We start from the raw sequence: 144,179 nt of genomic DNA, 5'->3' as shown, positions 1-144,179 counted from the left end.
GTTGCAGTGGTCTCTGCTGTGACCGGGCCTGGCTGGTGAGGGCCGGGGCCCGCCGCCCGCCGACGCCAGCAAAATCTTCAGCTGGATCTGCATCCTTGGACGCACATCCTGCTGAAATGTTTTGCAGCTTGAGGGTCCACGCACCACAATACACACTCCCGGACAATCAGAGGCCAGCAGCTGACGTCAGCATGGTAGTGATGTCACATGCTCCCGTCGCACGCCGGAGTCAGATGCTGGCTTCACAAGAGGACGCACTCGTTGCGGGAGCGAAGGAACGGTGAGTATTTAATTTTTTTTAAATCATTGGCCATTCTACTATGGTTGACTATGGGGGTGCATTATACTACTATAGATGTCAATGTGGTACATTATACTTCTATGGATGACTGGGTGCTTTATACTACTATATATGACAATGGGGGTGCATTATACTACTATGGATGTCTATGGTGGTGCATTATACTACTATGGATGACTGGAGTGCTTTATACTACGTACGGCGGATTCCACCTCTCCCATACCCCCCGCCCCACCGGCAAGCACGGTGGAGGAATAGGTTTCCTCCTCTCAGAAAACTGCTCCTTCACCTATATCCCACTGCCGCCTTCAATTACTCTCCTCTCTTTTGAAGTGCACTGTGTGCGCATCTACTCTCCCTCCAACCTCCAACTGGCTGTCATCTACCGCCCCCCAGGATCAACCACCACTTTCTTTGACCACTTCACTTCCTCTCCGTTGACATCCCCACTATCCTCATGGGCGACTTCAACATCCCCATTGACACTTCCCTCTCAGCTGCCTCTAAGCTTCTATCCCTCACTTCCTCCTTTGGTCTTACCCAGTGGTCTTCCACACCCACCCACAAAGACGGCCACACGCTGGACCTCATCTTCACCCGCCTCTGTTCCCTATCTAACCTCTCTAACTCACCTCTCCCTCTCTCTGACCACAGCCTACTTACATTCTCTTCTCTCTCCTCCCCGGGGCAACAATCCCCACTCCACAAACTTGCATACCCTCGCAGAAATCTCAAACACCTTGACCTACACTCACTCTCTGAATCCCTTCTCCCTCTTACAGACATTAGTTCCTTACATGATGCAGATGTTGCTGCCACAACAGCACAGCTCTCGATTCGGTCGCCCCCCTGACACATACCAAAGCTCGCACAATCAACAGACAACCCTGGCACACCAGGCTAACTAAAGAACTGCGACGGGCCTCCAGGGTTGCTGAGAGTAGATGGAAAAGGTCCCACTCCAATGAGCACTTCATCGCATTCAAAAAGACCCTCACTACCTTCAAGTCCACACTCACTGCAGCAAAACAAACATACTTCTCATCTCTCATTTCCTCCCTGTCTGACAACCCCAAACAACTATTCAACACCTTCAATTCTCTCCTCCATCCCCCAGTGCCTCCTTCCTCTCCTCTTATTTCAGCCGAAGACTTTGCCTCATTCTTCAAACAGAAGATTTACTCCATCAGACAAAGCTTTTGCCTAAAGTCCCCACAGCCCCTCCTTGCACCTACTCAACCCTCTTCCTCCAAAACCACCTTCTCCACCATTTCTGAAGATCAACTTTCCTCTTTACTCTCCAAATCACACCTCACCACCTGCAAACTTGACCCAATCCCGTTCCACCTCATCCCAAACCTTACCACTATCTTCATCCCAGCCCTAGCCCACCTCTTCAACCTGTCACTAACAACTGGTGTCTTCCCCTCATGCTTCAAACATGCCTCAATCACACCCATCCTCAAAAAGCCCTCCCTTGACCCATCCTCTCTGACTAGCTATCGCCCCATATCACTTCTCCCCTATGCCTCCAAACTACTGGAACAACATGTCCATTCTGAGCTGTCCTCCCACCTCTCCTCCTGCTCCCTCTTCGACCGCCTACAATCTGGTTTCTGACCGCACCATTCTACTGAAACTGCACTGACCAAAGTTACCAACGACCTACTAACCGCCAAATCTAAGCGACACTATTCTGTCCTCCTCCTCCTCCTAGACCTGTCATCTGCCTTCGACACAGTGGACCATTCCCTCTTACTACAGACTCTCTCATCTCTCGGCATCACAGACTTGGCCCTATCCTGGATCTCCTTATATCTAACAGACAGGACATTGTGTCTCTCACTCACACACCACCTCCTCATCTCACCCCCTATCTGTCGGTGTCCCCCAAGGTTCAGTTCTAGGACCCCTGCTCTTCTCCATCTACACCTTAGGCCTGGGACAGCTCATAGAGTCCCATGGCTTTCATTATCACCTCTATGCTGACGAAACACAAATCTACCTCTCTGGACCCGATATCACCTCCTTACTAACCAAAATCCCACAATGTCTGTCTGCTATTTCATCCTTCTTCTCTGCTAGATTTCTAAAGCTTAACATGGACAAAACAGAATTCATCATCTTTCCGCCGTCTCATTCAACCCCCCCAACTGACCTATCCATCACAGTCAATGGCTGCCCACTCTCCCCAGTCCATCAAGCTCGCTGCCTTGGGGTAACCCTGGACTCTGAACTCTCCTTCAAACCACACATCCAAGCCCTTTCCACTTCCTGCCGACTCCAACTCAAAAATATCTCCCGGATCGGCACATTCCTCAACCATGAATCTGCAAAAACACTAGTGCACGCCCTCATCATCTCCCGCCTTGACTACTGCAACCTCCTGCTCTGTGACCTCCCTTCCAACACTCTTGCACCCCTCCAATACATCCTAAACTCTGCTGCCCGACTAATCCACCTGTCCCCCCGCTATTCCCCGGCCTCTCCTCTCTGTCAATCTCTTCACTGGCTCCCCATTGCCCAGAGACTCCAGTTCAAAACCCTAACCATGGCAAACAAAGCCATCCACAACCTGTCTCCTCCATATATCTCTGACCTAGTCTCCCGCTACATACCCGCATGCAACCTCCGATCCTCACAAGATCTCCTTCTCTACTCCCCTCTAATCTCCTCCTCCCACAATCGCATACAAGATTTCTCCCGTGCTTACCCTCTTCTCTGGAACTCTCTACCCCAACACATCAGACTCTCGTCGACCGTGGAAACCTTCAAAAAGAGCCTGAAGACCCACCTCTTCCGACAAGCCTACAACCTGCAGTAACCACTGCTGCACGACCAGCTCTACCCTCACCTACTGTATCCTCACCCATCCCTTGTAGATTGTGAGCCCTTGCGGGCAGGGTCCTCGCTCCTCCTGTACCAGTCACTGTCACATTGTGTTCAAGAGTATTGTAATTGTTCTTGTATGTATACCCCTTTTTCACATGTAAAGTGCCATGGAATAAATGGCGCTATAATAATAAAATAATAATAATACTATATATGACTATGGGGGTGCATTATATTACTATGGATGCTTATGGTGTGCATTATACTACTATGGATGACTGGAGTGCTTTATACTACTATATATGACTATGGGGGTGCATTATACTACTATAGATATCTATGGGGTGCATTATACTACTGTGGATGTTTATGGGGGTGCATTATATTACTATGGATATTTATGGTGTGCATTATACTACTATGGATGACTCGAGTGCTTTATACTACTATATATGACTATGGGGATACATTATACTACTATAGATATCTATGGGGTGCATTATGCTACTGTGGATGTTTATGGGGGTGCATTATATTACTATGGATATTTATGGCGTGCATTATACTACTATAGATGACTATGGGAGTGCATTATACTACTATGAATGTCTATATGGTGCATTATACTACTATGGATGTCTACGGGGGTGGATTATACTACTATGGATAACTGGGGTGCATTATACTACTATGAATATCTATGGGGTGCATTATACTACTATGGGTGACTGTGGTGCATTATACTACTATGGATGTCTATAGGGTGCATTATACTACTATGGATGACTGGGATGCTTTATACTACTATATGTGAGTATAGGGTGCATTATACTACTATGGATGATTATAGGGTGCATTATACTACTATGGATGTGTATGGGGGTGCATTATACTACTATTGTTGACTATGGAGGTGCATTATACTTTATAGGATGACTATGGGGGTGCATTATACTTTATAGGATGACTATAGGGGTGTATTATATTTTATGGATGACTATGGAGTGCCTTATACTTGATAGGATGACTTTGGGAGTGCATCGTAGAAAAATGGTTGCAGTTCCTAAACATTTCACGGGATATTTTTGTTCAACTCTTTTAATTAAACCGAAAAATCTACACTTCAATTGTAACTTGATAGTTTCATTTTAAATGAAAAATAGTGGCATGTAAAGCCCAAATCAGGGACATTTGGTCACTGTCCAAATATTTTTGGACCTAACTGTAGCTAGTTCCAGTAAATGGTAAAACGTTTAAATTAACTTAACAGTTCAATCCTGCTGCTTCTAAACAAGAAAACAGTCTTTCACCGTTTCCTTTCTTGATCTTTAGTTATTGCCATTTCTCCCTGGCAGGCAGCTTGGATAGTTGATGTGGCTCAGTCTGTCCAGTGATGATACTATGAGTAGCTCCCAAGTATTTATCAGATCTCCAAGAAAACTAGGAGGTGCGGTCTTCCAACTACAGGTGACAGGTTGTGGAAAGTGAAATTTCTCTACATAAATGCCTGATTGTTGCCATTGCCTGTTTGGTCTCTATTCATCATGGTCTTGGAATTATTTTTACTCCTGAAAAAAATGCAAATAGCTCATGTAGATGAGCCTATAAATTGGACGTGTGCTATCCAATCTTTGATCAGATCGGATATGGAAAGCACACTGACCTATGTTATTCAGTAGGGCTGTTTAGGTGAATGATTGTTCACTGACTGAGAAACAAAATTGCAGAATGCACTACTTTCTAGTGTATATTAGATGAGACTCATCCATTCAAGTCTTTGGGTGCATTAAAAAAAATTGGATCGCACACATCATTCGTGTAGCATACGATTTTTACGGATACATTTAAATTATCTACCTAATAAACTGTATTTGATCACGTACATTTTTTTTAATGTAGTTGTATGCAAAAGGATTGTACACGGATATCACACATACCTAAAAAACAGACACACGGGTGCCACACAGATGAAAATCGGATGATTTTTCTGGCTGAAGCCGACCAAAGTGACTTTTTTTTATTTGTGCTTAATTCCTTATCTAATTTGTGCCTTTTTTTTTTAAGATAAAACCAAGTGAAGTTGTCAGGTTTTTTTTGTTCGGGATTATCGTGGTTTTGGTTATCCAGGGTTTTAGCTGTACGAAATGTCACAAAAGGTTTGCACAATTGTTCTCCCGAACCCTTTTGAAGTAAAAAATCTGTCTAATTTTATTTTTTTGTGCAGTTAAAGGCTATGTACCCACGTAGCAGATTTGATGCAGAGCGTTTTTGCCTCTCTCTGGCAGAAAAACACGTATATTACTTACCGGTAATGTGTTTTTTCGGAACCCATGACGGCACAACGAGAGAGGGGGTCCGCCCTTCAAGGACAGGAAACCTTCAAGATAAAAAGGGCGGTGCCTCTCCCCGCTTCAGTGGATTGCAGAGCATGAGAGGACTCTCCGGTTAGAGCACATAATTTTAATAACTATAACGAATTTCACTCATGTGAACACTCAACACCACCCACCGGAAGGTGTACACCACAGTGACAGGGAGGGAATATAAAGGTGCCGTAATGGGTTCCGAAAAAACACATTACCGGTAAGTAATATACGTGTTTTTCTGTCACCCATGACGGCACAACGAGAGAATTACAGAGAACTAAGTATGTGAGGGAGGGACCACAGCCTGCAGAACCCTTCTCCCAAACGTGAGATCAGAGGAGGCAGAAAGGTCAAGTCTATAGTGGTTATAGAAAGTGGACGGAGATGACCATGTGGCCGCCTTACATATTTGCTCAATGGGCACGTCCGTCCTTTCTGCCCAGGAAGCAGCCATGCCCTGAGTAGAGTGGGCATTCAAATATTCAGGGGGATCTCTGCCTGACCCCGTGTAGGCCTTCGCAATGGCTTCCCGGATCCACCTTGACAGAGTGCCTTTTGAGACCCTCAATCCCTTTCGGGAGCCCTGGAAGGAGATAAAGAGAGACCTATCCTTCCTCCATGAGCTTGTGGATGCTAAATAATGCATAAGGCATCTCCTGACATCCAAGGTATGAAACCTTTCCTCCTTGCTATTTTTGGGTTCAGGACAGAAGGATGGTAGGGCTATCTCCTGAGACATATGAAACCTAGAAACCACTTTAGGTAGGAAAGCAGGGTCTGGTCTCAAAACTACCCTATCGTCTAGCACTAGGGTAAAAGGTAGATCTGCTGACAAAGCCTGTAACTCACTAACCCTCCATGCTGATGTTAAGGCCACCAGAAGTACTGTTTTTAGGGTGAGCAGTTTTATGGACCCTGAGCTAAGGGGCTCAAAGAGAGAACCTGTTAATGCGTTTAGCACCAAGTTTAAATCCCAAGAAGGGACCCTTACTGTAGGGGGACTGGATTGGCTCTACTGCATGCCCTCACGAACCTGGAAATCCACTTGTTACCGGCCAGATTATAACTGTATAAGGCTCCCATGGCAGAGATTTGGACCTTTAAGGTGCTCACTGCTAGACCCTTTTCTAGCCCCTTTTGGAGAAATTCTAAAATGGCTGTAATGGGAACCCCCCCCCAGGGAAACTCCCTGAGATGACGACAAAAACTTCTTCCAGACTCTACTGTAAATCTTGGTAGTGATTGGCTTCCTACTCTTTAGAAGAGTAGTGACTACATTTGATGAGAATCCCCGACCTTCTAGTAACGACCTCTCAAGTTCCAGGCCGCTAAGTGCAATCCTTTCACCTGAGGATGGAATATAGGCCCTTGAACAAGAAGGTCGGGAATCTCTGGAAGAATCCAGGGGTTCGTCATGGACATGTTTCTTAGCCAGAAAAACCACGGCCTCTTGGGCCAGAAGGGGGCTATGAGGACCACTCGAGCCTGATCCTCCCGAATTTTCCTCAACACCGCTGGAATTAGGCACGTTGGGGGAAAGGCATAGGCCAGACTGAAATCCCACCTGCACTGGAAGGCGTCTACTACTAGCGGGTTCTCTAAGGGATTCAGTGAGCAGAACTTCTTTGCCTTGCTGTTCTGACGGGTTGCAAACAGGTCGACCTCTGGAGACCCCCACATGGCTACTAGCTGGCGGAAGATCGAGAGATTTAAAGCCCATTCTCCCTGTAATAATGGCCTGCGACTTAGAAAGTCTGCCTTCATGTTGTCCTCTCCTCTGATATGAAGGGCCCTTAACGAGAGAACTTTTCTCTCTATCAGCGAAAATATTCTCCCCACAACCTGCATTAGTGACCTTGAACGGGTTCCCCCCTGATGGTTCACATAAGCCACCGCAACCTGGTTGTTGGACAGAATCTTCACGTGATGACCTCCTAGTAGGGGCAAGAAGCTGATCAGTGCTTCCTCTACCGCCCGTAACTCCCACAAATTGGAGGACTCCAAGACTCTCCTCCTGTGACCAAATTCCCTGTATCGGGCGGTTGTCCAAGTGCGCCCCCCACCCCCTGGGGCTGGCGTCTGTAGTAATCACCCTGGTGAATTGGGGAACCCAAGAAATGCCTGTCTGGAACGTGCTTGTCTCCAACCACCAATACAGAGACTGAATCACATTTTGGGGGAGAATTAGCCTGCTTTCTAGATGTCCCCTCAGGATCACTTCGTTTCTTAGTACGTCCCATTGGAACTCTCTTGAATGATATTGGGCCCAGGGTACCGCGGGGATGCAGGAGGTGAGGGATCCCAACAGAGACATTGCCCCCCTGAGAGTCATGACTGGGTCCGCTATTGCTGCCGAAACTAGATTCTTTATTTTTTCCCTCTTTTGGTCGGGGAGGCGGCATTCTTGCCGAATCGAATCCAGCGTAAGGCACAAAAAGATCTGAGTAGTGAGAGGGATCAATTTGGATTTTTCTAGGTTTAAACACCATCCCAAGTCTTTTAAGATGGTGCATACCTGATCGACCTGGCCCAGACAGTGATCGTATGTTTTGCCCACTATCAGGAAGTCGTCCAGATACGGAATGACCAGTCTGTCTTCCTCCCCGAGATGGGCTGTAACCTCCGCTATCAGTTTTGTGAATATGCGGGGCGCCACTGCCAGTCCAAAGGGAAGCGCTCTGTATTGGAAGTGCTTGATAATTCCCTGCATATTTACGGCTACCCTGAGGTATTTCTGAAAATTGCGATGGATCGGCACATGATATTATGCGTCCTTTAAGTCCAATATTGCCATATAGCAGCCGGGAAATAGAAGGGTTATAGCTGATTTTATTGTCTCCATCTTGAATGACGGAATGTTCAGGAACGCATTTAGCCTTCTCAGATTGAGGATGACTCTGTATGACTTGTCCGGCTTTTTTCTAAGGAATAAGGGGGAATAAAAAACCCCTCTTTCTTCTTGTGGAGACACCTCTAGCAGGACATTCTTTTGTAGGAGAACTGATATTTCTTCCTCTAGTGCCCGTTGTTCTGGTAGAGAGGATCTTAGGGCAGTCAGAATAAACTTGTCTGGTGGATTCCTCCAAAACTCTAGCTTTAGCCCTGATTTCACTGAATTGAGGATCCACCTGCTGGAAGAGATCTTTTCCCAGGCTGGAAGGAAGAGAGAGAGCCCCCCCCCCCCCCCACCTGGGATAGAGTGTCACCTCGGCGGCTTGCTACTATCCTGGGAGGGCCCGCCGAACAAAAATACTTTCCCTTTCCTGGAACGATCCTCCCATCTAGATTGTTCCCCGGACGCCCTCCTGCGGCCAAATTTCTTCCTCCGAAAGGACTGCTTGAAGATGGGATGGAAGGCTTAGGGAACCCTTTCTTACTGTCCCCCGCTTTCTCTAGGATTGAGTCCAGAAAGGTACCAAACAGAAAATCCCCCTCACATGGAAGAGAGCATAGTCTTCCTTTTGCCTGTATGTCCAATGGGCAACACTTCAGCCAGACCGCTCTACGGCCGGCGTTAGACAGGGCCGCAGATCTTGCCGCTAGTCTGGCGGAATCTGTCGAGGCGTCTGATAAGAAGGCCGCCGCTCCCTTCAATACCGGCAGAGAGGCCAGAATGGAGTCCTGTGACTCATTGCTTTTAATCTGGTCCTCCAACCTGTCCAACCATACCACAAGGGACCTCGCTGTACAAGTTGCCGCTATGGCTGGCTTCAATGCCCCCGCCGCCGGCTCCCAAGTACCCTTAAGGAAGGTATCTACCTTCCGGTCCAGCGAGTCTCTCAGCATCCCAGAGTCCTCAAAAGGGAGAGAAGATCTCCTAGAAGCTTTGGATACTGCCACATCCAGCTTCGGGGCCTTACTCCAGGAAGCGGTATCCTCCTCACTAAACGGATATTTCCTTTTGAAGGAGGATGGAAGGGGGCCCTTTTTATCCGGCCTATCCCACTCTTTCCTGATAAGACCGTGCACCTTATCATTAACAGGAAAAACTCGTTGTCTCTTGCGATCCAAGGTGCCAAACATAATATCCTGCACTGACTTCTTTGTTTTCTGGTCAACCAACCCCATTGTGGACCTGACAGCTTTTACTAAGCCATCCACACTTTCCAGGGGAAAACAATGACCTGGCCCTGCTCCGCTATCCGAGGAGGAAGAGTCAGTGGAGTCATCCAACATTCCCTCGTCGGACTCAGAGCCTGAAAGTGGGGGTGGAGTTTTTGCTCTATGGGCCTGGGATGGTTGGGAAAGGGATTTTAACGATCTCTCTACCTCAGACCTAACCAGAGTCCTTAAATTTGAAGAAAAAGTTGGGGCTTCCTCCGCAATTGTCTCTTCAATACAGGACTGGCATAACCTTTTGGGCCAATCACTCATTAGGCCCCGTTCACACAGGGCACATACTCTATGTTTGGACTTCTCTTTACACTTCTTAGGGACATCCTGTCCATTACCGGAGGAAGGAGAGGGAGAGAGAGAGAGAGACAAAACAGAAAAAGTCTACATTAATACGTCGACTTTCACGTAGCTCACTCACCACCCAGTAGATAAAGACAAGGTATCGGAACAGGAGGCAGGACGGTATCCGATACTTCTCCTCTGGAGACCGCAGAATCATCAACCCTGCTGGAGCTATGCCGGCTGGATCTGGAATCCTTGGCGCTGCGTGTCCCAGAACGTCCACTGCTCCTACTCTGCGCTGGACGCTGCTCCTGGGTACGCCTCTGGCGCCGAGGATGCTGTGGCTGCTCCGTCTCCTCGTGCTGCTGCAGCTGCAGCATGGACTGCTGCTGATGCGGTGGGGAGGGCTGCTGTGAGGCCATTACGCTGCACTGCGCCGCTGCCTGGCCGGTGATCTACCCTTAAGTACCTCCATTGTGCCAGGGAGATCACCGCCGGTGTCCCCGCAGCTTCCGGTAACGCCCCCACACGAGGGTCAGGAGGTCCCGGCGCGCGTCATCGGGGCGCGACTTCCGGTTTCGTCATCTCCCGTCACGCCCCGTGACGTCACATCCGGGACGCGGGGTTGCCGGCCACCATGCTGTGCAGGTGCCGCAAAACCACTGCCCGCACGCGGGGAGACCACATGTTGGCGCCCCCCGCGGCGCTTCCAGGATTCACGGGACCAGCCGCGGCAGAGACTGTGCCCTGCCAAACCCGACCGGCCCCGGCCCAGGTAAGACGATCCTGATTCTGTCATCCTTGCGTCCGACGAGAAGGAAGGTCCCCCATCAAGGACAGGAAACCACTGAAGCGGGGAGAGGCGCCGCCCTTTTTATCTTGAAGGTTTCCTGTCCTTGAAGGGCGGATCCCCTCTCTCGGTGTGCCGTCATGGGTGACAGAAAAAAACGCATGCAGATTTACATGCATTTTTTCTGCCAGAGAGAAGCATTTTTTCAGCGTTTTTCGCATACGTTTTTTCAAGCAGTTTTCCAAGCGATTTTGAGCATCACTTGGAAAAGGGCTTGACAAGTTGGTCACACAATATAAATCCATGCAACTGGCATGGATTTATAATGTGTGAACAACTGATGCTTTAAATGCAGCATCTATAGTAAAAAAAAAAAGAGAATTAAAACGTTAAAAAAAAAACTGTATACTCACCTCTCCGGTCTCCTCCAGTCGGCTCCCGGCCACGTTCTCTCTCCTCGGCATCCCGCAGTGTACAGTCAGGACCTGCGGTGACGTCATTTAGTCAGCTGATGGTCACGCGACCATCACCTGACCGCTGACGTCGGCGGTCGCGTGACCATCAGGTGACTAAATGACGTCACTGCAGGTCCTGACAGTACACTGCGGGAAACCGAGGAGAGAGAACGTGGCCAGGAGCAGACCGGGGGCCGCCGGAGAGGTGAATATACAGGTTTTGTTTATTTTTAAACTTTTTTATTTCTTTTTTTCACCGCGTGGTAGCCGGGATGAGAGGAGTTGTAGTCTCCTCTTCATCTCGGGTACCACACGAACCGCGATTACGCTGCAAATTCGCGGCCATTGAATTTAATTGAAACGCAGCAAATCCACATATACCTGCGGGTTTGCTGCGCTTCAATGTTCCTCAATGGCCGCGAATTTGCAGCGTAATCGCGGTAGAAATGGTCATGCTGCGTTTTGCAACGCAATGCGAATTTGGCGCGCTAATTAGCGCATCATGTGCACAGCACATCCAAATTCATATTGCTTTGCATGGCAGACTGTTTTACAAGCGTTTTCGCAGCCGCAAAAACGCTACGTGGGCACATGGCCAAAGACTGACATTTTAAAGGATCTGTGCTGTGACCTCCTTGTCTTGAAATTAACTCAGGTAAACGGAGACTATTTGCCTATGTTGGTATCTTATCTGCATGGCACAGATTGCCATTTGCTCTGAATGCTCATGTAACAAGGACTGATGTTTATCTACATGTTTAAATGGGTCACTTTGCTATCGCCACCCACTGACCAAGTTCTAGATAGCAGCATCCACCTTCTTTTTATCTATTTCCTTTAGGCTATGTGCCCACGAAGCAGAAATGCTCATGATTTTTTCCTGAGCGTTTCTGTATCTCCCTGGCAGAAAAAAACGCATGCGGATTTTACATGCGTTTTCCTGCCAGGGACATGCGGATGTGAAGCGTTCTTCACTTGCATTTCCACATGCGGGTTGACAAGCGCTTTTAGCAAGTCTTGACAACTTGGTCACACTATATAAATCCATGCAAACAGCATGGATTTATATAGTGCGACCCGAGAGAATGGTAAAAAATAAAAAAATAAATATATACTTACCTTCCGATGGCCCGCGCTGTCTTGCTTCGCTCGGTCCCGGCTGCCGGCAGCGGTGCACTGAAGGATCTGCCGACGTCAGCGTCGCGTGACCAGTCACATGACTCTGACGTCATCGCAGGTCTTTCATTCCATCGCGAAGTGCCGGGAAGCAAGGAGGAGCGCAGCGCGGGCCGCCAGAAGGTAAGTATATATTTATTTTTTATTTTATTCTTTTTTTAAAGCTTTTTTAATGGTACCTGGGTGTGGATGAGACTCTCCTCTCCTCTCCACCCGGGTACCATCCACACATTAGAACGCGCCAATAACGCAAGTACAGATGCAGTCTTGCGGAATTGGCGCGTTCTAATGCAAGTCAATGGCGGCGAAAACGCAAAATAATTGGTAGTGCTGCGTTTTTTTCCACAATGATAATCCGCAGCGGAAATTTCCGCAGCATGATGCGGATTTTCATTGGGGAACATGGCAGGCCTTCTACCATGCGTTTTTTAAGCGTTTCTACAGCGTTTTTGCCGCTGCAGAAACGCTTAAAAAAACGCATCGTGGGCACACAGCCTAAGGCAAGTTAGGAGGAGTTCAATAACAATCTAGGTGGGAATGTTGCATATGACTGTTTCAGCTCCAGACATTTTTTAAAGGCAGAGGACTCGGCCTAGTTGAGGCTGGCAGCAAGAAGTAGTCTACTAGGTCTTGTTGCCCGTCTCCAATAGGTGTATATGGACAAAAACTATGCATGTCAGCACAGTGACTTCATCTGCATCATTATAGTCAATGGCTCAGTTGGCGCATTAGGCAAAATCCCATTTTGCAGGGGTTCGGACGTAAGCCCCAACGGTGCCACTGAACATAAGGTCAAATGTTTTGTGAACGTAGCCTAGAAAGTGGCAGCTCTTCCTACCTTGGATCATCCGTGCATTACATGATTGGCAATTTTTCATAATAGCTCTCATGAGGTCGGACACGTCATCAACTAATCTCCAAAGCAGCTGCCATATTTAAAGGTCTGTGTATTAGACTGTGTCAATACTCTAATCAAACACAAGACAGCTTTAAAATGCACCAGTTTTATTATAATAGGTCATACTAACCCCTTCCCAACTTCAGATTTTTCCGCGCCTTCTTCCAAGAGCCATAACTTTTTTCTGTCCACATTGACATATGAGGGCTTGTGTTCTGCAGGACAAGTTTGTTGATTGACACCATACATTTTACCCCATAGTGTGCTGAAAAATGGGAAACAAAAATCCAAGGGCAGTGAAGTTGCAAAAAAAAAACCCCACAATTCTGACATTGTTCTTTAGGAATTGATTTTACAGTGTAAATTGTGCAGTAAAAATTGACCTGGAAATATAATTCTCCTCCCCAGCCCAATTGTAGCGATACCAAACTTGTCCAGTTTTTTATTATTTTAATGGTGAAAAAAAGAATAAAAAAATTGAAGAAAAAAAAATTTGGGGGGGATTTTGTCACCATTTTCCGAGACCTGTAACGTTTTCATTTTTTGGTTGCTAGAACTTAATGAGGGCGTATTTTTTTGCGGGGTGATACGCAGTTTCTATTAATACCATTTTGGGATAGATATGACATTTTGATTGCTTCTTACAGCAATTTTTGCAGTATTGCACTGACAAAAAAAACCTCACAATTCTGGCATTTTGATTTTTTTTCTGTTTTATAGTTTACTAATTGGGTTACGGTAATTATTTTTGTATTTTGATAGATTGGACATTTCTGGATGCAGCAATACCACAGATGTGAACTTTTGTTTATTTTTTTCATTGTTTAAAAAACTTTTTTTTTTAAACTGTATTATTAGTCCCCATAAGGGACTTGAATGTGCGATCGTCTGATGGCTTCTACTATACACTGCATATAGTAAAAATCACAGTCCTCTCTGAAGCCTAGTCACAGGTTGGGCTTCAAGAGAGCTCTATGATGACAGCTTTGGAGGTCTTCAACAGACCCTGGCTGTCACAACAACCTATCAGCCCCCCACGATCATGTCATGGGAGCGCCGATGGGCGCATAGAATGATGCACACCCGTGCCGGTGTGCTGTTAATGCTTCTGTCAGAGTTTAAAGTATAATGTATTAAAATATAAAATTAATTAACTTGAATGGTAAACGCTGTAACTAGAAAGAAAATGAAAAACGCAAGAACTTCATTTTTTTAGTCACCATTCATCCTTAAAAAAAATGCAATAAAAACTGATCAAAATATTTTATTTACCCCAAATGGGAATCAATGAGACTGTCAGATCCTCTTGCAAAAAACAAGCCCTAAGACAGCTGAATTGTCGGAAAAATAAAAATGTTACAAGTCTCGGAAAATGGCAACACAAACCAAAAATGTTATTTTTTTTTTTTCTCTCTACTTAAATGGAAAAAATTCTATATACAGTTGGTACTGTAGTAAATCATACTGACCTGGAAAATTGTGATTGAATATCTTTACTATAGATTGTACGCCATAGGAAAATAAAAGAAAAAAACATGGCATAATTGCATTGTATTCACAATTTCACAACACTTGGCTTTTTTTAAATAAATTTTTCAGTACATTGCTTGATAAAATGAATGATGTCATTTAAAACTACAACTCATTGTGCAAAAAGCAAGCCTCAATTGGTTATGTGGACCGAAAGATAAAAAAGTTATGGCTCTTGGAAGAAAAGGAGGGGAAAAAAAGCAAAAATTAAAATTGGCTGCCAAGGCAAGGAGTTAAAGATGTGCCAAATAAAAGTGTGGAAGACCCTTTAGTTTCTTTGCTTGGTAACATACATTTGGACCAAATGTTGGGGGCACAAGGTTGCATATTACACCATGCCCTCTTATGCAAGATGCAGAACTTGCCTAAAAGCACATAAATATGGTACGAATCTTCTACATTTCAGGATTGCTGGAGATTCTTATGATTAGTAGGTTCTGTAACGTCTTGCTTACGTCAATTATTTCATGCATAAGAGCTTGGTCAGACATTCATGAACTACTGATATCACTACTGGACCAGGGTGCCTTGAATTTTTTTTGCTCAACCATTTTTCATACATTTCTTTTCTTTACGAGAAATGTACATAATGATGGACAAATCTTTTTTCTCATCATGACTGCTGCTCATTCCAAAAGGCACAAATCCAGTCTCATCTTGGTTTTGCCTGAACTCTAGAAAGAAGGCGAAGCATAATAAAACACTAAACCTAGAAATGCAGGCTGAGCACCAAGCCCAGTGATTGGCTGCAGCAGTCATATGCCCTATAGTCATAACGCCAACATTGCAGCCTATAAGAAGAAAAAAAAAAACTGAAGGAGTAAAGTTGAAAAGCTGAAACTGGATCAGGGACCACTGAGTAAATTTATTTTTAAATCTTGGAAGCCTATATAAATATATTTTTATAAAAAAAAACTTTGAATAAAAAATCTAGTTGTCTACAGGAATTTTTGCGTGTTCCCGAAATCCAAAAATCCAGCAGAAAACACAAGTTAATCTCCTGACGAAAAGTTCTTTTTTTTATGTTGGTAGCTGGGTGGAGGAAAAGAGCCCCAGGGAAAGGTTTTAGAAATCTTCTCTTACTTCACACAGGGCACCGCTAAGAAGCTTCTGCTGCAGACAGTTATCCTACAGGCACACACAAGACACTGATGAGGAGGAGGAAGGAAGTCATGGCTGAGCTTCTGAGAAGCTGGGAAAGGAGTCAGCCCGGTCTGGAAGGTGCCAGCAAATGTCTGCCACAAAGTTTATTATTTTTGTACAGCAGGACCAGCTGTGCCACTCCATAGCTACAAGAATAACTGGGATCTCTTCTACCTTAATTTTCTTGTGGAACAGGGTAAGGGTGGGGAGAGGTAAGGAAGGACAAAGTGGGACCATGAGATGGTCAGAGGCGATTACAAGAGGATTGCAGACACTGGATACAAATTGGGGAACTCAGTAATTCTGGATACCATGGCCGGGGTGTCCCACAATATACAAATCTAGTGGAAGACATTGGAAAGCTACTTGTGACTGAGGAAGATGGCAACCTATTTGTCTATTTTGACTATGTGAACCACTGAACTCAACAGTGGCCTATCCCACTCTGTTTCCCAACCTAGAGGAGGAAAACGGTTAGGGAAAAAAAAACTGAGGGGAAACCGATCTGAGAATCCCAAACCAGTCTAAACTGGTGTTATCTTGCTGCCACCAGGGGGATTTTTTTAGGGGGGGGGGGGGGGGGGGGGATTCTTTGTATCAGCCTCCTGATGGCACCAGACAACCCCCGTGGTTCCTGAGGGCTGCCTGTATGAAGAGTCTAAAAACAAAAGCTGTGCAAAATATTTAGTGAAACCCAGTGGAAAAAATACTTTAGTCTCTGTAGTTGTATGCTTTGAATGCATTCATGCTTTATTTTTTTTTTTGCTGTCAAATAGTTCTGGTGTCCTGAATAGCAGTGTTAAAATAGTGGGTTTTTTTTATCCATAATTACCGTACTAGTGATGAGTGAGTATACCTCATTAACCCTTTCGGCGAACAGGCTATCTCTGCATGTGTCACAGCTGTCTAACAGCTGTGACACTCGCTGGCGCGGCGACAGTGAATGAAACGCAGAGCATGCCAAAATACTCGGTGAGCACCCGAGTGTGCTCGCCGAAAGGGTTAATGAGGCATACCCGCTCATCACTAATAATTACCGATCCCTATTCCAACTCAATCATGAGGCTGACAAACTAAGCATGCAATGTTGAAGTGGAAATCAGTCTGATGGGCTTACAATGAAAACAGCCCAGTGTTGAAATCATATTTAGACTATGTTCCCAAACAGCATCTACTGCCGACCTCCCACAGTGAAGATGCAGCAGCAATATCTGCAGCACATTTACCATTGTGGATATCATTGCGACAAAGGATCTGGGAAGCTGCACATTTAACCACTTCGCGCCAGAGCCTGTTTTTGCCTTCGTGACCGGGCCAATTTTTTCAATTCTGACCGCTGTCACTTTATGAAGTAATTACTCTGGAACGCTTCAACGGATTCCCCTGATTCTGAGACCTGATTCTGAGATTGTTTTTTCGTGACATATTGTACTTCATTATAGTGGTAAAATTTCTTCAATATCACTTGCGTTTATTTGTGAAAAAATCAGAAATTTGGCGAAAATTTAGCAATTTTCAAACTTTGAATTTTCATGCCCTTAAATCAGAGAGATATGTCACACAAAATAGTTAATAAATAACATTTCCCACATGTCTACTTTACATCAGCACAATTTTGGAACCAAAATTTTTTTTTGTTAGGGAGCTATAAGGGTTAAAAGTTGACCAGCGATTTCTCATTTTTACAACAAAATTTACAAAAACATTTTTTTTTAGGGACCACATCATATTTGAAGTCACTTTGAGGGGTCTTTATGACAGAAAATACCCAAAAGTGACACCATTCTAAAAACTGCACCCCTCAAGGTGCTCAAAACCACATTCAAGAACTTTATTAACCCTTCAGGTGCTTCACAGGAATTTTTGGAATGTGGAAGAAAAAAATGAACATTTAACTTTTTTCACAAAAATGTTACTTTAGACCCAATTTTTTTTATTTTCGCAGGGGTAACAGGAAAAAATGGACCCCAAATTTTTTTGTGCAATTTCTCTTGAGCGCGCGGATACCCCATATGTGAGGGAAGACCACTGTTTGGGCGCACTGCAGGGTTCGGAAGGGAAGGAGCGCCATTAGACTTTTTTAATGTAAAATTTGTTTGAATAATTAGCAGACGCCATGTTGCGTTTGGAGAGCCCCTGATGTGCCTAAACAGTGGAAACCCCCCACACGTGACACCATTTTGGAAACTAGACCCCTTAGGGAACTTATCTAGATGTGTGGTGAGCACATTGGGAGACATAATAAACAAATCAGTAGCAGGTGAAGGATTGGTTTTATTTTTTACACCGTTCATCGTGCGGTATAAGTGATGAGATTAATTTATTCTTCGGGTCGGTGCGATTACAGAGATACCAGATTTATATCGGGTTTTTATGACTGACAGCTGTCACACACTAAAAGACGCTTTTTTTTGCAAAATCTAGTTTTTGCATCGCCATATTTTGAGAGCTATAATTTTTCCATATTTCGGCCGATAGTCATGTGATGGCTTGTTTTTTGCGGGACGAGTTGACATTTTTATTGGTACCATTTTTGGGTACGTGACATTTTTAGATCGCTTTCTATTCCGTTTTTTGGGAGGTAAAATTAACAAAAACCAACAATTCAGGAATTGTTTTGAGGTTTTTTTTTATGCCGTTCTGCGTGTGGTAAAAGTGATAAGGCAGTGTTATTCTTCGGGTCAGTATGTTTACAGCGATACTACACTTACTGTATATTTTTTTTATGTTTTGGCGCTTTTACACAATAAAACAATTTTATAGAAAAAATATTTTTTTTGCATTGCTTTATTTTGAGAGGTATAACTTTTTTATTTTGTTTTTTTGCGGAACAAGATGACGTTTTCAGCGGTAACATTTTTATTTCCATTTTGCTTTTTGATCGCATTTTTTTCCACTTTTTGTTTGGCGATATGAGGAAAAAGCATAGTTTTTTGCTCCGTTTTTTATTTATTTTTATTACGGTGTGCACAGAAGGAGTTAACTAGTGTGACAGTTTTAGAGCTCGGGTTGTTTCGGACACGGCGATACCAAATGTGTGTACTTTTTTTGTTTTTGCATAAATATACGGATTTATCGGTTTAATATTTTATTTATTTATTTTATTTATTTTGTGATTTTTTTTTTTTTTTTTTTTTTAACAGTTTCAAAACATTTTTTTTACATTTTTACTTAGTCCCTGTATGGGACATTAATTTTTATTTTTCTGATCACTGATCTCATGTAATGTAATAGGCATGTATTACATTACATGAGATCTTTGCTGTTTCACAGTCAGTGTGTCCTGCCAGGCTTCAGCTGCAGGCTGACCCTGGCAGGACACCATATATGGCAGATCTGGAGGCAGTCATGTGACCTCCAGCTGCCATAGCAACGTCAGGTCCTGGAAGGTATCAGGGGTCTTCGGAGAGGTAAGTATACCCCCCCCTCTCCTCCTGCTGTCTTCTATATGCCGCGATCACTATAGATCGCGGCATATAGAAGACAGCAAAGGGTTAACATCACTGGGACCTGATCCAATCAGGTCCCAATGATGTTCCCTGTCAGAGCCATCGCTCTGCACCGCACCCGCAGCACTTGCAGGACCCTGGGGGTCCTGAGTGCTGCGGGACCACCCACCGTTTTTAAACGTCCGCGCTGCACAGAGCCCAGGCAGCGCTGACGTTTATCTACAGTGGGCGGTCGGGAAGCGGTTAACACATTTCACCATTTTTGCATTATAAAGTGTGAAATTCACAACTACATCAACAGCATAAATTGCCATGCTGAGGCTCTCAACCCCACAGAGCTTGTCAATTTAGACTGAGGATACAGTTATATGAAAAAGTTTGGGCACCCCTATTAATCTTAAGCTTAATGTTGGACACAGTAATGTTTCTGCCTTGAAATGAGGTTTATTGTACTAACAGAAAATGTGCAATCTGCATTCAAACAAAATTTGACAGGTGCATAAGTATGGGCACCTCACCAGAAAAGTGACATTAATATTTAGTAGATCCTCCTTTTGCAAAAATAACAGCCTCTAGTCGCTTCCTGTAGCTTTTAAGGATTTCCTGGATGAAGGTATTTTTGACCATTCCTCTTTACAAAACAATTCCAGTTCAGTTAAGTTTGATGGTCGCCAAGCATGGACAGCCCTCTTCAAATGATCCCACAGATGTTCAATGATATTCAGGTCTGGGGACTGGGATGGCCATTCCAGAGCATTGTAATTGTTCCTCTGCATGAATGCCTGAGTAGATTTGGAGCGGTGTTTTGGATCATTGTCTTGCTGAAAGATCCATCCCCTGCGTAACTTCAACTTTGTCACTGATTCTTGAACATTATTGTCAAGAATCTGCTGATACTGAGTGGAATCCATGCGTCCCTCTACTTTAACAAGATTCCCGATGCCGGCATTGGCCACACAGCCCCAAAGCATGATGGAACCTCCACCAAATTTTACTGTGGGTAGCAAGTGTTTTTCTTGGAATGCTGTGTTTTTTTTGCCGCCATGCATAACGCCTTTTTGTATGACCAAACAACTCAATCTTGGTTTCATCAGTCCACAGGACCTTCTTCCAAAAAGAAATTGGCTTCTCCAAATGTGCTTTTGCATACCTCAGCCGACTCTGTCTGTGGCGTGCTTGCAGAAACGGCCTCTTTCGCATCACTCTCCCATACAGCTTCTCCTTGTGCAAAGTGTGTTGTATAGTTGACCAATGCACAGTGACACCATCTGCAGCAAGTTGATGCTGCAGCTCTCTGGAGGTGGTCTGAGGATTGTCCTTGACGGATCTCACCATTCTTCTTCTCTGCCTTTCTGATGTTTTTCTTGGCCTGCCACTTCTGGCCTTAACAAGAACTGTCCCTGTGTTCTTCCATTTCCTTACTATGTTCCTCACAGTGGAAACTGACAGGTTAAATCTCTGAGACAGCTTTTTGTATCCTTCCCCTGAACAACTATGTTGAATAATCTTTGTTTTCAGATCATTTGACAGTTGTTTTGAGGAGCCCATGATGCCACTCTTCAGAGGAGATTCAAACAGGAGAACAACTTGCAAGTTGCCACTTTAAGTAGCTTTTCTCATGATTGCATACACCTGGCTATGAAGTTCAAAGCTCAATGAGGTTACAAAACCAAAAAAAGTGCTTTAGTAAGTAAGTAAAAAGTAGGTGGGAGTATTTAAAACAAGAAAATGATAAGCGTGCCCATACTTATGCACCTGTCAAATTTTGTTTGAATGCAGATTGCACATTTTCTGTTAGTACAATAAAACTCATTTCAAGGCAGAAACATTACTGTGTCCAACAGTTATTACATATATCAAACTGAAATAGCTGTTGCAAAAACACCAATTTTTATAAAACATTAAGCTTAAGATTAATAGGGGTGCCCAAACTTTTTCATATAACTGTATATACAGCAGCATGTGAATGACAGTCTCCTTTTCCTATGTAGTGAAAATACACTGTTTTCACACCATGGGAATTTAGGCTTAAAAACACTAATGAAAGTTCACATTATGACAAGCAGGGTGACTAGTACTGCTGTCTTGCAGCACAGAGCTGCTGTAAAAATAGCCCAGTTCACATTATGATCAGCACAAAGTCCCTGGATTCAGTTTGCAACTCCTGCACAGACTTTCCCAGTTCCTCTCCGTTTGTGTGCTTCAATAAGAACTGATGTGAATGCAGACAACCTTTGTACAGTGCTGCAGAATACAATGGCGCTATATAAACCAATAACGCGTGAATCTTCAGGTAAAATATGAGGAAAAGATTTAACTGTACTTTACACTTTTTAGTGGGGTTGTCTGGTGAAAACAAGTTATCAACTACCAGCAGGATAAGTGATAATTTACTGATCGTGGGATTCTGACCGTCGGGACCTGCATAGATTGGTATAACAGAGAAGTTTTATCCATGACAAAACACTTTTACACTCCATTACAAAATGGAGCGGCAGGTCAGATGCACAGCTGCCGCTATGGGGCTGTTGAAAAAAGTCAAGCGCAGAACTTGGCAGCCCCATAAGGAATAAATGGAGCAGCAGTCAAACATCTGCACTGCTCCATTCTTTCGGGGATAAAAGTTCCCTGTTCTGCTGATCAGTGCAGGTACCAGTGGTTAGACCCCCACAATCCGTAAGTTATCATTTATCCTGTAGATAAGTAATAAAGGATGGTCTACTGAAGAGTTATCAGGACTGATTAAATATTTATTTCCCCAATATTCGTGTCATCACATGTATCCATGTACTGTATAAAATCCTTCACTTTGACTTGTAAGGCTATGTGCCCACGATGCAGAAATGCGCAGGATTTTTTCCTGAGCGTTTCTGCATCTCCCTGGCATAAAAAAAACGCATGCGGATTGTACATGCGTTTTTCCTGCCAGGGACAAGCGGATGTGACGCATTCTTCACTTGCATTTCCGCATGCGGGTTGTCAAGCGCTTTCCAAGCGATTTTAGCATCAGTTGGAAAGTGCTTGTCAACTTGGTCACACTATATAAATCCATGCAACCGGCATGGATTTATATAGTGTGACCAGAGAGAATGTCAAAAAATAAACCTATACTTACCTTCTGATGGCCCCTGCAGTCTTGCTGCGCTCCTGTGCTGGCTGCCGACAGATCGCGGTACGCTGTACTGAAGGACCTGCCGTCACATGACTGTGACGTCACTGCAGGTCCTTCAGTCCGGCGCGATCTGCAGGCAAGCACAGGGAAGGAGTCCGGGGGCCGTCGGAAGGTGAATATAATCTTTATTTTTTATTTTATTCTTTTTTTATAGTTTTTAATGGTACCTGGGTCCGGAGGAGAGTCTCCTGTCCTCCACACCCGGGTACCATCCGCACATTAGAACGCGCCAATTACGCAAGTACAGACAGATGCAGTCCTGCGGAATTGGCGCGTTCTAATGCAAGTCAATAGCGGCGAAAACGCAGCGCTTCCGCATCATTAGGGAACATGGCAGGCCTTCTACCAAGCGTTTAAGCGTTTCTGCAGCGTTTTTGCCGCTGAGGAAAAACGCTTAAAAAACGCATCGTGGGCACACAGCCTAAGAGGATCCAGTCCTAGATTTAAATCTTAGAAACCACATTCTTTGTGCAGACATCTCGTCGGGTTTTTATTGCAATGACTGATAATTTATTCATTATATATGAAAAACATAGTAGAGCTGAGAACATTTTGGCTCCGCAAGTAGTAAACCCTTTACTCTTAAGATTCTTTTTGCTACAAATAATGTATGTATAAAAAATGCCAAGATATGCCAGAAAAGTCCAATATGCCATTTATTGATGAACTGGTAGAGGTTTGCAGCATTTCATCTGACGGTCCTATGAAAGGCAAACATCATTTCCTTTGAACGGTGGTGAATGTGGGCATCTGAATTGGCTGCATTGGCTGATGGATGGGCTGGAATAATGGTTTCTTTCGAAGATCCGTCATCATTTTTACAGATGGCAGAAGTTGGTTTCTTTTGATGATCTGCAAAGCCAGCTGGGTATTGCCTAAAAGAGACAGGAGAGGTAAGCATGGTTCTTGTTCCATTCAATGAGAGCAACTCACTATATTCATCTATTCTTCAGTCTACTCCATAGAATAGTGAGTGCGGCACAAAAGCCCCATGCACTCACCTGACAAACTAATTCTACATTTTGACATTTGCTATACAATATAGTTCTGCCCAGCCTTCACCTGTGTATGCCTCAGGACTCTGTACAAATGTACCAGTGATCATTAAAGGGCTTTAGCAAACCATTATCTTAGGAATTACTGGTTGGACTAGATGGAGCCATCAACTTGCTGGGTTTTCCGCACAGTATACAGCTACATTGCTAAAAAGGTTGAAAAAAAAATGACAATTCCACTGTATTACCAATGCAAGGCCGCATAAGCAACACAATCTGTCCATTGACACCAATGGGTTGTGTAATGCATTGAAAAGCCAGGTCCTCCACAGTAACTTGCACTCTTTCTAGCCACTCTACTCTATTATTTCTAACAAATACGTAAGACATCATGCATATCAATAACATTTGGTACGGCTATTCAGCGCAAATATTAGAAATAGGTGAAAAGATTGCCTTTGTTGTTCATAACAACCAATCACAGCGCAGTTTACTAGAGCAGTTTTTTTTTTTTTTTTAAATAATTTTGTCCAACATGGAAAGTTATGAAATTTTGCAAAACACTTTATTATGGAATATGTCCTCATTCCTTTAAAAAAAAAAAAGATTTGCATGGCTTCCAAACCCCTGTTTTCCCCAATCTATTTGCCTTCCTTCAACTGCATTGTTATCAAATCAATCCTCTGGAGTACAGCTGATGGCATTGAAAGGGTTCTGCTTACAGAATTCTCATTAGGTCTACCTACCCTTTCCCAGTGATATGTACAAAGTGCTTACAAATACATATTAAAATCTTCTTCAATTTCAGATTCATACCATCCATGCACATAATAGCCTCTGTCAGGACTGTACACATACTGGCTGGCGATCAGTCCATGTATTATTATTTATCCTATTTAGTATATCAAGGCTGCATTATATAATATATGTACATTCTACCTTTTGTGTCTCCCCCATTTCCTCATAGACTGTAAGCTTGCGAGCAGGGCCCTCACTCCTTTTGATTTGAGAAAAGCTTATTCTGTATTGTTTGTATAAGTCCCCCCTAAAATTGTAAAGTGCTGCGGAATATGTTGGTGCTATAAAAATAAAAATTATTATTATTATTATAACGGAAGAAAGTCTAAAGCTTCCATTACAGTATAAAGGGGGCGGTAAGGGACGGTTCATTGACACACATTACAGATATTGCTTTGATGTTGCACAGTAATATGACCAGAGAGGAGGGAACTCACTAACTATGGGGATAAGCTGCTGCAGGAGCTTGGTCTGATCAGCAAAACACTCAGAGGAGGACACAGGTGGCCCAGTCATTGCTATCATCTGTACTCCAAATGAGTGCATTCTGATATCAATGGAGTTAAAGGCAGGCAAATAACTTAAAGTTGCACTCTGTAATTGGCATTGCTGCCATAGAAAATAAGTTAAAAATGAAGAAACTTCGCGTATAAATTGCCCTGAAGCCAACGACAAGGTGACCTTTTTGGCTAGGAACCTAATTTAATGTGATTCTTCTCTTTGGCTGATCGCCTACAATTATATGGGTAGATAGGATCCTGCTGTGATTAAAATTGCCACAGGTTGATGAGTGGTGTGCTTGATCAGAAGACGAATATTACAAATATAAAAAGACTGAACGTCACTTCCAAACAGAAAGACAAGTGTGAACAAGTGCAAGCCAAGAGAGCCACCTCCATATGTAACTAATAAATTAAAGCTTCACTGTAAAGGAAGGCAAATAGACTAGCAAAATGCTGGGGTTTGGAAGCAACTTGCATGCAATTTTTGTTTCTACAGAAATGAGAACAAATCCCCTAAAAAGTTATTTTCAAAATTCTTCTTGCAGGACAAAATTATTAAAAAAAAGATAAAAATGGAAGTTTAGTTACTCTTTAAAGAAATGAAAGCATAGTAAGACTGGCTCAATAAATGCGTCCTGGAGAGTTTATGCAACTCTTGGAAATTCCATGGTAGTTTAAAGGTAATATTCACCAATAATTTATCTTCTGACCATTTGGGTCAGGGTCTGCTAGCTGGAATTTCAACATAACCTTCAAACAAAGGGACCACCGCACACTATCCAGCACAGAAGCTGTTTTGGAAATTTACAGAGATTTCAGTCACAAGAAATCTATGATTTCGACTAATGGAAAGTCCAAGAGACTCCAAAGATGTTTGGCTACGATACAGAAAACCATGGCCCCTTTGTTTGAGGAGCTGGCAGGGGCTCCACTTCACAGATCCCCACTGACTTTAAATTGTGCTATTTCCATGGCATATATCGAGGGCTGTCAAAACTTTAGGTAGATTTACAGTTTACAAAGTTTGTATACTCAAGGGCTTTGCACTCTCTCTAAGGCAAATACATACAGGCCATGTGTGACCATACAAATAATTACAGTAAGGGCTCATACTCATCTGCGTTTAAAATGAACGAGTGCAATCCGATCAAAATCGGATTGTACTCTGACTGTTAGTTAATGATTCCCTGCTCATCTGCGATTTTTTTCAGCTCAGATCGGACTGAGAAAGAAATCGCAGAATGCTGTGAATGGCTGTGTATATCGGACAAGACTCGCCAATGCAAGTCAATGGGTGTGAGAGGAAAAAAAAAAACGCACGGCACACAGACAATAGTGAAGTATATAGCCTTCACTATGTGAAAGTCATATTTATTTGCTCAACCTGAAATATTTCATTATGTATGAAGGGACATGAAGAGCCAGCAGCACAGACCATGAGCTGCTCTGTATTTAGCACTGCTAGGAAATAATAATAAATAATAATCTTTTTATTTATATAGCGCCAACATATTCCGCATTGCTTTACAACTCAGACAATTTACAGACATTATTGGCACTGTCCCCATTGGAGCTCACAATCTACATTCCCTATCAGTATGTCTTTGGAGTGTGGGAGGAAACCGGAGAACCCAGAGGAAATCCACACAAACACAGGGAGAACATACAAACTCCTTGCAGATGTTGTCCTTGGTGGGATTCAAACCCAGGACCCCAGCGCTGAAAGGCTGCAGTGCTAACCACTGCGCCACCGTGCTGAAATAACATACATTTTCCAAATGTGAAAGTTGTGGGATGTGTTAATAAGAGTCATGTCAGGGATCCTACTCCAAGAGATACAAATCTGAGAATATGGCCATATGCTGCAGGTCAACCTCAATAGAGCAATTGTGAAATTGATTTTGTTAGATGTACATATGGCTGAATGTATGTGAGTGTGGCTCCAGTATTAGCCGCAGCCATACAAACTGTACATGATAGAGGTTCCCAATTATTAAAGTATAAGCACATGTTTAGTATTTGCAGCAAAAAAAATCTGCTGCAAATACTGATGTGTTGGCAGGAAAAAAAAGGGCATTTTTGATGCAATTTTTCCTATTCATTAAAACAGGTGAAAAACACTGCAAAGACGCTGAAGGAAGTGACATGCTGCAGATATGAAACTGCTTCACATCTACAAGGAAAAAAGGAGCAACATATGCATGAAATTTCCAAAATCTCATTCACTTTGCTTGCACTGTGAAATGCTGTGTCTTTCGTGGCAAAAATGCTACATGTGAACACAGCATTATTGCTGCTGGTACCTTTGCGATTGCTTGATTCCACCACAGAACTGCAAATCAGACATTTTCTGGATTAAAGGAATATATTACTACTGCATATAACACACACAAAGGGGGATTGTTACCGTTCTGTAGCTCTAGATAGACGGCCAGAAGTATTGCCTCTGGTGGGATTTCCTTGGGATGGATCATGGATGCAGCCTTGAAAATGGAAAACAAGTAATGGTAAGAACATAAAAGTCAAAGCAATTACCTAATGAATTATTAGAAGGTAAGAGACTAATCTCTGGATACATCCTTCTAAATGTACAGCTGTAAGATGATCCCGGGCCAGGCTCATCTTGAGATTTAATACTACTTCTTTTAGCTCTAATTGCTATGATGACTCCCTGTGGGCTCAACACCATCAGATACTGTCTACATTACCCCTCCGAGCACTTAGCCCTCCCCGGCTGAAATAATCAGCTTCCATTATAACACACACAAGGTAAAAAACAACTGATCCCGCAGAGAAACCAGTGTACAGAGGACAAATAAATCAGGACCTTAATGAAATGCTCTTCTTTAATTTGCATGTATAATTACAAGGCAAGCTAGTGATCACATACACCGGATCCAATGCCCTTAAAAACTGATCTGTTCCTGCCAATCTATAACTCTGCCCAAGTCCAAAAAAATGTGCTACATACAGTAGGTTACCTTAATTACAAGAGCACAGATGAATTTAGAAGGTAAAAGAAAATCGATACTGTAAAGAAGCACTGCAGAACCTAAAGCAATATGTTGGAAGAGGGTGCTGTGCCAAACAGAAAACTCGTGTGTGAAATGGCAGCTTCCCCAACTAGTGTGAACAAAGGACATTATTTGCTGGAGAACTAAGTGGCTCTAAAAACCATTTTTCTTTTTTTTTTTTTTTTATTCGGCAAGGGTAATTTATTGGTAATGTGCATATTATTCCCCAGCCTCTCCCCTCTGTCATTCACTTCACTTGCTCCCCATTTCCCAGAGACTCCAGTTCAAAACTCTAACCATGGCATATAAAGCCATCCACAACCTGTCTCCTCCATACATCTGTGACCTAGTCTCCCGGTACTTACCTACTCGCAACCTCCGATCCTCACAAGATGTCCTTCTCTACTCCCCTCTTATCTCCTCCTCCCACAACCGTATACAAGATTTCTCCCATGCATCCCCCCTACTCTGGAACTCTCTACCCCAACATATCAGACTCTCACCTACCGTGGAAACCTTCAAAAGGAACCTGAAGACCCACCTCTTCCGACAATCCTACAACCTGAAGTAACCCTCGCTCCACCATACCGCTGCATGACCAGCTCTACACCCACCTACTGTATCCTCACACATCCCCTGTAGACTGTGAGCCCTCGCGGGCAGGGTCCTCTCATCTCCTGTACCAGTTGCCATTGCGTTTTTTGTTCAAGACTTTTGTAATTGTTTTTGCTCTGTATACCCCCTTTTTCACATGTAAAAAGCGCCATGGAATAAATGGTGCTATAATAATAAATAATATTAATTTGCGGCTGGCACCTAGGTGAAATCTGACGATTAAGGGAAGCGGTGTCTGTGCGTAAATGGAAAAGAATTCATGACAGATGACAGTTCATGTATAGGTAAGTGCAGCCAACTTCTGAGCTGAACCTGTAGCCTCAGGATAGTCAGTTACTCAGGAGTTATGTGCAGCTAAGAGTATATACACAATACAGAGGTATCTACCAAATGATTGTTTGGGCAGCAGCTCTCTCTCCCGACTGTCCAACGCTCCTGTGATCTCAGAGCCGCTGGCAGACTCCTCTGGTAGCAGCTAATCTCACCGAGAACAAAAGAATTGGCAGTCTGGAATTGTCAACAGCAATCCCCCAATATATCTGCCGGGGTAAGTTCAGGAGGCCCCCATACACACTTGACTGTTATCCGAACCCGTCGATATCAGCAGATTTGGCCGACGTTAGTCTCGTGTGTATGGGGGCCTTTATGGGCCTCCAACTTTCCAAACCCATGAAACACAATTATATGAAAGTTGCCTGGCGTAGAATTTCACACGTGACGTGATACAGAGCGATGAGCATGTACTGTATGAACAGAGACAGATCCTCAGTGGAAGGGAGCTCTAAGAAGGGACCTTGCTCCCTACGACCTCCACATGGTCTAATTGTGCATATGAAGAGAGACAGTCATTCTGAGAAAAACACCATCATATCTATGGGAATACCCATTACCCATATGAACATAACAAGACTATCTCCTGGAGTGATGTAAATGGCATTCACAATCTGTAGTAATCTGCCCACTCAGACATCTGCAAATGTTAGTGTCTATGAAACTAGTATGTATGAAGATCATACATTGTAAAGTCTGCATTTACAGCTGTCTGAGCAGTGAGATAAGCTGTCCGGTAATGTGCTTACCTGGTGAAGACATTTTCTTGCTTTATCATATTCACTACGTAAACAGTATGCACTCCCGAGGTTAAAAAGCATCATGGTCCTGGCTGAGGTGACGGAGCTTGGGTAGCACTGTGGCGTCTGCTTTCCCACTGAAGCAATAAAATACAGTATAGTAATCAGCAAAGAACAAAGGTTAACAACCATTATTGATGGTCAGTAATGTTTAATTATTCCTTACGTGATTGATCAGTAATAAGTGTGGACAGCAACGAGGGTACATACGGGTATAAGCAGATCTTCCAAATTCAGGTTAAGGGCACATTCACACCATTTTTTTTTTTTAACGTGGATTTTTCGGCCTGAAAATCCATGTTAGTAATAATAATAAGAAAAGATTTGTTGGTGTGATTTTTGACACCGTTTCTGTGCATGGGGCTTTTTTTTTTGCTAATTCAGTGTAACTTTGGAGTGTTTTTCCAGGCTAAAGAAAATAAAAACATGCTGGAAAAAAAAACTCCCAAAACAATATGATATGCACGATAAGTGTATTTTCCAACTGAAATCAATATGAAGCTCATTCAAACAGTGTTTCGATTGTTTTATGATGTGGAATTTGGAGCAGAATCTACTCTACAATTTAAGTAAAAAATAAAAAAAAGACCTTTGACAACTTGACTAAATTTTGGTCTTGTGAACATGACTAGTGGTCGATTTAAACAGCACAAATGACTGTTTGACAATCGTAAAGTGTAAACAGGCTGCCCATCATCCGACAAATCCGCAAAATGCTTGTCAGGTGGAACGATCTTTTGGTTTGCATAAACGATAATCACTCTGCCAGTCCATCGTCCGGTGTAAACAGGACCTCCACTGCCAAAATATATGGCCGCCTTAGCACAGTGAACATTCTGTTAAAGATCACTCAATGGGCATCTGGAGCGCGGTAGTTGTGGCTGGTCGGCAGTTCTTTAACGTTGTGAATCAGGTAGGGTAGACACACCTGAAGTATGTTAATTTATTGTAAAAAATGTTTATTTATTCATGCCCCTGCAGGGTGTCAATGCCAGGGAAAAGAGAGAACCCAGTGCTGAATATGGAGGAGTGTAATCAGCCCAGGAAGCGAGTATCTTTCTTTTTTTTGTCCCTGGGCCTGTTAAGATGATATACAGTACTGCTGAAGATCCACAGCTGTCATTGCAACCCATCGGCGACCCGTGATCAAATCACGGGTGCGCTGATGGGCACATTTAATGACGCGCCTTCATACCGGCGTATGTTAAACGTCGCTGTCAGAGTTTGACAGCAGCATTTAACAGGTTAACAATTGTGAGTGGAGCTCTGCTCCACCTGCATTGTTAGAGGCAGGTCCTGGCTGTAATACACAGCCATGACCTGCAGGGTATTTCCATACACTTGCTTCCGACTTGTGCCGTCCATGTACAGCGGATATCATGAAGGGGTTAAACCACGTTTTCTCTGAATAGCACAGCCAGGCTCGGTATCATGCTGCTCGTTATTTGGACCGCACAAGTCAGCGGATAGGTTCCCTGAAAGGGGGAAGCCTAGTTTTGGAATTACAAATATTGCAATGGTTTCCATCGCAGCATTCCAGAAGCGTGTTAGCGGTATAAGAGCTGCTTTTTGCGGTATGAGTTGTAATTGCATAGTCACAATTTTTAGTACTATTGATGACTGGAGATGTTAACGGAAAACAGAAATTCCACCACAGTTTTACATTTTATGATACAAATTTAGCGATCTATGTGAGGGCTTGTCTTTTATAGTCCATTGCATATAATAACTTAATATTGCGTGCAACTCCAACAGACTTTATTGGCTGCTCACAAGCACCATCTTTACACCGCACCACTTGGTTAGAACTAGTTATTTTTTAGGTAAAAGAGGACATGTCACCAGGTCAAGTGCGGACAGTTTTCACTTACGGTATTTTATGCTTGAAGCTCCCTTGAGTATTCTATTTTTTGTTTTCAATAAATCCATCACACGGTTCTAGGAGATATGGATTTTTTTTAATTTTGTGCTAATATACATATTTTTTTTTATCAAGAAGGCATTGTTCACAAGGTAATTATGCACCCCCCTAGAGAATCCTGTGAGCCATGCCCCCTTGGTAAAAATAACAATTAGCACTGAAGAAAAAGGTCCACATCTCTAGAACTGTATGGCTGATTTAAGAGGAAAAACAAAAAAAACAGAATATGCAGGGGAGCAGTGAGAATAAAATAAGGGCTAAAGCTGGCCTCTATTATTCTAGTGACAGGTCCTCTTTGAGAGCTTACATATTTTGCCGCACTATCTTTTCAATTTTGGGTAATTATTACTCCATCCAGTCTCAATTTATTGTATTTGGCCACGTCCATATGGAAGAGCTTGGCCTTTTTAATGGGTCATTCCATTGTAATAATATGTTTAATGCCTTTTTTACTGCTTTCATACTGAACATAATTATTTCCTATGTATTAATACATAAATTCATAATCTTTTGAACACTGTATACTGGAGCCAATCTTTTTTTTTAATTTAGTATGCTTGACCAAAATGGATTACCAGATTCCATAGGTTCATTATCTCCTTTATCAGAGGCTGCAAAAATAAAAACAAAATATGAGGTCAGACAAAATAAAGGCTAGTGACAAAATTGAATTAGAAAACAAGAAGTCATGCGTCATAAACAACCATTAAAATGTTTTTTTCTCCATGATATTGATGACCTGATGGCCTTCCCCGATCAGCTGTTACCCACTCAGCAGTGGCTTGTATGGAGCAGAACAGCACCACTACATCACACAGTTTAGTGGCTACGCTGGGTTCGGCAGTCCAGCTCCTACCCGAATATACAGTAACCAGTAGCGCCCATTGTACAGTGTGACGGAGCGGTGGAGTTCTGCTCTGTAAACAGCTGACCGGTAGTGGGGCTGGGCCATAGCGATGATATCAATCACCTCTCCTAAGGATAGATTATTAACAAGATAGCACTGCACAACCCCTTTAAGCCTTTGAAATGAATTTTTGGACAGAATCCAGGTACTAATAACCAGTTATTCCCTATAACATAAAAATGTTACCCATTACTGATATATATGCAAAAAAGCAGAAAAAAAACTAACTTAAAAATGTGTTTTTTATTCATGCATTACTAAAAGAATTCACACGGATATTCCCATAAACAGAGTAATTCCCCCGAACACCTGGAGGAATTCACACAAGTATTCAGATCAATCTGTATCTAAATCTATAGCACAGTTTCCACCAATATCCAAGAGTGCACAAAGCCCCAAATAACCAGTAGTAGTATGGGAGGAAACAGACAGCTGTTCATGTATATATAATACAGTTGACTGGTGTCAATGCCGCTTCCTGCACCCCTACCGATCAGATACTGATGACCTATCCCAAAGAGAAGTCATCAATATAAAAGTCCCAGACAACCCACTTCAAGCCTGTTCAGGACCTTTTTTTCTTTTTGACAATTACTTGTATGGTTTTGTTACTACTACTACTTATATAGTACTTATATACAACATTTGATGTAGTTGAATGGAGAATTCATCCAGACCAATTGCTGTATATGATGACGCATGCATTCTTTGCAGGATAAATTTCATAGTCAATTAAACCCATTTGTATTTATTAGAGCAGTGCTCCCCAACAGGTCATGTTTTCAGGATTTCCTTAGTATGGCCCAGGCGATGATTACATCACCTGCACAGGCAATAAGTCCACCCCCCTGTGAAATACTAAGGAAATCCTGAAAACATGACCTGTTGGTGGCTCTGGAGGACCGGAGTTGGGGGAACATTGTATTTGAGCATAGAAAAAGATGTAGTACCCAGGAGAAACTCTTGCAAATAAAGTACATAACTCCTGGTTCTATTAAAACTCCAGAGCCGTAAGGTTAAAAGAGACAAATGCCTTTTTTTACCTATTTTCGGAACTCCTATGTTGCTTTATTAGATTACCATTTCATTATTTTTGCTAGTTTTCATCAAAAGAGCAAAAAGCTAAGATGCGGATAGCCATGAATTAGACTAATACGAGTAAAATCTCTCATTGTTGATGTTGAGCAGATTATAACCATATACTAAGTAAGCAACCCCTCCGGTAGCCCACCCTCGGAGTACAGTAGGATACTGTACGATAGGATTTGTGTCGTGCAAAAAAAAGAAAAAAGGGCTAATTAATCTGCAGTCTTCTCCTAGAGGAGCACATAACGAGCAAAAGCATTTGAAAGGTTATGCTGCAAATAAATGAGTCACTGCATTAAGTATTCACGGACTGTCTGAACATACTGTGCAAATAAATTATGAAGCAGTGGGGCTGGAAATGTATGTGTGCGAGCACACGTGTGCATTACTGCTTCCATCACAGCAGCAGATAAACGTAGGATTTTAGTCAAGTGTGGTTTCATTAACCTTGCTCCTGTTCATTCGATGAAACCCCAAGGGACACATCTGTGACGTTTTCTGGGTTCAAATGAGTGATGGCATCCGAGATCCTGTCCAGTGAGATAAGTGCTTCGGCTGCATACAAGTGCCCCAAGAACCTGGCAAGAAATGGGGAAAACAATGACAAGTCAGGGATATGCCCTGAAACTGGTCACAAAACGTTACACTCCTATTGTATGAAAGCCAAATATAGCCAATGTGCTGATTTTAACCCCTTCGGTGTCACAGAAATAACATTATTATTGTACTTTTTTACATTAATGTACTTGTTAGAAACCATCCGTATATGAGGATGGGGACATTTAATAAATTAACTTGTTTATGTTCATTCTAATTTTGATAATAGCTTTAAATTTATTTGTTTTTTTAGAAGGAAGAAAATAAAATTCAAATAAATGCAAAACCAAAGATCTGTTTCCCAACAAACTAGGATTGGAAGGCCTAGGCAGCGGGCCTTGGCTTACTTGGAAGTATTTATGGAATGTCTCATGGGATGGGCTCTTTTCTCCCCCTTTCAGTCATAGCCAAATTGATGGAGCTGCCATTACAGCAGAGAGCACCTCTTGGCTTTTTGACTTTAAGCATTCTCAGTTGGGCTGGGAATGTGTCTCCATGCTCAGAAAGCCATCCATTCAGAAGCGGCTTAGGGTTAGGACATATGAATATCTTTGATGTCACAGCTAAAGACTATACTATTCTCTAATTGCACATTATACTGGGAAGGTTCCTGCTGCCATGTCTTCTCCATAAACACTAGATTACATCATCTTTTGTGATCGACATTTCTAATTTAATCTTTTCAACACAACTCTGTTTAAAATATATCTACATGCTTCTATTTCTACTTTTTAGTTACATGGCCACATATAGCACTGCATTTAAAAGAGACTAACAGACTATTTGTTCCCAATTATTATCCCAGGAAACATGTCTGGCGGTCGGACAACACAATACAGTACTGTGCATAAGTTTTAGGTAGGTGTGGAAAAATTTGGCAAAGTAAGCATACTTTCAAAAATAGAAAAGTGTCAATAGTTTTATCAATTGACACAATGCAAAGTAAATGAACAAGACAGAAATCAAATCAATATTTGACGTGACCTCCCTTTGCTCTAAAAACAGCAGCAATTTTTTAGGTACACTTGCACAAAGTCCAAGATTTCTTAGGATTATAGGCAGGTGTATGAATAACCAAACCAAAGCGGCGATAATTATCATACAGTACAGACCAAAAGTTTGGACACACCTTCTCATTTAAAGATTTTTCTGTATTTTCATGACTATGAAAATTGTTCATTCACACTGAAGGCATCAGAACTATGAATTAACACATGTGGAATTATATACTTAACAAAAAAGTGTGAAACAACTGAAAATATGTCTTATATTCTAGGTTCTTCAAAGTAGCCACCTTTTGCTTTGATGACTGCTTTGCACACTCTTGGCATTCTCTTGATGAGTTTCAAGAGGTAGTCACCGGAAATGGTCTTCCAACAATCTTGAAGGAGTTCCCAGAGATGCTTAGCACTTGTTGGCCCTTTTGCCTTCACTCTGCGGTCCAACTCACCCCAAACCATCTCGATTGGGTTCAGGTCTGGTGACTGTGGAGGCCAGGTCATCTGGCGTAGCACCCCATCACTCTCCTTCTTGGTCAAATAGCCCTTACACAGCCTGGAGGTGTGTTTGGGGTCATTGTCCTGTTGAAAAATAAATGATGGTTCAACTAAACACAAACCGGATGGAATAGCATGCCGCTGCAAGATGCTGTGGTAGCCATGCTGGTTCAGTATGCCTTCAATTTTGAATAAATCCCCAACAGTGTCACCAGCAAAGCACCCCCCACACCATCACACCTCCTCCTCTATGCTTCACGGTGGGAACCAGGCATGTAGAGTCCATCCGTTCACCTTTTCTGCGTTGCACAAAGACACGGTGGTTGGAACCAAAGATCTCAAATTTGGACTCATCAGACCAAAGCAAAGATTTCCACTGGTCTAATGTCCATTCCTTGTGTTCTTTAGCCCAAACAAGTCTTTTCGACTTGTTGCCTGTCCTTAGCAGTGGTTTCCTAGCAGTTATTTTACCATGAAGGCCTGCTGCACAAAGTCTCCTCTTAACAGTTGTTGAAGAGATGTGTCTGCTGCTAGAACTCTGTGTGGCATTGACGTGGTATCTAATCTGAGCTGCTGTTAACCTGCGATTTCTGAGGCTTGTGACTCGGATAAACTTATCCTCAGAAGCAGAGGTGACTCTTGGTCTTCCTTTCCTGGGGCGGTCCTCATGTGAGCCAGTTTCTTTGTAGCGCTTGATGGTTTTTGCAACTGCACTTGAGGAAACATTCAAAGTTTGCCCAATTTTTCAGACTGACTGACCTTCATTTCTTAAAGTAATGATGGCCACTCGTTTTTCTTTATTTAGCTGCTTTTTTCTTGTCATAACACAAATTCTAACAGTCTGTTCATTAGGACTATCAGCTGTGTATCCACCAGAGTTCTGCACAACGCAACTGATGGTCCCAACCCCATTTATAAGGCAAGAAATCCCACTTATTAAACCTGACAGGGAACACCTGTGAAGTGAAAATCATTTCCGGTGACTACCTCTTGAAGCTCATCAAGAGAATGCCAAGAGCGTGCAAAGCAGTCATCAAATCAAAAGGTGGCTACTTTGAAGAACCTAGAATATAAGACAAATTTTCAGTTGTTTCACACTTTTTTGTCAAGTATATAATTCCACATGTGTTAATTCATAGTTTTGATGTCTTCAGTGTGAATGTACAATTTTCACAGTCATGAAAATACAGAAAAATCTTTAAATGAGAAGGTGTGTCCAAACTTTTGGTCTGTACTGTACATTTTCTTATTTACGTTGAAACAGTCATTAACTGAAACAACTGTGTATTAGATTTTAAACTGGGTGAGAAAATCCAAATTCTGCTTAAAAGATGAGGTTCTGGAAGACCATTTCATTTCACAGGTCATACACCATGGCAAAACGAATACAGCGATAAGCCACAAGGCAGTTTTTTAAGCAGACAAATTTCAAGATGTGCCGTTTAAGCTCTTTTTAAGATGCATCAAGAAATGGGCGGCATTGAGGACCATAGACATAGGTCTGCCAAAGAAATTTTGTGCAGCTGATGAGACACATCATGCTTACTTCCCTTCGAAATCAGAAGATGTCCAACAGTGCCATTAGCTCTAAAATGGCAGCAACCAGTGGGACCCAGCTACACCCTTCTACTGATCAGAGAAGACTGGCTAGAAATGGTCTTCATGCAAGAATTGCAGCCAAAAAGCCCTACCTTTGACATGAAAACAAGGCCAAGCAATTCAACTATGGGATAAAAACAAATGTGCAAAAAAATGGCAGCAGGTACTCTAATGTGAAATATGTGGCTGTGACAGAAGGTGGTTTGCTCACCTGAGGGCTGTAGAGTAGTACAGTAATGAGTGTCTGCATGCAACAGTGAAGCTTTCTTGCAACTTTGGAGCTGCATTTCAGCAAATGGAGTTGGGGATTTGGTTAGGATTAATGGGAGTCCTCAGTGCTGAGCAATATAGGCAGATACTTATCCATCATGTAATACCATTAAGGAGACATCTGTTTGGCTCCAAATTTATTCTGCAGAAGCATAACAACCCCAAACATACAACCAATGTCATAAAGAACTATCTTCAGGGTAAAGAACATCAACGAATCCTGGAAGTGATGATATGGCCTCCCCAGGGCCCTGATCTCAATGTCAAATCTGTCTGGGATTACATGAAAAGACAGAAGGATTTGCACAAGCCTACATCCACAGATCTGAGGTTAGTTCTCCAATATGTTTGTAAAAACCTTCCTGGCAAGTTCCTTCAAAACCTGTGTGTGCAAGTGTACCTACAAGTATTGATGATTTTTTATTTTAAAGTAAGGGGTGCTCACACCAAATATTGATTTAGATTTCTCTTTTGTCCATTCACTTTCTATTTTGTCAACTATTACTTCTTTTGTTGAAAGCATTCTAACTTTGCAGCATTTTTTGCACACCTGCCTAAAACTTTAACACAGCACTGTATCTTCTGTTTGTTAATATATGGTGCATTAAAGAGAGCTCATCAAGCGCTGACCTCGAGGCTTATGTGACGTTAACTGTTACCAACCAAACCTGATACATATAGAAATCAATGACTGTAGTTTGTCCAGGTACTTTCTTTAGAGATTTGTGAAGGCCCAATGTGGGACCAGTCCCCAAAATGGGAGCAATAGATTTTTTTCTTCTTGTGAAGTCATTTTCTCGGTGTAAACAGGTTAGAAACTTTCCTGCACAAAATCCAAGGAAGAAAAATGCCAAAATACCACATTAATCCAAAGCAATTTCTCAAAGCCAAGACTAGTGCGGCCATCACCATTCACAGTGGCAATTATTACCAGAACGCACAGATTTCACAACGTCCGTCCTTTAAGCTGAAGCAAAACAATCATTTGCTAACAAAGCTGTCACTGTGGGACAGTCATAAAAACAAGTGAGGAAATTACCAGTTATGGTTCACCACTTCACACTTAAGGGTCACTCTGCCAGCTCTCCACACCCCCACCCCGTTGATTTCTTTAACCCTTTCAGTAACCGGGCTCTCTAGCATGTGCGGCCCTATTAAGAATAACACTTCCACTACTTGAGACTAAATTGACCTGCACAGAAAATAAACAGAGCATAAAGAAAAATGGCAACACAAGATTCGCCTCGCACACAGTTTCCTTTCAAAATAAATGAAAGTGTCTAGAAGAAAATTTTGAGGCAGAACATGATTACATTGGTTTCAGTCAGGGTGTTAAAATCACAGAGGAGGCTGGAAGGGAAAATCAAAGCTGCATAACATGTGCTACTGTTTGTCAGGTAGAGAAAAGCCCTTCTATAATTATGATATATCACAGAATTTTCTCTCGGTTTTAAAATGTGAATATGATATTGTGATTGCAAGACTATGGTCCGACAAAAAAGGTCTTTTTTCCCCCCTCTATACACCCTATGTGCAGGTTAAAGGTATTTTCTTAGTCAATAAACAAGGTAAAAAAATAGACAATCTAGACAAATACAGATCTAGGTCTGTCCCTCCTCCTCATCAACGCTAGCAAACCTCCGATTCACATGTGTGTGAATGGTCATTGTGGGAACCGGTCATCTAACCACCATCCGAAAATAAGGCTTCATATTCATTTAACATGACGCAGGCTGGGGTTAGAGACGGTTCAACAAATAGGCATAACATTTGGAAAAAAGGCTGGAAATCCTTTTTCTTCACAAAGGTTTGCGCTATTTAGTCGGGGAAGATTATGGCCAAAAGCCCAATATTATCTAGCAGAAATGGTAGCCACATGTACAAACACGTGAGAACGTTGGGCTATTAGGAAAGTAAAGTGTGAAACATTCTCTCGGAATCTTAGGAAAATAACTTACTTCAAAGATCCAGACAGTCTGGGCTGCTGGAGGAGTTTTTCTGCATGGTTTAGGGCCATGAGGTTATCACCTAAAGCCAAAGCAACGTAGGCACTACAGGCGAGTACAGAACACCTGTGGAGGGAGAAGGGGACACGTTAAACAAACTACATTAAGAATTAAAACAAAACATTCAGATTCCACTAAAAAGTTGAGAAATGATTGTTCAAGCACGTAAAACATATGATAGAGGGAATCTTTCAGCAGGACTTCACCCCCCAAAACTATCCACATGTAGCTCTTTCAAAGACAAGTCCAGCAATACCTTTACACGGCCAGTCCCTACCTCCATTACTGAGAAATCAAATTGATATGCAAATTAAGGCTGAAGAGCTATGGTAGATCTGAAGCCTCCGTCACTCCAGCTCTATTCCCTGCCTAGCGATGCCTCCTCCTGTTTGATTCGGCTGAGCCTGAAGTCACCCAGCATACACCCAGGCTGTCAGTTAAGCAGTAGCGGGCAGAACAGTGAAGGGACTAGAGCTGGAATGACAAAGGCATCAAATCTACAATAGTTCTTCAGCCTCATTTGCATATCAAAAATCCTACAGGTTAGCTATACAGGTTAACTGGAATCTGCAGCAGTCAGAAAGCCATCTCCTATTTATTCATAATTAGTTGCTTTTACTTTACACTGCGGCATTGCAGTTTCATTCCAGATGTAGTTTTCTGTGTAGAGGCAAAAACTTACCAAAAGTTCAGTAAGTTAATGCATCTAGTGTTTCATTCTATTACCGCAAATATAGAAAAATAATGTTATGCCACGGCCCCACTATCAGTATTCGGTCAGTATTTTTTCTCAGGAGTGGGAACCAAAAGCAGAAACTGGTGATAAATGCAGAATTGGTGACTTGTTTCTATTATACCTTTTCTCTGATTATTCCTCACCTGGCTTTAGCTCCCACTACTGAGAAAAAATACTGATTGTAAGGCCGTGGCCTTACACCAAAAGTAATTAAAACCCACAGTAAAAATGAAAAAAAAAAAGAAGGTGGGTGCTACATATGCATAACTATTTACGATAAAAATATGCTATGGTAAGCTGTATCCAGAGGCTTTACTTTTTAGGCTATGAACTCATTTAGAGCCAAAAAAATTAAATTTTGCAAATAGTCTTCAGTAACAATTTTCTACTGCTTTGTGTCTTCAGCACCAAAGCAGACCTGTGTGTTTCCATGGTAACAGACAACTAAGAAACCCTGGGTAGCCTGACCATGCAGTCACACTCCTATCTACCTGGTCCCCCATTACCTGCTTCTATACCAAATGTATACAAAAAGTTGGGACGATTAAAAGGGAATATGACTGCAGAATCAGGATTCATAATTTGTTTGTTACCTGGGAAAGACATAAATCAGTTTTGGTGCTGTGGACACAAAATAGCAGGAAATCACTAATGAAGACCACTTGCAAAGATACTTTATTTTGTTTCTTGTAGATGCAGAAAAAATTGCTGGCGATAATGAACATGGCCTTTAACTGTATAAAACAAAAGAAAAATTACATTTGAGTTGCATGTTATAGGGAAAAATTAACAAATCTGTGTCAACTTGGCAAACACTGCAAATGATGAAATGCTAATATATTTTAGTAAGATCATTGGTATAATGGTGGTGGTAGTATAGATAGATGCTCAGCTACTCAGCAAACATCTTGGTGCCAAGGAAACGTCTTCTCTACGTTCTCAAGAGTAACTAGATATTTCCTACATTCTTCCCCATATAGGAACCTTTATACATCGCTTGTCTAAATGAATTGCAGAATGTGATGCAATTGACTAAGTAAATGAACAAGAATAGATCAATAGATTTGTGACTGCTAGTTACATGCTTTCATTTCTGCACTAAAGCTGCGAGTTATACAAGGGTTAACATGCTCGGCCAGAAGTAGCTGCTCATTCACATGAGCGGTTTTGATTTACTGAACTTGGAATAAAACAAAGACGAGGTTCAGGTTTTAGTACGACTAACTAGAATCACACCGATGACGTTGTTCAAGTGAGCAAGAGCACATCAAGTTTACCTTTATCTGCCCCAGGAAAGGGTTTTCCCATGAAAAACAAATAGCATCTAGCACCTAACTTCCAGGAGAAATCTGCTCTGCTGAGTATGAGACTTATCGGGGTTTCTTGGGCCATGTTAGAATTAAAATATATAAAGGTTACACTGTGTACAGGGTTGGACTGGCCCACCAGAAAACTGGAGAATCCTCCGGTGGGCCCTGGCTTTTCCTTCATAGTGCAAACCTTAGAGCTGCTCAGCTGCTATGGGGCTCTTGAGTGGGGGAGAAAGGTGGTCCCTCAGAATCAAATCCACTGGTGGGCCCAATGTTCTTCAGTCTGACACTGACTGTGTATGACTTCATAGAGGAAAATGCAAAATTATAAACAATGAGCGGCACTAGCTTTATGCATGTTAAAGGGAGTCTGTCAGCCCCAAAATGCTAAAGCGCTGAACTCAAAGTGGGTCTGCAGTTTGAGCCCAGTCATGCTCACACAGTGTCATGGATGACCCACATCGCTGAGTACCAAATTACAGCCACAAAAAGGAGTAAGCGATGGCCAGATGTGAGCGTGGCTACAGTGTCCGTGCAGAGATGTAGAGCCACTGATAAAGAGAGCACTACCTGAACTGTAAAGCCCCCCCCCCCCGTCACACTAAGCGAGATCACTGCTGAGTCACAAGTTTTGTGACGCAACAGCGACCTAGGTAGCGATCTCGTTACGTTTGACACTTAGCAGCGACCAGGCCCCTGCTGTGAGATCGCTGGTCGTGTCGGAATGGTCTGGACATTTCTTTGATCGTTGAGGTTCCGCTGGGTAGCATGCATCGGTGTGTTTGACACCTTACCAAAGACCTTGTTGACGACTCAGACACAGAAACACATAGGCGTGCATCGTTATACAGGTCTTTACAGGTCGCCGCATCGTTGCTGCGTCGTTGAGAAGATCTGACTGTTTGACATCTCACCAGCGACCACATAGCGACGCAGCAACGATCCCTGACAGGTCATATCGTTGTCGGGATCGCTGTAGCGTCGCTTAGTGTGACGGGGCCTTAACACTATAAGGCTAACAAAATGGTAAGCATGCAAACTGAGGGGGTGTAAAGGTACTCAAGAGTCCTTGGCCATGCCAATAGTGCACTGAAGCCCCTCATTTGGATGCAAAATCATTTTTTTCTAGCAACTAAAATGCTAAAATCTGTATTATAGGTATGATTTTAATAGGGACTCACAGCGCGCCCTGCACTGCAGTCTCCCGCCTTAGGAGCGCGTCTGTACTGTACAGGTAGTGTAATATTTGTGGGTGTTTGTATGAATTTGATGAATTTGTGTGTATATGCTGCCTGCATGTGTGTGTGTGTATATGCCTGTGTGTGTGTATATGCTGCCTGCATGTGTGTGTGTGTATATGCCTGTGTGTGTGTGTATATGCCTGTGTGTGTGTGTATATGCCTGTGTGTGTGTGTATGCTGCCTGCATATGTGTGTGTGTGTGTGTGTGTGTGTGTGTGTGTGTGTGTGTGTGTGTGTGTGTGTGTGTGTGTGTATATATATATGCCTGTGTGCATATATATGCCTGTGTGTGTGTGTATATATATATGCCTGTGTGTGTGTATATATATACCTGCATATGTGTGTGGTGTGTTTATGCCTGCATGCATGCGTGTGTGTGTGTAGTGTGTATATGCCAGCATGTGTTTGTGTGTATGTATTTGAGTGCCTGCATGTCTACGTGTATGTGTCTTCACACGTGTGTGCGTGCTTCCCTGCATGTCTGCATTTTTGTGTGTGATTGTCTGAGTGTGTCTGTGCATTTCTGCGTGTGCTTGCTGTGTGTGTACGTGTCCCCATTTCTGTGAGTATGTGTATCTGCGTGTGTATATTAGGGCTCTTTCACATGTCCTGATATTTACGGGACTGGAGATATCCGTGTCCACCTGTGTGTCATCCATGTGACACGTACCGGCGCTTGGGAATCAGTGTACAGTTAGCGCTGTTCCCAAGCGCCGGGTGCTGAGCACTGCCCTCATCATAGATCCCTGCCGGTGCTGCGATCAGCAGCAGCAGGGTCAATGATGAGAGTAGTAGTCTACTCCCGCTGTGTCCAACTGTAAAAATAGGAATAAAATAAAAAAATCCTTATACTCACCTCTCCTAAGTGTCACCCGCCGTAATCCGTGTAAGTGCTCACGCCGAGGAGAATGACTCCGGCAGCGAGCGGGCCCCAGAGCTGCGCTCAGTGATTTGACAGGGCACCCCTTGTTGAGCGCAGCTCCGGGGTCCATTCGCTGCAGGAGTTATTCTCCTCGGCGTGAGCGCTCGCACGGATTACAGCAGGTGACACTTAGGAGAGGCGAGTATAAGGATTTTTTTATTTTATTCCTATTTTTACAGTTGGACATGGCGGGAGTAGACTACTGCTCTCATCATTGACCCTGCTGCTGCTGATCGCAGCGCCGGCAGGGATCTATGATGAGGGCAGCACCCGGTGCTTGGGAACAGCGCTAACTGTCATCAGTGTGCGGGACGTTTTGCGGGAGGTGCAGCAGGTAAAAAACATGACATGTGCACATTCATTTGAATGGGTCTGCGTGTACCAATGTCTCTGGTACGTGTGGAAACTGTCACCGCACGTACTGACGTGTGAAAGAGCCCTTAGTATGTGTCTGTGTGCGCTTGTTTTCGTGTGTGTAAGCGTGCTTCTGCATGTCTGTGTGCTCTTCTGAAGATTTATTATATTTGGGGAGAGATGGGAGAGAAATTTTAGGAGACATAATGGGGAGATGTGTGAAGAAACAGTATGGTGAACTAGGGGAGGGGTGGGAATGGATGAGGAAACAGTATGGAGACTGGGGGAATAGTGTGAGGAGACAGTATGGAGGGAGAAAAGTGTGAGGTGACACAGCACAGAGACTAGGTAGTGTGGTGGAAGGTATAGAGATGCGGCAGTATGGGGAGAACAGTGTGAGGGCACAGCAAGGAAGGAACAGTATGCTGAGGAGGGGGAGTGTGATGAAGGGGCACAGTATAGAGACTGGGCAGTATAGGGGGGGACACAGTGTGAGAGGACAGTGTGAAGAAGGGGCCCAGTTTGGTAAGGAGAGGACAGTGTGGAGAGCAGGTACCATAAGAGGGGTAGAGTGCATGTCATGTTTTTTTGTGCAGGGAGCATTGTAAGAGTTAGGTTTATTCAGGGGCTCAGTGTAGATATTTGTATTCAGGAGAATTATAATGACACTGTATCTTTAAGGGCATCGTGTCGGGTTGTGCTGCAGAATACCGGAGAAGATGGAAGTCTGCAGAGACGAGCTGTGGATGAGAAAAGTCATCAAGGGGTCTGGACAAGATGGAGACGAAAAGAAAGCGAACGACTCTAATCAGAGAAGACGTCTCAGGTAAGATACCTGGATGTAAATGTTCATTTGTGATCCTGCCTGTGTCTCATCAGTACTGTGGTTCCTGTATGGTCCGCAGTCTGATGATGACTGATAACTCCCAGTATCTCTATTGTTAATTACATACTGGGAGTTGTAGGTTTATGCGATGCAAAGATATATGGGTCTGACCTGACATTACAAATGATGGTGGTTCAGATGATGTATTCATGTACTGATGTGTTTGTGCACGCCTGCGTATCTGGAATAATATGTATTTTTGTAAGATGCGTGTATGTCACTGTGCATTGTGGTCTGTAATAATATTCATATGCTTGAGGCACCTTTACTAAATCTATTAGGTATCTTTCACATGTGTTAGGGAATTCCATTTGTCTTTCCACATTTAGGAACAGACAAGTGAAATTTGCTAACCTTGTCATAACTGTCACCATAGGGATGTGCTTGTATGAAGCGGGTTCAGGAGCTGAGCCTGCTCCATACCGGGCAGATGTCGGCTGTGTTACATAGCCAGTGTCTGCATGTAACAGCAGTGATCAGAGCTCGCCTTGATTGCTGCTGTTTTGAGTATTTAAGTGTCCTTGTCAATCACTGACAGCGGCATTTAGATAGCACGATGGCCGGTGCATGCAGTCACCTGTTCCCTTCAGCCCCCTGTGACGCAGTTGCAGGTTGCTGTTCGGTTGCCAGTAATGCTGAGTGAGCGTGGTCGGATAAGGTGTGATCCCAGCATGCTCAGGTGTTTTCTGAGTATCTTGTAGTGCTCTGCTAATATGCTCGAGTCCCCGGGGTAGCATGTTTTGCGGCGGTAGACAGAAGCATCACATGCAGGGATTACCTAAAAAACAGGCAATTCCTGCATGTGTTGCGTCTGTCTACCGCCGCAAAACATGCTACCCCGGGGACTCGAGCATATTAGCAGAGCATTACAAGATACTCGGATAACACCCGAGCATGCTGGGATCACACCTTATCTGATCACGCTCGCTCAGCACTAGTTGCCAGGTGCTGCTGCCATGTTAGTCATTCAATGAAGCTCAGCCTGAGGTTGGGCTCCATGGAAGTGTCACAATCAAGGTGCCGGACGTTATTGCAGCACGCTCACTTTGTAGTTCGCGGTGACTGTAATGTCTCCCTCCTTGCACCGACCCAATAACAGGAAGCGAGTGGCGGCAGGGAGAATAAAATGTAATTTTCTCCGTGTAGCCAATGCTTTTCCAATAAGCCGTCTAACCAGGCTTTCAACCCTATTTACCTGCAGATTACCCCTATATCTGCAGATAAATAGCGTTTTTCAAGGTGACAAGTTACCATTAAATGGACTCTGGCAGTAAGGAATGACTGTTCGAACAAAGTCCTGCCGCTTGGTGCTCCACAGCGCGGCCTATCATGTAACTGTAGTACATTATAGAAAAGCATAACAAGTAATATAACCGTTTATGGTGGGCTGTAGTGTGGGCCCCTAGAGTCAGTTCCCCTGGTGGGCCCTAGGCACCCCAGTCCGACCCTGGATAGGACATCAATATAAAAGTATTGGACAACCTCTTTCATATACTTGAAGCTAGTGCCGGTGATCATCCAGGACATTACAAAATTGTCCGAAGTAAAAGTCATAAAATCAAACATTACACACAAAGTAACCTAAAGGATTTTGATAATAATTTGAAGGTGAAATTAGAGAGCCTGGGCTTTTCATTCAATGGGATGACAATCAACTGTGAGTGGGTGACCTGTTTTATTTAAACAGGGTTCCATCAAAGTCTGTTCTTCACAACACATTTGTGGATGTATATCATGGCAAGAACAAAGGAGATTTCTCAGGACCACAGAAGGAGATGATGATACTCAGACTGGAAAAGGATACAAAACCATTTTAAAAGAGAGCCAATACATAGTCCGTGAGATTGGAGGAAAGGTCACTCCAAAAGGAAAGAGTATTAGGCTATGTTCACACATTGCGTTTTTTTTTTCTGCAGCAAAACTTGATCTTTTGCCAGGAAGATTTGTTCAGGATTTGGTTTGTTTTTTTGCTGCGTTTTTTTTCAGTGTCCTTTTGTCTCTTTAAGCTTGTACATAAAGTTCAGTAAAAAAAAAAAAAAAATCGTATTCTATTTCATCAGGTTTTGGCCCAAAAACGCTGAAAAAACTGACACCTGCGTTTTTTCACCACCCATTACTTCCAATGGGTGAAAAATGCTGAATAAACGATGAAAGAAGTGACATGCTCTATTCTGCAAAAAAACATGCAAAGCACAAAATATTGATGAAATAAAAACCAAGGTGTGTGCATGAGATTTCTGGAATCTCATAGACTTTGCTGGTACTGTAAAAAGCAGCAGAAAATTTGCATAAAAAAACGCAATGTGTGAACATAGCCTAATAGTCCGAAGGGTAGCAAAGAAAACCAAGGTAACCTCTAAGCAACTAAAGGCTTTTCTTACATCATCTAAATGTTAAATGTTCAGGTGTCAAGCAACAAGGATGTGCATGTCAGTATTGGAAAAAGAAAGCCACTGCTCTCCAAAAAGAACATTGCTGCCCATATGCAGCTCGCTAGAGATCACCAGGACAAGCCAGAATGCTATTGGAACATTGTTTTGTGGACAGATAAGACCAAAATAGAGCATTTTGTTTTAAACTAAAATAGTTATGTTTGAAGAAAGAAACTTGCTGAATTGCAGCATAAAAAAACCTCATACCATCTGTGAAAGAAGGTGGTGATACCAGTGTCATGAGTTGGAACCGTTTTGCTGGATCTAGGCTAGGACGGCTTGCAATCATTGATGGAACAATGAATTCTGAATTATGCCAGAAAATTCTAATGTCAGGACATCTGTCCATGAGCTGAACCTCAAGAAATGTGTGTCATGCAGCAAGATTATCACCCTATGCTACTGCAATTCCCTGTGCATGGGGAAAGAGACATAGGGAATCAGAAGAACTATACTACATTTCTAATTTGAGGTATTTGATAATATTATTATTACACCTACTACATCTTGGGATAGGATCTTAGAGATAAGAATATGCCCTTAGAGTGAATCTGTCACCCCCTGGGACTTATCAGACCTCTAATATAGGCATACAGGTGATAGAAATGTAAATCTATACCTACCTGTATGCCTCATATTAGAGGTCTGGTTGCTTTGAAATGTCTTTTTATTCAGTTTTCTCATTCTTGCGGGACTTTAAAGGTAAAATTTTGGAATGGCCAAGTCAAAGATCTTGCCTTAATCCTATAGAAATGTTGTGGGAGAAAACCCACCAACATAACAGAGTTGAAGCTGTGTTGTACGGAGGAGTGTGCTAATAAACAATTACTGGAAAGGTTTAGATGCAGTTATTGCTGTGTAAGAGCTCACACCAGGCAATGAAAGCAAAGTTTCACATACCATTGACACTCACAGACATGTGAAATTGTATCATTTTCTTAATTTAATAAAAATGGCAGTGTAATATTTTTAACTTATTTGTTAGATTTGGTTCTTTATCTAATTTCAGGACTTTGTGAAAATCTGATATTTTAGATCAAATTTCTGCAGACATAAAAAATAAATAAATAAATAAAATAAAATAAAATTGGAAGGGTTCACAGATTCATCACTAAGCATGATTTACAATAACGTAAAGGGTTTTGTACAGATGATAACACATGGCTCACGTGACATTTCAATGTATGCGAGCGAGAGTGGTACACAGCTCAGGATCAGCGACAGGCAAATACTAATGACAGTCTACCCATCTCTGCGTTTCCTTCAAATATCAGGAGCTAGGGATGTCATAACCCATTTCGAACTCTGTGCATTGTAGTTTATGGGGCTTGAGAAACGCTAAGCTGTTATCACTGGTACAGTTGGTCCTTAGGCTTAGTGCCCACAATGCAGAAATGAAGCAGAAATTTTCCTGAGCATTTCTGCAGCTCCTTGGCAGAAAAATGCATGCGGTTTTTGCATGCGTTTTTGACGCGTATTTGCCATGCGTTTTTCCAATGCATTGTATAGGCAAATACGCATGCAGAAACGCACAAGAATTGGTCATGTCCGTATTTTTTCTGCGAGTAAAATCCACGCAGAAAAATCCTGACCATGTGCACAGAACTTGCAGAATGTCATAGGAAGTCATGGGATAAGGTATGCAATGCGTTTCTGGAGCGTTTACGCGCTGCAAATACGCACCAAAAACGCATCATGGGCACACAGCCTTACACTTAAGAAAGATGCCAGTTCAGCATGGAAAGTTGCTTCTTTATATTATTGAATCAAGAATCTAGGATCTTTATTTCGGTTAGCGCAGCCCAAAACCGTGAATTGTCTTTTCTTTCAAGCGGTTGTCGCAACACCTATGACAATGGGAGAGAAATGTGCTTGAATGTTCTCCTTCCTGGAGTGCTAAATAGGAGAAAAGAGGACCAGTCCAGTCTCGATAGATGAAAGTCCTGCACCTAGCAGACATTTTTGGTATACACTTTGCATATGAGAAGTCTCATATGGTAACACCACTGAATTTAATTATTTGAAATTCATTACTAGAATTGAGCAAAAGATTCATAGAACCTTGGTCCATTTGCCACTTTGGTAATCTGTGACCGCCAGAACAAAGTACAAGAACCTCCTCCTATCAGCAGACATCCTCAGCGCCTCCTTTGGTTTTTAGGCCGGAGACGAAGTCATCATTGCAGCGTGAAGCAGACATGATGTCATGCTGTGCCTACTCATCATAAGTGGTGTTGGGAATGTTCACCGGTAGGAGGATGTTCACGGAGCTCCGGTCTAGCGGCCATTGACAATTGATGTAGATGTTGGACCAGGGTACAGCGAATCCTCAATAAGGTCCTCCCAAAAAAGCTTGCACACCCCTGATGTAATTAATGAGGATGTCATGATCCAGAGAAAAATGATCATCAAATCTCGGGATTCTTCACTTCATTGAATCCCAAGTAGATTTATGGCATCTCACAAACAAACATTTAAGGCAGCAATACAAGAAAAAAAATAATAATCTAGCAACAAATTCACTGATCATTCAGCGACTCCCGACTAATGCAATCTAGTGTCAATCTGTGGTCTGCAGGAAGCCGAGGTGTAACCAAACGGAGCAGCCTCCCTTGCCAAAGTAAACGGAACATTTCAGAGGTCCTCCAGCGAGCTGAGACACTTACACATGTTCTGGAGGATTACTCACCACTAACAACCTATGTACATGATTGCTCTTCCACTAACATATCAAATGTGACTTCTATGTGAAGGATTTTTTGGTCCACACCACACAACTCCACATTGTACATTTATACATCCCGCATGCATGTCCGGTGCTCCCACAATGCTCTGCTGTGGCGTATGTTGGCACCTAATAAATAAATTGTTTTGTGAGCGTGCTGCTGACTTCGGAACATGTGAGAAACAAATGCCTTGTGCAGAGCCCAAGGTGATAAGACCTGAGATTTACCACGTCCTCTTCCTGGATCACACAGAAAACATTCCTGCAAGGAAATCCGAGCCACACATTTACCCCCTTCAAACAATCACACAACAGGATATGAGCATATTAAGTTAAGCCAGTGACTTCTGCACTGGACTCGCCCAACAAGCAGCCCTTCATTTACTGGATTCAGCACTAATTGAAGGACTGTGATTCATTTAAAAGGCTGATTTTGTTTTATGTGAAGCTTACTTATTTTGACAAAAAAATACATAAAAAAATAAATAAGAAACTTCTAAAATCACAAACAAAACGCAGTCTACATGAACGCAAACAGCATAAAACAACAACTAACATGGAACAAATAAAGCTTTTGAAGGTTATGCAGTAGTAGCTTTAGACAGTAACTAAGATAGCAAACGAGACAAAATAATTTCAATGCCACGTCCAGACGTACATGCGTGATCCTTCCAGAATATTCTCAGATATTATTTGTAAGCTAAAAGTGGGAGACTGAAAGCAGCACTAATCTTATAGTGACATAACATGTACTGAATTATTACCTTGTAATTTAGTCTTTGAAAAGAGCAAAAGTGTGTACCCCAGTGTCTCAGAGCCGGACATGTAGCGTTTTACAGCACGCGACTGCCTAAAACTGCATAATTGAATGCTTTGTTAGGGGTTGTCTGGGCGTATAATATTGATGACCTATCTTTTGGACACGTCATCAATCAGATCAGTGGGGGTCCGGCACCCCCACCGATCAGCTGTCACTAGCTATGGCAGTGGCCGGATGTAAACAATGAACGGAGCTGAAGAGTTCAATGTGTTTTGGCCGCTGCCTATTTAAGAGAAGTGCCGCTGAGCTACAGTTTTTGGTTGTGCTGTTCAGCTCCATTCAATATTTACATCCGTCCTTTGTTAATCGGTGGGCCTGGCGGGTGTCAGACCCCCCCAACTGTTCTGATATTGATTACCTGTGCTGTGTATAGGTCATCAGTATAATATCCCCAGATTACCCCTTAAGGGGGACCACACTCAACTCAAATCTTAATAATTCTTTCCAAATATTATCCTGAATTGTTAAAGAGAACTAGTCACCTCCAAAAACGCTATTGAACTACAGTTATAGTGGTAATCTGTAGGTAAAAAGCTTGTACATCATGTCTAGCTGCTTTACTGGTGCAGGGGCTGGAGGAAGAAAATACATTTTCATTCTCGCTTCAGCCGCTCACTTCCAGTCATAAGGGCGGTGCAGGGGGCTGTTACAGTCACTGCTCGATATACAAATTAACACTATATCTGCAGGTAAATACCTTGTTCCCATTAAAAAGTAAAAACCTCTTTGCAATAAACAGATAGGATTTTTTTTTCAATTATGTTAATCTCAATTAAATTAGCACATTTGGCTAAAATGGTCCTAACACCTCAGGTGAAGATGCAAGCTTCCACTTTGCACATTGACGCTTTTATAAAAAGAAGTATAAAAAGACTAGTGATGGGTAGTACAGTCATGGCCAAAAGTTTTGAGAATGACACCAAAATTATATTTTCACATGATCTGCTGGCCTCTGGTTTTTATCTGTGTTTGTCTGATGTTTATATCACATACAGAAATATAATTGCAATCATATTATGAGTACCAATAGGTTATATTGACAGTTAGAATGAGTTAATGCAGCAAGTCAATATTTGCAGTGTTGCCCTTTCTTCTTCAAGACCTCTGTAATTCTCCCTGGCATGCTATCAATCAACTTTTGGACCAAATCCTGACTGATAGCAGTCCATTCTTGCATAATCAATGCTTGCATTTTGCCAGAATTTGTTGGTTTTTGTTTGTCCACCCATCTCTTGATGATTGACCACAAGTTCGCAATGGGATTAAGATCTGGGGAGTTTCCAGGCCATGGACCCAAAATCTCTATGTTTTGTTCCATGAGCCATTTAGTTATCACCTTTGCTTTATGGCAAGGTGCTCCATCATGCTGGAAAAGGCATTGTTGGGCGCCAAACTGCTCTTGGACGGTTGGGAGAAGTTGCTCTTGGAGGACATTCTGGTACCATTCTTTATTCATGGCTGTGTTTTTAGGCAAGACTGTGAGTGAGCCCATTCCCTTGGCTGAGAAGCAACCCCACACATGAATGGTTTCAGGATGCTTTACAGTTGGCATGAGACAAGACTGGTGGTAGCGCTCACCTCTTCTTCTCCGAATAAGCTGTTTTCCAGATGTCCCAAACAATCGAAAAGGGGATTCATCAGAGAAAATGACTTTGCCCCAGTCCTCAGCAGTCCACTCCCTGTACCTTTTGCAGAATATCAGTCGGTCCCTGATGTTTTTTCTGGAGAGAAGTGGCTTCTTTGCTGCCCTCCTTGAAACCAGCCCTTGCTCAAAGAGTCTCCGCCTCACAGTGCGTGCAGAAGCACTCACACCAGCCTGCTGCCATTCCTGAGCAAGCTCGGCACTGCTGGTAGTCCAATCCCGCAGCTGAAACAGTTTAAAGATACGGTCTTGGCGCTTGCTGGTCTTTCTTGGGCGCCCTGGAGCCTTTTTGACAACAATGGAAGCTCTCTCCTTGAAGTTCTTGATGATGCGATAGATTGTTGACTGAGGTGCAATCTTTGTAGCTGCGATACTCTTCCCTGTTAGGCCATTTTTGTGCAGTGCAATGATGGCTGCACGTGTTTCTTTAGAGATAACCATGGTTAACTGAAGAGAAACAATGATACCAAGAACCAGCCTCCTTTTAAAGTGTCCAGTGATGTCATTCTTACTTAATCATGACTGATTGATCGCCAGCCCTGTCCTCATCAACACCCACACCTGTGTTAATGGATCAATCACTAAAACGATGTTAGCTGCTCCTTTTAAGGCAGGACTGCAATGATGTCGAAATGTGTTTTGGGGGTTAAAATTCATTTTCTGGGCAAATATTGAATTTGCAAGTACAGTAATTGCTGTTAAGCTGATCACTCTTTGACATTCAGGAGTATATGCAAATTGCCATTACAAAAAATGAAGCAGTAAACTTTGGAAAAATTACTATTTGTCTCATTCTCAATACTTTTGGCCATGACTGTACAAATACATGGATGCATTTTTTTTTCTTCTTCCTGAGTAGCACGTTCCTTTGAAGGAAAGAAACAAGGCTTTGGATTGAAATATGAGGCTGTGAAGGTGACTTTTAGGAAGCTGAGGGGATCATGTTTTGTAGGCTTCATGTGGAGCTGGCCAGGAGATTCGTGAGAACACTGAACATGACTCTCCTGAAGGTAGGTGGGCTATTACAGCTGCAATCTTCTGGTAACTGTCAAGCCCACTCTTGGTCTAGCAGTAAGTCATATATTTCATGGCAAGGCCTGGGGCGTCTTTATTCCTGTATTCCCAGGAGGCACACACTTTAATTATGCTCCAAAACAGGTCCTGAAGCACATTCGTGCAAATACTGTTGTGTCCCTTCCCAGATGTCACATCCAATCTGAACACACACAAAAGCTTTTCAGTAATGGAGAGTTCATTCCAGTGCAGCCAGGAGCTGTGAAGGAGACGACTGCGGCAACACTACCTGCCCTACATGTGCTATACGTCCTGACCACACTTATTACTGACAGATGCCATTGTGGCTTCTAAGAGGTGGACCTACAGGAACCACCAAACCGGGACATATCTGCTCTACAGCAATTACCAGTACCAGGAGTCTGAAGCAAGTGCCAATGCATCCCATAAAATATAAAGTTTAGTTTTAGTAACTTAAGTTAGCCCACCAGTCCGTTGTTCTAGGACCACACAGATGTACAGAAAACTCTCCACGAGAGAACTGTGCCACGTGTCACAGAGAGATTGCCGTTAATTCTAAGTAACAGCATTTCCAAGATGAAATGTCAGATCAGTTAAGTGTTTGCTTAACAAAGTTAGACAGATTTCTGGAGCAGAAGAAGCCGAAGCACAAGCGACACTGACAAATTGCTTAATCCTAAACCTCGCGCTTCCTCGACTGCCTAGGACTTTTCATGGTCAGTCCTAAAAACAAAGCAACTTGTTCTGTATCAAAAAAGTGTATATGTATCAGTCGGTATAAAATGGACAGACTCCTAAAATATATAAGAAATTGGGTACAGTAGTTCAATGCAGTTTGTGGGGAATATTTTTTCATAAGAATTTGGGGAAAGTTATAAAGTGTCCTATAAATGTCTGTCCTATTCCTGATCTAAGGATCTAGACTTTTAGCTGAGAAAAATGTGTCCTACTATAAATTTAACACTTAAACATGAGCCATGTATGAGGGAGTCGGAGTCGTGGAGTCGGTGTTATGGAAATTGAGGAGTCGGAGGTTTGGCTTACCGACTCCACAGCCCTCAGTATGAGAGTGAAATAATGCCTGTACTCTGTAAATCTACACATGTGTACATAGAGACATGCCCGCAGCAGTGACACCCTTTCTCTGGAATAGGTCAGAGTGCCAGGGGATTTTATTAAATGAAATTCAGCCCTTTTATTAGCTCAGGTTAAGTAGGCTAAATTAAAAAGGAAAAAAATTCTGCCAGTGCCCCTCTTATTAATTAATTATTATTATTTATTAATCTGGTGATGACACTGGAGAGTGACATTCATTTTCCTATATAACTATACACATTTGAGATAAAAAATAAAGGAAAATAGTTAACAACTAAAACAAAACATTGATATACCCCATCAACACCTAAATATCCAGAATTTCAGGTTTTCACTGGGGACAGGCTCGAAGATAAATTTTTCACAAGAGTCACTTTAGATCAGAATAGTAAAATGTGTGTGTGTGAAACCCTCCTGTAACACATCAGGTATTAAAAAAAAAAAAAACAACCATTGGATTTTCACAAGGCATATTTTCTATCTTAGAGGCTACAGGTTGCATGGGTTGAACTAAAAGACACCGGTGCATCAAAAACTATTATTCATTTCTTGAATAATTACAATCTCAACGCCATTTGGTTTTCGATAATGATCTATTCAAGTTTGATATGCTGACATTCTTTGCACCACATCATCTGGTGTGAAAAGGACCCTGTGCTGTCGAGAACAATGGCGGCCTATGTACACCGAGTGATCTATTACTGACTGTCCAGTGCGCCTCTGAAGTGCGGTCTGTCTGTGTAAACAGGCTATTAAGTGACTGCCAAACAGCAAACCAGTAGCTGATCTGCGGTGATTTACTGCCGCCGCCCGGCTAGACGGACCTCGACTGTAAAGAACCTTTTCTTATTGTAATGATCATATGGCCTTTCCTTTACACACAATTAATATTCCTTTGTAAAGTCCTTGGAAAGAATAAATTCTTACTAGTAACCACGCATATAAATGTTTATAAGATATTTACTGCTAATAAAAAAATATATATTTTGTGAAAGGTCACATTTGTGGGGTCTGAAGAGTGAGAATTAAGGTGGTTGTCTGTTGGAACCCTGTTGAGGTTTCTCATACTCCTTTCCAATCGAACTTGACTCAATGTATATGCCTTTTCACCGAAAACAATGCAAATTACTAAAGACGCCCATGTGGTCTTCTACACGTTTCTGCAACTTCTATGTATGGTCATCTGTCACCCTCCATTTCAAAATAGCAACCCCATATATGTAACATAAAAGCGGATTGCATTCATACAAAAAACATACAAAAAAAAACGCTACTACAAGACATCTTTGGGGCCGCTAGTAAAATCGGTCATGTCCTTATCAAGTTTCTATTAAACTGTAAAATTTAGGGGGAAAAAAAAAATTAAATATTTCGGAGTAGAAGTCATTTAAATTTTTTCATTGTAAAGTGGAGATGTAAAATTAACCTATAAAATCATATTATATACTTCAGTTATAATCACTAGATTATATGGAATACTGAAATCTAAGATGAAGACATTTCTTACATCAGACCGGCCTACAATATAAGTAATAAGTGTTATAATATAACTGATCACACGAGTACCGTAGCTTCTATAGTAACACTAATGCCACAAGCACAATCAGTGACACGCACCAGCAGATCAGTCCTAAACAAGTCCCTAAAAACACGGGGCAGGGCGTAAAGCACAAGATTAGCGTCACCATATAAAATCAGAGTCTATTACATGTAATCTGGGCCCCTGAATTAGAGCTATCCATGTGGAAAAAAGTCTTAGCCGGGAAATGTCAGTCACTGAAAATTTATGAGCCAGTAAGGAAAAGAAAAAGCGCACAGCAGAGTCCGGCATGTGTTTGATGATGCAAAGAAGTATTAATTCCATGTTGGAGGGAAAGGGGAGCGTTACGGCTTCCGGAAATCTTTCAGGCAGGAGGGTGGAAGAAAAGTTCACGACTGGATAAAAAATGTATTGTGATCGCTGATTTGAACCTGAATTGAAGGTGATAGTTTATGCACATTTCTACCAATTCACATTTTCTTCTCAATCTAAAAGAGGGCAAGAAGGGTTAATAGAGGAAGGAGAGGATGAAGAAAAGTGGATCAGAAGAGGAAAAAAAATCCACTTGAGGTATCAAAAGGGAAAATACTTTGAATGTTGGTCAGCTTTACCCCTGCTGACATGCCGGAGAGAAGGCAGTGTGTTTTACGCAGTGCTGCTAGGTTACACTAGACTGCGGCCGGCAAACAAAGCAATCGGGCCTGTGATCATACAGCAGCCAGATTACCAAAACAGCTCCTAGATTACAGCAAGGGACACTTCATCAGGAAATTACCAGTGGTTTAAAACAGGCTTTTATGTTAAAGGGCGTTTTATTACATTCATGTGATGTACAGGAAGTAATAACAATTTTAATATTTAATATTGTGTTCTAAAAAACATTAAAATCTTTAATAAATATACATTTAACATAAAAAAAAGCATTTACACAATGGGTAATTTTCTGGTGACATCTATTTTAACAAAGACACAAACATACGTCATTGAGAGGGTGCAAGTGTATGGATAGGGCCTGATTCACCATGGCAAGTGCTGGCTGTACTGTACCGCCAGCACCCGCCTCCAACAGTAGTGATCACTTCTGTTTAAGCACCTATCTATCAGTATTAAAGTGCCCAAATCCCATAGGGGAGACAGCTCAGGCGCCCACAGGGCTTCCCGCGATACGTTCGCAGGCTGCCAATGGGTTATAGCTGCTGCCATCATACCACTCCTTTGAAGCACAGCCACAGGTTGGGTTTCATAGAACATAGTAAAAATAGCTATGTACTGCAATAAAATGTTTTTATTCAGTATATTACAAGTTTTATTACATTAATGTTGTCGTTTAAAAAAAAAAGCAAAAAAAACACTTGTTTCACAGAAAACAAACTCTCTTACAGCTATGTGGACTGAGAAATAAAAAAGGTCATGGCTTTTGGCAGGAGAGGAGGAAAAAAGACTAAAGCGTAAAAACTAAAACTGGATGTTTTGTTAATATGTTTATGTGAATCAGTCATCAGTTTTTTGCCACCTAATCTGAAAGCAGCATGATGCAGAGACAGAGACCCTGATTCCAGCGATGTGTCACTTACTGGGCTCTTTGCTGTAGTTTTCATAAAATCACATTTTAACCATCCAATTCTCAATTTTAATAAACTTGCTGCCATGTAGTCCTCCATATTCATGGGCTCTATATAACCCTGCCATTTACCACTGATTGGCTGCTTTCTGTGTACACGGCATAGGCAGAAAGCTGCCAATCAGTGGTGTGGGTGGGATTATACAGGGCTCAGCATTCAGAGAACTGCTAGATCTGCATTATTGAAAACAGTAATTTTATAAACACTGCAGCAAGCAGCCCAGTAAGTGACATCGCTGGAATCAGGGTTTCTGCCCATACATAATGCTGCTCTCATGAGAGGGGGGTTTGCAAAAACCTGGTGGCGGTTTCCCTTTAAAGATCTGACCAATAAAGCAATGGAGCATGAATGACATCTGGGTACACAAGGGGGCGCTCAGTGCATATTGATTTATACAACTCTTCATGAAGTCAATATAGGCAATAATAAATATTCAACAAGCTCTGCCAGGCAGTGAGCACAGAGTAGTATACACAGGGAGAGGAGTCTGAGCACCCAAGGGCGACATGTTCCTCACCACTGACATAGCGGGTACCTGTGATAGCAGTGTGAACTGGTTCTTCTAGACTGGAGTCTAAAGCAGAGAGCATTGACTGTTCATTACAGGCCAGGAAACTCTAGATCTCCTTTACTTACAATGTGCATAATATATTTATCATTAATAAAATATTTATTATACCTTTACAACAAAGTGAGTTAATGTCATTGTTTAATAAGCATGCGGTTTTTTTTTGTTTGTTTGTTTTAAAAACACATCTGGATATTCAACGGTGTAACAAAACAGATGGCTGATCTTCTCAAAACCATAGAAGAGAACGTCTATCCTTGAAAGAGCAATTTCCCCGACAGGAGCCTGCAGCTTACTGCATAAATCTGCAGTGCACTACGGGCCTCCCAGGCAAGAAAGGGATTACACTGAACTTCCACTTGCAAACAAAATAGACTTGTATTCCCCCCTTCATCGCCCCATGGCTGCCATGATCAGATCACTTGGTCATGACCTATTCAAACAAGACTTGCTTGTTCTCACACTTTAAAACATATGGAATCTCAAAGTGCAGCCAGGTGATGCAAAGACTTATTGAACCATTGCCCAAGAGGAATGGAAGGGCTCTGGCAGCTACTGAGGCGGGGAGCGTCCATGTGGGAATATTTCCTTGCTCCTACACCAGGGCCCCCTCAGCTACTAGCAGCACAGAGCAGACAATGGTAGGAATGATTACCAGACAAACCCACAGGCATCATACTGTAATGTTACATTGATGGAGGTCTGAGGAACACACCAGTAAATCTAAAGCATCCCGGGTCAGGTTCAGTGTGCACATAGTAACCCCTACCGGAACTACAGTGTCCATTTTAGGACATGATCAGATATCAAAATCAAACATCAGAATGATGAGGCTAAATACCCTGTTTGAGAAGTGATTCTGACGAGTGACTTTTACAACTGTAATAATACTACTAATAAAAAAATAAAATAACTGTTCGCTGATGGGACTTGAACCCAAAATTCTGTGTCCCAAAAGCAGTGCACTAACCACTGAGCTATAAACTCAGTTGTAAAAACCTAGGAGTTCTCTTTGGTTATATGATTTTCAGTGCAAACTTGTCTAAAACTCATTGGGACTTATGCACAGACTGCAAGAAAGCCAAATTCAAATGATGTTTGATTCTGATGTGTGAGTCTGATGTGACTTTCTTCAAACATCAGAATCACAATGACTTTAGTCACCCTGAGTATTTTCATGGTTGATCTCATAAGACAAGAAAAGCTATCAGTTAGTATCACTTGATTGGATAGCTTAATGGTAAGGCATCAGCCTCTGAAACTACAGTGTTAAGAGTTCAAATCCTGATAGGAATAAGATATATATTTTTTTTTAATTATGACTGTTTAGCACACAAACTACAGGGGTGTTTTACTTTTAATATCTGACACTGTCATCCTGATGTGTTAAGAGTTTCAGACATGCTGTCTATTTGCATGGTAAATTACATAGCCAACGTAAATTGGGAGGCAATAATTTACTACATATCTATTTCCAAGTGACTATATATTTGCATAATTTCTTAAAGGGGTCTAATGATAAAATGTCTTTATTCTAAATTTTTATTTCCATCCTCCCAAGTTGTGTGCTAAATAGCCATAATATATATATAAAAAAAAAAATCTTATTCCTATCAAGATTTGAACTCTTAATGTAGTTTCAGAGGCTGATGCCTAAAGCCCCCGTCTCACATAGCGAGATCGCTAGCGAGATCGATGCTGTGTCACGGTTTTGGTGATGCAACAGCGACCTCACCAGCGATGTCGCTATATGTGACACTTTGCAGCGATCAGGCCCCTGCTGTGAGGTCGCTGATCGCTGCAAAGTGTCCTGGACCATTTTTTGGTCGTTGGCCTCCCGCTGGCCAGCACACATCACTGTGTGTGACAAGCGGGACCAACGATCAGGCTGGTATCCATGGTAAACATCGGGTTACTAGGGGCACGCGCGCACTTAGTAACCCGCTGTTTACCATGGATACCACTCTGCTACGGTGTGCAGGAGGTTACCGTTCACCTTAGCAGAGTCGTATCCATGATAAACATCGGGTTACTAAGTGCGCGTGTGCCCCTAGTAACCCGATGTTTATCATGGATACGACTCTGCTAAGGTGAATGGTAACCTCCCGCGCATCGTAGCAGAGTGGTATCCATGGTAAACATCGGGTTACTAGGGGCACACGCGCACTTAGTAACCCGCTGTTTATCATGGTTACGAGCCTGCTCCTGCTTCAGCAGCAGGCTGGTAACCGGGAGCAGGACATCGTGGAAAGATCCTTTCCACGATGTCGCTGCTCCCCTGATCGCTGGTGAGCCTGCCTGTTTGACAGCTCACCAGCAATGTATTAGCGACGCAGCAACGATCCCTGACAGGTCGTATCATTGTCGGGATCGCTGCTGCATCGCTTAGTGTGACGGGGCCTTTACCATTGCGCTATCCAGTCAAGTGATACTAACTGATAGCTTTTCTTGTCTTATTAGATCAACCATGAAAATACTCAGGGTGACTAAAAGTCATTGTGATTCTGATTCTGATGTTTGAAGAAAGTCACATCAGACTCGCACATCAAAATCAAACATCATTTGAATTTGGCTTGCTTGGAGTCTGTGCATAAGTCCCAATGAGTTTTCGACACGTTTGCACTGAAAACCATATAACCAAATAGAACTGCTAGGCTTTTACAACTGAGTTTATAGCTTAGTGGTTAGTGCACTGGCTTTGGGACGCAGAATTTTGGGTTCAAGTCCCATCAGCGAACAGTTACTTTTTTTTTATTTTTTTAATTATTACAGTTGTAAAAGTCGCTCGCCAGAGTCGCTCGCCAGAGTCGCACCAATATGAGATTGATGGGAATCAGACGCACTCGCCAATCAGCTGATAGAGGATCCGGCAGCCTGATCTGAAAACTGAACAAAGTTGCAAAGCGCAGATGCATAGGTGGTGGCTGCTGCTGGGTGCTGCTCCATAGGTGGAGGCTGCTGAGTGCTGCTCCATTCAATGTGGCGGCTGCTTCCGGATGAGGCAGAGCACAGCTCCATTCAATATGTGGTGGCTGCTGCCAGGTGCTGCAGAGAGCAGCTCCATTCAATATGTGGTGGCTGCTGCCAGGTGCTACAGAGTGCAGCTCCATTCAATATGTGGTGGCTGCTGCCAGGTGCTGCAGAGCGCAGCTCCATTCAATATGTGGTGGTTGCTGCCAGGTGCAGCAGAGAGCAGCTCCATTCAATACGTGGTGGCAGCTGCCAGGTGCTGCAGAGCGCAGCTCCATTCAATATGTGGTGGCTGCTGCTGGGTGCTGCAGAGCAGCTCCATTCAATATGTGGTGGCTGCTGCCGGTTGCAACTCTATGTGGTGGCTGCTGCTCCATTCAATGTGGCGGCTGCTTCCGGAAGCTGCAGAGCACAGCTCCATTCAATATGTGGTGGCTGCTGCCAGGTGCTGCAAAGCGCAGCTCCATTCAATATGTGGTGGCTGCTGCCAGGTGCTGCATAGCGCAGCTCCATTCAATATGTGGTGGCTGCTGCCAGGTGCTGTAAAGTTCAGCTCCATTCAATATGTGGTGGCTGATGCCGGGTGCTGCAGAGCAGATCCATTCAATATGTGGTGGCTGCTGCCAAGCAGCTCCATTCATTATGTGGTGGCTGCTGCCGGGTGCAGCTCCATTCAATATGTGGTGGCTGCAGCCAGGTGCTGCAGAGCGCAGCTCCATTCAATATGTGGTGGCAGCTGCCAGGTGCTGCAGAGCGCAGCTCCATTCAACATGTGGTGGCTGCTGCCAGGTGCTGCAGAGAGCAGCTCCATTCAATATGTGGTGGCTGCTACCAGGTGCTGCAGAGCGCAGCTCCATTCAATATGTGGTAGCTGCTGCCAGGTGCTGCAGAGCGCAGCTCCATTCAATATGTGGTAGCTGCTGCCAGGTGCTGCAGAGCAGCTCCATTCAATATGTGGTGGTTGCTGCCAGGTGCTGCAGAGCACAGCTCCATTCAACATGTGGTGGCTGCTGCCGGGTGCTGCAGAGGAGCTACATTCAATATGTGGTGGCTGCTGTCGGGTGCTGCAAAACAGGTCCTAGTCTTCTCATATCTTAACACATAAAAAACTCTGCATGAAATACATAGAGTGCTCAGGCTCCTATGTGGAATCACTATTCTGTCTCTGTACAAAACAGAATTGCAACACAGTCTTGAGCATGACTTCTTATTTAAAAGGAATGGGACAACAGAAAATGGTCCGGGGGCCAGTGTTTCCAGCCTTTCGGCTGTATCCATCTGCGGGCCGGAATGGAACAGCCAGGGGGCCGCACTTTGCCCAGGTTCGCATTATAATGAACTATACCTGAACAAGCTGTACAAACTAGACCAGAACTGGATTACAACATCTGAATGTATGACTCACAGCAAGCACAGGATTTATGAAGGTATGGAATCACAATGTTTATTATAAACTTTTAATTACCCAGCTATAGAGAACTTCTACAATGTTTTAGTGGTATGGTCCACTCTTAGGTCATGTTCGCATGCAGGTTTTTTTCGGCTGCTTTTTTTTTTTGCAAATAACTTGTTGCCTTTAACAGCTCAAACAAAGTGGATGTGATTTCATGTACACTCGGGCCTACTGTGCATTTGAAGACACTGTTAAACTATGCATTTTTGGTGATTCACTCTTTAAGCCTCTACGAAAACCTGAAAAATTGCATGTAAATAATGCAGTTGCGATTTTAAGTGCAGAATTCTAGCATTTTTTTTGTACAAAAAATGCACTGAAAAACACATCAATAAAAGGCGAAAAAATGCATTATAAAAATGCCGCAAAATCGGAATAATCAAAACAGTTTGCTATTGACTAATTTGTGCTGGAAACCTGCAGAAAAAAAAACTGCTGCATTTTTGCACATGGGAACATGGCCTTAAAAAGTGTGGCAAACTTTGGTACACATTTTATTCTAGTTTTTTTTTTTTTTTTAAATACAGTGCTCAAAAAAATAAAGGGAACACTCAAATAACACATCCTAGATCTGAATGAATGAAATATTCTCATTGAATACTTTGTTCTGTACAAAGTTGAATGTGCTGACAACAAAATCACACAAAAATCATCAATGGAAATCAAATTTATTAACCAATGGAGGCCTGGATTTGGAGTCACCCCCAAAATTAAAGTAGAAAAACACACTACAGGCTGATCCAACTTTGATGTAATGTCCTTAAAACAAGTCAAAATGAGGCTCAGTATTGTGTGTGGCCTCCACGTGCCTGTATGACCTCCCTACAACGACTGGGCATGCTCCTGATGAGGTTGCGGATGGTCTCCTGTGGGATCTCCTCCCAGACCTGGACTAAATCATCCACCAACTCCTGGACAGTCTGTGGTGCAACGTGACGTTGGTGGATGGAGCGAGACATGATGTCCCAGATGTGCTCAATAGGATTCAGGTCTGGGGAACAAGCGGGCCAGTCCATAGCTTCAATGCCTTCATCTTGCAGGAACTGCTGACACACTCCAGCCACATGAGGTCTGGCATTGTCCTGCATTAGGAGAAACCCAGGGCCAACCGCACCAGCATATGGTCTCACAAGGGGTCTGAGGATCTCATCTCGGTACCTAATGGCAGTCAGGCTCCCTCTGGCGAGCACATGGAGGGCTGTGCGGCCCTCCAAAGAAATGCCACCCCACACCATTACGGACCCACTGCCAAACCGGTCATGCTGAATGATGTTGCAGGCAGCAGATTGCTCTCCACGGCGTCTCCAGACTGTCACGTCTGTCACATGTGCTCAGTGTGAACCTGCTTTCATCTGTGAAGAGCACAGGGCGCCAGTGGCGACTTTGCCAATCCTGGTGTTCTGTGGCAAATGCCAAGAGTCCTGCATGGTGTTGGGCTGTGAGCACAACCCCCATCTGTGGACGTCGGGCCCTCATACCACCGTCATGGAGTCGGTTTCTAACCGTTTGTGCAGACACATGCACATTTGTGGCCTGCTGGAGGTCATTTTGCAGGGCTCTGGCAGTGCTCCTCCTGTTCCTCCTTGCACAAAGGTGGAGGTAGAGGTCCTGCTGCTGTGTTGTTGCCCTCCTACGGCCCCCTCCACATCTCCTGGCCTCTCTCCTGGTAGCGTCTCCAGCCTCTGGACACTACGCTGACAGACACAGCAAACCTTCTTGCCACAGCTCGCATTGATGTGCCATCCTGGATGAGCTGCACTACCTGAGCAACTTCTGTGGGTTGTAGAGTCCATCTCATGCTACCACGAGTGTGAAAGCACAACCAACATTCAAAAGTGACCAAAACATCAGCCAGAAAGCATTGGTACGGAGATGTGGTCTGTGGTTCCCACCTGCAGAACCACTCCTTTATTGAGGGTGTCTTGATAATTGTCAATAATTTCCATCTATTGTCTATTCCATTTGCACAACAGCATGTGAAATTGATTGTCAATCAGTGTTGCTTCCTAAGTGGACAGTTTGATTTCACAGAAGTTTGATTTACTTGGAGTTATATTCTGTTGTTTAAGTGTTCCCTTTATTTTTTTGAGCAGTGTATATTTTGTAGGCCCTTAAATTTCATGCAGATTGGTAGGGGTCCGGGTGCGGAGATCCCACTTACTGCTGAAGAGATGGCTCAGGAGTGCGCAGCTCAAGAGGAAAAACCGCACAGCTTATGTCTGAGCACGCTCATGGAGCGGAGTACGGATTAAACAGAAAGGCTATGTGCCCACGATGCAGAAATGCTGCATATTTTTTCTGCTTCTCCCTGGCAGGAAAAAAGCATGCGGTTTTTACATGCATTTCCGCATACGGGTTATCAAGCGCTTTTCCAAGCGATTTTAGCATCACTTGGAAAGTGCTTGACAACTTGGTCACACTATATAAATCCATGCAACCGGCATGGATTGATTTATAGTAGTGTGACCAAGTTAGTTAAAAAAAAAAAAAAAAAAAAAAAGAATAAGAATGGTAAAAAAAATAAAAAAAAAGATTATACTTACCTTCCGATGTCCTCCCAGTGTTTTCTCCGCTGCGTCCGGTGTCTTGGGCGGCTCGCGGTGGTGTGAAGGACCTGCGGTGACTTCATTGAGTCATGTGACAGATCACATGACTCAATGACGTCATGGCAGGTCCTTCACAACACCGCGACCCATACAGCAGACCAAAAGGAGGGGAGAAAACACCGGGAGGACATCGGAAGGTAAGTATAATCTTTTTTTTATTATTATTTTAAATTCTTTTTTTTAACAGGTTCTATGGTACCCAGGTCTGGAGGAGAGTCTCCTCTCCTCCAGACCGGGGTACCATCCGCACATTGAACCGTGTGATATCCGCATGTACAAATGCAGTGATGCGGATGTCACGCGGTCCAATGCAAGTCAATGGCGGCGATTACGCTGCGTGTCCGCAAAATTAATGGACATGCTGCGTATTTTTCCGCAATGATAATCGGCAGCGGAAATTTCCGCAGCATGTGCATAGCACATGTGGATAATCAATGGGGACCATGGGGAACTATTACCAAGCGTTTTCGCTGCGGAAATTCCGCGGCAAAAACGCTTGAAAAACACATAGCAGGCGCGCAGCCAAAAATGGCAAATTTGTTTCAGAACTTTCTCTCCTACTCATCTTAATGAGGCCCGCAGAAATATATTCATATTCTGGAGAAACAAATGCGCTTACAATAACAGTGCAGATATTCAAGACACAGACATTTCGGCAACAAGTCTGCCACGTGCAGTTACCTAAACTACTCCAAATCACGGATGTAGTGTGCAATGACATTTATGTATACGAAAGCAACTAGTAATTAACGAAGAATTACAAGTTAATACCTTAGATTTTCAAGTTCTTGCCGTTTCAGCGGTGCAGAAGGTGGAGCAGGAAGAAATTTATCACCTTCATGGTTTTTACTGCTGAAAGAAAAACAAAATAAGAAAAAAATATATATTTTAGGGCTCCACAATTTGCCATTTAAACTCTTCCAGTTTCATCAAATAAAAGGGCGACCATCCAGAATGGTTAGAGTAGCAGATGAATATTTCGACCAACCTTTAGGCTGCGGTCACACACGCCTCGGACCTTAACGCTACATGACGTTCATATCCATCACAAGCACCTGCACTTAATACTCCATGAATAACATGTACTATGCGATCAGCAATGACGTACAACTTCTGCATTGGTGCGATCAGCTACAGGAGCCAGACTCATATGTGGCCAGGTATTTTGCAGGCAGGTAGGTTTTTGCGGCGTTTACCATGCATGATGAATAACGATGGTGTTTTTACACACCATCATTATTCACCATGCATGGTAAACGCCACAAAAAGAAAAATAGAGAATTGCATTTTTGTTTATCCTGGCTCACAAAAAAAAAAAAAAAAAAGAAACAAAATAAAAAAAGTGACCAAAAAGTTATACATATCCAAAAATGGTACAAATTAAGTTATGGCTTGCAGAACATGGTGCATGGTGTATTTTTTTTTTCTTTGAGAGAGAAAAGTGTTTGTGTACAAACAAAATATATACAAATTACATTTTTCTTTTAAATTAATTTTCTTGTACAAAAGTGGTGGAGTAAACAATTATATTCATTTTATATCCTTGTAATCTTATAAACCCATATTTATTATAAAACTATGTTACCATTTATCTCATACGGTGTACACTTAGTAAAAAAAATACAAAAGCAGTACCAGAACCGCAGCTCATCTAGCCTCACAATAATTTAAATATAATGTGATCAAAATGTCATTTGGCACTAGTCAAACTGTAGTCTATGTTAAAAATAATAAAAAAAAGGGCATGGGTGTTGGATTATGACATATACCTCAAAAAAAAAAAAAAAATTGCCTGCAAGATTAATAAAACAAAGAAGTTGGGTACTCTCATTGTCGTATTGACTTGCAGAATAAGGTTAGTATATCAATTAATCTGTGTATTATACTGTGTTTGAAAAAAAAAAAATAGAATTATTGTTACTAATATAAAAGTCATATAGTGTATTTAAAAAACCTACACACCCCTGTTAAAATGTCAGGTTTTTTAATCATTTCTAAACTTTTTCCACCTTTAATGTCACACAATCTGTACCATTGAGAAGCAAACTGAAATCACTTTAAGGCTATGAGCCCACGATGCAGAAATGAAGCAGAAAATTTCTGCATCTCCTTGCCCGGAAAAACGAATGCGGAATTTGACACGCGTTTTTCGCGTGTTTTGCACATGCGGAATTGCCATGCATTTTCTAATGCATTGTAGATGGCAATTCCGCATGCGTAAACGTACAAATAATGGACATGCTGCGGATTTTTGAGCACATCAAAAACGCTGAGTAAAAATCCGCAGCATGGGCATTGAAAGTGTGGAATTTCATTGGGGACCATGGGGTGCGGATTACCAAGCGTTTACACTGCAAAAATTCCGCAGCATAAACGCTTGAAAAACGCATCGTGGGCACGGACCCTGAGCGGGGAAAAAAATAACACTAAATGATGTTGATGCATAAGTGTGGACACCATTTTATAATTGGGGATGTGGTTGTGTTCAGAATTAACCAGTCACATTTAAACTTGATTAAAGTGATTAAGATTAACCCCATATAAAGTTTAGCTGTTCAGGTATGGTTTTTCTGACTTTTTTAGTTGCAGTTTACAGCAAAAACAGCTTAAAGCACAGCAAAGGGACCTGTATTGAAAGTTATCAGAAAAATACAAAAAGAAAAAAAAATTTCGCGGTATTAGATGCATCACTGCACACTGTCAAGACAGTCATTAAGAACTGGCTTAACCCCTTAATGACCGGAGCATTTTCCGTTTTTGTTTTTTGCTCCCCTTGTTCCCAGAGCCATAACTTTTTTCTTTTTCGGTCAATATGAATATGTGAGGTCTTATTTTTTGCAGGACGAGTTGTAACTTTGAACAACATCACTGGTTCCAGTGTAAGGGAAAAATTCCAAGTGCAGTGAAATTAGAAAAAAAAGTGCAATTTCACAGTTGTGGTTTTTTTTTGTTACCTCTTTCACTTAATGCTAAAACTGACCTGCCATTATTATTCTCCAAGTCATTACGAGTTCGTAGACACCAAACATGTATAGGTTCTTTTTTATTTAAGTGGTGAAAAAAATAGAATTAGACTTACCGGTAATTCGGTTTCTAATAACCCACCACGACAGCACACGGAAAATAACCCACCACGACAGGTCTCGGAAAACGACGCCATGTTTCTTTTTTTTTTTTTTAAGCAAACTTTGGATTTTTCTCTAATAACCCCACGACCGCACACAGGAGGATGTAACCCCAACCTAATAGGGACAGGAAATACGAAGAGGTTTAAATAGCCCCTCCCACATCCTCCCTCCAGTGGTATTACTAAGGACCACAAGAGTATAGGTGCTTCAAATTAATTTTTATTTCTACTGATCAAGCAGACGTAGAAACAATAAGCGAGGGGGAGGGAATTACCCGTGCTGTCGTGGTGGGTTATTAGAAACCAAATTACCTGTAAGTCTAATTCTATTTTCTCCAATAACCCCCCACGACAGCACACAGGAGGTATACCAAAGATATACTAGGGAGGGACAATAGCCTGAAGGACCTTCCTTCCGAAGGCTATATCTCCAACAGACATTAGGTCTAGTCTGTAGTGTTTGGAGAAAGTATGAATTGAGGACCATGTGGCAGCTCTGCAAATCTGTTCGATGGATGCGCTGGCTTTTTTTCAGCCCAGGAGACTGATATCGCCCTTGTAGAATGGGCCTTGAGCTTTGCTGGAGAAGGTAGATCCTTAATCTGGTAAGCCTCTATAATCGCCCTCTTAATCCAGTTGGCTACTGTGGATTTTGCTGCCTTTTTTCCTCTATTTGGACCTTGTGTATGGACAAATGGAACCTTTCCTTCCTTCTTCTGTTTCTTGAAGATAGTGCAGTACTATTCTCCGAAAGTCCAGAGTGTGGAATTCCATCTCTATTTTGTCTTTTGGGTTGTCACAAAAAGATGGAAGGATTATCTCCTGAGATCTGTGGAAATTTGAGACCACCTTAGGTAGAAATGAAGGGTCAAGTTGGAAAATGATCTTCCAGGATTCTCAGGTAGGGTTCGTTGACCGAAAGGGCCTGTAGTTCGCACACTCTTCTGGCTGTAGTTATTGCCACCAGGAAAGCAGTTTTCCAGGTCAGCCTGTCCAGTCTTATGGTTGATAAGGGCTCAAAGGGTGGAAGGGTTAACCCTTTCAGAACAATGTTAAGGTCCCAGGGGGGGGAACCAGGTCTGTTACTCTAGGGTGGATGCGGATGGCTGCTGTTATAAATCTTCTCACCCACTGATGTTCCGCTAGTCTTTGATCGAAGTATGAACTTAACGCCGCTACCTGGACCTTAAGAGTACTAGGTCTGAGACCTTTGTCCAGACCTTCTTGTAAAAAGTCTAGAATCTGAGCCACATCAGCCCTATGAGGGTCTGGGCGAGTGGGTGCACACCACCTTAAGAAGGTTTCCCCACTCTTCTGGAGAGTTTTGATGACTTTCTCTGAGAGGCCTCTTGTCTTTAATATCAGGAATTCAGAAGCCAGGCAGTTAGGTGTAGTCTCTCGGGATCCGGATGGTGAATCGGTCCCTGGAGAAGGAGATCCTTGATGGGAGGAAGGATTAGAGGGCTCTCCACACTCAGACTGGTTAACGTTCCGAACCAACTTCTTTTTGGCCAGCGAGGGGCCACTAGGATTACTCTGGTCCCTTCATTCCTTATCTTCTGTAAGGTTTTTGAAAGGATAGGTAGTGGGGGAAAGGCATACGCTAGTTTGAACTCCCATTTGTAAGCGAATGCGTTCACGCCCAGGCAAGGGCCGTTTGGATCCAGGGAGAAATATTGAGGTACTTTCGCGTTCTGGTGTCCGGCGAAGAGATTTACCTCTGGATAGCCCCATCTCTCAACTAACATCTGGAAGACGTTTGGGTTTAGGCTCCACTCTCCTGGATGAAGCTTTGTTCTGCTTAAGAAGTCGGCCTGGATATTGACTGAACCTTTGATATGAAGAGCCGACAGGGATAGAAGATGTTCTTCGGCCCAGGAGAATATTCTTGCTGAGATTGCTTTTAAGCTTTCGTATCTTGTGCCCCCTTGATGACGAAGGTGGGCTACCGTGGTGATATTGTCTGAAAATATCCGAATGTGAGATTTCTGGACCAGAGGCTCTGCGGCTTCCTCTAGTCTACGGCCTTTGGTTCATATACCCTGGAATAGCTCTTGGGAGACCATGGCTCCTCATCCCTTTTCGCTGGCATCCACCGTTATGGTTACCAGCGGATTCTGGATCCATGGTACTCCTCTGTTCAGATTTTTCCCGTTCAGCCACCAGAATAAAGTCCTTACTCGTGGTGGTATAGGGATTCTCCTGTTCAGAGACCGTGGGGATCCGTCCCAATTCGTAAGGATGTGGGTCTGTAATGTTCGGGTATGCGCCTGAGCCCAGGCCACCATCTGAATACAGGATGTCATAGACCCGAGGACCGACATGGCGTCTCTTAATGATACTGATCTTCTGCTCTTTAGGACATTGATTTTTGCTTTTATCATGACCTGTTTTAGTTTGGGCAGGAATGACATCTGGCTGTGGGAATCCAATAGTACTCCTAGAAATGTTTTTGTCATCGAGGGAACCATCTCTGATTTTTTCTGGTTCACTAACCAGCCCAGAGACGATAGGATCTGAGTGGTCAACTGTAGATGTTCTCGGAGTACTGGTACTGAGGGCCCGATTAATAACAGGTCGTCGAGGTATGGTACTATTGAAATGTTCTGACCAGACTTCTGCCATGACTTTTGTAAATATTCGCGGGGCTGATGAAATTCCAAATGGGAGAACATTGAATTGATAGTGGACTATTTGATCCCCCTGAGCCACTGCGAATCTTAGGAACCTCCTGTGAAGTGGATGTATGGGGATGTGGTAATATGCATCCTGGAGGTCGATTGCGGCCATGACATGGTCCTGTCCTATCAGGGGGACCGTCGACCTGATGGATTCCATCTTGAATCGTTGGTAGTGGATATACTGATTCAGTGGCCTTAGACTTGATTATAACTCTCTGTGAGCCATTTGTTTTTTTTTATTAGGAAGAGTCTGGAATAATGTCCTGTGCCTATCTCTCTTGTAGGAACCAGGGATATCACCCCTGAGGACAATAGGTCTGTAAGACCGGATATCAGGGTGGCCTGACTACTCAGAGGAGAGCGGTGTTAACCTTATCCTCTCTGGAGGATAGGAGGAGAAAGATTAGTTACTTACCCGTAACGGGATTTCTCAGAGACCATGACAGCACCACGAGAGAGGGAATCCGCCCACCAAGGACAGGAAACCTTCAGGCTTAAAAGGGGGCGGCCCTCCCTCTCGCCTCAGTTTGGATTACAGAGCATTGAGAGGACCGCCCGGTTAGTAGACATAGCAACATAATCATGAAACAAACAGTATATACATTTTCTTACAACACCAATGTGTGAGAATAAAGAATGAAAACAGATAAGAAGTGCTCCCAAAAAGGGGTGAAGGGAGGGAATATAAGGGTGCTGTCATGGTCTCCGAGAAATCCCGTTACCGGTAAGTAACTAATCTCTTTATCGGTCGACCATGACAGCACCACGAGAGAATTGCAGAGATGAAGATTCTAGGGAGGGACCACCGCTTGGAGCACCCTTCTCCCAAATGTGAGGTCAGACGAAGCACCCAGATCTAGTCTATAGTGCTTATAGAAGGTAGATGGAGAAGACCAGGTAGCTGCCTTACATATATCCTCCATCGAGACGCCAGACCTCTCTGCCCATGAGGTTGCCACCGCCCGGGTAGAGTGAGCTTTCAGGCCACGCGGTGCTTCTTCTCCGCTGGATACATAGGCTAGCGTAATGGCCTCCCTAATCCATCTAGCTATGGTGGATCTAGAGACCTTAAGCCCCTTCCTAACCCCCTGATAGGAGACAAACAGGGAACTATCTCTCCTAAAGGGCTGAGTGACAGCAAGGTACCTAACCACACACCTTCTCACATCTAAAGCATGGAAATCTGCTTCTATCTGATTACTAGGGTTCGGACAAAAAGAGGGTAATATTACTTCCTGAAGTCTATGAAACGGGAAGCTACCTTAGGCAAGTATGCTGGATCTGCTCTAAGAATTATTCTGTCGTCCAGAACCTGGGTGAAGGGAGGGCCAGAGGACAGAGCCTGAATATCACCAATCCTGCTAGCAGATGTTAGGGCTACAAGAAGCGCTGTTTTGAGGGTAATAGATCTCAGGGATACAGAATCTATTGGTTCAAAGGGTGCCCCAGCTAACGCTTTCAGAACCAGGTTTAGGTCCCATGGAACGACATTAGTTTTGGTAACCGGCCTGAACCTACCTACTGCTTTTATAAAGCGGGAAATCCAATAGTTTTCTGCGAGGACACAGTTATAGAGGGCACCTAGTGCCGACACTTGGACCTTCAAGGTGCTCGTTGCTAACCCCAGGTCGAAGCCCCTTTGTAGGAACTCTAAAATCTTCCCAATTGGCGCTCCCTTATCCACTGAAGATTTAGAAAAAGATAAAAACTTGTTCCAAACTTTTGCATAAATTTTGGTAGTGACAGGCTTTCTACTACGTAATAAAGTAGATACTAGACTCTGGGAAAAACCTTTTAGTTCTAGCAGGGACCTCTCAAATTCCACGCCGTCAAGTGGAGGCCCGAAGCTCGCGGATGGAGCACTGGACCCTGGCTGAGGAGATCCGGAACTTCGGGCAGGACCCAAGGGTCCGAGATGGACAAGTTCCTCAGGCATGAGAACCATGGTCTTTTGGGCCAAGAGGGGGCGATCAAGAGGACCCTTGCCTTGTCCTCTCTGATCTTTCTTAGTACCATAGGCAGAAGGTTTAACGGTGGGAAGGCATAGGCCAGACTGAAGTTCCAAGGGATTTGGAGAGCGTCTACCGTTAGGGGCCTTTCTCTCGGATCTAGGGAGCAAAAAACCTTTGTCTTCCGGTTTTGTTTTGTGGCGAAGAGATCCACCACCGGAAGACCCCATTTCCGGACTAATAGGGAAAAAAGGTCCTGTTTTAGTTGCCATACGCCTTGCCTTAAAAAATGACGGCTTAAGAAGTCTGCCTTTGAATTTTCTTTCCCTTTGATGTGGAGGGCTGTTAAAGAGAGGAGATGGTGTTCCGAGATCTGAAAGAGATGATCCGCCACTCTCATTAGCGATCCAGCACGAGTACCCCCCTGATGGTTAATATAAGCTACTGCTATATTATTATCGGACAGGATCCTAATGTTCTTATTGTGAAGGAATGGTATGAAATGATTAACAGCCCTATCAACTGCCAGTAGTTCCCTAGTATTAGAGGAAAGAGCTCTCTCCGCGTCCGAGCAGAACCCCTGGGCAATCATATCCCCCAAGTGAGCTCCCCATCCATGTAGACTCGAGTCAGTTGTAATTATTTCAGATATTCTGACCACCCAGGGAACTCCTCGAGACAAGTTTTCTAAATTCACCCACCACTGTAGAGAGTCAATAGACCGGGGAGATAGGAACATCCGTCTCTCCAAGTGCCCATGTAACGAGACCTCATTCTGTAGGACGTCCCACTGTAAAACTCTGGAGTGGTATTGTGCCCACATTACCCCCGGCAGACAAGATATCAGGGTACCAAGTAAGGACATTGCAGCCCTAAGGGACATGACCGGGTTCGCAAGAGCTCCTTCCACCAGCCTTTTGACCTTCTGTTTTTTGGCTTCTGGAAGGAAACACATCTGGAGGTCTGAGTCTAGCATGATACCTAGGAACTGCTGTACTCTCGAAGGGACTACCCTGGATTTCTCCAGATTTAGGATCCAGCCCAGGCCTTCCAGAATAGAGGAGACCAATTTAAGATGGGAGAGACATTGAGAGGCTGAGTCTCCAATGATCAAAAAATCATCTAAGTAAGGGATAATTAACACATTATGTTCCCGTACATGAGCCATCACCTCCGCTATCACCTTCGTAAATATTCTAGGGGCTATAGCGAGACCGAATGGCAAGGCCGCAAATTGGAAATGTCTGATTTCATCCCCTATGACCAAGGCCACTCTAAGGTATTTTTGGAAGCTTCTGTGTATAGGTATATGGTAATATGCATCCTTTAGATCCAATACTACCATATGACAGCCTGAGAACAATAGTTTTATAGTAGACTTAATGGACTCCATTTTAAAGGTGGGAATTAACAAAAATGTATTCAGGGCCTTAAGGTTAACAATACACCTAAAGGATCCGTCAGGTTTAGTGACCAAAAACAACGGTGAGTAGAACCCCAGTCCCTTCTCTGCTATCGGGACCTCCACTAAGACGGCCTTATGGACCAGATTCAGGACCTCCACTTGTAGGGCCATCTGCTCCCGTGTTGAGGACCGGTTTGGGGTCAGGACGAACCTCCCACGAGGGACTCGCTGAAAGTCGAGTCTCAGGCCGGAACCTACCAGACCAAGGATCCAATTATTAGAAGAGATATTTGTCCAGGCAGGTAAGAAGCCCAATAACCTCCCCCATACCTGGGCCGCAAGTCATTGGCTCGGTTTTCGGGGGCCTTGGCTAGCGGAAGAGGATCCGAACAGGAGCCCTTTACCTTTCGGTCTACGGTCTTCCCATTTATCCTGACCCTTCTGGCGCTTATTACGTAGAAACCTTCTTTTCTGAAAAGGACGTTTGTACGTGGGGGCAGATAGGTTAGGAAAGCCCTATTTTGTGTCACTTGCTCTATCCAGTAGCTCATCCAGAACCGACCCAAAGAGATGTCCCCCTTCACAAAGGATAGCGCAGAGTCTTGTCCTCGCATGAATGTCCCCCGGCCAACATTTTAGCCACAAAGCTCTCCGGGCCGAGTTAGACATGGCGGCCGACCTCGCTGCTAATCTGACGGAATCTGCTGATGCGTCCGCCAGAAAGGCTGCCACCCCCTGAAGAAGAGACATGTCCGCCAAGATTTCCTTCCTGGGGGAATGGTTTTTAAGATGGGCTTCCAGCTGGTCCAGCCAGATCATTAGGGACCTGGTGGTACAAGTAGCTGCCACCGCGGGTTTTAGGGCTCCCGCCGAAGTCTCCCAGGTCCCTCTAAGGAAAGAATCAGCCTTTCTATCCAGGGGGTTTTTAAGAGCTCCCATATCATCAAACGGAAGGGAGGAACTCTTAGAGGCTTTGGAAATGGCCACATCAATTTTGGGGGCTTTTTCCCAGGAGGAAGAGGCAGATTCCTCAAAGGGGTACTTCCTTTTGAAGAATGGAGGTAGAGCGCCCTTCCTTTCCGGTTTTTTCCCATTCGCTAAGGATTAAGCCCTGGATTTTTTCGTTCAACGGAAAACTCCTTCTCTTCCTTTGACCCAGCCCCCCGAACATAACGTCCTGGACTGACTTCTCCTGCCTTGCCTCTGTGATGCCCATGGTGGACCGAACCATTTTAATCAGTCTGTCCTTTTCACCAAGGGGGAAGCAATTTTGTCCCACACCACTATCAGAGGAGGAAACAGAGGAAAAGTCTGCACTATCTGAATCCGACTCATAGGGAGAGGATAGGGGGTCATCCAAGACTAAGGGGATCTCACAGTCCGAGTTCATTTTCTCTTTAACTCTCTTGGAGAGGACCTTGTGAATCTCTGTTTTAACTAAGGTTTTTAAACCAGAAGCTAGAGCAGGACCCTCTTCTGCCAGTGTCTGGTTTATGCACAACTGACATAGCTTTTTAGGGTATCCGTCAGGAAGAAGAGACTTGCATAGCGCACACTGTATATGCTTTGCCTTGGCGGTACATTTCTTCCCCTGATAAAATATGGAAGGGGAGAAGAGATACCATATTACTAAGTGAACTTACTCGAAGATCACTTACCCAGGCGGCTCAGGAAGAAAAAACAGCTGGTACCGGATTGGAGGAAGGACCCTTCTCAGCCGGGGGACCTTCCCTAGAGGCTGCAGATTCGTCCGTTCTACCAGAGGTATGGTGACCAGACCTAGACCCCGAGCTCCGTTTTCCTGAGGACCGGCTACCAGGACCACGTGCACGATGCGTTTTTTGGGGCTCCCCAGACAGCCGCTGAGATGAAGATGGCGGCTGCTCAACCTGCTGCTGCTGCAACTGGACACCTTCAGACTCCATAATGAAAGAATGAAGCAATGAGCCATGTTACCTGATAGTTTAAATAGGTATTGACTCCTCCCCTCTAGCAGCGCATCAGCACACTTTTTCCATTTTTTTTTTTGAATTTCGCGCTCTTTTGCCGGCACATGAACGCAGAGTCGCGGTGACGTCATCGGGCCGCGACTTACCGAAACCCGGAAGTACGCGCCGCGCGAGGACGCATGCTGTCAGCGCTCCCTCAGGTAAGCCGCGCTTTAGCGATGCACCGCGCTGCGTTCACCCAGGGCAGGGCGAGGGGACACAATCACCTTGGCCCTCACCCCCCCTCCCCATACTTACGGAGGGTGATGGTGGGCTGTCACCCCCACTCGGGATGCAGACCCCACCGCACTTTTGGGGCTCAGCCAGGGCCTACACTCCCACGGGAGGCGCACCTGGCTTGAGGCAGAAAAGGGGATGCCACCCCAGACAGGGGCGCAGCCCCACTGCAAAAGGAACCCCCAGTGCTCAGGATGCTGTGCCTCTCCCATATAGGGGCGCACGAGCATAGGCCAACGCTGGAGCTGCCGTCCCCAGACAGGGGCGCAGGATCGACAGCCGTCGCCATCCACGTTCTTTCGCCTGCGACCGGCTTCCTCCATCAAGGACAGGAAACCAAACTGAGGCGAGAGGGAGGGCAGCCCCCTTTTAAGCCTGTAGGTTTCCTGCCCTTGGTGGGCGGATTCCCTCTCTCGTGGTGCTGTCATGGTCGACCAATAAATTTATTTTTACTCCGAACTCGACAACCCTCAGGACCCATGGGTCTGAGCAGATTTCTTTCCACTGAGGGAGAAAATTCGAGATGCGGCCCCCGAATGTCTTGACGTCATGGTTTGTTCTGGACGTTGGTTTTGGGAGAGAAAAAGATTTTTGCTTCCTCTATCTTTTGGGTAGCTCCATCGTCCTGTTTTGCCTTTACCCCTATATTGAGGGGTCTGCTCTTCGGAGGGACAAAAAGGCCTCTTACTCACATTCCTAGGTTCCGGGAGGGCCTTCTTTTTGTCTGAGGCCTTCTCTAGAAGATCATCTAGGGCAGGCCCGAACATGTATTTCACCTTAAAGGGGATGGAACACAACTTAATTTTTGATGCCACGTCGCCATTTCAGGATTTCAACCATAGGGCCCTTCTTACAGAGTTTGATAGCCCAGATGCTCTTGCCACCACTCTCACGGATTCTGCAGAGGCGTCAGCTAAAAACCCCATAGCCTTCTGTAGAAGCGGTAGGGATGCCAAGATGTCTTCTCTGGGGGTGCCTGAAACTAGGTGTTCCTCCAGCTGATCTAGCCAACGAGCCATTGATCGAGCTACGCCCGCAGAGCCTGCGTTGGTGCTTAATAGTGTTGCCGAGGTCTCCCAGGATTTTCTGAGTAGTGCCTCCATTTTGCGTTCCAAGGGGTCTTTTAATTGAGAGGAATCTTCAAAGGGCAGTGTGATTTTCTTTGCTACTCGTGCAATTTGGATATCCACTCTTGGGACTTCAGACCAGCATTCTGCCGTCTCATTGTCTACAGGAAATCTATGCCTTAACTCTGTAGGGGTATTTAATCTCTTTTCTGGAGATTCCCACTCCTCTAAGACTAAGTCCCTAATACTCTGGTGTATAGGGAACACCAATTTTTTCCTGGAACGTAACGCCCCCAAACATCTGATCCTGTACTGTTTGGGGCACTTTTTCTTCCTCGGCCTCCATAGTTCTCCTTACTGCCATGAGGAGTTCCTCCAAACTATCTGATGGAAAATAATATCTCTCTCGTTGGGAGTTATCAGGGGTTGGACTTAGCTCACCTTCCTCTGGAAGATCTTCCGAGATATATATCTCCTCTTGAGAGTCTTCCTCCCCTCCCTCTCGCGGGCTAATCTTCCTCTTTTTGGCTGCAGAGGGAGTAGATGTAGAACCCTGACTAGGTGAGGGCGTAGGGAGCGTGGCCGAGGCTAAGGAGGATTTGATCTCCTGACGTACAATCCCCATTATCTCCTCCATTAAGGAAGGTTGTTCCTGCCTGACAATCTTCTCCGTACAGTCCTTGCATAGGGGCTTTCTATGGGAGGACGATAGATGTCCCATCTGTACAAAAAAACTGAGTGACGGTTTAACTTTTTCTCCAGATGCAGGTTCCTTGTCCCCCTATAAGAGAGGGGAGAAGGGGAGGGGATCTATAATCACTATTTCCTGCATCTGGGAGATGGACTACCAGTGCCAGAGCAAGAAGCTTCAACAGACATGGTTTTGTCCTACCTGTAGATGTCTTCCTGTCCAGGGCTCCTTTTATGGGCGACCGGACCAGCGCCTCCCTCTGTTTAGAGGGCTCCTCCCCCGGTGTACAGGTGAAGATTTCTGATCACCGACGGCATTCCGCTCTTCTTCCCCTATATCTTTTTGATGCGGTTCACAGTGGAACGCAAACTGCCGCAAGTGACGTCATCATCCACCGTCCGACGTCACTTCAGGCGCCGCGGTGTGCGCTCCACATCCGGGAGCCGGCATCGCCCGGGCATCCAGAGGGGGAGAGGAGGAGGAGATGGACTGGAGAGCTCAGAGGCCTCCGGTCAGAAGATCCTGCAGACCTGGCCCGCGAGCGCAGACTGCAGGAGGGGGTCCCGAATCCGCAGGAAACCGGAGCAGCGCCCTGAGGAGGAGAGGTAAAGACCGCTCGATCCTCCGCTGCCCGGCTAGTAGCTTTCCCCCAGTGCCTGTCGCTGGCCCAGCACACCAGGGATGACCTCTTCATCCCTGATAGGGACAGGAAATAACACTGGAGGGAGGATGTGGGAGGGACTATTTAAACCTCTTCGTAGTTCCTGTCCCTATTAGGGTGGGGTTACATCCTCCTGTGTGCGGTCGTGGGGGGTTATTAGAGAAAAATCCAAAGTTTGCTTAAAAAAAAAAAAAAAAAAAAAAAGAAGAAACATGGCACCATTTTCCGAGACCCGTAGCGCCTCCATTTTTCGGTCTCTGGGGCCGGGTGAGGGCTTATTTTTTTGCGTACTGAGCTGACGTTTTTATTGATACCATTTTGGGGTAGATCTGATGTTTTTATCACCAGTTATTGCATTTTATTGCAATGTTGCTTAGACCAAAAAAGATAATTCTGGCGTTTAGAATTTTTTTCTCGTTACGCCGTTTACCGATCGGATTAATTCTTTTTTTATATTGATAGATTGGGCGATTTTGAACGCGGCGATACCAAATATGTGTACGTGTGTTTTTTTTATTGTTTTATTTTGAATGGGGCTTAAAAGGGGGGTGATTTAAACTTTTATTTTTTTTTATATTTTTAAATACATTTTTTTACACTTTTTTCCATGCTTCAATAGTCTCCATAGGAGACTAGAAGCAGCAGTTATCCGATCGCCTCTGTTACACACAGGTCATGAGCAGATTGCTCATGTGTAGCACATTTGTTCACTTGCTATGAGCGCCGACCACTGGGCGGCGCTCATAGCAATCTGGCAGTGACAACCACAGGGGTCTCCTGCAGACCCCCCAGGTTGGCATGCCAACCCATTGGTGACCCGCGATCATGTTATGGGGTCACCAATGGGCTTGGTAAGTGATGTACATCCGGTTTGCGCGCGTTAAATGCCGCTGTCAAAGATTGGCAGTGGCATTTAACTAGTTAACAGCCGATGGTGGATCGCGATTCCACCCGCAGCTATTGCGGGCACATGTCAGCTGTGCCCGTACTGAACAGGGGGTTATGACGTGGTGTCTACTATTACGTACCACGTCATAAAGGGATTAAATTTGGCAAAAAAGTTAGCTACAACTGGATGTTCCTCAAAAATTGATGAAAAGACAGCAGGGATCTTATGCGCAGGCGCCGGGAAGGCAGAGTGTCTCACCAGGCCCAAGATCCCTGCTCCACAAGGACACACAGACAGCAGGGATTACCGCGCCTTTCGTACAAGGTAAATTGCACTGGCGCGGGTTCCGGCCACGGGAACTGCACGTCACAGGGCCCTGTGACGTGCAGGGGAGGGGGGGAATATGGAAATTAAGTAGATAGACGGGGATTTCTTTGCGTCCCCTAGACGCGAAGCCAGTCAAAACTAAATTTAATAAAAATCTATTTCAAAGCAAGCAAACCTCCAATATGGGGCATACAGGTAGGTATAGATTCGCATTTCTATCACTTGAATGCCCATATTAGAAGAAGTTCCAGGGGGGTGACCGATTCCCTTTAAAGCGAACCCATCACTAAATTTATAAGTATTTGATTGAAAAGCACAAGTAAAAATATAAATTTGACAAAAAAATTATAATCAAGGTATACACCAAGTGGGAGAAAAACTTCCTTTCTTGGCACGAGCCTCTCATTTAACGGAGCCGACTTCAGCTGAAGTCACCTCCAGGGGGAATCCCCAAGCTCCTCTGCTGTGCTGACGTCAGGGCTGTGGAGTCGGTGTCCATTTTGGTGAAGTCGGGAGTCGGTATAAAGTGGACTGACTCCAACTCATAAAATATATAAGAAATTGGGTACAGTAATTCAATGCAGTTTCTGGGGAATATTTTTCATAAGAATTTGGGAAAGTTATGAAATGTCCTATAAATGTCTGTCCTATTCCTGATCTAAGGGTCTAGACTTTTAGCTGAGATGAATCTGTGTTACAATAAATTTATCACTTAAACATGAGCCAAGTATGAGGGAGTCGGAGTCGTGGAGTCGGTGTAATGGAAATTGAGGAGTCAGAGGTTTGGCTTACCGACTCCACAGCGCTGGCTGACGTCACTCTCCCATGATGCATTGCACCAAGGGAAATTGATAAGCAGTCTGCCGGTCTGCTCTCTGTAATACTAGAGCTGCTCAGCTAGGGGTGAGATGCAGAGCAAGATTGCTAGGCTGCTGTATACATAGGTAACTATCCTGCCAGTGAGTCAGCAGTAACCCAGCGATCCTGCTCTACATCTGCTGGGACAGCACAATCAGCTGTGCCTGCCCCGGTCCTGTAACTCCCTCCATAACTCTCCAGGCAGTGAGCTGGAGCGCTGCCCTTGGTTTCCTCCGTCCACCTCCCTCTTCTGTGGTAAATCCCTGCACATGTTCTTGCAGTGGGCTGCCTATTCCCCCCACACTGTCCAGCACTGAAATTCAGATCTTCTTAAGACTCCTGCAGCCTCCGGGGTAGTGATTGTGCCCACGGCCAGACTGGAACGGAAAGTCAGCCCCGGCATTTGGGAACACACAGGCCCACGCGGTGAATGTGAAATATTTTCGGCACATTTTTTAAAAAAAATTGCTGCAAACTGCACTTTATCATCGACAGACAAAACTGACATAATGTAAAATATAAATTTCCCTCCACGAGCATGTTAATTTCCTTCAACTGGAGGGACAGACGTATTTGTAATATAGAGCTTCATGATCCCAAAAACGCTGTTTGATAGTACCAGAAAAGTGAATGAGAGGTCTGAAATCTCATGGAAAAGAAGCTTATTTTTTCCTTGCAGATTTGAAGCCGTTTCATGTCTGCAGCGTCTAATCTTTCAGCATTTTTGCAGCATTTTTCTAAAGAACGGGAAAAAATCTCTTAAAAAATGCAGCAATATCAAGGCGATTTTACTGCCAAGAAACACGTTATTGGTGCAGAAATGTCTGCAGCAAATGCTTATCGTGTGTACAAACGCATGCCATATCATGATCAGTAACCATTGCAGACTACGGGCTGTTATCTTTACTAGATACAGACTTCAACAATTATCTTGAACAGGAGAAAGGGGTATTTACATCGGCAGACAGCAGCCGTTAAAGTGGATTCCTACCGCTTTGTCATGTAACTAAGGCTGGGATTTCCACAGTTGCAGTTACGTGCTGAGTATATCATCATCTTCTCTCAATGTTCAGCTTAGTAAAGCAGATGAAAATCTCGCCAGAACATGACCACAATTTAGCTCAAATCCCAATCCTGCAGTGACAACAGCTCCAACCGATAAGCAGAGCCGGATCCTAACATTGTATACACTGCACACAGTACTGCTCGCTGAAAGTGTCCTTTGGGGTGAAACAATTACAATAATCTTGAACACAATGTGACAGCGACTGGTACAGGAGGAGCGAGGACCCTGCCCGCGAGGGCTCACAATCTACAAGGGATGGGTGAGGATACAGTAGGTGAGGGTACAGCTGGTCGTGCAGCGGTATGGTGGAGCGGTGGTTACTGCAGGTTGTAGGCTTGTCGGAAGATTTATAGTCTATATTTATGTTCCGCTCTGTAAATCTGGTGAAATGTACAAATTCTAAAACTCTATTATATCGGTGCCGACTCTGTAAGCCCAAGGGAAGGGCAATCCTCCAGCCATGGTTTCCTAGAGGTTTCCTCCACAGGGGGGTTTCCTCTCCTGAGTGCTGGAGGGTGACTCTTCGTGAGTCGGGGGTTGTGCTATTTTCGGTGTCATGTGAATTTAAATAAAGTTGAGAACGCTTGACACCCAATTGCAATGCTTTGTGTATTTATTTAGTATGCTTCTGTCGGATTCATTTTGTTTGGGAGTCGGGGTCCATCACTGTCACTGAGTGATACGTGTGGATATCTGCCGCCAGCAGTTTTGCCCCAAGGATGCTCCTGCGCTGGAGAGTATGATGGAGCAGAGAAGACAAGCATTACAGCACAGCACCTGCAAGTGTGCACTCATCCTCGGAATATGGACTTCTATTACGGTATTACAAGCAGCTTCTTCACCTCATTCACACAGTGAGTATTATGGGCAGTAATTTACATCAGTATTTGTAAGCTGACAACCAGAGAGGAACAAACACAGAGAAAAATAATAACTGAAAGAATTTCACTTCTTCTGTGTTTTCGATTCACTCCTGGAGTCTGTTAACAACTACTGATGAACAATAAAAAAGTGCCCTAAATCCTTACTGACTGATTTCACAGTTTGAGTTGCAGTGAAGCAGCAGAGGTTGCAAGCGTTAAAGGAGTTTTCCGGTTTCAAAAACTCATGTCCCCTGGTTGCCATATTGTACTTTCATCACTCTCCCCAGGAAAGACTGTGCAGCATAAGATCTCTTCTATGATAACTGCCTCCCTATCCTCACCTCACCTACAACCAACTACTGCATCTGAGTTTGAGACGCATTCATTTAGGCTAAGTTCTGCTGCATATTTTCATGCAAAAAACAAAACATATTACAGTTCCAGCAAAGTGCATGACATGCATATAAATCAAAAAGGCAAAAAAAGTCAGCTCAGCCTTAAGAAGATCCATGAACGGAGACTTGTAATGCAGCAAGAGGTAGGCAGAAGCAAAAAACAGTGATCCAGCATCAGAATCTTCTATTAACCCCTTTATGACGTGGTACGTAATAGTAAGCACCATGTCATAACCCCCGGTTCAGCGCGGGCTCTGGCGCTGAGCCCGCGCTGAACTGGGCACATGTCAGCTGATTTATACAGCTGACATGTGCCCGCAACAGCCAAAGGGGTTAACGAGTTAAATGTTGCTGTCAATCTTTGACAGCGGCATTTAACAGCGCCGCAAGCGCGGTGCTCATAGCAAGTGAGCAAATGTGCTACATATAGGCAATCTGCTCATCGCCTATATGTAGCACAGCCGATCAGGTAATTGCTGCTTCCAGTCTCCCATGCAAAAGACTGTAGTCACCCCCAGAACTTGAGTGACATCAACAGATGCCAGAGTCTGCTGCAGCCGGGGGGGTCGCGTGATGCCAGTGAGCGGTCAGCGATAGCGTCGCTCACAGGCAATAAGGAACACACAAGGTATTTGAAAATACACTTATGTCCACAGTTTAAATACAATGGGGGTATTTTATACAGTAGTGGACAACTTCTTTAATCTGCAACATTCTGTTATTGATTTGTCATAAAGCAATATTCTGTAATTGTACAGAGCCACAGAATTAAGTCAACATCTTATGAAGCTTTTTTTCCCCTTATTTCTCCCCATAGAGGAGTTTATAAAAGTTAGGCAATAAGCTATATGTAGCCCAAAATGGTGGTACTGATAAATACAGCTGGTACTTAAAAAAAACAACCTCTCATACAGCTATGCTGACAGAAAAATAAAAGTTACTATAATAAAAAAAAGCTGCTTTGCCCCAAGGGGCCAGTCCTTGATGCATATGGTGAAAAAAAATGCAAAATAAAAGTGCATTTTTTTTTTGTGGATGTGTCAAAAGATTCACTGCTATATCTGTTACAACTAGACTTAACATAAAGAATACAGTTGACACCACGTACCTGCAGGCTTCTGTGCTCTCCCCACTGGAGTCTGTGTTGCCCATCTGATTGTTATTCTTTGCACCATTTTCTTTGTTACCATCTTGTTGGTCTTCAGGCAACAGAAGCAAAGCATTCCTTAGGCAAATTGCTGCAAACTCCATACTGGCTACTGGAATGGCTGAAGATTCCCCATCGCTAACACATGAAAAAAAAAATTGTAAGATTACAATACAAAAGTAAATTATCAGTAGTCAAATAAATATATAGAATTTTTTTTTGTTTACACCTACACAGTAAAATCTCTCCAAAAGACCTCCACTGATCTGGAGTGGATTTTTCTTTAACAGGTTTCTAATTCCATCCCATTCTGTATAACTTGGCTCCCTTGGAGAAGACCATCTCCCTCTGTAGCAGTGTTCCCCAACTTGTGGCTCTCCAGCTGCTGTAAAACTGCAACTCTATAATGCCCCTTCCTGATGGGAGTTGCAGCATTGCATCACCTGGAGAGCCACAGATTGGAGAATACTGTTCTATTATATATTAGTTAATTAAACCATTACAGATTTAAAGGGAATTTCTCACCAGGTTTTTGCTGCCCATGATGAGAGCAGCGTGACATAGGGGCAGAGACCCTGATTCCAGCGATTTATTACGTACTGCGCATTGTAATTTTATAACCGTAATGTTATCTGCAGCAGATCTACCAGTTCTCTTAATGCTGAGCTCTGTATAACACCGTCCACATCACTGATTGGCAGCTTTTTGTATACACTGTGCATACAGCGGGGCCATACAGAGCTCATGAACATGGAGGACTACATGACAGCAGACATACTAGTCCTCACCACTGTTTGTTTTTTTTAAGGACATTATCAAAACTATAACAAGCAGCTCAGTAAGTGACATTTTCAAAATCAGGGTCTGTCTCTACATTATGCTGCTCTCAGACTAGATGGCAAAAACCAGGTGACAGATTCCCTTAAAAGGCACCACTTCAGGGTTGTTTTCTTAAATTTTACCTCTGGAGTGGTGCCACTAATCTAAATTCCCTGCCCTAGTATGATACTACACCAGGTGCAGTCTTCATCTGTTCTCTGTGCCTCCCCGATCATCATCTGCAGTTTGTGACCTGGCTGATTGCTCCAGTGTTTGCTGAGCAAGCCAGAAGCCACAGCTCAATGTAAGTCTATGAGAAGCAGAGAGATGACAGAAAGACTCTCAGACTTGCATTGAGAGCTTGTGACCGTTACCTCTGACTTATGATGGTCAGTCAGAAGATGGTGGATTGGGACCGGAGAGACACCGGGAACAGCTGAAGACAGCGACTGGTAAGTATAATGCTAGGGTCAGGGAACTTAGATTAATGGCAGGCCTCCATCGCTGAAATAAAAATTAAAAACCCCAATGTGGTGCTTTAAAAGGTTCTCCCTTACACTGTTCAGTATAATTGTAGCCTATATGCCATTTCTATGACAGAACACTTGTTCGCAGTTTCAACCTATAAGCTTAAAAAAAATAAAAATCTTACTTGTATAAGAGATTCTGAACGGATTGTGAAGCTAGGACTATTTTCCGGTGATAACCCTGGCCCACAACAGATTGTACTATGCCCTTCTTGCTTGGAAGACCTTTTGTTTCCTGTTCAGGTGTCTGAAAGAAAAAGAAAATGAAATGAATAACCTAAAAGATAATAATGCAAAACAATAAACGGTTATATTTATAAATAGGTGCACATATAGGAGTACATAAGAACATGCTACAGTACTAAAACACAGTAGGGCCCATACCCTTGCAGAAAGCTTATAATTTTTTTTTTCTGCAGCATTATTGGAAGTTTGGAAAAACCATACCAAACTGTAATCACCTTGGCTCTTTTGTGGTGCAATAAACCCACCAGGTCTGGACATAGCCTAGGGAAGAGAGTGCTACTGCGCTGCAGAGCCGGCTGTCAATAACAGTGTACATAGTGAGCGGTGCTGGGAGTGGCGACTGCAGCCATTCCACACCCGCCCCTGTGACTGAAAGCTGGCAGCTCCTGGGAGGACAGAAGTTCACTTTCTTCCAACAGCTGCACTTTCAGTAAGTCGGCCGGGGCAGCATGACAAGGCTCTTTACCTGTAGATTAACCCCGTATCTGAAGGTAAATAGCATTTTCCAAGGTGACAGGTTCCATTTAAATCTGCCATACAGTTCCCGAGATATGTCGTTAGGCTGCTCTGCATTAAATCCTAGTGAGTGTTGTCCCCTTATTAAAGACTTTGCAGTAAATAAAAAGGCGAATATCTCTGAAACCGTATGGCGTATTTAAGAAAACGGCATAATTAGCATACTTAGTGGAGCGGAAGTAATAAAATATGATCAAACTCTAACCACTTCTAACTTGGTGACACGTTCTCTTTGCAATTACCTGCAAGTCTTAAAACCGCTAATATATGCAGTCTACATATACATGTGTCTGTGGCCAAATTAAAATGCTCATAATTCCTAATAGGACAGAACATGAGAGTTAGGCTACATTTTCACATTCTATTTGTCTGTTCTGCTTTTAGAAGAGAAACTGAATTACCGTAATTTCCAAAAGAGAACCAATGCATAAATGATGCAAGGGGAAGCAGAAGGGTCACATTGCTTATTACAGGGTCCATCTGGGTTTGAGTATTTGTCAGTTTTTAAAATGAGGAGGGGCAAAAGGAAAGGAGCAACATAAAAAAATAAAAAAAATAAGTTTTTCAAGTTTTTAAGACCGACAACAGAAAACCAGACAGATCCCTCAATAATCAGTGGGATCCCTCTGCTTTTAAGTGCATCTGCTATGAAACAGATTATTTTGGACATTAAAAGGTTTGTCCAGGACTCTTTTGTTCTTTTTACTATGGGCTTAAAAACTAACAGGCAGGTAGTTGCCAACAAAGGCCTCTACCTGCCTGTTTTACTGTCACTGACCGCTCCTGCCAGCCATTCCGCTGCTTCATATCAACAGACAGATATTCTCCTTCTGGGCTGCTCTGTGGACGGGGCGTGACTGCCGGCATCATGCTGATTGACAGCCTGCTCTCCACAGTTAGGCAGTGGGAGCCGTCTGTCAATGAGCATGAAGTCGGCAGTCAGGCCCTGTCAACACAGCAAAGCGGAAGAGAAGCCGCTGCTCTGTCGACATGTCAGCGGAAGAAGCTGAATCGTCGGCAGGAGGGGTCTGTGGCCGCTCTGTCCCAGAAGAGATCAGCGCCAGTTAGAAACTACCTGCCTGTTATTTCTTAGGCACATTGTAAAAAAAAAATATGAAACAGTCCTGGTTAACCCCTTTAATTCTATTTGTCTGTTACTAAAAATAGAAGGGAGAAACACACTCAAGTCACAAGTGTCAATGTGGCCTAATTTGCCTATATGTTTAAAGAGAGGAACAAGCAAGTCCTATGACCACCACTAAAGCTCGCCTACTGCCTGCGCTGCCAGATGTAACCAGGGTAGTTATACAGCATCACAAGACATTTTCGGATGTAGGTATGTGCCTGTTATCTTGGCTACATGTTAGCAAGTCCTCTCAGAACTAACTACAATTGTATGAAGAGTTAAAGGAAGAAAACCATATGTATTCACTACAGCACATATAAAATGAGATTTCGAGGACAGATAATATATGAAGAACAGAGTAGATGAGAAATAATCAAAATAATGATATTGGTGTAAAAATACTAGAGTTGTGATATCACTAAATTCACGGCAACATATCATTTTTGTCCTTTCTACAACAGAATAAAGTAAATCTTAAAAAGAATGATATTCAGGTTTCCTGCATCAATAAAGATTATACATAGGCTCCTAGAGGAGATTGTCTTGTCTATAAGAGAAGACGACTGACAAAGGTACGCCCCCTGCTGGCTGTAAATGAGGAAGCAAATCTCAGAGGCATAATATAAAAAGTGAAGGCAAAATAGTAGCTTCAGAGAAAATTAGAATAATTCCTAGGTTTCCTTAAACACAATCTATCACCATGATTTTGCCACTTAATCGGTTTTGTTCATGATCTCAGAGCAGAGGTATTCCTAGTAAGGTTCATAAAGAAGGAAGGACTTGGTTACCTACCCCTTTATTGGCAGCTATGCAGCACTCGGCTAATCTCAGCCAGAGCCGAGGGTTGGAGTGATACACCTGAACCGCTTCTATCAAACATTCAAAGGCTGCCAGCGGTCTGCCGATGTGCAGGAGCTGAATGCCACAGTTATACAGCAGCTCGTAGCGTTTGTTGGTCAACAGTGTGCACATGGGTCGGCCTGAAAACTTCCTTCCTGTAAAATGCAAGAACAATACTTGTAGATCACGCTTAAAGGTATTTTTCATAACCATAAAATAGGTAAAATTTCAAAGTGCAGTAAAAACAAGGAACTTTGCAATTTACCTCTTATTAAAAACACTCTCGGTTCTCAAGAAAGGGATTTTTAGTTTTAAGGTTTACTGCTTGTTGCCTAGGTTTGAAGCACAGGCTTTGCTATAGAGTAGTGCTCCCCAACTCCAGTCCTGAAGAGCCACCAACAGGTCATGTTTTCAGGATTTCCTTAGTATTGCCCGGGTGATGGAATTATTGTCTGTGCAGGTGATGTAATCATCGCCTGGGCCATACTAAGGAAATTCTGAAAACATGACTTGTTGGTGGCTCTTCAGGACTGGAGTTGGGGAGCACTGCTATAGAGCTTGCAAGCACTGCTGTGAAAGTGGCTGGGATTGCTGGATCTGGCCAGCGTCAGTGCCCCTGCCAGCAGCATCGGCGAGTCAACAGTTCAGACCAGTCCATAGACTTACACTGTGATAGCGATTTCCTTCTCACACACACACAGCGCAGTGTGATCCGGAGAGTTGGGAATCACCGTCACGAGGCCCAGAAGAGGACCTGGGCGGTGCTGGTCACCGGAGAAGATGGCAATCGGTGAGCATAAGACACTTACACTATATGTACACTCACACAGGTTCAGGTAGTCATGGGAGAGCTTCTTTTAATGGGGCATCTGCTAGATCCCAGCAGCTCTGCAATGGCGGCCAGACACCAAGGGTTCATATGATCGCCAGGTTCTGCAGAAGCATCAGCAGTGCCAATGCTTCTATTCACCTCTTATAATCACAAATGACCCTATGAGGGTCACACAATGTACAGCTCTGTCTCTTAGCTGCTTCCATTGTCAAACAATAAAAAGTCAGCACAAATACTTACCGGTATCTTATATTTTTTTTATAATAGAAACAATTATATATCGCTCTTCAGCATGCGATACATATAAATACAAACCCATCACTATTCTCCCCATACTGGCATCAGTCCAGTAATGAGGTGTACAGACTAATCTCAAGCAGATAGTCATTAATTGGAAAAACAAAACCGTGTCTGAACTGAAACGTTGCAACAGACTTGGTTTTTTCCATCAATGCAGCATCTCTGCTGAATAGGGCTTGAGTTTAGTCAGTACACCCCACTAATGGACTGAACCCAGGATGGTGAGAACAGTGGTGGATTTTACATTTCAAAGCATCCCATACTGAGGAGCGATATATACCTGGAAATGTTTCTATGATTATAAAGAAGCAATGTTTGTGCCAAATGCTTGTTCTATGCTCCTATTCACTGCACACTGAGAACTAAATAACCAGCAAAAGAGAAAACAGGACCTGACCGGCTTTAACCTTGCACAGTAAATTTACAATGCCTGCCAGTTAAAGCCCGTGACCAAGAGCTGTAAATTTAAGCCCATTGGTTATTACCAGATTAAAAAAATAATAGGAGGAATAACTGATGTAGGACAAAAATCAAGGCCCGAATCATCAAGACCGGCATTGTTCACACTGGTCTAGATGAGGTGTACTGGAGGAAGACCCTCCTCATTGAGGAAGAGGTACAAGCTTCCTTATGAATCAGAAGCATCAGAAAATTAGCGTGGTCTTCTGTGCGCCTCACTACAAATCCTTCTCTGGTCCCTGCTGGAGTAAGATTTGTGGAGTAGCAAATGGTGCCGCTCATCATGAATATGACAGCAGCAGTCGCCACGCCCCGTCCTGCTCCAGCTTCGCTCAGTTTGTAGAAAATGGCATAAGAAAGTCTTGAGTTGCGCCAAAATTCTGCAACTTTTCAAAGCTTTTTAAGTTAGAATACATAAGCTTTGATGGGAATTTCATGAAGAATACACGTATTTAGTAAAACATGCATGTCACAAGAGCCAACAGATCCACTACAAAATAGTATAAAGTCCAGAAAAAGTTCTAAAGGAAGTGTGACACCTGGATATTTCTTCCCAACATGTCACTGCCATCACACTGCTTTTCTGTTTCTGCATAGCATGGCACCTTACACTAATAAGGAATAAGCATTACCATGAGGAGAAACAATATTCATGAAAGTCATCTCAGCCTCCGATCTATACTACTAATTACCTAGTTTCCTATATTTTACAGTAATTATCTATTGATTGTTTTAATTGCTTATTACAAATGTCAATGGACAGAACCATATGAGAAACCCTAATGTGAACAAAGATTCATTCCACCAAAAAGATTACATGAAGAATAAAGGCATGCTGTCACCTTGATCTGTGGTTGATAGCTGTGCACAAGCATTATCGTTTTCCTGGATAGCCTTTTTGAAATAGAAAAGTCCTAAATTGTGCTTTCCCATAGCAAAATGGATGCACCCGAGATTGTTCCAAAACATACAGCGAACACATTCACCTGAAATTGTGAACACAAAAAAATGAGAAAAAAAGCTACACATATAATACATGTAAATAGCTACAGACAAAAAGCTCAGTAATCCTATCCCAGGAAAGAACATGGAGACATCTGGAGAAATCCTGTATCAATGGTCTACAGCAGCGTTAGATACACGGTGCCCCGCAAACCACATCCGGCCCTCTGGCTGTTCAAGTCCGGCCCACGGACCACAACTGCCAAAGGGCTCAATCAGTAGCCCAGAAGCCACACCATGCCTTGGCCGCTGTCCGTCCACCACCGCCTGCTGTCAGCATCCTCGGGATGCAGACAGCGGTGAATACATTGCTGGAGGACGGAGCCGTCAGTCACTTCTTCCACCAATCAGCGTATACCGCATCCGCTCTGATGTACGGACATATACGTGTGTGTGTATACACATATGTGTGTGTGTATATGTGAGTGTGTGTATATGCATACATGTGTGCCTGCATATATGGGCTATGTGGGGGCTCACACTGTTTACAGGGCATTATGTGAAGGCTTAAACTGTATATGGGAGGTTGTGTGGTGGCTCATTCTATGTATAGGGATCTCACTGTATATAGAGAGGCTATATGGGTGCTCACACTGTATAGGGGGCTATGGGGGTGCTTATCAGTTGCTAATATTTTACCTATTACATATTGGGATAGGATTTTGGAGATGGGAATAACCCTTTAAAGGTAAGCTATCATCAGAAAATGTCCTATTGTTTAAATCAGGGTTTTGTGTGACATGTTTTTTTCTTCTAATTAGTAGTAAAAAAATCATTAATTTTTATTTAAAAATAAAATGAATAATCCTGCTATTGTCACACAAGTCACTGGGGCCATTTTAGACTAACTTCCTATCCTATTAGGAAGAGTTTTCAGCAAGGCTTCTTATCATTACAGGCAGGATTACAATGACAGGTAACACCACTATACACAGCTGATAACATAGAAACCACCAATCACAAGTGGCGAATTCAGAACCGACACCCCCTTCCGTCACAATGACCTTTGCACACGCTTAATATTTTTCTATTGAAGCATCTAATCAGTCTATTGCTGCTAATGTACATGTGGATTTTTTTTTAAAGAACAGAAAGTTAGGCTGCGTGCCCACGTTGCGGATTACAAGCGTTTTTGATGCGGAATTTCCGCAGCGGAAACGCTTGTAAAATGCTTTGTAATCCGCACCCCATGTTCCCCAAGGGGATTCCGCATGTTCTATGCACATGCTGCGGATTTTTCCGCAGCGTTTATGCTGCGTACAAAAATCCGCAGCATGTTCATTAATTTTGCGGAAGCGCAGCGGAAGCCCCGCCATTGACTTGCATTGAAACGCATAATATCCGCGTCTGTACATTTGTACAAGCAGATATCATGCGTCTCAATGTGCGGATGGTACCCAGTTCTGGAGGAGAGGAGACTCTCATCCAGACCTGGGTACCATTGTACCTGTAAAAAAAGAATAAAATAAAAAATAAAGTTTATATTCACCTGTCCAGCGGCTTCTATGCGTCTCAATGTGCGGATGGTACCCAGTTCTGGAGGAGAGGAGACTCGTCTAGACCTGGGTACCATTGTACCTGTAAAAAAAGAATAAAATAACAAATAAAGTTTATACTCGCCTTTCCGAAGGCTCTCTCTGCATGCCGGCAACGCTGAAGGACCTTCGGTGACGTCACAGTCATGTGACCGCAGGCCCTTCACCGCTCTGTCTCGCGATATGCCGGCAGCCAGGAACCAGACAGGAACGAGCGCTGCTGCACACACCGGGGCCTCGGGGGTGAGTATAGCTTTATTTTTTTATTTTTACGGTCACACTATATAAATCCATGCCGGTTGCATGGATTTATACAGTGTGACCTAGTTGTCAAGCACTTTCCAAGTGATGCTAAAATCGCTTGGAAAGCGCTTGTCAATCTGCATGAGGAAATGCATGTGAAGAACGCTTCACGTCCGCATGTCCCTGGCAGGAAAAACGCATGTGAATCCGCATGTGGATCCGCATGTATTCTGCAGGAAAAACGCATGCACAATCTGCATGCGTTTTTTCTGCCAGGGAGATGCAGAAATTTTCTGCTTCATTTCTGCATCGTGGGCACATAGCCTTAGAGTCTAAAAAAGCCCCAGTGGCCAGTGTGAAAATTGCAAGACTTCTCGTTTATATGTTTAGTTAAGATTAAGTTCTATGGAAAAAAAACACATTGCCAAAATATACAGTACAGACCAAAAGTTTGGACACACCTTCTCATTTAAAGATTTTTCTGTATTTTCCTGACTATGAAAATTGTACATTCACACTGAAGGCATCAAAACTATGAATTAACACATGTGGAATTATATACTTAACAAAAAAGTGTGAAACAACTGAAAATATGTCTTATATTCTAGGTTCTTCAAAGTAGCCACCTTTTGCTTTGATGACTGCTTTGCACACTCTTGGCATTCTCTTGATGAGCTTCAAGAGGTAGTCACTGGAAATGGTTTTCACTTCACAGGTGTGCCCTGTCAGGTTTAATAAGTGGGATTTCTTGCCTTATAAATGGGGTTGGGACCATCAGTTGTGTTGTGCAGAAGTCAGGTGGATACACAGCTGATAGTCCTACTTGAATAGACTGTTAGAATTTGTATTATGGCAAGAAAAAAGCAGCTAAGTAAAGAAAAACGAGTGGCCATCATTACTTTAAGAAATGAAGGTCAGTCAGTCAGAAAAATTGGGAAAACTTTGAAAGTGTCCCCAAGTGCAGTTGCAAAAATCATCAAGAAATACAAAGAAACTGGCTTACATGAGGACCGCCCCAGGAAAAGAAGACCAAGAGTCACCTCTGCTTCTGAGGATAAGTTTATCCGAGTCACCAGCCTCAGAAATCGCAGGTTAACAGCAGCTCAGATTAGAGACCAGGTCAATGCCACACAGAGTTCTAGCAGCAGACACATCTCTTCAACAACTTTGTGCAGCAGGCCTTCATAGTAAAATAGCTGCTAGGAAACCACTGCTAAGGACAAGCAACAAGCAGAAGAGACTTGTTTGGGCTAAAGAACACAAGGAATTGACATTAGACCAGTGGAAATCTGTGCTTTGGTCTGATGAGTCCAAATTTGAGATCTTTGGTTCCAACCACCGTGTCTTTGTGCGACGCAGAAAAGGTGAACGGATGGACTCTACATGCCTGGTTCCCACCGTGAAGCATGGAGGAGGAGGTGTGATGGTGTGGGGGTGCTTTGCTGGTGACACTGTAGGGGATTTATTCAAAACTGAAGGCATACTGAACCAGCATGTCTACCACAGCATCTTGCAGCGGCATGCTATTTCATCCGGTTTGCGTTTAGTTGGGCCATCATTTATTTTTCAACATGACAAGGACCCCAAACACACCTCCAGGCTGTGTAAGGGCTATATGACCAAGAAGAAGAGTGATGGGGTGCTACGCCAGATGACCTGGCCTCCACAGTCACCAGACCTGAACCCAATCAAGATGGTTTGGGGTGAGCTGGACCGCAGAGTGAAGGCAAAAGGGCCAACAAGTGCTAAGCATCTCTGGGAACTCATTCAAGATTGTTGGAAGACCATTTCCGGTGACTACCTCTTGAAGCTCATCAAGAGAATGCCAAGAGTGTGCAAAGCAGTCGTCAAAGCAAAAGGTGGCTACTTTGAAGAACCTAGAATATAAGACATATTTTCAGTTGTTTCACACTTTTTTGTTAAGTATATAATACCACATTTGTTAATTCATAGTTTTGATGCCTTCAGTGTGAATGTACAATTTTCAAAGTCATGAAAATACAGAAAAATCTTTAAATGAGAAGGTGTGTCCAAACTTTTGGTCTGTACTGTATATATTTTTTTACGATAAAACCCAATTTAAGCAAACAGGCCATTTTCTGATGATAGTTTCCCTTTAAGATTTCTGCTGCTATTGTAATTTATTGGAGCCAATATGCAGCTCGTCAGTGTGGAATTCACAGCAATAAGTAAGAATCTAAATTTAATAGGACTGAAGATTTTTGACTATTCAGTTTTGATGCAAAAAAAAAAAAAGTGTATTTCTGGTACAAAATACCTATAAAGTTTGATCCTGTTATTTACTTCAATTTTACAAACCTATATCTGTACTATATTAATACTATATTTTCACTGGACTGAAACGTTTTTCCAAAAGATAATGGGACTGAACTGCATGGAAGAACGAACACGATAAGAGAAGTGCAAAGTGTGTCGGACAATGTAGTGGGAATGCAGTTATGGGGGAATGGGGGGGTGCTTGTTCAATGCAAAACTCAGAAGAAGCTCATGAGAATGTCGCCCTCGGGAAGCACTGAAACTGCAGAGCATTACTCTTGTAAGAGGAGAGAATGGAAATCAATGATGTGGAAATGTAGCTATTAAAGTACACTGCAGCTTGTTCACCCAATACCTTCCTATAGAATAATGTTAGCGGACGGCGAGTTAATATTGATCCTAACAGAAAAGGAATACAAACAATTACAGAAGTCCTACAATAACTGCACCGTCTCCTTGTGTCGTTTCCGAGAACCAGTCAGCAAACTATAAAGGTCCACTGTAAACTGGCCTTAAAATATCATGAAAAGTGTACCTCAATGCAAAAAGCATCCAGTTTACATGTAAAAGTCCACCAAGGTCAATCATCTAGCTACCAGAGCAATGAAATGTTCCTAAATATATTACCCAGCAGGTACCACAAACCATTTTGTACACCTTTGGTGGTTATATGATGTACACAGTTTATCAGTAAATCACGGATCTTTGCCGACTAGTTGTAAAATGTACAAGATTAGGGATCTTAAACTGAATCCCTTGTATATAAATGTCTTGCACAACTAAAGATGCAAACAATGTCTTTATTCGGACTGTGCCAGGCATAAGGAACTGGGGTGAAATGCTTTTTGGCTATTAGATCATCTGTATGCCAGAAAAGAAGGTAAAGAGAAGATGTAGTACATATAGGATAGCAAAGTAATTGCTGGAGATGAGCGTTGTGAAACTTTTCTAGCTGAGGTGTCTGGACAGGAGATGTCTGCTACACGCGGCTGCTCTCCCCTCCCGTACGCGCTACACGCGGCGGCTGCTCTCCCCTCCACTCACCTGCCTGCACCTTAATTGTTTTATAGCCTCGCCCTCCTGCGAAGAGTGACCTGCTGGCAGCTCCAGTGTTTCATGGAGCTAAGCGGACGTCACTTTTCAATACAAGTCTATGAAAGATCCGTTCTGCCCTCGTTCTGGCTCTCATAGACTTGTATTGAGAGCTTGTGATGTATCTTCTGACTTGCGGCCAGTTAGATGCTGTGCTCACAAGATGGAATTGTGGGCCTTGAGCAGCACCGAAAAATGGTGGAGATGCTGGAGGGCAAGTACATGACCAGGGGCAGGGCCCTTACATTTAAAGCACCACTCCAGCGCTGAAAAAATAAAACTGCTTCAGTGGTGCTTTAAGTGACTAGACACCGTTTTCACAATAGACAAAGGTCTCCGAGGTGACTCATCCCGCATAAATGGTATATTCTATGGATATGAGATGGGCATACTCATGTGAACGAATTATTAGTATGTACCTCCCTTGTGCCATTAAACACTGAGGGCAAAGAAATATAAACTCCTTACCAGTTTTCATGAAACCTGGATGTTCCGAAATATTTGAAGAGTTCAGTAATTTCACAGCTTTTCGATAGTTGCCTCTGAGGTACTCAAAATTACTTTTTAAGAACAGTGAGGGTGCAGACTAAAAAGAAGCAAAAATAGAGAAGCTTTCTAAACAAACTCAATTAAATAAAATACTAATTAAACTTTAAAAGGGGATGTTCATTTGGGCCCACCCTTCTTTAAGGCTGTAGTCCCCCATGTAATAAAAAAAAAACAACCTTTTACTCACCTCCCACACCGGCAATAACGGAACAGGGTCTCCTAAAGCTTACATGAGAACGGTATGCTATGTGACCGCAACAGTCAATGGGCTGCTTTGATCACACTTCACATGGACTTCCGATGGAAGTTAAAGTGAAGCAGCCCATCAGTCATTGGTCTTCTGATCATCCTGGCATCCCAAAAGATCAATTAACTTATGGGGCTGCAGTAACAAACCATTTCCCAGACAAAGATCTGTACATACCCTAGTGGCTATACCAGGTACTGGAGCACCTACCTATTTACCAGGCAGTAGAGCACCTACCCATTTACCAAGCACAGATCCGTACATCTATAGTGGCTATGCCAGGTACTGGAGTGCCTACCCATTTACCAGGTACAGCCCCATACATCTATAGTGGCTATGCCAGGTACTGGAGCGCCTACCCATTTACCAGGCACAGATCCGTACATCTACAGTGGCTATGCCAGGTACTGGAGCACCTACCCATTTACCAGGCACAGCCCCATACATCTATAGTGGCAATGCCAGGCACTGGAGCACCTACCCATTTACCAGGCACAGCCCCATACATCTATAGTGGCAATGCCAGGCACTGGAGCACCTACCCATTTACCAGGCACAGCCCCATACATCTATAGTGGCAATGCCAGGTACTGGAGCGCCTACCCATTTACCAGGCACTGGAGCACCTACCCATTTACCAGGCACAGCCCCACCCATACATCTATAGTGGCAATGCCAGGCACTGGAGCACCTACCCATTTACCAGGCACAGCCCCATACATCTATAGTGGCAATGCCAGGTACTGGAGCGCATACCCATTTACCAGGCACAGCCCCATACATCTATAACGGCAATGCCAGGTACTGGAGCGCCTACCCATTTACCAGGCACAGCCCCATACATCTATAGCGGCAATGCCAGGTACTGGAGCGCCTACCCATTTACCAGGCACAGCCCCATACATCTATAGCGGCAATGCCAGGTACTGGAGCGCCTACCCATTTACCAGGCACAGCCCCATACATCTATAGCGGCAATGCCAGGTACTGGAGCACCTACCTATTTATCAGGCAGTGGAGCACCTACCCATTTACCAGGCACAGCCCCATACATCTATAGCGGCAATGCCAGGTACTGGAGCGCCTACCCATTTACCAGGCACAGCCCCATACATCTATAGCGGCAATGCCAGGTACTGGAGCACCTACCTATTTATCAGGCAGTGGAGCACCTACCCATTTACCAGGCACAGCCCCATACATCTATAGCGGCAATGCCAGGTACTGGAGCGCCTACCCATTTACCAGGCACAGCCCCATACATCTATAGCGGCAATGCCAGGTACTGGAGCACCTACCTATTTATCAGGCAGTGGAGCACCTACCCATTTACCAGGCACAGCCCCATACATCTATAGTGGCAATGCCAGGCACTGGAGCACCTACCCATTTACCAGGCACAGCCCCATACATCTATAGTGGCAATGCCCGGTACTGGAGCGCCTACCCATTTACCAGGCACAGATCCGTACATCTACAGTGGCTATGGCTAGTACTGCAGCTTCCTGTAGATCTGTCCCATTCAAGGAAACATGACAGAGCTGCAAAACTTAATCTAACAAAAAATTATCTAATAAATTGTATGACATTGTGCTTGATAAATAAAGAAAGGGTGCACGAGTGTCGCTGCCCCTTCAATCAGCCAATCAGCAGAGTGCTAGGACGGAAGAACGCCACCAATCTGAAATTCATAATATTCAATTCTTGGAAAAGCCTATTAGACACTTATGCAATTTTTGGAACAGCTTTTTTGAGTCAAAGTGGATCCAGTAAAAAGGTTAAGGGGCGATTCATCAAAGCCCTTATGCCAGAATACTGAGTTATGGAGTTGCGCAAAAATTGAGACTTTTGGCGTTTTCGTGCCAATTTGAAGCAGCTATAGCAAAATGGGCATAACTGGGGAGGAGCCGAAGCGGGGCTACACTCACCCACCATTTTCAGCAACAGTTCTGATATTTTTTTATGCCAGAAATGCTACTTCAGTCTCAGACTGGAGTAAAATTTCTGGCAAGGAGCACAGAGGCGCATGCCACTGAACACGCACTGAAGTCATTTAAGAGTAGCAGTCGTTTTAATTTTTATTTTATAAATCACTAGTATATGTGAAAATAAGAAACTTTCTAATCAAATAAATATGCTTTTTTCTATGACAGAATTGATCAGTCATTATCAAAATTCTCAATTCTGAGGTAACATCTGTATTCAGTGAAGACAGACTCCCAGTACTGAGATAGGAGTTGAGAGCTAGATATGAGGGGGAGGAGCTCTGATCCAGCTCCTCCCTCCTACATAGTCGTATCTATACCAACTGCCATCTCCTATCTCAGTAATAGGAAAGTCTCTTCACTGAATACAGATGTTACCTCAGAATTGAGAATGACTGATCAATTCTGGCAGAGAAAGAAGATTTCCATGATAAGATATTTATTTTACAAAGTTTCATATGTTCACGTGATTTAGGAGATAAAAATTAAAAACAATGGTTACTCCTCTTTAAATTCTATGCTCCAGTGAGTCCTTCATTGAGACTGGTGTGCACAACACCAGTCTTAATGAATTGCCCTCCTCAGGTCTGTCCTTTCTTTATATTTCCCATTCTTTCCCCTTACCCTAATTAAATATGAACATATGAGAATTGATTACTAGTCTCTCTCTCTCTCTCTCTCTCTCTCTATCTATATATATATATTCGTCTTATCCTGTCTGTCTGTCTTGGAAATCCCGCGTCGCTCATTGGTCCGGCAGCGGCCAATCAGTGCCGCGGAATTTCTGAAAAAAGATGGCGGCTGTTAGAGGCTCATCTGCGGGATGGAGCTCAGCGGCGATGCAGCCGGGAGATGAACGGCGCGAGGCGCTCATCTCCCGACCGCCGGCGGCGCTGACCTCCATGCGGCTAGGGTGTGAAGGGAGGACCGGGGAGTGGCGCTGCAGGGCGGGATACTTCCACTGCGAGCGCCCGCTCATGTCCGGGTTCTCGCAGCGGAAGTAGCCGCACAGGCAGCGCCGCTGACCTCCATGCGGCTAGGGTGTCAAGGGAGGACCGGGGAGCGGCGCTGCGGGTCGGGATACTTCTGCTGCGAGCAGTCGCTGATCTCCCGGCTTCTCGCAGCGGAAGCAGCCGCAAAGGCAGCGGCGCTCCCCGGTCCTCACCAATACGATTCCGCTCCCCGGTCCTCACCAATACGATTCGCTGATTGGTCGCGGTCTCCGCACCCGACCAATCAGTGATCTTGGCGCAAAGTTTAAACAATGCTGTGCTGATTGGTCGCGGCCGCTGCCCGCGACCAATCACCGATTTGGGCACCAAATTTAAAACAACGCTCTGCTGATTGGTCGCGACCGCCGGCCGCAACCAATCAGCATTATTGGCGCCAAATTTAAACACCGCTCTACTGATTGCGCCGGTCGGCCGCATACATATTCTAGAATACCTGATGCGTTAGAATCGGGCCACCATCTAGTTACGTATAATTTTTAATTATCGTACCAGATGCTGGAAGTGCTCAGCATATAATTTACTCACATTTCCAGATGTGTTCATGACAGACTTGATCTCCCTTTTGCAAGCTTTCAGAGACTTCATCTGAATGTACGCCCTTACTTTACACTGAAAGTCAGAACAGGAAATACAACCAATAAGAGCAGGTAACAGCACAGAGCGCTCGTTATTTTCCCAATAGGTGTATGTATGTATGTATGTATGTATGTATGTATGTATGTATGTATGTATGTATGTATGTATGTATGTATGTATGTAATGTGTGTGTGTATATATCTCTGAGGTTATTAGTAGGCAGTTTACATTACACTGCCCTGAGTTATATTATATTCTGACATGTATCCATATATTTTCATTCCTAATGTTGCTTTTTATGAAACCTGATGCTTTTACCTGATGAATTTTGGACTTTGCAGCTTCTACCTGAGCACCTCCCTCAGACTTCATGTTCAGGGCTTCTTTGTTGTTGCTGTTATTGTTTGCCTGCAATTATAAAAAATAATAAAATGTTTTATGATTCTAAAACAGGGAAACTCTCTACAATAGTATGCACTCATACAATCCCCCCTCTCATTCGGGGTTTGTGCAGCAGTTGATGCTCTAGGCCAGTGGTTCTCAACTCCAGTCCTCAAGACCCACCAACAGTTCATGTTTTCAGGATTTCCTTAGTATTGCACAGGTAATAATTCCATCACCTGTGCAATATTAAGGAAATCCTGAAAACATGATCTGTTGGTGGGTCTTGAGGACTGGAGTTGAGAACCACTGCTCTAGGCAGCGTTCCCCAACCTATGAAGAGATTAAGGCTCCCTCCTCCCCCTTGCTGGTGACATCATCCCCCATCAGCGCCTGGCTGGCTCAGCCCCCTCAGGAAAGCTGTGCATGCACTAAATATTGCAGCACTGTGTCAGCAGTCACACAAGAGAGCAGAGAGCCCAGAACTTACCAGTGCTGTCTCCATGACTTATCAAGCGAGTACTGTTATCAGCCATACAGACACAGACTGCTATCAGCAGCAGGAGGCTGGTTCCGTCCATGACATCTAATGATGCCGACGAGCAGTCACTGCCTGTGCGGCCATTGCTAGCAATCACTTGAAAAGCCCTGGACACAGCACAGGTCTCCGCCAACCCCCCCATTAGATCAGAAATACAATCGTATGTCCCTCATCCTGTGACTGGATAAGCAGTATATGTGGCCTCTATACAATTATGAACAGCCCCCAACCCCATTATATTAACCCCTTGCCAATCAATGACAGTGGGATTTAACACGCGCCGGCAGGGGTGCACGTCATTCCAAGGTTCCCATAGCCAAACCTGTCGCGTGATCACGGGGCGCCGATTGGTTGTCATGACAGAGGGGGGTCTGCTGACCCAAACTTAGACTGATATATGAACCATATGACCCAACCATCCCTGATCCAGAGGGACTATCCTGAAGAAGGGGCTGTGTCCTGACTTTGGCTTTGTGTGTCATCTCAGGACACAGATACAGCTGAATATAATGGTGGAGCAGGGAACCAACACATCTTCCTCCACCGTTCAGTGACTAGAGATCCGGCCAGGACACTTTGGTGCTTTGAGCCCAATATGAGAAAATCGCAATATGAATATTTTGTTGTTGTTGTCACATGACATTCTCTGATTAACTTATAGGTCCCGGCAGTATATTCAGTCTCTGCAGACTGAACAGCGGAGGAGAGGCAGTGGAAACGAGGAGCAGGATACAGGCAAGCTATGTGTCAGTGTTGATGTAGCAGAGCTGCGTGTACACTGTGGGACATCATACAGTGTTTAGTGGGGGCATCGTATTGTGTTGGGGGACTCATACTGTATGGGGGGCACTGAAGACCATGAAATTGTACCATACTGTGTGGAAACACTAATAGGCTTCACTGGGAGCATTATTTCTGTGTGGGCGCATATACAGGATGTTGAGGGTGATGTTAGGTTACGGACTTGGCATAAAATAAAAATTGCCACGTCGCAGTGTGTGTCCTTTTTTATGTTTCATAGTTAAGAGGAATTTATATCCCTACGAGACTGTCGAATTCAGGAGACCCATGGTTACTCTGTCCATCGGTTACTTTGTCCATCATGGTAAATGCTCCGACTGTAAAACACAGATGACTGAATACAGCAAAAGTCCTCAGACATCCATATCTCAGTCAGAAAGCACCATTTAAGGACTAATTGCGGGGTATTCTGACCTGAACTTAACAGTCTTATATACAGTTATATGAAAAAGTTTGGGCACCTCTATTAATCTTAAGGTTTTATAAAAATTGGTGTTTTTGCAACAGCTATTTCAGTTTGATATATGTAATAATTGTTGGACACCGTAATGTTTCTGCCTTGAAATGAGGTTTATTGTACTAACAGAAAATGAGCAATCTGCATTCAAACAAAATTTGACAGGTGCATAAGTATGGGCACCTCACCAGAAAAGTGACATTAATATTTAGTAGATCCTCCTTTTGCAAAAATAACAGCCTCTAGTCGCTTCCTGTAGCTTTTAATGAGTTCCTGGATCCAGGATGAAGGTATTTTTGACCATTCCTCTTTACAAAATAATTCCAGTTCAGTAAAGTTTGATGGTCGCCGAGCATGGACAGCCCTCTTCAAATGATCCCACAGATGTTCAATGATATTCAGGTCTGGGGACTGGGATGGCCATTCCAGAACATTGTAATTGTTCCTCTGCATGAATGCCTGAGTAGATTTGGAGCGGTGTTTTGGATCATTGTCTTGCTGAAAGATCCATCCCCTGCGTAACTTCAACTTTATCACTGATTCTTGAACATTATTGTCAAGAATCTGCTGATACTGAGTGGAATCCATGCGTCCCTCAACTTTAACAAGATTCTCGGTGCTGGCATTGGCCACACAGCCCCAAAGCATGATGGAACCTCCACCAAATTTGATTGTGGGTAGCAAGTGTTTTTCTTGGAATGCTGTGTTTTTTTGCCGCCATGCATAACGCCTTTTTGTATGACCAAACAACTCAATCTTGGTTTCATCAGTCCACAGGACCTTCTTCCAAAAAGAAATTGGCTTCTCCAAATGTGCTTTTGCATACCTCAGCAGACTCGGTTTGTGGCGTGCTTGCAGAAACGGCTTCTTTTGCATCACTCTCCCATACAGCTTCTCCTTGTGCAAAGTGCGTTGTATAGTTGACCGATGCACAGTGACACCATCTGCAGCAAGTTGATGCTGCAGCTCTCTGGAGGTGGTCTGAGGATTGTCCTTGACTGATCTCACCATTCTTCTTCTCTGCCTTTCTGATGTTTTTCTTGGCCTTTCACCTCTAGCCTTAACAAGAACTGTCCCTGTGTTCTTCCATTTCCTTACTATGTTCCTCACAGTGGAAATTGACAGGTTAAATCTCAGACAGCTTTTTGTATCCTTCCCCTGAACAACTATGGTGAATAATCTTTGTTTTCAGATCATTTGACAGTTGTTTTGAGGAGCCCATGATGCCACTCTTCAGAGGAGATTCAAACAGGAGAACAACTTGCAAGTGGCCACTTTAAGTAGCTTTTCTCATGATTGCATACACCTGGCTATGAAGTTCAAAGCTCAATGAGGTTACAAAACCAAAAAAAGTGCTTTAGTAAGTAAGTAAAAAGTAGGTGGGAGTATTTAAAACAAGAAAATGATAAGCGTGCCCATACTTATGCACCTGTCAAATTTTGTTTGAATGCAGATTGCACATTTTCTGTTAGTACAATAAAACTCATTTCAAGGCAGAAACATTACTGTGTCCAACAGTTATTATATATATCAAACTGAAATAGCTGTTGCAAAAACACCAATTTTTATAAAACATTAAGCTTAAGATTAATAGGGGTGCCCAAACTTTTTCATATAACTGTATGCCTATGAGGCTGTTGAATTCGGGTCAGAAGTCCAGCAGTCATTCCAAAAAAATCACGGTGGTACAGTGATATACAGGTGTCTTAATTTAGCCTTAAGCTACATTCAAACTTATTTTCGGCCCATGTAGTATCAAATGTTAGCCTTTGTGCTGTGCAAAAAAAAAAATATTCACAGAATGCAGTAGTCTGGTTCGATTTACAGGCCAAACTAATGCAAGGAAATAGACAGTTTCTGCACCCATCCACTATGTGGACTATCAAGTCAATTTCTAAATTTGAGGACATGACTGGCCAAAGTTTTACAACAGCCGTCTGCATGTAGCACAGGAAAGAGTAGCAGATACACTCACCCACATTAACCTGGAAAGCCCAGAATAACCCTCTAACGACTAGCGATCCATGATTGGTTACAATAAGGCTTCTATGATTTCTTTGCAGATTATGGCTCGTGATCACCTCTCAGGAGTGGAATGTGGCTCTCAAGGTAAAAAAGGTTGGGGACCACTGCTCTAAGGGTACGTTCTGTGGCTCCATAGAGGGTTCAATCAGTGAATCAGTGGCTGAAGTCGTAAACAACAGCGCAGTCGTTTCTGACTTCTAAGATGGATATGGTCATAAAAAAAAAGCTCAGTGTCCAAAGTTAAAGGGAGTCTGCCATCACAGAATGACTGTTCAAACCAAGCACAGGCATTTGGTGCACCCTTGGTGAGGCCAAACAGTTCAGTACACCTTCTCACCTACTTGTTTTGCTTCTATCTCCACCCCCCTCTGACAGCTCTGGCTGTATAGACCCAGAGAAGGTCGGAAATTAATGGAAAACAAGTAGGTGGGAAGGTGCACTTAAATATTTGGCCGTGCCAAGAATGCACCGAGCACCTGTACTTTGTTACAACAGTCATGCTGTGCTGACAGAGTACCTTTAATGTTTTGGAGTATGATTGATTACTGAGTCTGGCTCCATCTATAGCTTTACGACTCCATTGTGAACGTGTAGCTGAAACGTGATGTGAAGCTGGTTTTTATAACTTACCTCATTATTTTTACCATTTTTATTATTATTGCTGCCCTGCAAGATCATTTTTTCCAGTACCACCAGAAGGTGTAACGCTTTTTCCGTTTGGTAAGTTAGAAGGTAGAGGTCAACCAGCAAAAAGCATACTGCATGTGCAAATTTCTCTTCTGAAATATAAATATAAAAAAATACATATATATATATATATATATATATATATATATATATATATATATATATATATATATATATATATATATATATATATAGAAAAGAAAATTGTTAAGCCGATATACAGAATTGTGCAACTGACTAAGGAACAATGAAAAAAATAATAAAATCATCTATGCAATTCTTCTTAGTCCCTCCTTCAACCCTCTTTTTTCTTACATTTCATGAACTATTATACAGTGAAACCTCTCTAAAAGACCATCTCTTTGATAAGATCACCCTTTCATCCACATCCGATATTAAAGGGAACCTGACACTTGATAAATGCTGCCCGTGGATCGCTTTTAGCACGCCCCCTGACAAAGCCAGGGTGAAACGCGCGTTGGGGTGCCAGGATCACATGCTGGACCTGGGTGATATGTGAGTAATTTTCCTTATACTTTAGTATCATGTCATGCCACTAAGGCTTTAATGTAATGATGATGAACTTGTAAGATCTAGAAACTTTTCTATGATAAAGTAAGGATAATTATATATGCTAGAAAGTTCATACAATGAGGTCCCATATATTTACACCTATTATACTCGATTGTGATACTCTGTTGGAATATGATATGTATTTGATTTCAGTTTATAAATGCAATAAATGTTATACTTTGTAAGACTATATACATCTATTTTTTGTTCTTTTGGAGGTATTCATAGTCAGTGGTGTGTCTCCAGTTACAATGAATTGTTTTGGAAGCTTTTTGCTGTTTGTTGGTAGTCATCTGATAAATGCAGCCAGTATGAGACCATGGATGCGTAATCTCAGCCATATATGTTTAACTATCTATCTCTGAAACACCCCAGCGTTTCATAGTTCAAAAGCTGCCGGAGACCAAGCTGCAAGGGAGACTAGTCGGAAAGTCGGGTCCCTGGCATCTTCTCCCCGCCTGCTGCCCTTGAGTGACAAGTCTCTTCCTATACCCGTATGTGCATCCAGTGTTTTAGAGTTAAATATATGGCTGAAATCACGCAGTCAGTGTCTCATACATCCTGCCTGTGGATAAGGCAGCATATATCTGCTGTCAGGCTACCTTTAAATCCCACAATATAATCTGTATAGTGTTAATCTATTGTTTGAAGACCATCCCCTTCTGAGATCATAACTTTTTTTAAAGCAGTTTTGGGAGGTCGCCATAGAGAGTTTTCACTGTACATATAAAGAGCGCTACATGATTGGTCACCCTTCTTCTCGCGATCATGTCTATGGGATAACTGGATGCAGACGGAGCCTCTCCCCAGCAAGGACTTCAATAAGAAGCTACCAATGTTAGACGACCACTTTTGAAAAGTCCTCGCCATCTAACATCGGCCAAACAAAATGGAAGAGATGAGAAGAAAATTAATTTCGATAGGATTTCACCAAGACTGATTCAAGAACCATCCAGCAATCCTGCAGACTAAAGTGTGGGCAACCCACAAAACATACCAAGTCTAATCCTGAAAAGTTTCTTTTGAGAAGAATTTTTTTTTGCAGAGATAAATCTGTAAGTTTACCAACAGCTTGCACAGATAGTCATACAAGCCAAGTTACGAACAATAATTATTGTGTGAAGTCAGTAAAATGCAATATTGTGCACACAGCTGCATACCTCCGCAGGAAGTACAATGTCCTCCTACACAGTAAACCTGCACTAGTGAGCCGTGTGAGTATATGCCCCCGTGACGGAAGCACATATGTACAAGAGTATTTTTCTACTTAAATGTACCCAAATAAATGTTCGAATTGCTGGTTGGCTTTTCTTAGGGCCTCAAGTTTCTTAAAAATCTGTACGGCAACAAAATTTGGCCAAATAATTATATCTAATAGAACCAAGCAAGCTTATTGTCAGAACTCGGGGACAGCAGGGCGCCAATCCTTGTGGGAGCTGTAATGGCAGCGATCTTGGTTGTCACACTGCGTTCTGAAGAAAATGTCATTAGAGGAGGTCAGGTTGTATGGAACCCGGCTAAGGACAAGGCAAAGCAGTTGCAGCAGTATCAGAAAAAGTTGGTATAGTGTTTGGTCTTTTTTTTTTTTTTTTTTTTTTTAAATATTGTCAGCTGTGCAAAAAGTGTGGATGTTTTTTGTTCTGCAGCTGAAGACTGCTGTAGATCTGTGATTACTAAGCAGATTGTGGCCAGATAGACATGTAGATATGTGTCTATGTATGCATTTTATTTTTTTAGCACTATTTCAGGCGAAATTCACCTGAAAAAGAAGTCGTGTGCACATGTCCTAATACTTCTTCATTAAAGAAAATACATTGTGACAAGACATACGAAGAAAGTGTGGGCAGAACATTACAGAGCAGGAGAAGCTGAGCAGATTAATAAATAGTTTTATGGGAAAAGACTCAGTATGACTTGTGTTTTATGCATTGAAATCTGTGCCTACACTTGGATGTTCAGTTAAATGGGGCAATGACATACGTGCGGACCTTAAAAGGGGTATACCCATCTCCAAGATCCTATCCCAATATGTAGCAGGTATAATAATGACAATAATATTAGCAAACACTTCCAATTAGAAATGTAGTATAGTTCTGATTCGCTGTGTCACTTACCATGTGCAGGTCATTGCAGTAGCTTAGGTATCCATGGTTACAACCACTAACTGTCACTATATGAGTGGACGTAACTATGGATACCTAAGTTACTGCAATGCCCTGCACATGGGGTAAGCAACATAGCAAAGAAGAAGAACTATACTATATTTTTAATTAGAGGTATTTGCTAATATTATTATAATTACACCTACTACATATTAGAATAGGAATTTGGAGATGGAAATACCCCTTTAACTCTGGTTTGGGTACACTGCTCAGAAGTTATGCACGAGTCCATTTGACTTTGCGGGCATGAATTTTTCTGGACTGGTTTTGAGCAGCCACTTTACTGATTGGCTCAAAGGTCCTGAAAAAGCAATGTGGAATACCTCCCCATTTTTTTGTGATCAGAGCTTTATGACTGCTTATTTTTTGCAGGTTGAGCTCATGTTTTAAAAAGGTACCATTTTGGGTTGATAACTTTTTTTAGTCGCTTTTTATTCCAACTTTTGTTCTACAATTTTTTTAACACCTTTCACAGTGTGGTAAAATTGATGGCTGCTTTATTTTCTGAATCAGTACTATTACCGCGATACTAGATTTACATTGAAAAATACCTGTGTCTTTCTATTTATGAACACTAAACACACTTACAATCACAAAAAAAATAGTTTTTGCATCACCGTATTCTGAAAGCTGTAACTCTTTACTTTTCTGCAGGCGGAGCTGGACGAGGTCTTGTTTTTTGTGAACGAGTTGACGTCTCCTGTTGATACTATGTTGGTTTTTGCTTTTACAAAACAAAACCTGCATATTTAATGGCACAACATTTTTTCTGTGTTTATTTAGGGGGTGAAGGGCATTAATACTTTGTCTCTGTATGAGATTTGAACATTCACACTTTAGATCGCTGGTCTAACACACTGCAATACTTCTTTATAGCAGTGCATTTTGACTGTTATTTCACAGTTACAAGAGTAATGGCCAACATTAAGGGTTTAAAAAGTTATCAAACTACTACAAGTGTTTTAAAAACAGCTGCCGATTTTAGAAAAAAAAGCCACAAAGGCAACACAACTCACCTATTCTTTCCCCAATGATCCAGCAATGCTCTCAGTTTTGTTTACATGCAAAAGGCCCACGATTGCAGCGATAATCTGCAGCAGCCTGTAAGCAAAGATGAGAGCACTGCTGGACGATCTAGATTGTAAAGAGGGGAAGGGAAAGAATTTGCAGGAGAATTTGTTAGTTTAATTATATTGACAGACGATTTTAGTTTCATAGAAAGAAAAAAACAAACAAAAAAAATAAATATATTATATATATATATATATATATATATACACACACACACATACAGTACAGACCAAAAGTTTGGACACACCTTCTCATTTAAAGATTTTTCTGTGTTTTCATGACTTTGAAAATTGTACATTGACACTGAAGGCATCAAAACTATGAATTAACACATGTGGAATTATATACTTTACAAAAAAGTGTGAAACAACTGAAAATATGTCTTATATTCTAGGTTCTTCAAAGTAGCCACCTTTTGCTTTGATGACTGATTTGCACACTCTTGGCATTCTTTTGATGAGCTTCAAGAGGTAGTCACTGGAAATGGTCTTCCGACAATCTTGAAGGAGTTCCCAGAGATGCTTAGCACTTGTTGGCCCTTTTGCCTTCACTCTGTGGTCCAGCTCACCCCAAACCATCTCGATTGGGTTCAGGTCTGGTGACTGTAGAGGCCAGATCATCTGGCGTAGCACCCCATCACTCTCCTTGGTCAAATAGCCCTTACACAGCCTGGAGGTGTGTTTGGAGTCATTGTCCTGTTGAAAAATAAATGATGGTCCAGCTGAACGCATATCGGATGGAATAGCATGCCGCTGCAAGATGCTGTGGTAGCCATGCTGGTTCAGTATGCCTTCAATTTTGAATAAATCCCCAACAGTGTCACCAGCAAAGCACCCTCACACCATCACACCTCCTCCTCCATGCTTCACGGTGGGAATCGGGCATGTAGAGTCCATCCGTTCACCTTTTCTGCGTAGCACAAAGACACGGTGGTTGGAACCAAAGATCTCAAATTTGGACTCATCAGACCAAAGCACAGATTTCCACTGGTCTAATGTCCATTTCTTGTGTTCTTTAGCCCAAACAAGTCTCTTCTGCTTGTTGCCTGTCCTTAGCAGTGGTTTCCTAGCAGCTATTTTAGCATGAAGGCCTGCTGCACAAGTCTCCTCTTAACAGTTGTTGAAGAGATGTGTCTGCTGCTAGAACTCTGTGTGGCATTGACCTGGTCTCTAATCTGAGCTGCTGTTAACCTGCGTTTTCTGAGGCTGGTGACTCGGATAAACTTATCCTCAGAAGCGGAGGTGACTCTTGGTCTTCCTTTCCTGGGGCGGTCCTCATGTGAGCCAGTTTCATTGTAGCGCTTGATGGTTTTTCAACTGCACTTGGGGAAAAGTTTAAAATTTGCCTAATTTTTCGGACTGACTGACCTTCATTTCTTAAAGTAATGATGGCCACTCGTTTTTCTTTACTTAGCTGCTTTTTTCTTGCCATAATACAAATTCTAACAGTCTATTCAAGTAGGACTATCAGCTGTGTATCCACCTGACTTCTGCACAACACAACTGATGGTCCCAACCCCATTTATAAGGCAAGAAATCCCACTTATTAAACCTGACAGGGCACACCTGTGAAGTGAAAACCATTTCCGGTGACTACCTCTTGAAGCTCATCAAGAGAATGCCAAGAGTGTGCAAAGCAGTCATCAAAGCAAAAGGTGGCTATTTTGAAGAACCTAGAATATAAGACATAGTCTCAGTTGTTTCATACTTTTTTGTTAAGTATATAATTCCACATGTGTTAATTCATAGTTTTGATGCCTTCAGTGTAAATGTACAATTTTCATAGTCATGAAAATACAGAAAAATCTTTAAATGAGAAGGTGTGTCCAAACTTTTGGTCTGTACTGTACATATATACACACACACACACACACACACACACACGTGTGTGTGTTTTTCAGTTTGTCAAAGCAATGTATAATGTTAATATACATAATGAAATATATAAATGGCGGGCGTTTCATGGATGTTCATTCATCCGCAAATAGAAAAATGTAAATCAGTTGTATCAATTGTCTTTTCCAGGTGACCTATGTGGTCTTATGCTAACTATTAAGAATACGGACAAAGCTGAATATGAAGAAGTGGCACCTGATATTACACTGGCTCCTATAACAGCACATTTAAAGCACCACTCCAGCGGGGTTTTTTTATTGCACCGCTGGAGTGGTGCTTTAAATGTAATTTCCCTGCCCCCACCTTCATCTTTTCCAGCGTCGCTCTCCGGCGAAAAGTGACCTTTCGACAGCTCCAGTGTTTCATGGAGCTGCACAGAGGTCACTTTTCAATACATGTCTGTAAGGGCCTCGTTCTGGCCCTCATAGACTTGTATTGAGCTCTTGTGATTTAACTTCTGACATCCAGCCAGAAGTTACGGCACAAAATGGAGCCGCGGGACCTGAAGGGCGCCGTTAAAAGGTGAGTATAAGAACGGGAGCTTACATTTAAAGCGCCACTCCAGAGCTGAAAAAAAAAAAGCGCTGGAGTGATGCTTTAAACAGCCAATGTTTCCCAGACAGACAGGGCAACCATGGATAGACTATTAGCCATTAGCTTCTCCCAGAGCAAAATATTGGAAGCCCTATCTCATCTGCAGATGTTTTGTATTTTCAAAAGTAGAAGCTAAAACTAGGGAAAGCCCATTAAAGGCTTTCTCATGGAGGGTTTCATGTTTACTATTATGAAGAAAATACATATGCATGCACCCAATGCTTACACCTTTTTCATATTAGCAAGATTTTAAGATGGTCACAGCAGCTGCCTTAAGATATTCTGGCAACTGACACTTTTCGTTTTAGGAATTTCCATATAGAAAGGAATAAATGCCATCTCTTCCGGATGGGGGTGGCAGGTACTTCACACTAAAAAAAAGCCAAAAAGCTCCTTGTCCCATTATTGTACACAAAGTGTGCCATAGCCTAGTGATGTTTATAAGATACGACTACCCTTTTAAAGGGAACATGTCAGTCAATTAATGATGCCCAAACAATGGTAGAATGAGCCAGAGCCTGGTTGCACTATAGGAAGAGATGAGACTACTTTGTTACCATTCCCAACCACCTTTTCCCAGCGCCATTCTAGTTGATAGACAGGTTTCTCCTATGTGTGTACATAACCAGAGATCTGTCAATCACATGGAGCGGCGTGGGTAGAAACCAGACAGGAGCAGTGCCGGACTAGTCTTGTCTCTTCCTTTGGTCCTAGGCTGGAAATATAAAGCCATGTTTTCTCTGAAACAATGGTGCGTTTCAGATAAGAACATGCCCGGCTGTACTTGTGCAGCCAGTATCGGATTCATGCATTGATTGACAGATTCCTTTGAGTTTTCGATAAACAAATAATTCCTTTAACAAGAATCTTAGATATAAGAATCTATACTATAGGAAACAGTTAACAGACTCAAATCTTGCTAGTACTGGAAAGATGAATCTGCATTCTTTCAGAGAAGAGAATGTTTCCCACTGGATCTGTAACGACATGCGATCCTGATCTGTTTACAGTCTCCACTGGACCTTAGAGGGAAGGGAGGAAAAAAACATCAAAATGTAAAATGAGTCTTCACCTCGTCTGCATGGAGTAAATGGTCCTTTACAGCTTTGGGGCGATGTTCTGGGCATTCTCAGAGACCTACCTAAAATATTAGTGGTAAGAGAGCATGATGGAAAATATGGTGTAGACAAAATAGAAAGGGTTGAAGACTGAGAAAACCATTTTATGACAATCTTAATAGGAAACGGATCACATAAAAAAAATTAAAAAAACATTATTTCTGTTGACGTACAACTTGATATAAAGGATATTAGGACCTGCCACCAGTGACCATGGTGATCGCAACACTACAACGATCCCAGTATGAGGTCCAAGAACATATCATTACAGTGGTGGGTCTAGTACCTGAAGAAAGTAGCATTTTGTTTAATGGGGCTGTCATGTTAAAACAAGTGATCATCATCTATCCATGTAATAGGCAATAACTTGCTGATTGGCGGGGGCCGACCGCTGGAACCCACACTGATCGGCAGAATGGGGAATTTTTAATCCTTGACAAGGAACTTTTATCAGCGTTACAAAATGGCACAGCAGGTTAGATGCCTAACAGTGGCTCCATACATTTTTGTTTTGGCAGGTTCACAAGGAGAAGCAGTGCTCAGCAACCCCATAGGGAGCAATGGTCATGTATGTGCACGGCTGCTCCATTCTAGCCGATCGGTGCAGGTCCCAGCGCGATCGCCTGACCTGTAGATAAGGGATAACTTGTTTCACCAGACAATCCCTTGTAGCCTCTTCTCCTGCAAACAATCAAATCACTCAATAGTGGACTGGCTTTTCAGTAAATGTCTATATAACATGCAGTAGATGTATTTGATACTTTTTCAAAGCAAATGAAACACTTACCTATTCAGAGTTTGAAGGGAACCTGTCACAAACACGACCTGAGAGCTGCAGGCAGCAGGTTAGAAAGCTGAGCGGATTAATACACAGTTTACTGGGAAACGATTCAGTATAACTTAAGGCTCCTGCTTATTGTGAATTTAGCCGGTCCTACTCAATGATTGACAGCCTCCACGTGTAAAGAGGTTTTCCACAACATTGAAACTGATGAATTATCCTAAGGGCAAGAGCAGAGGACCGTATTTTCACTCATCTGAGAGAATCGGGCCGATTATGAACATTACACTCTGATCAGAGTATGATCATAGTGGGATCCGATTCTCTCGGATAAGATGGAGAAAAACAGTTTCTCCATTCTGTCAGTCCATGGAAATCAGACTGCACAAACATCATTGTAGATTCCATGCACTCATTGACTTGCATGGCCAAGTGAGATCCGAATATCAGATCATACTCGGGCATGCAGTGATTTTTTCATCGGACAGACTAAGGAAAAATCGGATATGTGCAAGGCCCCATAGAATAACATTGGTCTGAGTGCTATCCGATAATTTTGTCGCACTCTGACTGATAATACGGTCACCTGCACGATGAAGAATAGTCATCAATATCTGATCATTGGGGGGGCAGACACCTGGCATCCCAACCGATCAGGTATTTACAGCACAGCCAGATAAACAGAAAATGGAACAGAATACCACCTGAGTATTACAGATCAGCTCTTATTGAAATAATAAAAAACTCCTTTAAGTATTTATGACAGATACCTGTCAGTCAAGGAGATGGACCACTAGACTACTAAGCCCCATAGGGACATGGAATTATAGGCTATACAAACCTTTAACATGGATTTTTTTTACATACATTGTTGGTTACCTTTAAATAATTGCAGTAAGTTTTAAGCTGCAATTATCATTTCTTCATTTATTGTAATACATGCCAGATGTGGGGACTTTCTGTCCAACATGCAGTTATCTTCACTAACTCATGTATTATCATTCCTGGAGTTATTTCCACCTCATCTACATCCTATTTTCTCTGCCCTCCATGAGAACATGGATGCATTCATCCTTCTCGACATCCCATTTCCATAGGAGCACCAGATTTTTTTTTTCAGTGCAGACCAGCAACATATTGAATTTATGAAGAAAAAGGACAATACATAAACAGGTGCGAAAGTATCTATAGTTTTTAAGTAAATTGCATGTTATACTGGATTTTTTTTCCATAAAACTCTACATTAAAGGGGTTGCCCGGCCTTCTGATATAAGTCTGTATTTCCTCTGTGACAGCAGACTTCAGAATTGTGTGTGTGGTGTGAACGATGTCAGGATTCACATGTATTCCCGGTGAGAGCAGGCAATCATGTGACCACAAGTAGCAATTTGCACACATTCCCACTAGAAGTGCCTGGCTTCTCCCAATACAAGTGAATTAAGCAAAGCCAGGCAAGTCTAGTCAGCATGTAACCACCTACAACAAAATCGCATACTTGAGGTCATGTGACTGCCGGCTCTGGCAATACTGGTGCACGCGGTCAGGATTCAGAAGTCTGCAGTCAGATAGAGTGATGGCAGACTAATCAGAAGACAGTACACACCCTTTAATCAACTCAGCATATCCTGCATTACAACATGATGCTTGCGGATGCATGTTTAACATGTCAGGTACCCCATCAAACCATGCTAAAAAAAAAAATCTGAAAAAAAAAAAAATATCTATACGAGTTTAGAGTGGATCTTTCTCTGGATTTAACAATGCATAGTAAAAATATTATTCAAAAAATATTAGGCCTGGTGAGTCTGGGGCATTTACTTTGAAAATCCATGCAAGAATAGCAGTATCATCATTCTTGACCGTTAAAACTAAAACCTCTCCTCATGAGTTTGAATGTAGTCAGCATGCCACCCATCCAGCCCGACTGACAGTGCAGCTTGTACTAAGCAACGTGAACTCCGCCGCAGAGGAGGGACACTGAGGAGCTGTCAATCATGTTAAGTGGGTTTTCAAAGTAAGTATACCAGTGTCATCAATTCCAATAGATTTATCTAATAATGTATGCATTTCCTATTGTGAAATCTGCTTACATCAGCTTTGTTTCAGCATATAGCGAATTTATGATGAACCTTAAAGCTGATCTGTCAGCACTTTTCACGATACAAACTGAATATACAACCTATGTGAATGAGCAGATGGAAAAAAAAAAACCTCTGTATGTATTATATGTATGACTCCACAGAACATGCCATAAATATCTGATACACCAGGCAGAATGGGAGTCAGAGGACCTGGTTCCAGAGATAAGAGTGTATATCAGACATTTATAGTATATGTTGTGGAACATGAAAATACCCTTTAATGCAGTGGATTGCGCTTTTAGTCATGAAATCTCATGAAAACTAACAAAATCTCACATCATGACAATGTATGCTGCCATGGGGGATTGTGGCATAAATGATGGGCACACCATACTGTCCAGGATATCAAGACCCAATTCATTTTAATACAAAAATTAAAATAATGGTCTGAACAGAGTCTGTTGTCTACTAAGATTCCTACTTGATCTCTAATACATCAAGAAAGAGGATCTATTAAACACAGACCTACATGCCTGATGCCACCCTATTGTTACATTGCGTGGAGCTCATGTTTAATGGCCATGAAAGTAGTCGACAAACAGTACACATTTCACTGGTTCATTTAAAAGGAGGCAATGGCTGAACTCCTCATGCACAAACGCTTATTACATGGAAGAAAACAGAATATTCATAAAGCAGTTTGTATCCCTTTATATCACTGTGAAAATCAAAAAAAAAAAAAAAAAAAAAAAAAAATAGATCCTCTCGGAGCAGTGGGACAATCACATCTTTGAGGACCGTGTCAGCAAAACCTCATCTAAGGCCAAGTGCCCACGATGCAGAAATGCTCCGGATTTTTCCTGAGCGTTTCTGCATCTCCCTGGCAGAAAAAAACGCATGCGGATTGTACATGTGTTTTTCCTGCCAGGGACAAGGGTAATTGAAGCGTTTTGATCATGCGATTTCGAATGCGGGTTGTCAAGCGCTTTCCAAGCGATTTTAGCATCACTTGGAAAGTGCTTGACAACTTGGTCACACTATATATAAAATCCATACCGGTTGCATGGATTTATAGTGTGACCAAGTTAGTTAAAAAAAAGAATAAAAATGGTATAAAAAAAACAAACAAACAACCATACTCACCTTCCGATGGCCCCCGGTCTCCTTATCCGATCCGTCCGGTCTTCCCGGTATCTCGCGGTTGTGTAAAAAGACCTTCCATGACGTCATTTAGTCATGTGACAGGTCACACGACCGCCGACGTCAGCGGTCGCGTGACCCGTCACATGACTAAATGATGTCATGGCAGGTCCTTTTAGACCATCGCGCGCTGCCGGGGAGCCAGGACGCATCGTACAGGAGACCGGGGGACATCGGAAGGTAAGTATAATGTATATTTTTTATTTTAATTCTTTTCTTTTTTTTTTTACAGGTACTATGGTACCTGGGTCTGGAAGAGAGTCTCCTCTTCTCCAAACCCGGGTACCATCTGCACATTGAATCGTTTAAAGTCCGCATGTGCACATGTAGTCATGCGCATATTAAGCGATTCAGTGCAAGTCAATGGCGGCGAAAACGCCGCGATTACGCAAAATAATTGGTAGTGCTGCGGATTTTTACGCAATGATAATCCGCAGCATGTGCACAGCACATGCGGATCATCATTGGGGAACATTGCAGACCTTCTACCAAGCGTTTTTTAAGCGTTTCTTCAGCGGAATTGCCGCTGCGGAAACGCTTAAAAAACGCATAGTGGGCACACAGCCTAAGGGAGCATTTACACTGCGTTATTATTGGGAATAAGCCTGCTGAGAATGCTTGTTTCCTGACAATCGGCCAGTGTAAACAGGCTACCCGACAAATGAGCAAAATGCTCGTCTATTGGTAGAAATGATAAACTATCATTCTCGGCAGCACTTGTGCTGTATAAACAGGACACGAGCTGCCAAGAACAATGCTCTGTGAACATGGAAATGTGTTCAGCCTGTCTCAGCAAGCTATTAAATGACGGCTGATCTGTTTACATGTAGCTGATCGGGGTCATTTAATGGCCGAGGTTGGCTAGTGTAAATGCATCTGAATGCTTCACATGAGTGAATAATATGTTAATGAATGAGGGATTAATGAACAAAGTCCATGATAATAAGGATGCAAACAAAGAAACTAAAGAAAGAGGCAAATCTACATAGACTTTCATGTAAACTATCGAAAAAGTCCTAAACTCACCAAAGGGCTCGATGAACTGATAAAGCTTTTCTCCGATGGCAATGGCCTCCATGTGCTGGCGCAGATAATACAGGATGACAGCCTGGTTGTAATACAACATGCTGTTTTCCACATCATCTAAGCTGTCCATCTCATCTACAGCTGAATGAACCTAGAAGTAAAGTTTATAAAGATGGCTAAACACATAAAGCTCAGGTTATTATTATATTAATATAACAATCCTCTAGTTGCAGGTGGTAGAAAGTAGTCAGCACACCACAGCTTCGCACCGTATATTGTGGATGTTTTTAGACACTGTCGCTTATATATTATTATATATATATATATATATATATATATATATATATATATATATATATATATATATATATATATATATATATATAATATTATATATTGCATAATGAAGAACTGGAATAGCTTTCTTACCTCATTTCTCAGATGGTTTAGTGTCTGTTTTAAGTTGTCCGTTGAGCTCTGGTTGCTTTTGTAAAACTCAGCGACTGCCATATTCAGCATTATCTTGTAATCATCCTTGTTAATTTCTTTCAGGTCACCAAGATGCTGAAGACAAGCTTCATAGTTTCCAGCCTGGCACACACAAAATTCCATTATAAAGAAAGAGAAAAAGAAATCATTTTTATCATACGAAATATTATAAGTACACACAGTCCATTCCAAGTTATGAATCATTTTCAATCATTTTCTAAATCTTTAGTGTTAATGCACTTTTTCCAAGAGGACAGCTAAAACTTTAACCCCTGCATGAAGCAATACTTGGGATTTAGTCACATTTCACTTTTTTTTTTTTTTTTTTTTTTTTAGGTAATCTTTTCAAATAATCACACTGGGTAAAATAAACTATTATATACATCTTTTTACATGCAGTCCATAGGCAGACAGACAATCTAGGAAGACCTCCAAGGAACAAATATCTGCCATGTTTAAAGCATAAAGGAAAATATGACATTAGAATGTTTTTTTTTGGATTTGACCTTTTATTACTAAATAAACATTTTCTGTGCATATTTTTACTGGTTGGCACGTGCCTGATAAAAGTTATTGGATACGCAAAAATGAACCAGCTTTGCAGACAGCATGCAATGTCACTATCTAAAATAATCAAGAAGAGCAGCATGAATTCATCAGCACTACAGGGCAAAAAGATAAATAAATTACCGTGAATGTCTGGAAAGAACTCCTGGACAGCTCCTTTTCTTGATCGGAGATACCAGAACAATTCGCCGAACCCTCATTCTTTTCCGTGCTCTGCTCTAAAGGCGATTTAAAACCAACAAATTATAACTAAGAAAAGCAAAGTTCCCAATCGAGAAAAAATGAAAAACCTATCTAAGTGTGTGTGTACAATATATATATATATATATATATATATATATATATATACATATACATACAGTGCCTACAAGTAGTATTCAACCCCCTGCAGATTTAGCTGGTTTGATAAGATGCAAATAAGTTAGAGCCTTCAAACTGCAAACGAGAGTAGGTTTTATGAACAGAAGCATAAATCTTACAAACCAAAAAGTTATGTTGCTCAGTTGAATTTTATTAAATTTTAAACATAAAAGTGTGGGTCAATTATTATACAACCCCTATGTTTAATATTTTGTGGAATAACCCTTGTTTGCAATTACAGCTAATAATCGTCTTTTATAAGACCTGATCAGGCCGGCACAGGTCTGTGGAGTTATCTTGGCCCACTCCTCCATGCAGATCTTCTCCAAGTTATCTAGGTTCTTTGGGTGTCTCATGTGGACTTTATTCTTGAGCTCCTTCCACAAGTTTTCAATTGGGTTAAGGTCAGGAGACTGACTAGGCCACTCCAACACCTTGACTTTTTCCCTATTGAACCAGGCCTTGGTTTTCTTGGCTGTGTGCTTTGGGTCGTTGTCTTGTTGGAAGATGAAATTACGACCCATCTTAAGATCCTTGATGGAGGAGCGGAGGTTCTTGGCCAAAATCTCCAGGTAGGCCGTGCTATCCATCTTCCCATGGATGCGGACCAGATGGCCAGGCCCCTTGGCAGAGAAACAGCCCCACAGCATGATGCTGCCACCACCATGCTTGACTGTAGGGATGGTATTCTTGGGGTCGTATGCAGTGCCATCCAGTCTCCAAACGTCACGTGTGTGGTTGGCACCAAAGATCTCGATCTTGGTCTCATCAGACCATAGAACCTTGAACCAGTCTGTCTCAGAGTCCTCCAAGTGATCATGAGCAAACTGTAGACGAGCCTTGACATGACGCTTTGAAAGTAAAGGTACCTTACGGGCTCGTCTGGAACGGAGACCATTGCAGTGGAGTACGTTACTTATGGTATTGACTGAAACCAATGTCCCCACTGCCATGAGATCTTCCCGGAGCTCCTTCCTTGTTGCCCTTGGGTTAGCCTTGACTCTTCGGACAAGCCTGGCCTCGGCACGGGAGGACACTTTCAAAGGCTGTCCTGGCCGTGGAAGGCTAACAGTAGTTCCATAAGCCTTCCACTTACGGATGATGCTCCCAACAGTGGAGACAGGTTTTGTACCCCTTGCCAGCCTTGTGACCCTCCACGATCTTGTCTCTGATGGCCTTGGAATGCTCCTTTGTCTTTCCCATGTTGACCATGTCTGAGTGCTGTTCACAAGTTTGGGGAGGGTCTTAAATAGTCAGAAAAGGCTGGCAAAAGAGATCATTATTCTTGGTGCCTGAACTACTTCTTAATACTTTAGGGGGACCAAACAGAATTCTTGTGGTTTGAGGGGTTGAATAATAAATGAAACTCTGAATTAACTTTTTACGTTAAAAAAAAAAAATAAAAATTTGCTGCAGTGCATTTCCCACTTCCAGGCTGATCTACAGTACAAATGTCACAATGCCAAGTTAATTCCGCATGTGTCAACCAGCTAAATCTGCAGGGGGTTGAATACTACTTGTAGGCACTGTATATATAAAACATTCCTCTCAAATACAAAAAACATTTTTTTTTTTTTTATTGGCCAACAAGTCATTAAATAGGTTTTTCGGGCTTTAAAAAAAATAATAATTTATATACATAAGGAAGGACACACATGGTGCATTGTTTCCAACCATTTTCAGTTTACATTGCTCATGTGTAATAACAGCACAGGATTCTCTCAGTATGAACAGCATGCGACTGACACATCCAGTGATTGGCATGAGCGATCATCTGCTGATACAGTAGGTCACACTGTAGACACAAACAACAGGTGACTATGGACAAGTAGAGGCAGAGTCAGAGAGGGGGGGGGGGTTAAAGAGGCAAGTATTCGCTTTTCCAGAATAACCACAGTCTCTGAATTAGTGAAGGTCAAAGGTTTCAGACTTTTAGCAGACCCTCTGAGTTAGGGTTCAGCAGCTACTTTCTACAGTGCATGTATGGAAATCAATGCACTTCTGCGGGCTGCAGAGGGGTCAAACTCTACACAAAAATACCCAAAAGCCGTACTTCTCTTGGTAAAAGAAAGCAACCTCAGGTGACAGTGTAAACTACTATAAAGCCCGGAAGAAAAAAAAAAAACATTTACCTCCGGCTTTATCTGCAGCCATTCTTCAAAGATTCCAGATTGTCAGTTTTGTCCTTGAAGTAATCTCTGAATTCTGATTAGCAAAAAACTGTGTTTTCCCTACCTGGAAATGAAAAAGAAAAACAGTAAGCTACAATGCTCGTAATTAAAGGCAAAATCTGAAAATGTGACAATCTTCACCGCCTACAAACAGGAGGCTACATGTCATTCACCAAATCATCATAAGTGCGCACAAGCAAATGTAACTTTCAGCTTGTTGTCTACATCCGGAGGGTGAAAATGTACAAAGTAGTTTAAAGAGCACCTACACTTTGTTTTCTAACATGAAATAGGGTCTCGGTCCTGAAACCCCCGTTTGCTAATGGAAAGTCTCTGAGCTGTACATGGGCAGCACGGTGGCTTAGTGGTTAGTGGTTCAAATCCCACAAAGAACATCTGCAAGGAGTTTGTATGTTCTCCCCGTGTTTGTGTGGGTTTTGTCCCACACTCTAAAGACATACTGATAGGGAATGTAGATTGTGAGCCCCGATGGGGACAGTGATGCCTGTAAAATTGTCTGAATTATAAAGCGCTGCAGAATATGTTGGCGCTGTATAAATAAAAAGATTATTATACTGCTGTGAGCGCTGATGCAGGGGCAGCCGGCTCTCACTCCCTAAGCAGTGCACACGACAAATGTTGTTGTGAGCCATTAGTGGGGGTCTCATTCATCCACTGACTTCAGATGGGTTCATCCACTGACTTCAGGATAAAGGTGCGATCAGTGGGAACTCCCCCAATCAATAGGGATACTCCCCTCACATGGGAAATGCCCGATCACTGGGGGGCGCTGCTGTGATCAGGGATCATCTGACTGGGCATTACACGTGTGGAGGTGGGAGCAGAGGGCACAGACCTGGGAAACATGAGAGGATGGGGAAGCGCAGCCAGCAGCACTCACCTACAGCTGTTTGCTTTCTAGGCTGCGCACTCCCTTAAATACATAACATTCTATACACTGGACAATCCCTTTAAGAGTGGAGCATGGAGGCATAAGGCTGACAAGTCAGAGGTGGGAGTCAGGGCACAGCTGACCTTACTTACAGAGGGCAGCTGGTAGTAACAGACACCGCCACCAGATGCCACGGGCAGTGCTGCAGTGTGTGACCGGGGACTGGTGAGGAGACAGCGCAGCACAGTGAGAGGCAAGGACTCCGGCGGAGGGATACAGCACGCAACTGTCACCCGGCGCTTCCCGGTACTGAGGAGCAACCGCCCGCCTCACGCCCTGACATGGCAACCGTAACCTACCGGTGAGACTACCCGCCGAGCGGACCCCCAGCTGTCACTCTGCGTCTGCGTCTACGTACTACTCTCCCTTTGGATGACGTAGAAATTCTGCGTTTCCGTCTTCAAAACGTCACTTCCGCGCGCCCGTGCGGCGCCATTTTTCTGAAGCCCATTTCTGAGTGGCCAGCGAGCGCTTCATGTTACCAATGGAAAGTCTACGGGATCATGGCCGTCCATACATACCTGATACTGAGCATGTAAGATATTGGGTTTTTGTCCCACAAGGAGACGTTACACACTGGTGGACTGACATTGTAACCACTTACAGCAGTAGGGCTGGACCATGTTACCGACTACAGACTGCCACCTCTTTACAGTTTTTCTTATTTCCCATTATAGATGTGTAACAATGCAAGGCGACAATATTGTGATCGCTCTCTATATGGCCATCAGTCACTAGCTACTGGCTATTATAGGTGGTGATAGCAGTCAAGAGGTCAATCCCATCTTCATAGATGAATAGTGTTAAAACAGAGCTTACAAGCTCAATAGAAAAGAGCTTGAAAGCACGGCACTGCTGTCTGAGGCAGTGGTGATCGGTGTCCAAGGCAACACGCTAAAAAGTGTTAATATCTCAGGAACGGCTGAAAATTATAATCAGTGGTAAATTGCAAAATTGCTTGTATTTGCAAGCACTACCTGACATCCCCAATTTATGAAGATGGGAATAACTTTTTAAAGTCAGCTTAATTTTTCTGGAGACAGCCTATGTGTATATAGATATATAGATAGATATACTGTAAATGAATAAGGTATATAGAAAGACATACTGATAGGGAATGTAGATTGTGAGCCCTAATGGGGACAGTTCCAATAATGTCTATAAACTGTCTGAATTGTAAAGCGCTGCAGAATATTTTGGCGCTATATAAATAAAAAGATTATTATTAATTGTAATAAAAGTGGAGTCACACAGTTGGAAGAGCGCCTCTACGCATGGATTATTGCGATTACCGCCTTATAGAATAGACTATAATTTGTAATTATCTAAAGAAGCTATCATTTGATAAAAGGTTTCAGATTATTGATAAATGAAGACCATATATGTTGTCTTTCTGCGGTATTGATTAAAGAGAACCTTTCACATGAAAAAATGCTATTAACCTGCAGATATGGGGTTAATCTGCATGTTAACCCCTTTCTGACGTGGGGCGTAATAATATGTATCTGCGCCCTGGGCCTATTGGACCAGATACGTATTATTATGCGCTGGCGATCGCACCCGCACAGAGGCTGTGCAGGCGCGATCGCCCACGGGTATCAGCTCATTCTCACAGCTGACACCCAGTACTATGTGCCAGGAGCGGTGCCGCACCACTCCCAGCACATTAACCCCCAAAATGCTGTGATCGAAACTGATCGCAGCATTTCGGGAGCAAGGGGAGGTAAGCGCAGCTTACTTAACTTGTCTCCGGCATCCTGCGCTATCTGTGCCAGGTCCCGGTAGTTGACACGGTGACCCAATGTCTTCATGACGACATCCATGTCACCAGACAGCAGGAAGATAGCTAGATCGTGCTCAGTGCACGGTCTAACTAACTTATGTGTGCAGGAGCTGCAGCCTGCATAGCATAGCATAGAGATGCTGCTGCAGCATTTCTATGCTATGCAAGCGATCTACCTTCAAAAAGTGAAAGTTCCATAGCAGGACAAAGTGTAGAAGTAAAAAAAAAAGTGTCAGAAAGTGAAAAAAAAATTGTAAAAAAAAAAAAAAATAATCCAAAAAAATAAAAATATAGTGTACCCATAAATAAATATTATAATGGAAAAAAAACCAACAAACCAATAAAAGTACACATATTTGGTATCGCCACGTTTGGAACGACCTGACCTATCAAACTGTCCCACTAGTTAACCCCTTTAGTGAACATGGTAAAAAAATAAAATAAAAAACAAAGCAAAAAACTATGCTTTATCATCATACCGCCAAACAAAAAATGGAATAAATCGCGATCAAAAAGACGAATGTAAATATACAGTGCTGGCCAAAAGTATTGGCACCCCTGCAATTCTGTCAGATAATACTCCGTTTCTTCCTGAAAATGATTGCAATCACAAATTCTTTGGTATTATTCTCTTCATTTAATTTGTCTTCAATGAAAAAAACACAAATAGAATTGTCCTAAAGCCAAATTGGATATAATTCCACACCAAACCTAAAAAAGGGGGTGGACAAAAGTATTGGCACCCTTTGAAAAATCATGTGATGCTTCTCTAATTCGTGTAATTAACAGCACCTGTAACTTACCTGTGGCACCTAACAGGTGTTGTCAATAACTAAATCACACTTGCAGCCAGTTAACATGGATTAAAGTTGACTCAACCTCTGTCCTGTGTCCTTGTGTGTACCACATTGAGCATGGATAAAAGAAAGAAGACCAAAGAACTGTCTGAGGACTTGAGAAACCAAATTGTGAGGAAGCATGAGCAATCTCAAGGCTACAAGTCCATCTCCAAAGACCTGAATGTTCCTGTGTCTTCCGTGCGCAGTGTCATCAAGAAGTTTAAAGCCCATGGCACTGTGGCTAACCTCCCTAGATGTGGACGGAAAAGAAAAATTGACGAGAGATTTCAACGCAAGATTGTGCGGATGGTGGATAAAGAACCTCGACTAACATCCAAACAAGTTCAAGCTGCCCTGCAGTCCGAGGGTACAGCAGTGTCAACCCGTACTATCCGTCGACGTCTGAATGAAAAGGGACTGTATGGTAGGATACCCAGGAAGAACCCACTTCTTACCCCGAGACATAAAAAAGCCAGGCTGGAGTTTGCCAAAACTTACCTGAGAAAGCCTAAAACGTTTTGGAAGAATGTTCTCTGGTCAGATGAGACAAAAGTAGAGCTCTTTGGGAAAAAGCATCAACATAGAGTGTACAGGGAAAAAAAAGAGGCATTCAAAGAAAAGAACACTGTCCCTACAGTCAAACATGGCAGAGGTTCCCTGATGTTTTGGGGTTGCTTTGCTGCCTCTGGCACTGGACTGCTTGACCGTGTGCATGGCATTATGAAGTCTGAAGACTACCAACAAATTTTGCAGCATAATGTAGGGCCCAGTGTGAGAAAGCTGGGTCTCCCTCAGAGGTCATGGGTCTTCCAGCAGGACAATGACCCAAAACACACTTCCAAAAGCACTATAAAATGGTTTTAGAGAAAGCACTGGAGACTTCTAAGGTGGCCAGCAATGAGTCCAGACCTAAATCCCATAGAACACCTGTGGAGAGATCTCAAAATGGCAGTTTGGAGAAGGCACCCTTCAAATATCAGGGACCTGGAGCAGTTTGCCAAAGAAGAATGGTCTACAATTCCAGCAGAGCATTGTAAGAAACTCATTGATGGTTACCGGAAGCGTTTGTTCGCAGTTATTTTGGCTAAAGGTTGTGCAACCAAGTATTAAGCTGAGGGTGCCAATACTTTTGTCCGGCCCTTTTTTGGAGTTTTGTGTGAAATGATCAATGATTTGATTTTTGCTTCATTCTCTTTTGTGTTTTTTCCTTGCAAGCAAATTAAATGAAGAGAATAATACCAAACAATTTGTGATTGCAATCATTTTCAGGAAGAAACTGAGTATTATCTGACAGAATTGCAGGGGTGCCAATACTTTTGGTCAGCACTGTAAATGGTACTGCTGAAAACGTCATCTTGTCCCGCAAAAAAGAAGTCGCCATACAGCTCCAACGGCCGAAAAATAAAAAAGTTAGAGCTCTCAGAATAAAGAGATACAACAAAAATTATTTTTTCTATAAAAGTTTTTATTGTGTAAAAGCGCCAAAACATAAAAAAACGATATAAATGTGGTACCGCTGTAAACGTACTGACCCGAAGAATAAAGCTGCCTTATCAATTTTACCACACGCGAAACGGCATAAAAAAAAAAATTCCTGAATTTTTGTTTTTGTTTATTCTGCCTCGCAAAAATCAGAATAGAAAGCGATCAAAAAATGTCACGTGCCCGAAAATTGTAATAATAAAAACATCAACTTGTCCCGCAAAAAACAAGCCCATACATGACTCTGTCGGCCGAAATATGAAAAAATGATAGCTCTCAAAATATGCCAATGCAAAAACTAGTCTTTGCAAAAAAAAAAAGGGTTTTTGAGTGTGTGACAGCTGTCAATCATAATACCCGATATGAATCTAGTATCGCTGTAATCGCACCGACCCGAAGAATAAAGTTGTCTAATCACTTATACCGCACGAGGAGAGGCGTAAAAAATAAACTCTAGGGTTAGGGTTCTGCTAGGGTTAGGGTTGCTTTAGGGTTAGGGTTGTGCTAGGGTTAGGGTTGTGCTAGGGTTAGGAATAGGGTTGTGCTAGGGATAGGGTTGCTCTAGGGTTAGGGTTGTGCTAGGGTTAGGGTTAAGATTTTGCTAGAGTAAGGGTTGTTCTAGGGTTAGAGTTAGGGTTGTGCTAGGGTTAGGGTTGCTCTAGGGTTAGGGTTGTGCTAGGGTTAGGGTTGTGCTAGGGATAGGGTTGTGCTAGGGTTAGAGTTGTTTTGGGGTTGGGATTTTTCAAATGTAAAGAAAAAAAATAATGACGATATGGTGACTAGTGTTGAGCGCAAGTGCTCGCTACTTGAGTTTGCATCGGGCGCTTGGGTATGCACCGAGTATCGCGGGTGCTCGAGTGACATGCTCGAGTCTCCGCCCCATATGTTTCGTGGCTGTTATACAGCCAAAAAAAGCCTTGCTTTGATTGCCTGCCATGCACGAGTGATCCCCGCATGTTTTTTTGGGTGTCTAATAACCGTGAAATATGCGGGGCTGGGAATCGAGCTCCCGCGATACTTGGTGCATACCCGAGTACTCGATGCAAACTCAAGTAGCTAGTGTTACAGGTCCGGATGGTGGAACCACTGTGCCGTGCTACAAGGAGGGACCAGAGGGGCGTAACTAAGTGCCTACCCAGACCGCCCCTGGCTACACTGCGGCTTAGTCGACTCCGAGAACCAAGGAAGGACCGGGAAGGTGAACCAGGTGCCACTCTGGGACCAACCTTGTGTGAGAGCAGGCAACTCATAGAATCATAGAATGGTAGAGTTGGAAGGGACCTCCTGGGTCATCTGGTCCAACCCCCTGCTCAAAGCAGGATTCACTAAATCATCTCAGACAGATGTCTGTCCAGCCTCTGTTTGAAGACGTCCATTGAAGGGGAACTCACCACCTCTCGTGGCAGCCTGTTCCACTCATTAATCACCCTAACTGTCAAAAAGTTTTTTCTAATATCTAATCTGTGTCTCCTCCCATTTAGTTTCATCCCATTGCTTCTAGTCTTTCCTTGTGCAAATGAGAATAAAGATGATCCTTCTACAATGTGACAGCCCTTGACATATTTGTAGACAGCTATTAAGTCTCCTCTCAGTCTTCTTTTTTGCAAGCTAAACATTCCCAAATCCTGCAACCGTTCCTCATAGGACATGGTTTGCAGACCAGTCACCATTCTGGTCGCTCTTCTCTGAACTTGCTCCAGTTTGTCTATGTCTTTTTTAAAATGTGGTGCCCAAAACTGTACACAGTATTCCAGATGAGGTCTGACCAAAGAGGAGTAAAGACCAATAATGACTTCACGTGATCTAGACTGTATGCTTCTGTTAATACATCCCAGAATTGTATTTGCCTTTTTTGCTGCTGCATCACACTGTTGACTCATGTTCAGTCTATGATCTATTAGTATACCTAAGTCTTTTTCACATGTACTGTTGCTTAGCTCTATTCCTCCCATTCTGTATATGCTTTTTTCATTTTTATTGCCCAGATGTAGTACTTTGCATTTTTCCCTGTTAAAAACCATTCTGTTGGTTGCTGCCCACTGCTCCAGTTTATTTAGGTCTTTTTGAATCCTCTCTCTCTCTTCTCTAGTATTAGCTATCCCTCCTAGCTTTGTGTCATCAGCAAATTTAATCAGTTTACCCTCAATTCCTTCATCTAAATCATTGATAAAGATGTTGAACAATACAGGTCCCAGGACGGAGCCCTGTGGTACCCCACTTGAGACATTCATCCAGCTGGATGTGAAGCCATTTACAATCACCCTTTGAGTTTGATCACTAAGCCAGTTATGAATCCACCTAACAGTTGCCTGGTCCATTGCATACTTGGTCATTTTTTCAATAAGGATGGTGTGAGATACTTTGTCAAATGCTTTGCTGAAGTCAAGATATACTATATCTACAGCATTTCCCTGATCCACCCAGTCAGTGATTCTGTCATAGAAGGAAATTAAGTTAGTCTGACATGACTTGTTAGTTATAAACCCATGCTGACTCTGGTTAATCACTTCATTCTTATCCAGGTACTTACATACATGTTGTTTAATAATTTGTTCAAAAATCTTTCCTGGTATAGAAGTCAGACTCACCGGCCTATAGTTCCCTGGGTCCACCTTCTTCCCCTTTTTGAAGATAGGAACAACATTTGCTCTTCTCCAGTCCTCTGGGACTTCTCCTGTTCTCCAAGAATTTTCAAAGATTATGGAGAGTGGTTCTAAAATTTCTTCTACGATCTCCTTCAGTACTCTGGGGTGTAATTCATCTGGACCTGGAGACTTGAACTCATTTATGTTAGCTAAATATTCCCTCACAATCTTTCTGTTTACAGATAACTTGGATTCTTCTATTCCTTTAAAAGGACAGTGAAGATCAGTTGATGTTACATTTTCTTTCTGAGAGAAAACAGATGCAAAATAGGAATTAAAAAGTTTGGCCTTCTCAACATCCTCTCTTACCATTTCTCCATTTTCATCCTGTAAAAATCCTATAGCATCTTTGACTTTTCTTTTACTTTTGACATACCCCCAAAATCCTTTTTTATTGCTTTTGACATCTCTTGCAAGCCTTAATTCATTGTCAGCTTTAGCTAGCCTGATACATGCCCTGCAGGATCTGCAGACTGCATTATAATATTCTTTAGATATGCCTCCCTCTTTCCATTTAATAAACATTTCTTTCTTTCTTTTTAGCATGTGTTTAAGTTCTGTGTTCATCCATCCTGGTTTCCTTAAATGCTTCCCATTCTTCCTACTTTTCGGGATTGTTAACGATTGTGCTTTGAGAATCTCATTTTTAAAAATTTCCCATCCTTCCTGGACATTTTTGTCCTTAAGGACATCCAGCCATTGGATCCCTCCTATTCTCTTTCTGAGTCTCTTAAAATCTGCCTTTCTAAAATCTAACCTTGAAGTTTGAGTCTTCACATGTCTTCCTCCTCTAGTTATCCAAAATTCTATAATAGCATGATCGCTGCCTCCTAGGGTCCCAGCCACTTTTACCTCCTCAACCCTTTCCTCCTTGTTTATAAGGATTAGATCCAAAGTAGCAGATCCCCTTGTTTTCTCCCCTACCTTTTGGAAGATAAAGTTGTCAGCAAGAGAGGATAAGAATTTGCTTGACCTGTTAGTTTTACTTGAGAGAGATTCCCAACAAATGTCTGGATAGTTGAAATCTCCCATGACCACTACGTCATATTTTTTTGAGAACTTGGTCATTTGATACATAAAGAGTTCATCCATATCTTCAGCTTGCCCAGGTGGCCTGTAGTAAATGCCTACAATGGTGTCCTTTCCGTTGTTCTCTCCTTGTATTCTTACCCAAACAGTTTCCACAGAACTCCCAGTCTCTGAAGCTTCAATCTCTGTGCAGATATACGCTTTTCTAACATACAATGCGACACCTCCTCCTCGTTTATCAAGTCTGTTTCTTGCAAATAAGTTGTATCCTTTTAGCCTTTTATTCCAATCATGTGTATCGTCCCACCAAGTTTCAGTGATTCCCATGACATCATATTTCTTTTACTGCGTTAGTAGTTCTAATTCTCCTTGTTTGTTGCCCATGCTTTGTGCATTTGTATAAAAACATTTTAGTTTGTGATTGGTTTCTCTTCCTCCCATATTTTTATTATTTAAATTGTTTTGTCTTTGTTCTTCCTTTCCACTTCCAGTAGCAGAGATCTCAATAGTATTTGTCAGCTGTATGGCTTTTTCTGGCCTTTTGCTTCCCTTCCCACATTGTTCTAGTTTAAAGCTCTCCAGATGAGTGCAGCAAGGCGACTTCCAAATACATGTTTTCCAGTCTTCGTAAGGTGCACCCCATCTCTAGCAAGTAGTCCATCGTATAGGTAATTCATTCCGTGATCCAGAAATCCAAATCCTTGTTGACGGCACCATCGACGTAGCCAGTTGTTCACCTGTAGAATCTTATTCCACCTCATTGTTCCATGGCCATCCACTGGGAGGATGGATGAGAAGACCACCTGCGCTCCCAATTCTTTCACTTTCTTGCCCAAGTCTTCAAAGTCACTGCAGATGGTTTCCAGGTCCTTTCTTGCGGTGTCATTTGTCCCCACATGTATTAGCAGGAATGGGTAGTGATCTGTAGGTCTGAAGAGTCTTGATATCCTGTCAGACACATCTTTAATTTTTGCTCCTGGAAGACAGCACATTTCTCTTGAGGTTATGTCTGGTCTGCAGATAGCAGCCTCTGTTCCTCTTAACAGGGAATCCCCCATGACCACCACTCTCCGTTTTTTCTTCACAACATTCTTATTTCTCCATCCAGGAGGATTCTGAGGGCTTACAAGGTTATTCATTGCTGGCAAAGTCTTATCTTGCTGTATTTCTTCATGGTTCTCCTGCGTGAGAGCCTGGTACTGGTTCCTGAGCAGTATGGGTGCTGACTGCCTCTCGATCCTCCTGCTTCTGTGGGTCACATGCTTCCATTCCTCTGTTTCCTCAGGTGCAGTTCGAATTTCTTCTCTTTCTGAATCATGAAGAGATAATTCTGCTCTGTCTAAGAACTCTTCACCTTCCTTAATGATTTTCAAGGTAGTTAACCTCTCTTCTAGATTTCGCAACTTTTCCTCCAACAGGGACACAAGCTTGCATTTCTGGCATGTGAAGTTTGGCTTTTCCACTGGCAAGTCTGTGAACATGTAGCAGGATATGCAGCTCACCAAATGGCTCCTGGACTCTTCCATGTTCTTACTGTTAATGTTCTGAAAACAGTGAAAAAAGCTTAAAAAAAAAAGCTTCAAAATGCCGGCGCGCGGTTTACCGATGTCCTCTTTTCAGCTCCAACAGCCAAAATCCAGTGTTCTTTGAGCTCACGGAGACTCTTCACTTACCCCAAAATGCAGTGGGAATATGCAAATTATCTCCTCAGGACTCCTCCCCTGGTTTACCGATGTCCTCTTTTCAGCTCCAACAGCCAAAATCCAGTGTTCTTTGAGCTCACGGAGACTCTTCACTTACCCCAAAATGCAGTGGGAATATGCAAATTATCTCCTCAGGACTCCTCCCCTGGTTTACCGATGTCCTCTTTTCAGCTCCAACAGCCAAAATCCAGTGTTCTTTGAGCTCACGGAGACTCTTCACTTACCCCAAAATGCAGTGGGAATATGCAAATTATCTCCTCAGGACTCCTCCCCTCCCACGAGGCTGATAGCCGAAGCGGACTGGCACAACAGATGGGCAGACAGATGTGCATGGCTGGTAGGCAGATGGATGGAGCTGACTGATGGACAGGCTCGGCTGGCAGGCTGATTGGCGGGCATGGCTGATAGGCAGGCTGGCGGGCACGGCAGATAGGTAGACTGGCGGGCACGGCAGATAGACAGGCTGGCGGACAGCACTGGGATCTGAGGGCTAGAGAGAGTGTTAACACACAAACTACAACATTGCACAGGCACCTCCATTTTGGAGGAGGTGCCTAAAATATCAGCTGTCCTCTGGCCAATGGCCAGGGACATATTAGGACGGCGCGCGTGGCCCCTTTAAGAAGCAGGGAGCGTACGCGCGCCCTAAGCACAGTGCCCGGGGATCTGCACGTGGTGCGTGCACCCCGGGCACACACAGACAGGGAAGCGGAGGACGCCGGAGCAGAGCCGCGGCGATAAGGGGGTCGGCGTCTCTGCCGGGCATCAGGCAGAGACGTCGGCGCTCCAGTACCCCCCCCCCTTTACGCCCCCTCTTCTTCAAGCCTGCAAGAAATCTTTCCAGAAGAAGAGGAGCATTAATATTCTTCCTGGGCTCCCATGACCTCTCCTCAAGACCAAACCCCTTCCAATCCACAAGAAAGAAAGCTTTTCCTCTTACCCTCTTGGAGGCCAAAATGCTCTATACCACAAAAACATCCTCAGCGCTGACTAGACCTGGAACGGTACCTGGATCATCAGAGAAAGAATTGAGGACAACAGGCTTAAGGAGAGACACATGGAAGTAACGGGGATCCGTAACGAGGCAGGGAGTTTCAACTTGTATGCCACTGTGTAGCATCGGTGTCTCTGCCTCCTTCCAGGCAGAGACGCCGTCCCTCTCACCTCCTCTCTCCCCGCACTCCCCGCTCTCCTTCCCAGCCTGCTGTCGACGCGCGCAGTCCTGTAGCATCGGCGTCTCTGCCTCCTGCCAGGCAGAGACGCCGTCCCTCTCACCTCCTCTCTCTCCGCGCTCCCCGCTCTCCTTCTCAGCCTGCTGTCGGGCACTGTGCTTAGGGCACAAGCGCGCGCGCTCCCCCCCTCTTAAAGGGGACGCGCGCGCCGTCCTAAGGAGTCCCCGGCCAATTGCCGAGGGTCCTCCCATATATAGGGCACCTCCTCCAAAATGGAGCAAAGTTGTTGCACAAGTATACTTACCTCTGCTTCAGCCCTCAGGTCCCGTTGCCAGCCTGACTACAGTCCTGTCTGCCAGCTTGTCTACTCTCCTGCCCGACAGTCTGTCTTCGGTCATCCGCCAGTATGTCTATGGGCAAGTCCACCTGCTTACCAGGAAGCACCTGCCAGTTACCTGCCTGCTACCTGCCGTACCTGCTAACCCGCTCACCTGGGAGCGCTCGCCTGCTACCCGTCTGTTACCTGCTAGCCTACCTGGAGGCTCTGCCGTCACTTGCCGTGACAAAATGCCTGCTAGCCTAGAGACTTCATCCTGCTTGGCCGTCACTTGCCGTGACCACCTGTTAGCCTACCTGGAGGCTCCTGCTGTCACTTGCTGTGACCACCTGCCTGGTAAACCTAGAGACTATCACTTGCTCTGCTGTTACGTCCCGTGACCACCTGTCAGCTAACCAGAGACTTCTGCCTGGTTGCTGTGTCCATCCGCCATAGCGGTCAGTCCCAGCCATCTGACCCGTGGGAGCCACCTGCTCTCTTACAAGGTCGTCCCTGGAGTAGCACCTGGTCCCTCTGCCCGGATCCTCCCTGGTCACGGAGTCGTTAGCCGCCGTACGACCAGGGTCGGTTCGGGTTGATACTTAGTTACTCCCCTCTGGGTCCCTCCTTGCACCACGGCACAGAGGTTCCACCACCCGGACCCGTAACACACTGCATTAATTTGGCTCAGACGTATGCAACTGGATTAATTTGGCTCAGATTCTCGAACGGACCAATGAACCTCAGACTCAACTTGGCATCTTGAGGCGGACATACTTAGAGGAAAGCCACACCTTGTCCCCTGGGTCCAGACGTCTTTTGTCAGCATGTCTCTTCATCCGCTCAGAGGATTGTAGAAATGCCATTTTAGTGTCCTCCCAAGTCACCGAAAAGTTTCTGACGAGAGACTCCACAGCAGGATTGTTCACCAAAATAAAAACAGGAAACGGAATATTGGGATGCCGACCGTACACCACAAAGAAGGGAGATTTGCCTGAGGATTCACTCACATGGTTATTGTAGGAAAATTCAGCCCAAGGTCACTATGGTGAGCCTTGACTAAATGCCGAAGGAAACTAGTGAGGATCTGATTGATACGCTCAACCTGACCATTGAACTGAGGATGATAGGCCGGAGAGAAGTCCAAAGCAACATTCAGCAGCTTACATGTGGCTCTCCAGAAGCGTGACGTAAACTGAACTCCTCTATCCGAGACAATATGGAGAGGTAGGCCGTGGAGTTGGAAGATGTGAAGGATGAAGTCTTTGGCTAGCACTGGCGCAGAAGGAAGACTTGGCAAGGGAATGAAGTGAGCCATCTTGGAGAAGCAGTCAGCGACCACCCAAATGACAGTACAACTGGCCCATACAGGAAGATCCGTGATGAAATCCATCGCGATGTGTTGCCACGGAGCAGAAGGCACGGGAAGAGAAAGAAGACGACCAGTCGGAAGTTGCCTAGGCGTCTTGTTACTTCCACAGGAAGAACAAGCAGAGACAAAATCCGCAACGTCCTTGTACAGAGTAGGCCACCAGTAATGTCGGGAAATTAACAGAAGCATCTTCCTCTGACCAGCATGTCCAGCCAGTTTGGAAGAATGACCCCAGAGTAAGACCCTCCTTCTATTTGGAGCCACCACAAAGGTCTTACCAGGAGGAAGATGAGACAGATCAAACGGGACAACAGTCATTATTCTGGAGGGATCAATGTTGTGCAGAGGCTCCTCCTCTTGATCGGTAGACAGGAAGGAATGGGAGAGTGCATCTGCCTTAATATTCTTGTCTGCTGGACGGAAATGAAGGGTGAAGTTGAAGCGAGCAAAGAACAGGGACCATCTGGCCTGACGAGGATTGAGTCGCTGAGCGGATATCAAGTAGGAGAGATTCTTGTGATCCGTATAGATGACCACAGGGTGCAGAGCCCCCTCTAGCAAGAACCACCATTCCTCCAATGCCAGTTTAATAGCGAGCAGTTCTCGATCACCAATGGAGTAATTGTGCTCCGAGAGAGAGAAGAGTTTGGAAAAGAAGCCGCAGGTTACGATTCGCCCGGATGAGGACTTCTGGGTGAGAACTGCTCCAGCCCTAGAGGAAGAGGCGTCAACCTCCTGGAAGAACTGCTTGTTACCGTCAGGACGATGAAGCACCAGAGCAGAGGAGAAAGCTTGTTTCAAGATATAAAGGCGTTTTCCGCCTCGGGAGTCCATTCTTTGGGGTTAATCCTTTTGCGAGTCAGAGCAGAGATGGGAGCTGTCCGGGAGGAAAAGTGAGGGATGAACAGGCAGTAATAATTAGCGAACCCCAAAAACCGCTGAATAGCCTTCAACCCCTCCGGTCGGGGCCATTTTAAAACGGCAGACACCTTTTTAGGATCCATCTTAAGCCCTGTCTCTGAGATTATGTATCCCAGGAAGGGAAGAGATGTCTGTTTCAAAGACGCATTTCTCGAATTTTGCATACAGATAAATCTTCCTGAGCCTTTGCAGTACCTGTCGAACATCTCTACGATGCGAGGGAAGATCAGAAGAGAACACCAGGATGTCGTCCAGATACACTACCACGCATGAGTACAGTAGATCTTGGAAGATATCATTCAACAGTTCTTGGAAATCTGCTGATGTGTTGCAGAGTCCGAAGGGCATCACGCAGTACTCGTAGTGGCCATCCCGGGTGTTGAATGCCGTCTTCCACTCATCACCTTGGCGAATCCGGATAAGATTGTATGCGCCACGGAGATCGAGCTTAGTAAAGACCTTGGCGCCCTTGAGGCGGTCAAACAACTCGGAGATGAGAGGCAGAGGATACTTATTATTGCTAGTGATTTGATTTAGGCCCCTATAGTCAATACATGGGCGAAGAGCGCCATCCTTCTTCTTGACGAAGAAGAATCCTGCTCCTGCCGGAGAGGTGGATTTCTGGATAAATCCCCTAGCAAGATTCTCCTCGATGTATTCGGACATGGCTCAGGTCTCGGCCACCGACAGGGGATAAATTCGACCTCGGGGAGGTGAAGCACCAGGGATGAGGTCAATAGGACAGTCATACCACCTATGTGGTGGTAGTGTCTCAGGCTCCTTCTTGTCAAAGACGTCAGCATACGACCAGTAAGGTGCCGGCAAGCTGGGCAATTTAGCTGGAGAGGACGGAGGTCGAGCAGGATGGACAGGAACCAAGCAGGTCCTGTTGTTAAGGGAGGGGAATGGCCCTTCACGGTTGACCAAGTGAGTGTCAAATTATTATGTTGATTGCGCAATCCACAGAAAACCAAACGGAGGCAATGCTCTGTATGGGAGGATTCAAAGAATCTCTGATCCCGTTTATTTTGCTTAGCAGTTTATATTGTTTTGAGTTTATTAATGTCCAATCACTTACAGCCATACTGCAGGCTTGAACCAATGTTAGTACAATTATTACGGAAATACACATATGGTCATATTATCGTTAGTTCGGTGCATGCTGGAAATTTACAAGGTCAATCCTGGCCTAGGCTAGTTAGATAACAGGAGCAGAGTGTCTCACAGAATGTTCTTGTGAGAAAAGGTTAGTGTGATATAGTTGCATGAGAAAAGAAGGAAAGAATGTATGTTATGCAAGGAGTGATAATAACATGATTTTAAAGCAAGCAGACAAAATGGAGTTGCTCTAGCATGAGTATCAATATGTCCTTTACACTTGGATAGCATGAATATTAATATGTCCTTTACATTCCCCCCTAAAAATTATGTTATTATCAACAATAGAGGTGCTTTCCCACGGTCATGTTTTGAGCCTGAGGGACATTGGTCTTCACCCAATTAGTGCCCTTGTTACCAATCGAGGCTGTCGCGGCATGTCCATCCCTCCTTGTTTGTTGACATAATCATAAAGCTCTGATCTTCAGACGTGAGGTTGGTTGGGGCATGCGAGTAAAGGTCATCATTCCCTTGTCATCCAGGTCCTCAATGCTGGTTACATCTGGGAGGTCCGTGTATAGTAGCATTGGATGTTGATTGACAGCGTCCTCCTTGCTCTCTGATGACTGGCAGGTTTTCCTCATGCAAAATGGGATACAATAAAAGACTAGTTTTAGTAAAACATATATTAACAAGACACAAGCAGCAATATGCAACACTCCTTGTAATATTCCAGCAATCCATTCACCAATCCCTTTAAACCAATTAGCAGGATTTAAAAAGGAAAATGTATCAGACCACCAACTGTCTTTGGTGAATTTGTTATGTTTGTTATATTCCTCCCTGAATTTCCTAATGTCTTCCATTTTAGTCTTTAACCGTATGGTAGAGTCAGGGTCAATATAGTGATAACAGGCTGGGCCTATAACCTGACACATCCCTCCTTGAGCTGCTGTCAAATAGTCCAGCACTAAAGTATGTTGATTAGCCACTATAATAAGTTGATTCTGCACTGCAACAGTAGTATTAATTACTTCCAATGCACTCCAAATCTGGTCATCTAAGTAATCAGTGACTTCCACTAATTTGTCCCACATTTGTGTTACCATAGGGTAGAGGAAGACAGTACTGGCTATCTTATTGGGTATACTCATTTGTACTAAATGAGGTCTTCCTGATGGGTGTGGGGTGTTGTCCTTAGCACGTTTATAGATGGTATGAAGAGGGATGGCTCTCAAATCTACTTTACTATGGGGAATAAGATAAGTGGCTGGAGTTAGTCGGGCCAACGTACAAGTCCCCCCTACTCCGACTAGGAGCCATTTGTACGCATTATTCCCGCAGACCCAATATGTGGCTGATGGCAGATCCCATAAAACAGAGTGCTGTAATACTAATTTATGTACCAAATCGATAAAAACTGTGTTATTTGATAACATACACCATGAAGACATTTGTCCCATGGGGCTACAATATCCAACATCCGGATTGCCACATGTTGGATCACTAGACTTATATTCAGAAAATTCATGTTTTACTGCTGTTGGGGTCGTCAGGAGCACTTGGTATGGTCCGTCATACAATGGTTCTAGTCCGTGTTTCTGAACATGCCTCTTCACATGCACATAATCTTCAGGCTTGAGGGCATGACAACCTTCTGCATCAGCTGGATCTGGAATAGAAGATGATACTAACTCATGGGTGTTAGTTAGTGCTTTGGCAAGCTGAATCACATATTGCACAACATAATCTGTTTCTTCTGATAATTGTTGTGGGGTAAATCTAGCTATGGCTGGTTGTGACCCAAATAGTATCTCATAGGGTGACAGTTTGTGTTTCCCTATGGGGGTGGTGCTTATGTGATACAGTGCAATGGGAAGGAGCTCAGGCCACTGGGCCGTAGTCTCCTGCATAATTTTGGTTAATTGCCCTTTCAGTGTGCCATTCAATCTCTCCACCTTGCCACTTGACTGTGGATGGTAAGGAGTATGTAACGCCACTGTTGATCCGATCATGATAAATATTTCTTGATATACGCATGAGGAAAAGGCTGGTCCTTGATCACTTTCGATAACTTCTGGGACTCCATACCAGCGAACAACTTCAGAGACCAGCTTCTTGGCGGTGGTAAGGTTGCAGCCTCTACCAATGTATCTTCAGTTGTGACAGCATATCCAGTATCCAGTATGAAACCTGCCAGAGGTGTCAACATATCTAGATCCATCCGCATATAACGTAAGTTCTGGATCATCCAAGGGTACTTCCCCCACTAGAACAAGTGGAGTTGACTCCGCAGTAATTTGTTCCAGACAATCATGCGGTGGAGCCTCTTTCCCCTCTCCTTCAGGTGCAGGCAGCAGGGTGGCTGGGTTGATGGTGGTGGACCGGTGTAATTTCACATTTTCTGGCAAAATCAACGAACACTGCAGCCGCAGGTGTCTCTGTGTGGACAGATGTTTAGGTTGCTGTGTGGCGTGAACCGCTCGTAGACAGCTGGGGGGAGGCCCTGCCTACCGGGTCCAGATGCGCTGAGTAATAACCGACTGGGCGCTGCTTTGTACAATGTCTCAGTGTGAGTACTCCGGCTGCATGCCCTCCTGTCTCAGAGACATACAAATGGAAGGGTTGAGCATAGTCCGGATTTCCAAGGGCAGGGGCTGTCATTATCCTTGACTTTAGTTGCTCAAAGGCTTGTTGCAGCTGTTCTTGGTGGTCCTTGTTGTTTACATCAGCCAGAGTGTCTTCTTTTAATGCATCATATAGGGGCTGCATCAGACGTGAGGCGTCTGGGATCCATTGTCTGCAATATGTACATAGTCCGAGGAACCGTTGCAGCTCTATGGGATCTTTTGGGAATGGTAGCAGGTAGATGGCCATCTTCCTTTCTTCTGTGAGATGTCTGGCACCCTGAGTAAGGCAGTGGCCTAAGAAGACCACTTGACCAAGGCAAAACTGAAGTTTTGAGGCTGAGACTCGACAATTCAGTTTTGCTAGATGCTTGAGGAGGCTAACACTGGCCCTGATGGACATTTGCTCCATGGGGGCACACAAAAGAAGATCATCCACGTATTGTAAAAGTACTACCTCAGAGTTGTCCAGCTGCCACGGCAGCAGACAGCTAGACATGTTCTTTGCAAACTGATTAGGGCTATTCTGCGGACCCTGCGGCATCACCGTCCAAGTCAATTGCCTGCCCTGATATGTAAATGCAAACAGAAACTGACAGTCTTTGTGTAGTGGAATGCTGAAATAAGCGTTTGCTAAATCAATTACTGTAAACCAGACAACGTGTATGTGCATCTATTAGAAACTGTAACGGGTCTGGGAGGCGGAACCTCTGGGCTACAATACAAGGGGGTGGTCCTTGTAAGGGAGCGGGTGGCGACCAGGCAGGCAGTCACAGGAGGTGACCAGGACAGTCTCTGGGTGTACGGGCAGGAGGACACGGCAAGTGATCGGGGCAGTCTCTGGATAAAGGGTAGGTACGACCTGAGATGGCTGAACCTCCAGGTAGGCTAGCAAGGCAGATGGAGAGTGTGTGCTCCCAGGTGAGCAAGCGAGAGTCTCTGGAATAGCAGGTGGTCACAGCACGTGACGGCGGAGCCTCCAGGTAGGCAAGCAGGCAGGTAACGGAGAAGCGCTCCCAGGTGAGCGGGCAAGAGTCTCAGGAATAGCTGGTGGTCACAGCACGTGACAGCGGAGCCTCCGGGCAGGCAAGCAGGCCGGTAGCGGAGAAGCGCTCCCAGGTGAGCGGGCAAGAGTCTCTGGAATAGCTGGTGGTCACAGCACGTGACAGCGGAGCCTCCGGGTAGGCAAGCGGGCAGGTAGCGGAGAAGCGCTCCCAGGTGAGCGGGCAAGAGTCTGGAGTGGCTGGTGGTCACAGCAAGTGACAGCGGAGCCTCCGGGCTGGTAAGCAGGCAGGTAACGGAGAAGCGCTCCCAGGTGAGCGGGCAAGCTGGTCCATAGACAGACTGACCGGAGTTGTAAGGCAGACCGTCGGACCTCAGGCAAGCAGGCAGGTAGCTGAGGTGCGCTCCCAGGTGAGCGGGCAGGCTGGTCCTTAGACAGACTGACAGGAGTAGTAAGGCAGACCGTCGGACCTCAGACTAGCAGACAGGTAGCAAGTAATCAGGCAGGAATCTGACAGGTAACTGGCAACGGGACCTGAGGGCTGAAGCACAGGTGAGACACAGGTGCAAACAACATTGCTCGGGCACCTCCATTTTGGAGGAGGTGCCTTATATATGATGAAGTCCTCCGGCCATTGGCCGGGGACTCCTTAGGACGGCGCGCGCGGCCCCTTTAAGAGGAGGGGAGCGCGCGCGCGCGCGCCCTAAGCACAGGGGCCGGGAAGGAGCGCGCGCTGAGAGCAGAGCGGGAGGAGGACGCCGGGAAGGAGCGCGCGCTGACAGCAGAGCGGGAGAGGGACGCCGGGCACGGGGCAGAGCGGTGAGGGGAGCAGCGTCCCTGCCTAGCAGAGGGCAGGGACGCCGGCACTACAGTACCCCCCCCTTTAGGCCCCCCCTTTTTTAGGCCAGACAGAAATTTAGCTAGGATGAGAGGGGCATGGATGTTCTCCCGGGGCTCCCACGTTCTCTCCTCAGGACCAAACCCCTTCCAATCTACCAGAAAAAAGGTCTTTCCTCTTACCCTTTTGGTGGCAAGAATGCTCTCTACCTCAAACTCGTTCTCAGCAGAAACCGGAGCAGGAGGCGTACCTGTAGACTTGGAAAAAGAGTTAAGTACCACAGGTTTGAGGAGAGATACATGGAAGGAGTTAGGGATCCGTAAGTTGGCCGGGAGTTTCAATTTATAGGCCACCGGGTTGATCTGACTGATGACCTCCAGAGGACCGATGAACCGAGGCCCTAACTTGTAAGAAGGTATCTTGAGTCGAACATATTTAGATGAGAGCCAGACCTTATCTCCTGGACGAAATTGAGGAGGATCCAGGCGTTTTTTGTCAGCGTGTCTTTTCATCCGTTCGGACGACTGAAGGAGTGCGGATCGGGTACTCTCCCAAATGGAGGAAAATTTGCTAACGAGAGATTCCGCAGCCGGGTTGTCCACCGAGGTGGAGACAGGAAAAGGAATCCGAGGATGCTGACCAAAGACTACAAAAAACGGGGATTTGGAGGAGGATTCGCTCTCGTGATTATTGTAAGAGAACTCGGCCCATGGTAGGAGATCCACCCAGTCAGAATGGTGGGCATTAACGAAGTGCTGGAGGTAACTGGTCAGGTTCTGATTGATCCGCTCCACTTGACCATTGGACTGTGGGTGGTAAGCGGAAGAGAAGTCCAGGGTGACGTCTAGTAGTTTACAAGTGGCTCTCCAGAAGCGTGAGGTGAACTGTACCCCACGATCCGACACGATGTGGAGGGGCAGGCCATGAAGACGGAAGATGTGACGAATAAAGTCTCTAGCTAGCTCGGGTGCAGACGGGAGGCCTGGCAGGGGAACGAAATGAGCCATCTTGGAGAAGCGGTCAGCGACCACCCAAATGACCGTACAACCGGCAGAGAGTGGGAGGTCAGTTATGAAGTCCATTGCAATATGCTGCCAGGGGGCAGCAGGTACTGGGAGCGGAAGGAGGCGACCGGCTGGCAGATGTCTCGGAACCTTGTTGCGGGCGCAGGACACACAGGCAGAAACAAAGTCTATTACATCCTTGTGCAGGGTAGGCCACCAGTAGTGCCGGGAAATAAGCTGGAGGGTCTTCTTCTGACCAGCGTGGCCAGCCAGTTTAGACGAGTGACCCCAGTGAAGGATCTTCTCCCGATCAGGTACTGATACGAACGTCTTTCCGGGAGGGAGACGATTTAGACTCACGGGAGCCACCTGCATTACTCTGGCGGGATCGATGATGTGTTTCGGATCTTCCTCGAGATCAGATACCAGAAAGGATCGAGACAAGGCGTCCGCCTTGACGTTTTTGTCAGCCGGGCGAAAATGAAGGACAAAATCAAAACGAGCAAAAAACAAGGACCACCGGGCTTGGCGCGGGTTAAGTCTCTGGGCATGCTGGAGGTAAGCCAAGTTCTTGTGGTCAGTGTAAATTATTACCGGGTGAAGAGCCCCCTCAAGCAGGTAACGCCACTCCTCTAATGCCAGTTTGATGGCCAATAACTCTCGATCTCCTATGGAATAATTGCGCTCTGAGGAGGAGAAGAATTTAGAGAAGAAGCCGCAAGTTACCATCCTCCCGGAAGAAGATTTTTGAGTAAGTACCGCTCCAGCTCCAGAGGAGGAGGCGTCCACTTCCAGGAAGAACTGCTTATTGCCGTCCGGGCGATGCAGCACCGGGGCGAAAGAGAAGGCCTGTTTTAAGGAAAGAAAGGCTTCTTCTGCTTCGGGCGGCCACTCTTTGGGATTAGTACCCTTACGGGTGAGCGCGGAAATTGGGGCAGTCCGGGAAGAGAAGTGTGGTATGAAGAGGCGGTAGTAGTTGGCGAAGCCCAGGAACCGCTGAATGGCCTTCAACCCCTCCGGTCGGGGCCATTTCTCGATGGCAGACAGTTTCTCTGGATCCATTCGTAGGCCGGTCTGAGAAATAATGTAGCCCAAAAACGGAAGCGAGGTCTGCTCAAAGAGGCACTTCTCGTATTTAGCGAAGAGGTGATTCTGCCTGAGCCTGAGCAGGACCTGACGAACGTCCCTCCGGTGAGTCTGGAGATCCGGAGAGAAGACCATGATGTCGTCCAGGTACACCACTACGCAGGAGTAGAGAAGGTCCCGGAAGTTGTCATTGACCAACTCTTGAAAGACGGCAGGAGCGTTACAGAGACCAAAGGGCATTACCAGGTATTCATAGTGGCCGTCCCGGGTGTTGAATGCCGTCTTCCATTCATCCCCCTGACGGATACGAACCAGGTTGTACGCCCCACGGAGGTCTAGTTTGGTGAAGATTCTAGCCCCCCTCAGACGATCAAATAATTCTGGAATGAG

The 144,179-nt window shown here is 43.7% G+C and overlaps 1 protein-coding gene across 5 annotated transcripts; it reads right to left on the bottom strand.

The window, feature by feature from the left end:
* Positions 1-23,142: 23,142 nt before the first annotated feature.
* Positions 23,143-123,278, bottom strand: CNOT10 (CCR4-NOT transcription complex subunit 10). 5 transcript variants are annotated; one of them, XM_073678039.1, is made up of 21 exons: positions 123,171-123,278; positions 121,881-121,983; positions 119,512-119,606; positions 118,762-118,923; positions 118,333-118,483; positions 113,199-113,267; positions 105,775-105,923; positions 101,258-101,347; positions 100,889-100,972; positions 97,038-97,155; positions 91,263-91,406; positions 88,782-88,984; positions 86,227-86,348; positions 84,717-84,893; positions 66,176-66,256; positions 39,400-39,513; positions 33,927-34,057; positions 32,062-32,097; positions 29,515-29,642; positions 27,214-27,289; positions 23,143-23,385 (listed from the first exon to the last, which is right to left on the bottom strand). In XM_073678039.1, exons 2-21 carry the CDS (start codon positions 121,900-121,902, stop codon positions 23,228-23,230), a joined length of 2,310 nt encoding a protein of 769 aa, XP_073534140.1. In that variant the 5' UTR covers positions 121,903-121,983; positions 123,171-123,278; the 3' UTR covers positions 23,143-23,227. The 5 variants fall into 5 exon arrangements, with proteins under 5 accessions (XP_073534140.1, XP_073534142.1, XP_073534141.1 ...); XM_073678041.1 differs by having other exon boundaries at positions 66,176-66,253; XM_073678040.1 differs by lacking the exon at positions 123,171-123,278 and adding an exon at positions 122,964-123,155.
* Positions 123,279-144,179: the final 20,901 nt, after the last annotated feature.

The sequence above is a fragment of the Phyllobates terribilis genome, unplaced genomic scaffold (genome assembly GCF_046119375.1).
Source record: "Phyllobates terribilis strain yellow unplaced genomic scaffold, ASM4611937v1 Scaffold_4__5_contigs__length_816908805, whole genome shotgun sequence".
Taxonomy (NCBI): Eukaryota; Metazoa; Chordata; class Amphibia; order Anura; family Dendrobatidae; genus Phyllobates; species Phyllobates terribilis.
This window is presented reverse-complemented; position numbering and strand designations above follow the sequence as displayed.

Excerpts from the sequence above, each read along its gene's own strand:
- CNOT10 (XM_073678039.1), bottom strand. The coding sequence starts at position 121,902 with ATGGCTGCAGATAAAGCCGGAG. Across the intron at positions 101,348-105,774 it reads AAAATGGTAAAAATAATGAG|GCAAACAATAACAGCAACAA; the intron begins GTAAGTTATAAA and ends TTATAATTGCAG. Across the intron at positions 88,985-91,262 it reads GCTATCAACCACAGATCAAG|GAAGGAAGTTTTCAGGCCGA; the intron begins GTGACAGCATGC and ends TGCATTTTACAG.